The 133,373-nt window shown below is 32.3% G+C and overlaps 1 protein-coding gene across 2 annotated transcripts; it reads right to left on the bottom strand.

Moving 5' to 3' along the window:
* Positions 1–24,775: 24,775 nt before the first annotated feature.
* Positions 24,776–128,363, bottom strand: LOC124360701 (E3 ubiquitin-protein ligase MIB2). Of its 2 annotated transcripts, XM_046814529.1 has the most exons (16): positions 127,826–128,363; positions 112,980–113,151; positions 111,634–111,935; positions 110,860–111,023; positions 107,524–107,739; positions 102,616–102,781; positions 102,386–102,519; positions 95,407–95,555; positions 93,526–93,682; positions 80,862–81,016; positions 74,076–74,268; positions 70,146–70,301; positions 51,636–51,811; positions 37,333–37,541; positions 34,434–34,670; positions 24,776–25,009 (listed from the first exon to the last, which is right to left on the bottom strand). In XM_046814529.1, the coding sequence occupies exons 1-15, from the start codon at positions 128,043–128,045 to the stop codon at positions 34,441–34,443; spliced, it is 2,799 nt and encodes a 932-aa protein (XP_046670485.1). In that variant the 5' UTR covers positions 128,046–128,363; the 3' UTR covers positions 24,776–25,009; positions 34,434–34,440. The 2 variants fall into 2 exon arrangements, with proteins under 2 accessions (XP_046670485.1, XP_046670486.1); XM_046814530.1 differs by lacking the exons at positions 24,776–25,009; positions 34,434–34,670; positions 37,333–37,541 and adding an exon at positions 46,092–49,809.
* Between the last annotated feature and the right edge of the window lie 5,010 nt (positions 128,364–133,373).

The following is a 133,373-nucleotide window of genomic DNA, read 5'->3' as shown; positions in this document are numbered from 1 at the left end:
CAATTAATAAGTCTCAATTTAACTTACGCTTAAATTTACTGGTAACTTGCCAACTAATTGGACCTAAAATAATTTTTTAAAGTGAAATAACACTTGTTGCAGCCTATTTTTATACTAATTTTACAATCGTGCTGTAGTCCTAGCTAAATATGTAATAATATATATATATAAAACTGATTAGAATCTGTACTCTACAAAATAAACAAGGCCACTGATTATTATTAGTTAGCAGTTGCCCATGACTTCACATTATTTTTTTTTTTCTTTTAAAAAAAGGAGAGGCCGATCTCCTTTTAAGCCTTATTCTGTCCGCCCTCATGGGCCACTGGCCTGTGCGAGGATCTTATCAAACAGAATAAGGGGGAGAGTCGATACAGTACAAGGCCAATGGTACTGATAAAAAGTGCAATGGTCACAGACAGGATTTGAACCTGCGTTATCTCTAACTCAGACCCAAAGTCCAACGACTTAGACTGCTCGGCCATCGGCACTCCCAAATGACTTCACATTATTCCAGTGTAGCTGGGGTGCCACAGGCAATCCCATTTTATGCAGCTTCTAAAATTCATTGGAGTATGGGAAGAAATACTGCAGTTACATACTACACCAAGCCGACAAGCTTGTGCCTAGTGTGTAGCCAGTTATTAAATATTTAGTCTCTCATTGAGTATCTTTAGACTAGTATAAATAATGCTTATCGTAGGTCCTAAATAATAGTGTTTTCAGATCCAGAAATTGATCCGACTTACCGTACCTCAAATTTAAAACGCAACTTTAATCTTGATCTGCTTATTTATAATTTAGTTATAACTGTTATTGTGTTATATCCTTTGATATTATTTTATACCATGGGCTTTGTTACTACTGTTGTTTGTTAAACATTCCTTAAATTACATTACTTGTAACACAATTTTTTAAATAGATGTTAATGTTTTTAGTTGATTTGGTGGTTATTATTCATTTTAGAATCTTATGATGCTAAACTATTTAATATATTAGTATACTGCTTTAAAATGTTAAATTCTTGTTATTTACCCTGAATACCCTCAGTGTAAAAGTCAATGAATGCTTATGTAGATTTGTGTTGTAGTAGAAGGATCTAAATTGTTATATGCAAATGTACCTAAGATGTATAATAAGATTGTTATATCATAAGAAATGGCATTTAAGACAAAATACTTATTGTTGATTTTAATAAATACAATATTTTTATACTTGTTACAAAGTGTTTAATTTTAAACCACATTTTATATATGTAATATATATATACTCCCGGTGGAGCGAGTACTTTTTGTGATTCAGTGTTTATTGAAATTAAATAAGGCTATTGCCATTTATACAATTTAACGTAAATAAAAGTCATTTGACAGGTATTTGGTCTTCCGATCATATGTTAGTTTGTTTATTTAAACGCATATGTGACAGATACGGCCAAATACAAAATAATTGAATCGGAAAAAGTGAGCGCTCTGTGGTGTAATGGTAATACATTCACCCTGCAAGTGAGAGATCCGGGTTCGACTCCCGGCGGAGCAAGTAGTTTTTGTGATTCAATGTTTATTGAAATTAAATAAGGCTATTGCCATTTATACAATTTATATATATATATATATAAGAAGAAGGCCTGTTTCATGACTTGGAGATCATTTTATATGATACAAGAGACATTTTTTTTTCAACCTCCTATCTCTTGCCATGACGGCCGGACAAATGACAGGTTAGCTGTGTGCACAGTAGTCGATTGTGCATTTTCCCCACAACAATATTTGTCACTGCTGAGTTCAAGTAGCTAGTGGGCATTGAGCTGCAGTGTGAGTCGCATAATCGTAGCTGCCCCTATTGATTTACCGCTAAATGTGAATTGAAGAGTGTTATTCGTTTTCTGCAAGCATAAGGAAACAGTGCAGCAGACATCTATCGGAGAATGAGCTGTGTTCACTGAGAAAACATTATGAGTGATGGTGTTGTGTGTGAATGTTATCAAAAGTTTAAGCAGGGCTGAATGTGGAAATCAAGGCTCATTTACAATCAAATGTGTCAAAGCCGAAGCCATTCGGTGAGTTTTGTGGGTGTCTTTCAACTGCACCCAACGAACAAAAATCTTTTTGTAGCCTAATTTTCTGTAACAAGTAAAGAGAAAATCTTGACACTTCTGGAAATTTCAAAGACAAAGCACTTATTGTGAATCCACGGTTTTCTCTAAGCACTTTGTCATCTCGTTCAACAAGGCCATCTGTACCATATGCAGCCTACATAGTATGCATTCATCAGGTTCACAGTCACCTCAGTGACAGGGACCCGCACACCACCCCTCACAGCATCCCTGGTATAGTAGCTGTGAGTGGTTCAACAGAGTACCACCTCCCTGTGCCGGTAGGTGTAGACCATTACATTTTTTATATATAATTAACGGATCATGAGAAAATCTGATTCTATAAACAACTGAGTTGTTGAAAAATGAGACGTTCATTGTTGAAATGTTAGTATGAAACCAATTTTGAATTAGCATTAGCTCGTTTGAAGCAACATAATAAACTTCTTGTTGTGAATATCTGTGAATAGTTGTAATGTTCCAATTATATTTAGTTTTTGTTATGTTGTTTACATAAACAAGGAAAAGTAGCGGACCAAGCATACTACCTTGAATGAGACCGTAGTTTACTTCCAATGGAGAGCACTATTTCGATTATTGCTAAATAAATAAATAAAAATGCCTTTATTGTCAAGCGATTTTCAGACAAATAATGTTTTCAAAATAACTCCAGTCAAGCTACATTACTAATATAATTATTACAGCTACAGGTTTCTTAAAACTACACTACATTAATTAACTACCGAAATATTTATAACAAAAGATTAGGTTAAAAAAAAACCAACAACTGATATTTCTGCTAAAACTACTGCTTAAGTCTATTTTTAAAACTAGACAAAGTCACAGGGAAAAAGGTATTATAAAATGCCGATCTGAAAATAGCCAAACTTCTCTTTCTGAGTTTAAGGCGAACTTTCGGAAAGTGGAGTCTTTTACCTTGACAGGTGCAACTTAAGGCGACCTACTTCCGGATCAAGAGCCTCTCATACAGGTACAATGGCTCCCCTAGGATGTTAGGGGCTTGTGAACAATGCAGCATGTCAGTGTTCTACGCACAGCATCCATAGGCTTCAGATTGGCTGCTGTACGATTAGCGGATACTGTCTCGTTTTCTTAAATTGTAAACGAAACGCAATGCAGTGTTCTGCATATTTTGGATACAGTGCAAACAGTCCATTAAGTATTATATATAAAAAATAAAAATTTAGAAAAAAATACATCTACTCAATGAAATATATTTTATACTGCAAAGAAACAGAGTTGTAAATACTATACATGTATTGTATTAAAAAATATATACAGATAATTTTTCATCCTGTTATACACAATAAAATTTGTCAACAATTTAAAATTATTTCATAATAATTTTATTGGGTATAACTTTTTTTAGTATTTTACTTTATATTCTTGGTTTTTGTTTCATTTTTTTAATTTACCGTTAAGTTAAAAACAAAAATAATTTTAATAAGGGAAACAACATTTTTCAGTTTCTTACTTTATTTTCTATAAGAGTACATTTGATGTTCATTGGTTGGAAATAGAGGATAAAAAACACAAATAAACAACAACACTATTGCCTTTCTGATGACACAGCTGACATGATGCGACAGCTGTTACTCGATGTGAAAACGATGTATATGATTATACAACCAACATGACTGTATAACGATCATATGACATACATCAGGATAGAAAATCATGATTTTACGATATTTCCTGATTCATAAACATTAAAACAAAAAGCAGTGTGGAATGCCTCCTTGTCATCTTTTTGGAAACATGTTTTGTGGACTATAAATAACCCGCTCATCCTACGAGGGTTTATAACATTTATTTAATATCGTTTTTTTTTTAACAAATACATGTGCAGACGGTAAACAAAGATTGTTTTGATTATTGTTCATGTGACATTTTTTACTTATTTGGAACTGACAAATCATATGATGAAGTTTGATTGAGTAATTTATGGACGCCCTATAAAAATTATATATTTACTCGCTCTTATTGTGGTAATTATTATTACTATAAAACACAAAAGCATTGCATACAGTTTTATTTACATATTTACACAATTTTGAAGGTTTGAAACTTGCATGTGTGCTGTGATGAGCATTTTAAATTAACGCTTTGTTTTCAGTTTACATATATGCTCTGGTACTTTACAAACTACTAAAAAAATGCATTCTTTTCTTATATCCCATCTAACTTTTCAAGTCTATGCTTTTATCTAGTCAAAAGCCTATCATCATAACCACTACCTTCTCTAGTATCGTTTACACCTACATTGCTGAAACCACTCAGAAACTAGTTCCTTAGTAAAAAGCATCAATTTTGAACTGTAATTTAGATTACACTTATCTATATTTATATATTATAATTAAAGTCTAAATATGTTTAAAATCACCTTTGTGGCATTTTTTTTTCTTCTACATTCGTACAGGTAGGTACACAGCATGTTATCAGGTCTAAATTTTGCACATACCATGACTATTCATAAAGCATTTATGGCTTACTCTGTATTGTTATCTTGCCTCACTTTCTTATGGTGTGGTTTACATTGCAAACAGTGTAAGATTAGGATGAACTGACTCTTATTACTTGCTTTTTCATGATAAGCAATACATTACAGTTTGAATCTTCATGACATAGACTTTTCCCTTCTTTATACTTGCCCAATAATTGCTTTTCTAAGCCTTTCATATTTGTTTTAACAGCACCAATCACCCAGTTGTCATTTTCATAAAGATCCTAGGGTAGTTTTTTGGTGGTAAGAAAGTTACTAAGAAAAAGGTGGCAGACCTTGTTTAGTTACCCAGACGTAGTAACAATTTTTTTTATCCTTTTTTAAAATTATCCTCTTCTCTACTATTATCATAATTTGTACTCATATAGCAATAAACATAGACCAAATTAGCCTTGCCAATCAGACAAGATTATGAGTTCTTTACACAGGGAGGGGTTATTGTGCTGGTGATAGACGATTGTTTTTACTAGAGTTGATGAACATTCATATAAATTTAAATAAAAGTTCTAATTATAATAATTCAGAGTACTCATTTTGATATAAAAAAATATATAACCAATTCTTATTTCAGACTAGCTGACCCGGCAAACTTGGTACCACCTTCGAATTTAATAATGTGTCAAAGTTCATCACCTAAAAGTTATCAGAACTCTAAAAATATGCAAGTTTATTCTTCACAGACAATACTATACATATCAATTTTCATAGTCTTCAGCTGAACAATGTTTCAGTTAAATAAAATATCAATACATTCATTTTTATTAATACTTTATGTCTTCGTCTTTGACTGATAAAACCAGATAGACTGTGTCAATTTTGTTTAAAAATGTTTGCAATTTGTTCAATGCTCATAAAACTAAAAAACATCGGTATTTATTGTGTTTTATTTATTGTGTTATAAATTTATGTCATAATTTGCTAATTAATAAAAGTCAGTGAAAACACATTGGATAGTAGAGTGAAACGCCGCCTACCGCATCAGAATACGACGATTCAGTCAGAAATGGCAGCGCATAATGTACTTCACAATGTGTACCTAAAACAACCCGCCATTTCTGATTGGATAAACCTTTTGAGATGCGGTTTGCGGCATTCAACTCTACTAAGTGAGCTCTTTCAAATGAGGTATCACTCGACCCATGCTTCAATTTAAGATTTCCATGTTTTCCTCTGTGGGCCGTCCCCCCATGGTTGGCATGTCATGGTAATAGCAAGGAAAAATAGTTTACATAGCCATATGACACTGTGCAAAGTTTATAGATGTTATCTCCTATGGTTTTTAAAATATTAAGCCGTACCCATACTTTTCAAACACCCTGTATACACTATTTACAAAGGTTTATGGTGGCAGGACTAGAACAGTGGGTCATCTTCAAGTTCCTTGAGTGCATAGATAGGCCTACTTGTAAGTCTGGACCATATGGCTTCCTTGAACTTAATAGTGTTCATATTTCTGATGCTTTCCGGTAGGCTGTTGTATAGTTTGACCGCTGCTATTGGAAAACTGTTCAACGATTTTGAAAGTCTACATTGTAGGGTGTTTAGGTCTTTTGCATGGCGGGTGTTGTAGCCATGGACATCTTGTCTTCTCTCAAACATTTTAAAAGAAGATTACATTACAAACATTTTTATAACTATAAAATTATATAATAATATCAACACCAAATACAACACAGTTATTCAATTTAAAGCTTTAATACAAAACTAGGGTTTTCCTATACTTGAACACGCGACGCATAATTGTCCATGCTTGAAACAGAGAGACTAAATTGATCCCGCAAACTTCCAATGATTGACCTTGCAATTTATTTTTGTTCATCGCAAAATCCAAATGCACGGAAAATGTAGACACTTGAAATCAAATTGTAAATCCGTTGGATCATCGGTATACATTGGATCAAGACGATAGATACATCCTCTTCTTTGTATTTTCCCTTGGTGATCGTTGCCTCGGTCACATTATTCACTAGATTTTTCACATTCAGTTTTGTTCCATTACACAGTCGAGTTTGATTTATGTTACACAGCATGATTACAACTGATCCTTTTTTTAACTAGTCAATCGAACAATCCCAGTGCCATCCCATGGCTGTTTTAGATATTAAAGATTATCTATGACTGTTACCATAGTCTCGATTTTTATTGATACTAAAAATTCATTTGATATTTATATAAATGAATTGGTTGTTAGTCTATATATATATATATATATAGTAGCTTTTATTATTTTCCTTTTATTTTCTCACCTTTTAACCCTTCGTTGGACAAATATTTTAAAAACAAAATTAGCCAAATCCAGCCATACTCAAGTTCCAAAATTAACAAAAGTCTTTCATTTATATTATAGATAGATTAGATCTCTAGAAATGAAATAGTTAAATGTCTGTAGACAGTTCACTCTTTTATAATGAACAAATTAGGTGGTACATATAGGCTATTATAAAAATTAATTCTTCACAAGCGTATTCAAATCGAATCTTGGTCTTGTAAATTATAATATGTTCATAGTAAATTAGTTTGAAACTTCAAAAATACTAAAATGAAAGCATACAAAAGTCTTGCTACTGTATATCAAATTTCAATACGAAGTTGTCTATATAAAATATAAACGTCTCACCAATTTAAAGTTTCTACCTCTGTTAGTTTTCAAGTGTTAAAAAATAGGAAATAAAATAGGGAATTACGGTTCGAAACCTTTTGAGAAATGAAATTGATAAAACAAGTAACAGTGATTTTCATCATTATTGATGATACACATCAGCAGGTTTTTCCTATACAACATTGATCTCTTAAGACGAACATGACTCCTACCTGTGACAGTGTCAGATTCCAGATGGAAGGTGAACCGGAACTGAGCTTAACATTCACAATAACTTTAATTTACAGTTGGTACAGTAAGTATGTATACGGATCATGTAAAAGTGTTGTCATTTAGTTAATTAAAAGCTGTTTTCTTTCAAAATAATTCATTTCTCTAATTTTCATACATATATACAGTAACTAATTACACGGATATATTAGCCTCTTTAATCAGAAAAAATCCAACTATCTGAATTTTTTATTATCCTAACAGAATTCAATCTCAATTGATTTGTATGATTGGGAGTTCTACTATACTTGAATCAAATAATGTTTTCATAACAGTTTGGTTTTCACAGGGGTAAAAGTACTGCCGATGCAATATATTAATTATTAGAACGTGTGTTGGAAATCATTGATGTGTCGTGTTTTGCGGTTAGACCATTCTGTGCCTGTATTGGCAAATGGATTGCATGAGTAGTAAAAAAACATTAATTACATTAAGTCTCATACGTTTTATGTGTCTTGACAATTTTATCCTCCTTCTCAACAGTTTTAATTAAATATCTCGTTACATTTTTATTTAAGTCTACCATTTTTAAACTATTAATACATTTTTACTTTCAGCACAAAGTAACATTCTAATAATACATACAAATATACAAAATTATAATGCAATTAATTAAATCATTGCAAGTTGATTTTTAATATTAAAAACACAGAGACTAAACAAAACGAAATAGACCTTAGTATTGGGGAACATTTTTGCTCATTTTCTCCTATTAAACCATATCCCAAAATATTTCCCCATATTTTTTAAATACTCTGTATATTGTCTAGAGCTTTAATGTTCCCAAAGGTGCTATGTTTAGAAATCACCTATGGATAGCACCATACTTAGCCTATCATATTCTTTTGAAATACGAATAGAACATTAAACAAGGATGCAATGGATCTATAATTCTAGGATCCAACTCCTTTTAACAAAACTTATTGTACCCAAGTGGTAATAAATGCAGAGATGTGAATACAAATTTGTCTCTATTCCCAAAAACAAAATTAGGTGCCATTATGAGACCTGTCCAAAAAGTATCCAACCTGCATTTATATCTTGGTACCAGAGCACTCAAGCGGTCTCTGCGGGTATGATAGTAAGTAGTAGTCCCTCACAAATTACCTAAAAGGCGTAGTTTCTGGCTAAACACCTTAGGTCCCACACAGCGTGTGCTTATGTCTTTTTCTGTTCATTGCATTTGTGGATTGCTGAAAATGACAGAAAGAATCAACGAATTTGCATCAAGTTTTGCTTCAATCTCGGCAAGAGTTGTACGGAGGTAATTGAAATGATAGAGATGGCCTTTAGGGGTGGAATTATGGGCACAACACAGAAAAAAAAGAATGGTACAGGCGGTTTAAAAATGGCTGCACATCTGTTTAGAGTGACCCTAGTTCTGGCTACGTTAAAACAGTACACAAATGCCACGAACAGAAAGAATACTTGAGACACAAACACACGCTGTGCGAGAACCAAGATATTCAGGCAGAAATTGCAGCATTCAGGTAGTTATAATCATACTCCGCTCAGATGTTAAGATATAAACACATGCTGGATACTTTTTGGACAGAAAGTATGTCAATTCTTTCTTCGGAAACATTTTTACAATGAGGTTCCTCATATATTTGACAATATTTGTCCTGACATTTATTGAGAATTATTATCAGGAAATTTATAACAAATCAAATTTTAGACTCACGTTTTAATAAAATGCATTACAAACAATATTTAATACACAAATTAAACTTATAAATCTGTTGTTCACCTATAGTCTAGGTTGAATGTTACAAATGGTTAGTAACTAATATCTAACAAATAAACAACTAATTCTTTGGTGTATAATTTAAAAAATATACTACAAATAAGATTTTAAATGTATTGTAACATTAGAAATTTATTTTGTAAGTATAATTAGGAGATGAGTAATAAGTTAAATTTAAATAAATAAAAATTTCAAACTCAACTTACAATTCTTAGCCAACTATGATATACATTTCAATAACACAGCTCTATATTATGAAATAAAAACATATAAGAACATGCACTTAACTTTGAAAGCTATTTGCATCAACAACATAATGTTCGCCAAATCATAATTGAATTGTAGTTCATAAATTAAATTACATTTCCCATCCACTGAGAATTTATATTAGTTTGTACTTTCGTTTCAAAAAGAAATGACAAGATTATGAGTTGGTTATATTAATATACGTTTTTTCCAATATTAAAATATTTTTTTATTTTAGAATTCAAATAAATTTGAGCCAATTACATAAATCATAACCCTCTGAAGAACAAATAAATTGCTTTAAGACAGTAATTCAGATTGGGTAAGTCAAAAAATATAGTCAGCAGAAGAGAGTGGGAACATTCTTAAAAATCAATGGTAGCAGGATTTTGGACATTTGCCACCATTATATGTTAACAAAAACTGTCATAGAAAAAGCATATAATGATAGTAAATGGTATCTCGTAATATCATCCGTTGTTAATAATGAGCTTTATAAAAGGAAATCATTGTTAGACTGTTACCAGAATATCTGTTGTTATTTTAGTGTATATTAGATACTTATTGAATTAATTAACAAAGTAATAATATGTTGGAAAGATCTATTAACTTGTCAGGAAAGAAAAATTGAGGTTGAATTAACTGCCTACTCACTTAATTCATAAAATTAGATAGCTCACTCTATTTTTCAGGACTTTTACATGAACTAAGCTCTTGAGGTTGGGAGATATGTACCTAGCAAACCTCAATAGCAGGATCTGCAATTGAATAATGCCTCCCAACTCCTGAAGGTCTCAAAAGAAATATGTAAAAGCATTGTTACGTAACATAAAACACAGATATCCATGAAAAGATTAGGAAAGACAACATATAACATGATTTGACTGTAACATTATTTGTTTTTCTTGCTTTACAGATATTCACATGAAAAAGTTGAACTTGCCCGTAAATCACTTAAAATATGTAATTCTTTACTGCTTGTACTTGAAATACGAGGATTGGCGAGAGAAGGCCGTTTGTAAAAACCTGAGTAGCCTCTATAGGTTACAACATCCCATACAGCTTACACCACGTATCCTACTAGATGTTTACTGTTGTATTATTCTTACATTTAGTATAATTGACATTTATGATGGATGTATTAATACAACATACCACTGATTATGAAATTAGATGTTACTCGTTTACTATTAAACCTGATGCAATTCATCAAGGACATGTTTCAGTGTATGGTTCAATTGTTATTGGTGAAGGAAAAGTATAGAAGTTGTGTTGTCTGTTGCATTCAGAGAAGAGAGTATTTATAATGGATGCTATTCTAAAACTTAAGTATCTAACAAACATGCCAAAATTATCCAACACGTTGATGAAACGTAAAGAGCAATCTACTACGATTTTATGTCTCTCATCCATGAAATAATTACTACTATTATGATCTATAGGAATATTTGTGCTCAATTGGTTCCTCACATTTTGACTGATGGTCATAAACAAAATTGAGCTGCATTCAGTTTTCTTTAAAACTATGATTTGATGAAATCTTGAACAGTATAGTGAAAGGTGACAAGACTTAAATATCACAGTTACACCTAAAAACACTAAAGGCAAAACAATTCTTTTTGAGAAAATAAAACCTTTGTGATTTGATGTTTCAAGGACACAAATAAAATATTATGCAAACCTATTACACTGTTAACCTCCCTTACGCAATAAGCCAAGGAATTATGAGGTTATATTTTTTTAATGTATTTAAATGTTTTTAATATAAGTAATAAAAGTAGATGCTGTTTCTGCCCTTTGTCAATCAGACTATGATGATGAGTCAAATCATTACTATCCAGAAAAATATGGATAGCATTAATAAATATTACACACACAATTTGAATCTACGTCACCTCTTAGCTCAGTCCCAAATATGAAGTTTCACATAGCGCAGCTGCCAGCAGTGTTCTACAAGTAATTGTTGACATGAATTTCTTGGGCTCTGAATGTCACAATAATACTGAAGATGAACTTGCAAAATGCATACTTGTACAGTAGAAACTGTGAGCAAAAGCATTGAACATTTCAATAGAGAATTGTAAACTAAAAAAGGGTCTAGATGGTATAGATGAATTGAGCCTTCCTGGGAATCCCAGGATGAGATTGAGTTGAGGAGATGATGAAATATTCATTTAATCTTGATATGATAAAAATGGCTGATTTTAAAACACCAGTAACACCTTCATATTATATTCTTGGTTATTTTTGTGGTTCTCTATAATATCTCAACAGTTGTGTATGACTATATTTTGGAAAATTATTATTATAACACTAGGAAAATAAGCCTATGACGAAAATCTGCATGTAGGTAGAATCTTGTAGGAAATATAAACAACCATTACTCAACAACTCATTAGAATCTTTTTCAATTCAAAAGGGACAGCAGAAAAAAGTCTGAATCAGAATAATTTGAGCAAAAATTAACTCTATAAAATACATTCTTGTTTGGTAGCACCTTAACTGCAGGCACTCATTTAACTCACACAAAATGTTATTTATAAATGGAAACTTAAGTTTACATCTTCCATAGGTCTAAACATGATAGCGGTTGGTATTTTATTTTATACTCCTGGCAAATAAAAGCTAAATATATGTACGTGTTAAAGGAAAACCAACTATAACTATTTTAAAATATATCAATAGAAAAAGGATATATTTAATAGGGGACAGCTACTAACTATTAACGAAGCAGTTTATGTTCACAGTTGCCAAATACTTGGGCTGAACTTAAAATAGTATTTTCATTATCCTTACATCAATAAAATTATAAGCAATGCACTAATTTTGTGAGTTTCCTGTGGTTTTAAAATATAATATTACAAAATCGAGTAAAAACTTTATCATCAACAAATCACATGTTTATCAGTTTTAATTCATACATGTTGACAGTTTGGGCTATTCTTAAATTAGGACGTGTAAGTCCATCAGATTTAAGCATGTAATGGTAGACGTCAAATAACAAGAACTTATTGTCATACTAAACTAACACGTCAGCACTAGAGAAGCCCGCATCAAAATAGTCTGACAGTGGCTGGTGCTTCTGAATCCCCCCTCTTCACCCGGCACCCAACACTGTTGCCAGTTTTACATGTATGAAAACTTACTAATTAGTCTCATCATCTATTACAATAAACAAACATAATCAGTTGTTAACGTAAATAAATATAGGTATTCACACTCTTTTTATTCACATGTTGTGCAGAACACATTGTAAATGAAAAAGACTGTAGTGGCCATAGCTTTGTCATGGCAGGAACAGCTGGTGCTTGTCAGAGATATGACAACAGCACCACAAATGTCATTGGACTAATTTCATACGGGCTGTTCTAGTGATTACACTGAATTACTTGTTAAGGACCCAAAAATGGCTTCTTACAATTAATTATATTATTGTCTATCCGTCTGATCGTCTGTGAGATAACTCTTGATAGAAAAGTCCCAGATAGTTGAAACTCGGTATAAAGGTTTCTCTCAATCAAAGGAAGAACTCTATTGATTTTGAGGTCATAAGATAAAATGGCAGTCCGTCTGTATGTCTGTCCATTTGAGAGATAATTCTTTTATTATGTCATGTAGGGTCCTTTGATACTTCATTGTAAGTTTTTTTTGTAAATCACACATTTTTACAAAAAACAAACCATGACTGGTATAACCTGGCATAGATTTATTAAAAGCTCTTTAACTTACAATAGAAAACCTTTATACAATAATTTAATTAAAAGAGTGCATTGAGAAGGTCTAAAAACTATACAGTAACATACAGAAAACATTATTTCTCATTTTATGTTTCATAGCTAGATAAATAATAATAAAATTATACATTCATTTTAAAAACAATAAATATGCAATATTTTTATATTTCATTAAAATTACTTCCCAACAGTTTCACTGTTTCATATAACCTATAACATAAGAAGAAATAGAACTTACTCTGTGCAAAACAAAACAATTTGATTACAAAAAAGAATATATACAAACAGAATAAGGAAAATGAATGACATACTGGCATAACCCGTCAGGATCAAATAATGAACGAGATTAAGAAATAGGTATAAGTTGGTACTTGTAGTTATTTCTGTGGTTCTTTGAAGTAAATAGTGAACTAGCACTGAGAACTGTTACCAAACTGTTTTTTCCCTTGATTCCAATTCTTAATCTTACGAGTTACAAAATGATCAGAAATATCTGATCTAAAAAGTCATTTACCACTAGCAAGGTCCAATATTTCAGATCTAACATAATTTTAGTTGCAAATTCAGTTTAATTCTTTGTTTAAAGTTTGTTATTGATGATGGAAGGTTTGATGGGATAAAAGGATTTCGGACATTTGCCATTGTTTTGGTAAAAGGAAATACCTGTCTCATATTCGGGACTTGCATTCTCTGCAGTAACAACGCCTGGACTAGACTTCAAGCTTTTGGGTATGTTTGAACTCTTTTCTTTCCCTTCTTTCTGTTCTCTATTTTTGTATGTACTAATTAAAACGTTGTGTTATACCTTTTTTAACGATGGCAAATGTTCGAAATCCAGTTACCCTGCAGTTTAATGTATTAAAATTATATAAAAACCCTATATGTATACTCATAACAATATATATGTAATCAATTATCTAAACTACAGTTTTTATTGTGTTTAATCTTAAATGTGCTAAAACACATAAATTATTCAATCTTTATAAATATTTTGTGAAAACCTGCAATCACGATAGCAACCTCACGATGGGTTTCATGACTTCACTGAAATTAAACCTCATTCACTAATTGGTTATTCAGGAAGTGTTGTTCATAAGAAAATTGTACTATTACAAAGAGCGTCTTCAAAACATGCAAATTTTGATTAAAAACTGTATTGTAGAAACAAATTTCAGTAACATTTCCGTTTGGCAGTCAGATATACAGAGTATATCAGACAATCAGGGCCACTCACTACCTGTATTGGCATAGCAAATTGAAATAAAAGCTCGAACCACACATTTTCAACACCTAAGAACTCAGGAAAACAATTTTTACGAATGTTACGTGCCCAGAAACACGGGAGTCAGTTTTGGAAAATTGTAAAATGTCAACAAAGGACATGTTATACCTAATTTCAAAGATCTTCACACTCTGATTATTTTAGTACATTTTTAAAATTATGGTTAGCTATATCTACAGAGTTGAAATGTTTAAACCTTTGTAAAATTTTAAAAACTGTTTTTACATTTTATATTATTGTAATTCTTTGTGCATTGTACAAGAATACAATTTGTTTCTAGAACTCTTAATGACATCTCTTTTGTGACAATTATAAAGCAAGGGACTTTCCCATAATCCAAATTTGAAAAATAAAGCATTTATATAACACAAAAATTAGGAAAATAAAATAAACTTAAAAGTGATGAACTCAACTTTTTTCAAATAACAACCCATGCTGTGGTGCACATTAGATAAACAGCCAATAAATAAAACTTTTTCTGTTTAAAATTTTGTCATATTTCAACAGTTTCAGGATAATGGAAAAAAACCGATAACAATCTTGTATTAGACCTATGTAAAACAGATGATTGAATTCATTACAGAACTATTTATTTTCATATTTACAGTAAATAGTAGTAGAACTCTTGTTTACGGCAATATGCATTTGGGCTCAAGAATTCAAACAGGTGCTGATATGTAGACCTTGATTCTTGGCCATTCTTTCCCTCTGCTGTTCCTTATGTTCTGATATTCTGCACTGTGTTGTTCTGACCATTACAAGTAAATGCAATTGGGATTTTTAACTGTGTTTATGTTGTGATAATAAGATTGTTGTGACAAGTGAAATGTCTTGTAACTGTATAGTTGAGAATGTATTTTATAATTTTTAAAGTGTATTTCAAGTATACTCTACAAACTTTTTATACTTTTTCCATTTTTTTCTTATTTTACAAACAATTTATTAGTATGTTTAATTTTTAATTTTACATTTCTAATAAGAATCTCCTAAAACATATTCTACAGAAAAATATATGGTACATATAACATACATTTTCTTTTTCAACAATATGTTTATCATATTTTTAATTTGTTCTAAAAAAATTAATTTATTCCATCTTTTAAGGACAAAAGTGATCTTTTTTATTATATGACTAGGAGTTACCCGCGGCTTTGCCCACAATTTCATAGGCTGTGCACATGTGCGAGAACTTCTGGTTTGAGTGAATTAAATTTCCGACTCCAATGTTGAGTTAGCCTTATTGGCACAATCAAGAAAATCTGTAAAAACGTGTATATTTATGGCCATTGTAACAAGTTCCTGACTACAACTGATTATTTAGATATCTGAGATACAACACTTATGTATCCAATACTTGAAACTCAGAATAAAACTTTTATAGATTATGTTTACTCAAACAAAGCATCTGTAGATTAATAAGCATACATTTTTTGTGTTAAATGTTGTCTTTTTTTTGCTTGGTATTCACACCATGAAGCTACATGTGTTTTGTCCCCAAAGTTTATTGATTGATTCCAGTTGGTTTCCACATTTTTTCATTAACTTTTATTCCAAACCTGAAATAAATTAGTTGTACTTTTAGTAGATAGATAAGTATTCTTTGAAAGGTCTAACTTGTTTACTTATTTGGCAGGAAAAATTTTAACTACACCAATTTCAACACCATCACCTATTTACATTTAGTAGTTTCAAATGAAAAAGTAGACACATACAGCTACCCTGCTATCAAAATCATGTAATTTTTAATTACCACAAATTATTATACCTACTAAAACAACACTAAACAAGAATTAAATCGTTGAAAAACAAAATGTTTTTCTTTACTATGATACAACAATAAAATAACAATAACTGCTAAATTTGGGGATCTAAAACTATACTAAGGTAATTAATCTAATAATCTGTCTTATTTAACTTTAGTTAAAGAATATTTAATCTTAGATTTCATTATTATACACAATGAAGTGTGGTATGATGCCCGCTCGACCAATCAGAGCGTAGGCTCCAACCTTATGGCATAAGTCGCACAACTAAAACACGCGGGCTTTTAAACATAGTACCTATCTACCAAAATATTAATTTAAATTATTTGCTTAAGAGTAATTTGACCTAATCCTAATGCATACTTTATTAATCTAAATTGCTTTGGAAATGCTAAAATAAATGTAAACTTTAAAAGAGAAAAATGTTTATTGCGTTTTTCTATGGAGATAAATATATGGCACTGTCAACTTTTATGCAGGCCTTGTTGAAATGTACAATTCCGTAGTACATTATTCTGTTATAAGTCGTAAGGTTTAGTCGTATTAACAATGAAAGCACCCAGAAATGTAAATTTTCTATTTATACAAACATTTATTTACTTTCTATATAAAATTCATTTCTAAATGTACCTGATGATGAATTCTTAGAATTTGAAATGTACACCGTACGAAATAAAAAATATATCAAAAGTGTTAAAAAGGTTTATTATTGTACATATTTTTATCAATGCTTTTTAAGGCTACATCTCTAATATGAAAATATTGATGTACATACCTAAGAACTTGCCCTAGTTCATAACAAAGCCAACATTGAAAATCATATCAAAATATGTTGTGCAATTTAGAAAATATCGATGCACAAACAGACCAACACATAAAGTGACTTTAATTTATAAACAGTATAGATTTATTTTACATTTCCTCTTTATATATTTAAAAACCAATACAACATAAAAGACACCTAACGTTATGTATTCTTAATAATATTACCTTCCACTGGTGAGCACTAGTGCAGTCTATAACTTAAGGGCCTGGAGAAATTTCATTTCATTCTAGCTGTCAGCATTATATCTCAAAAATGAATAAACCTGTAGATTAGAAATTTTGCATTAAACTTCATTTATATACAAGGACTATCAAGTTTGATGATGGTGCATGTCACCTCATATGATTTGGCTGAGCATTAGTGAACATTTTCATATTGCTCGTATCGGTAACCATGATTGCACAGACAAAATCACAGAATAAATAAGTGTTTAAACAAACTGAATACAATCATGTAGCATTTTGACATGTGACATAGCAACACATGTAGCGTAATTATTAGAGGTGTGAAAAATCATTCCAGTCGCAGAACCGTTGCAACAAGTTCGGCACAGCCATAAAACGGTTCCTGCAAGCAGTTTTGTTGCTACAAACATATTTATTTCATTACGTTTTATCTCTTTGCATGCATCGGATTTGCTTCTTTGCAACGTAACTAAGTTAAAGGACATATAAAATTTATTAATAATCAGTGATTGAAATTCTAACAATTTTTACAAACACATAAAAAAATATTTGAAATACAATATTTATTTACTTTGGTTTGGGTTCTACTACATAAAATATTATATAAATTATAAATAATTATGTACAGTTTTATAAGATAAAAATTAATAATATTAATCATTAATAACATATAATAGGAAAATAACAGAAATAATTTTTAAAACTAGAGATAAAAAATTACAAAAAATGTAACTTATAAAAATATATTTCAAAACTGCTGAATAAAAATAAAATCTCCAGCAAAAATAGGATTGGAGACAGAGGGGAAGAAAAGCAGATAATAATAAATATAGCCTCTATGGACTCGTTGCAACATATAACTTCGCAGCTATCCCATCACTCCAACTATCATTCCAGTACTAGTACAAATCCAGGCATTTGTTTCAACGGCGGGGTTGTCGCAGTTGTTCCAGTGAAACTTTTACTTTTATACCATCACGTTAAATTAGTTTCAGTTGCAACGACTGACCAACCTTTTCAAGAATAGGTTCTCTATTTTTTTTATTTTCGAAGCTCAGGAAAAAAAACAATTAGAATAATAAGCAATTTAAACTTTAAACTAATCATGCAGAAACCATTTTAAAGATATTTGAATTTTGATAGTGAGGGGTGCATATATAATAGACATCCTGATTCAAACTTACAAAAGTGTGCACACCAAACCTCTCATTTCCCAACATAATTATTTTACATAAAACATTAATACTACTCCTGACTCAACACATAAAACTACCCACTTTAAAAAATCATTTTCTTATAACAGTCATTATTTGGATTTTTCAATGAGAAAAAAACCGATGATGATTTTCTGTCTGACTATATTCTGATGATTACAATGGAGAACTGTAAATAGTATAAGGTATGTTAAAAAAGTAAGAATTTTCATTTTTTTTAAGAAAAATAATTATTTATTCGTCTACATTAATGTTATCTTAGTAATAGTCCTCATTGGACATTATGTACATATGCAAGCACTTTAGGATAGCCTTTAGCTCTTTCAGCGATACACATGTAATGTCATCTTTGTTTGTTTTACTCCCTCTCCTTAGGGCCTGATGGTCCTTTAAGGTTCTATTTATTTTTTTAAATGAAAGTAGTCACACAGAGCCATTTCTGGAGAATACGGAGGCTGGGGCATTGTTACAGTAATGTTTTTGGCCAACAATTCACAAACAAGCAATGAAGTGTGAGCAGGTGCATTGTCATAGTGCAAAAGCCATGAATCGTTTTGCAACAAATCTGGGCATTTTGCCTCTGATTTCTTCATGCAAACAGGTTGACCTTCTAGGTAATACTCCTTGTTGACCGTTTGACCTTGTGGGAAGAATTCATAATGTACCATACCAATAAAACACAGTGAGCATGGAACGAACACATAAAAGAATCTTCACATTCGACTGCACTTATCAAGCCTTTATTTGTTCTTGGCGATCCAGAATGTTTCCACTAGGATGATTAGCCTTTGTTTTGATGTTATATTCATAAACCCATGTGAATAAAACCATGTGTTATATTCTTGCACCTACTATAACATGTTTCAGTAATTGTGCATCTTTATTGTCTTCATTTAGTGACTCCTAGAGCAACTTACATTCACCATTGTTTTTTACAAAAGTTAAACAATTTTGGAACAAATTTTGCTGCCACATGTCTCATACCAAAAACGTTTGGCAAAAATGTCATGGCAAAAGCCAATTGATATGCTGACATCATCAGTGATTTCTCTGATCATAATAATGGTGATTTTCCATAACCAATGCTTTCACTTTTTAAATGTTTTTTATCAGTTGTTGATGTGCTGGCGTGTCCAAAGAATTCAAAATTTTCAATGTCTTCACAGCCATCTTTGAAATGATTATAACATTAGTAAACCCTTGTTTAACTCAAAATCAAACTCACCATAGGCCTTTGTCAAAATTTCTCAACATTTCCCACACTTTGTTACACTTTATTTCATTTTTCACACAAAATTTTAAACACATTTTTTTAACAAATAAAAATTGCTGATCTCATAAAACACGTCTAGCCTTAGCAGCTGTCACTGAAAAAGTTAATAATGAATACAGCTGGAAATGTTATAATACTTCAAGAGCATGAGTACCAACAATATAACAAAATATTGACAATTACACTCCCCAAACTTAACAATTCCTGTTACTTTTTTCGTACATGTTATGTGCCACATTTGGTCAGAATAATAATGAGAATTTACAAAATGATAATTTTCTATAACAAAGTTTTCTTTTAATAATGTCATTACATTTACAAAATGTAATACTTTTTCTATATTTTAATTATTTCAAAGTGTCTTATAACTGGTAATCAAAATGTAGAACACAGTTTCAAAATCATAAATTTTATCACATTTAAAAAAACATTTACTTAAGGAAAGAATTATATTTTTTATATAGTTCATTGGTTAATTTGATAGATTTTTGCAGCTATAATTTCTCAATCGTTAAGTCACCTTTCTTTGATATTTAACGGTTTATAATTGAAAAAGAAAGTGACGATCAAAATTTGGATCTTTTTCTCTACATATAATTATATTTAAATAAAAACTATATTTCTTATTAATTTATGCAAATATGTTTGTATTCCTCCAAACATCTGCCTGCCACTGAGCAGCTTTTAACACTGCCAATTGGAAGATTAATGGTGTAATAAAGTTATGAATTTTTCTTAATAATATGTAAATCTTAGGTCTTCATGACTAAATTTAAAAAAGTAATAATATAAGTAATCAATAAAAGATGTATTACTTAAAATGAACGTTTAATTTTAAAACAAAATTTCATATCAGGAGGTCAATATTTTCTTGACAGCCTCAGCATATGCAAATCGTTTTCCCTTCATTGATGTTTTCAACTGTTTAAACAGGAAGAAATCAGCTGGCACTACATCAGGCAAGTAGAGTGCATTCACCTACTTTTGTTAGCGCGGTAACACTTTTTGGCTAGATAATTACGCACCAACTGATGTGCGGAGGTATTGTCATGAAGCAAAAACCAATGGTTTCCCACACATTTTTCAGGGCATTTCCACCTGATGGCATCTCTCAAGCGCCTAAAAATTTCTACATTAGATTCTTTGATCACTGTTTGTCCATCTAGAATGAACTCTTAGTGAATTAAACCTTTGAGTCAAAACACACTTCTAACATAATGTTTCCCTTGCTTTTGTTCAAGCGTAGTTTTACTTTCCTTAGATATATTTATGTTTTCCTTGTAGAGGAATGATGTTTTGTTTGAGGGTCACAGAGAAAACACCATGTTTCGTCACCAACTACAAATCTTTTCAAAAAATCAGGATCTGCATAGGCCATATCAATTAACTCACCAGACTTTAAAATTATATTTTATTTGTAGTCGGCAGTCAGCATTTTTGAAACCATTCAAAAACAAATATGTTTGGATGTTCAAATGGTTACGAATAATGCTGTAGACATCACTATGTGATGATATTACCTCAAATGCAATTTTATCAATTGTTAGCCTTCTGTTTGCTCGTTCAACTTGCCGTACTTGCTTAAGGTTTTCATCACTGGTTGCAGTTGTAGGACGTCCACTACAAGCAAGGGTCATCTTCAATGCTTACATGACCTTAATAAAAACGATTGTGCCATTATTAAACTTGACACTTCTTCATTGTCTCGTCTCCATAAGCAAGAAAAACATCTCAAGAGCCTCACTAAGTCACTTGAAGCAAAACACAGAATTTAATGTTTGATCGCTATTCACTAATTTACTTTTTTTATCGAGAAGTTTAACTTGCAGATACACAAAAACACTCTCCACTTGAGGTTAAGTGGTAGAGAGGACTTTATAGTCCTAACTTCGCCTCTAATAAAGTCATTTTTCATTTCATTTCATTTCACAAGTAAACAGTGACAACGGCGATATCAATGCTACAGATATTCACTCCCCAGGAATAGTACTAACTGCTGTACAACATATTCTCTACCAGAAACGGCGCTATGTGTATATTTAAATCGATTCCAGGAACTTTTTCACTCAACCTCATATATCATGAAAAAGTATGAAATTACATGTTATAGCACAATGAGTAGATATTTGCAGTGGTCTGTTTTTATTATACCAAAATAAGTACCAACTGTTTGTACGACAGATAAAATACTACATTAGTATATGTTATATTTTTGGTATAGACCAAGGGAACAACAAGGGAATGTATCTGGCTTTTCAGCAGTTTTAACCCTCCAACTGACCATATAGGGGCTTGTGTACTGGCAGGCCCATTTTGACCAATTTGCAAGGGGTTTTCCAAACTGCTAAAAAAGTACATGCTTTATGCAAACACTAGATTTGAGTTGCTTGCCATTTTAAAGAAACACGTGTGCAGTAGCTAGGCAACCAATTTTTTATACATATAAAGAAAATGTATAGACTTGTAACAAAAAAGTGATTTAAGCTTCATTCTTGCAAAACGCAAAATCCTTTTGGTATGATATGGTTGGCACTAACTATACAACTACTTATAAGTTGCTAAATTCAAGTGACGAGGTTTGTTTCAATTTCAATATTTATTCAGTTCATTGGGTACACATAGTTATTATTTTCGTCAGGGTTAAAGCCTTCTTGGATTGTTAAACGTCATGGAAGCGGAGATGACACAACGACTTAAAATTAGTTGCTGGCCATTATAGAGTGTACCTCAAAATGAATAGCCGATCAGTGGGAGGGTTAAAATAAAATATTTTCTACAAAAATATTCATTTAGAAAACAAAGCATTTGCAAATATACATTCCTTGATTTTTTTTATGCTGCGAACCATTTTCTGAAATATTGGACACTTTTTTTATAAATGTACATTATATTTAATATCTTTGCAATTTTTATGCTCTAAACCATTTTCTGAAATAGTGGTAACTTATTTATATATACAAGTGTGAGTTCCGGGTTCGAGTCCCAGCAGAGTAAGTACTTTTTATTATTCAATTTTTATTAAAATTAAATTACGCTATTACCACTTATAGTATAATATATATATATATATATATATATATATATATATATATATATATATATATATATATATTATATATATATATAATATTAAACACCTTTTATATATAAGTATAGGGTGTCAGTTACTTAATTTATCAAGCTTATACAGATTATTTGTAATAAATTATAAATTTGATATAAAGTAAGATCTTATCTTACACAATTTGCCACATGTCCACCTGTTTGCATCTTTCCTAAAAAATTAATCACTAAAAAAATGTTAAATTGCAGTACGAAATCTCAATTGGATATGAATCTATAACATAAATTACTGCTACAAATATTAAATAACTCTGTACAAGTATAAAAATGGCGGACATCTAAAATTTTTAAGCCAAAGGCATAGACGTCTTATTAAGTATTTTATACTAACACCGAATACATGATAATTAAACTCATTATGGTGGTCAACCATGACTTTATAATGCCTGCCAAGACAGAGTCGACACTCTTCGTATAGCAGCATGTGGCAATCGGGCAATTTGTATGACAGATAAGCCTTACCCACCATGTGCCGATCCTGTGAATGTCAGTTACACTGCACTAGAGATTGGAGGTAAAGCTGGTGGGTTTTTAATGCTTTAAGTATTTTTACATACTTTAAAACTATTTTTTGAGGTAGCAATATATTTATTATTTATTAACCTACCTATTATGTCCTAACTCTTTGGGGAATTGGGATTTGAAGGAGCAGATAACTTGGTCAGTTGTTGATTAGGTGATAAGGTGAACCAAGGACTACTAATTTATCAGCTGAGATTAACAGGATAGCTACATAATAAATTGACAATTGGTTATGATACTTCTTAACCCTTCAACGCGTTATTTTTTTTTCATGGTCATACTCCCTCCTGCGTTGATTTTTCTAGCGGTTTTTTTAGAGATTTTGTTTTTTATAAATAATATAAGCAAATTACCCAAGTTTATAATTATTTTATTATACTTCTATGTTGTTAGTGTTTAAAATTAGCCAAATTAAACAAAATTAACCTACTTTAGGTTAATTTCCCTAAAAGGTTAGCTAGCTAACCTACAAACCATCCCCAACTCATGTTTATAAAACACAACAAATTATTCCTGTCAAAACGGGATTTCCTTCTTCAAAACAATATAGTTAGCTTGTAAAACTAATAATAATAACTAAACAAAGGAACGTAAAACACACAAAAATATGTCAGTTGAACATAACCATCACACTAACAATGACTGTAAACAACAACAAACGTAAGCTGACAAACGATCGGCTGCACGGCAATGACGTCGTCTTGAATGCAGCTGATTACTCAGATATTTTTTCTAAAGATCGATTTTTCGAGATATCGACTCAATTAATCGAAAGTTTGAATCTTCTCCTTTCGATTGGTATACATTTTTCATTGAAAACATTCGATAGTCGTCTGTTACAGCTACAAAAATAACCGACTACTCCATGACGTACTCAGTACGGCAAAACGCGATCTCAAGTAAAAGTGTCATGACGTACCTAGTACGGCAAAACGCGTTGAAGGGTTAATAATTAATTTTTAAATTATTAATAGTATTATAAAGTATAAATACTAACAAATTTAAAACTTTTACATTTTAAAAGAAGAGTTTTATACTTAAGTATATATACAGTTCCTCTCTAACTTTATTAAGTTACTATTGAGTTATTGTCTCCCATAGTACTCAGATTTGTAATACCTTGTCCAGTTTGATCAACAATTAATGATAACTTTTACATAAAAATAATTAATACATAACCACAATACCTGAGCATGCCAGACTATTCCAGTCCTATTCCGTTTTTATGTTTACTAAAATAGTCATATGTATACCAATACCAATAAAACCTTTTAAAACTCAATGATGCACAAAAAATAATAAAATAGAAGTAAAATTCAATTCAATTGAAAGTTTTACCTTACCTATTTATAATACTTGGATAGAAAATCACAACTCTGATATTAGGCTATATTAATTACTCACATGCTTCACAAATATATTAATAATTATAATATTTACTAATCCAGTCTTTTAACTATATTAAAAATTAAAAAAACATGTATTTGACTGTTGAATATGGACTAAAATTGTATAAAAATATGTACATAATCTACAATTGGTAATCTCAGTTGAAAAGACTGATTGTTGGAAGGAACGCAGAATTTTATTCAAGGAACACGTTATATATCTGAAACAAACCAAAAAACCAGCATCACTACAAGATGTATATGAAAGTACATACATAACAATTCAAAGCTATTGAGGTAGTAATCATTCTGTCCTCTTCAGGCCTGGTGGCATCAATTATACTTTGTAAAATGTAAGAGTTTTCTTTTACCCATATAACTATTTTTTTTTATATTTGTAATAAAGCTATGATTTAAGCTATAAATTTAAAACAGTTTTTAAAAGGAAAATGTTCCTATACTATAAAATAATAATAAACAAAATAAGGCAAAAATTTTAAAGAGTTAACTTTATAAAAAAAATAAAATGAATTAAACAATAAGCAAAAATTTAAAGCAAGTTTTGTTTAATATTAAACATTAATTTAATAAACTAAGTATATTTTTCTAATGGTTCACATTTTATCAGAGGAAAAATGTTTTGCTGTATATTTAAAAATATTTGCTTAACACGTTCGCTGCTGCAAAACGGACAACCATACACGACGAGTGCTGAGAGCACACTGACTGGGTTTCTAAACAATGGCGCTGTGCAGTAGATCTACGTCATGCGCGCCTGGCGCGAGGCAGCCGTGCAGTAGATCTACCGCAACCGCATTGAACGTGTTAAAAAGAAAAAAATATAGAAGACAAACCCACATCAACTTTTTCTCACTAAAATCAACAATATATTTTTCCACAGTATTATGTTTGCAGTTTACACTGAACTGAATACCAAATTATCACTAACATCATAGTCCGGTCGATTTTGCCAAAAAATAGGGGTAACTTTGCATTAATTCCCAGAAAGCTGAAAATTTGCATAGGTGTTAGGGACACCATTGCTATGAAATTGTGAAAAGTCCCCATCGATCCCATGTCTGCAACATTTTTTATTCAAGGTCAAATTTCACAAAAATAGGTTTTTTGAATTTTTTAGCGAAACGGTTAGTTTTATGAAACAATATGACAAACAAAAATTGTTGATCATGCAATTATCTACAAAAATGCTCCTTATGCTTTTTTTCATAACACTAACCATTTTTGAGAAAAAACTATTACAAACTTTCTTACGCTGTATTGTCCATAATAAGCACAACTAAGCTGTTTATGATATCATTGGGCGTGTAATATAAGTAAAACTGTAAGTCTGCGTGACTAATACATTCATATTGACCGATAATTCTGAGAATATGATATTAAAAAAAACCGAGTACCTAATTTTAAGGGACCATGTGCCCTGTCATTCCATTGTTCGAGTGGCCGTTCCGTCTACCTACTTTTCTGAGGTCGCACCTAAATCACTGTTAGTCTTGAAAATTCCTTTGTAGTGAAAACACGTAGTTATTTCAAATATTCTCTGCTAAAGTTTATGCTGTATTCACTTTTTGTTGAAAATATGTCGCAATAGTGTTTTATTTGCACTAAACTTTTATCTTCAAGTGAATGTGTTATATTTGATCGCGGCATGAAGATGTTACTTAACACGAGTATTCAAGGGGGGAATCAATTTACTAATTACTTGAAGAATGTAAATTCAGCGACAAATCATGTGCAGTGTCGCAAACAATACAATAGAAAGAGTACAATTGCAGCAGTAAAATGGCAACATGAAGATGAATCAGCTAGTACCTCTCAAAAAGTCCTCCTCGTACTAGAACACATGTAAGTGAGTCATATTTTTCTTTTAAAAATTGTTGTTTATTTTGCGGCGACGAGTTGAGTGAGGAATACAAAAAGAAACAAGAACAGAAATCTCGTCATAAAATTTGTAACATTAGAACTCTTTCATTTAAAGACTCGGTTATGAAAGCAGCTCAGTCTCGTTCTGATGACACCGCAAAAACTATTGTTACTCGCATCGGGTTTGTACACAATTTAGTTGATGCTGAAGCTAAGTACCATAATGATAACTTTGTATCATTTTTAAAGCTGACCTCTGGAGGCTAAGTCGGCCTCAAGATGAAGCATTGTATCTCGCCATGGGGGAAATATTTTCATATATTAAAAATAGTGATGACTGCCAGTTTACGTTAGAAGAATTAGAAAATATTTGTAAAAACGTAAGTGTTGATAACAGAAAAATTAAATTACGATTGAAGTTAAATTATGGTAATAGAGTCATTATTACTCAGAAATTAGGACAATTAACATTGTATGTTTTCTTGTTAATTATCATGATATTAGCAATCAAACTTGGAGTGAAAAAGACCTAAAGGCGAAGAAGAGCAATTGAAGGTCCTATCAACTGCAGCAGCAATTATTCGGGAAAATAATCAATCGGTTCAGTCATATACAGTTTTTACATGCTATGACTGGCTGTGATACAACATCAGCAATGTTTTGAAGGGGTAAAACAAAAATTTTTTAATTGTTTGAAAAAGAAAATTTTATTACTTGCGCACAAGCTTTCGAAGATATCAACTCTTCACAAGAAACTCGCTTTCTTCTGTCTGTATATGGAGCTCCAAAAAATTACTTCCATAGACAAATTACATTACTTATCTTTTGCAAAACAAACACGTAATAAAAAATGTGTGCAATTAGCCTGCCTTCCTCAAACCATGGCTTCCGCTCACCAACAGTTTTATCGTGTATATTACTAGGTTCAGGTGTGGCTTGGTAATCAACTAGACCCAGAACAATGGGGTTGGAAGCATGTCAATAATGCACTGGAACCAACCCACACACTTCTTCCACCTGCACCAGAAAACCTCCTTAATTCTGTTTTTTGCAACTGCAAAAAGGGGTGTAACTTAAAATGCGGCTGCAAAAAAGTAGGCTTATTTTGTTCACTAGTGTGCACCACTTGTCAAGGCCAATCGTGTTCAAATGTTGAATCTCCAACAGAAGAAGGTCTTTACATAAACGACGAAACAACTGATGTATCGCTGTTAGTACAATTTACGTCTACTCAAAAAGATGAGGAAGAAGAAGAAAATAGAGAGAGAAGAAGATGGAGAGGAAGAAGAGGAAATAATTAATTACGATGATGATGAATAAAATATGTTTATAATAAATTATAACGGGGACTTGTCACTCGAGCTGTACCTGATCGACGACAACCACACTGACAAAAGTGCAACGACTGAAAAGAAGAAGAATAACAAAACATTCATTAAATTTTACTGGAATAGGCCTACCGGGGAAACCACATTAAAAAAATCGCGCTAGGTACACTTCCTCATAGGTGGCGTGAAAACCTGTTTATATTATAGACAATACAGCATAAGAAAAGTTTGTAATTGTTTTTCCTCAAAAATGGTTAGTGTTATGAAAAAAAGCATAAGAAGCATTTTTGTAGATAATTGCATGATCACAATTTTTGTCTGACATTTTTTTTCATAAAACTAACAGTTTCACTGAAAAATTCAAAAAACCTATTTTTGTGAAATTTGACCTTGAATAAAACAATTTGCAGACATGGGATCGATCGATGGGGACTTTTCACAATTTCATAATAATGGTGTCCCTAACATCTATGCAAATTTTCAGCTTTCGGGGAATTTTTGCAAGGGTCAATGTCTAAATTGACCGGACTATTAAACCCTTTTACAGTACAAATGAAAAATAAACAGGTTTGACAATGCTCATTTGTTTTATAACAGTAATTGATAATCTTGAAATACAGGGTGGTATCAGAAAGTTCCCGGACTATACTCACCATTTTTTTTATTTTTTTACTGTACAAGCCAGAGCGCTAGTAGCCTCTCCCACAATAGCCACTGAGTCATTGTTGTTGAGTTTCGTTATTGTGAGTGGTTAGGTTATGTCTACAAGTTGTGCTTTGTTGTTGTGTGTTATCATTACGTAGTGACTTTTGAGATAGATGATGAATTTGAGCAACGAACTTACATCAAGTTTTGCTTTAAACTTAAGAAATCACCAACGGAAACTTTTGAACTGCTTTAAAAAGCTTTTGAAGAACATTTACTGAGCAGAACACAGGTTTTTGAGTGGTATCCTTGTTTCAAGGCTGGCATAACTTTAATTGAAGATGATCATCGTTCCACGAGCAAAACAGATGAAATTGTTGGAAAAATTTGGCACTTTAATCATGAAGACCGTCTTGTGGTTTTTGACATTAAAGGCATTTTTTATCGTGAGTTCGTGCCACCTGTTGTTAAAGTGAATGCTGACTTTTATTGTGACATTATGAGGCTTTTGAGAAAATGTAAGTCGAAAAGGTCTGATTTGTGGAAAGACAAAAACTGACTGTTGCATCACAACAACTCTCTAGCTCACGTTTCCAAGAAAACAACAGTTTTGAACAAAAACAACATGGCTACTGTTCCACATCCTGCCTATTCACCAGATTTAGATACTTTCCAGCCATGGAAAACGCTGGGTTCAATGTATCAACTCAAATGGAGCTTATTTCAAAGGGGATAACAGCCAATAATAAATTAAATAAAATGGCCCTACGATAATAAATAAAAATTAAAATAACCCAGGTAAGAAAACAAAAATTAGCAGACCTAATCCAACATTTCTGATACCACCTTGTAATTTTCAAGTAGCAGCTGCAAGTACAACAAACTTTAACGCTTTCATTACAATTATCACTATTAATTTAATTATATTCACAATCAACAGACAACACTTTAGAAACTTCAGAACCAAGCAAGTTTTTACAATAGAAGGTCATTGCCTTTATTTACTAATTGTATGTCAAAAGCTACAAGTTTGCCAAATATCAAGTTTCTCAGGTATCTGGATGATCATTAGAATCAGTATATGTAAATAAAGAAATAGCTCTCTGTCAAAAATAGAAATAGAAATAGAAATAATTTATTTCCCATTACCATACAACATTCAAATCATATAATACATTGTATATAATTAACATTTCATCCAGCATCAAGAAAACAACAACAGACGCATACCCCTAGAAACTAATTAAATAACAATACAAGGATAAATAGATAAATAATCTTAATAGTATAAATAAATAACAATACTTATAACAAAGCAAGATACAATTCTTTTAGGTACTTCAGAACATATTTAGATGCTTAGATACAACAGTCATATTCAGCCATAAATTTAAAAAAAAAAACTTTTAATGGTTAGGAAATTTAGGACCTCATAGGTAATACCTGCTTTGAGGTTCCTCAAAAATTAGTTAATTTCTTTTATCAGTACTTTACTTTTATAACAAATTTTTTAAGTTAGTAAAAAACAAAATATAGATTATTCCATAAATTTCCATGTTATTCGTTATTTACTCAATAAAATTTGATTTGATCCCCTTAATGTATAAAAAATATGATATGCATAGCAATTCAATATAGTACAGCATAATATAGGAACAATATATGTTCTCAATGTATCCTAGAATATATTAGACCATCAATATCATCCTGCAAGAATAGCCATTTCTTAAGTTCTGTTTTAAATCTCCTACTAGCCTTAATTCTTTTCAAAGGTTCAGGTAATATGTTAAAAATCTTTGGTGCTACATAAAAGTACGTTCTCTGGGAAAAAGGTTAAAAACGGTCTTGGAGTTTGCAACAGATTTGGCCTTCTTAGTCTAGATCGATAAGTTCCATCATTACTGGGTAAATTTCCACTCTGCATATAAAAACATAATTAACACCTTAAATACAAACAAATATCTAACTGGTAATATTTTCATGCTCAAAAAGAGAGGAAAGGATGGTTCATATCTATTTTTTCCCTAAAATAATTCTTATTAGCTGCTTCTGCTGAGTGACAATCGGATAAATATTTGAATAGTACGAGCTTCCCCAACAAACAATGCCATACTCACAGCACTACTATTAACTAGGGAAAAGTATACAGTTCTCAATACGTCAACTGGGCATATATCTCTAATATGATACATAAGTCTAATAACTGTGTTAAACTTTGATTTCAGCTTATTTATATGTTTCTTCCAATTTTAACTCCCTATCCAATACTACACCAAGATACTTAATCTCATCACCTTTACGCACTGTCACACATTTATCATCACACACACCTTCCTTACACAGACATTCTAAACATACATACTTTATAGAGTTGTGAGACACATTAAGATCCCTCAGCGAAAAATTAATATAGACAGTTTTCTCTGGACTCAGGATTAGTTTTATTTTGTGTGAACCACCATCTTAATGATTTTAAATCCTGACCAATGAGCAATTCCACCTCATCCCAATTATCACCAGCATAGCATAATGCTGTGTCATCAGCAAATGATGTGATCATTCCATTTAGTCGGGGGCCAAACATAGATCATTTATATAGATTAAGAAGAGTATTGCTCCCAACACTGAACCCTGTGGAACTCCAGATTTAATTTCTCCCATATTACTCAAAACGCTATGTATTCTTACACATTGACTCCTTTGAGATAGATAACTCTTAAACCACATAAAGCATTCCCCCTAATACCACAATTATAAATCTTATTTAGTAGTAAATTGTGTGATCCACAGTGTCAAAAGCTTTTTTATATCAATGAACAGCCCACTTACCCTTTTAACCGGTATTAATATTATTAGTAACTTGCTCCATAAAATTTAACAGAGCATTTTCCGTACTAATACCAGTCTGAAAACCAAACTGATTTTTTGAAAAAATTTTGTTTTGAGTAGAAAGGACATTACTCTCTGCTTCATAATTTTTTCTATAACCTTTTGAGAAGGTTGATACACAAGGATATAGGCCTATAATTGTTACAGTCAAATTTAGAACCCTTTTTATGAATTGGTATTACAAACTGCTTCTTTTAGTTTACTTGGAAACACCCCTGTTGAAAAGCTTAAATTAATTATGTTTGTTTAAAACCTTTGCAATAAACATGACCAATTCTTTTTCACTAAGGTAGAGCCTATCCCATCAATTCCAGGAGCTTTACCACTCTTTAAACCTTGTATACATCTTATTACCATCCCCTTCAGAAACATGCTGCATAAATAAACAAAGAAGAAACTTCATTGCTGGAGCAAAATTTCTCTTTATATTTCAGGTTATAAAAATTATCTGGCTTACCTTCTGCAATAGATAAATCATTTACAATATTCAAGAAAAAGTTATTAAAGACATTAGCAACAGCAATGTTTTCACTTACAACATTATCATCTACTTTTAATTCATCTGTCATTTTGTAATATATCTATAGAATGAACAGAACATATCACTGAATTACCAACTCCAATAAGCCTTTTCTATTAAACAGTTTGGTATTCAAGTAATATCTGAAAATCTACTTAAGGGAAGTAAAAACAAGTAAATTTAATTGGACAAAGCTCAAAATTATATTTTTAAATTTTTTTATTGAGTCTCAAGGTATTAATGAAACAGACTATCAACCAAAGTTTACATTTTCTTAGAGTATTATAATATTTTAGTAATATAAAGAGTATCATATTTGAAGAACACGAGAAAGAAAAATAGGAAATTTGTCATTAAACCAGTTGTGAGGGCTATTTTTTCAAATTATAAGTGATTTGAAAGAGTTATGTTTAATATAAAAAACTGTTTGATGAATAATATTTTATGTAAGTGCTAAAATGGATGATTCAATGTATTTTCTAATAAATAGTTGTAGATAAAAGTTAAAAGATTTTCAAAAGCGTTAACTAGTCTATATTATATAAGAGTTTTAAATTTTGGGTGATTTGTGGAGTTAAATAAAATACAACAATTTTATGATATTAACAAATTGACTACCAATTAAAATTCAAACATCTTTATTCTTGGTACTGAATTAATTTTCTACTTTTCAATGGAAATCATTGTGTGGGTGCTTAGGGTCAATCAAAAATATTTGCACTGTGCCACAATACAGGGAAGGAAGAAGACAGTTTTTGATTATGTTTGTCTATACCCCCATTTAGTTTCAATGTATTCTATGGGTTTTCCCTGCTTCGTTCTCTTTATGAAACTACTTCTTAGGCCTTACTAAAGAAAAACAAACAACACAGCTAACCTTGCACCTATATTAGCTGACAAACGAAAACAATAGTGAAATGTTTCAACATACGGGTGGTCAATTCAATGCTACAAGTATCAAAACTAAATGAAATGTATTACCTGCTTAGTAAAGGAACCAGTAAAGACCATATGAATGTTTCTGTACGATATTTATAGAACTATAATGACCCATAACAATAAAGAGTAACTAAACAAAGACCACACAACTAGCGTGTGGCTCGGTATTCAGTCCAGGACTGTTCTGTACGTAACCAGCGTGTATGTCTTCCCCAATGACTTAATGAAAAACCAACTTTATCTCCATTAAACTTGATACATTTGTTCAATCAGTGATTCATGTGGTTCTATAGGTACTAATTTTGAAGAAGCCTAGTTGACCCAATTAACCCTTAGTGCACCGTCGCTCCCGCGCGCCATTGTTCGCTAGACCGCCAAACGTTTGAGCACCGCACGGTTCAAATACCGCCACGGCAAAATCACCCGTTTTTGCATGGTCACATATTGAATTATATAACTTTCGTAAATTTTTAGCTAGCCTTTTAGTTTTGGTTTTGTTTTTGAGGGGAAGAGATGTACTTTCAGTTGATGTAATAAATTAGTTTTATTTTTTTACATTTGTTTAGTAGTATGTATGCCTTTCGTAATTAAAAAAAAAAAAGAAATCTTAAGTTTGAGGTCCAAAAACACACTGAATAAGTAACTTGGTCTCAAATAACGTTTTTTAACCTAAAAGTACGTATTGTTTTGAGCATATACTAAAAGTTACAAATATATTCCACAGAAATTGCATAAAATAATGTAATTTAAGTAAAATTCAAAGAAATTTCAAAAAGTCCGCTGTAGGATGAAGATACACTTGTTACTATAGAAACAAGTAAATATCAATATTTTATATTTGAAATGAAGCAGAGCAATACAATTCAAAGTTGATATAAATATATTTAAATATATTTTATATATATTATGTTTGAACTATAAGGACAAAGGCGTAAAGTTCACAGAGCCATTATAGTGGCCCATGGCGGTCATGGTACCGTACATCTCGAGCCACTATAGTGGCTCGCAGCGGTCAAAGGGTTTGAGTCAGTGATAGACCAGCTACATAATAAAGGTAATAATAATTATAGTTAAGAGTAATAATCATCTAGAATATAATTACTATCCAAGTTTTTCTACATTTTCTACATCTCTATAAAACGAAAAATTCAAATGGTTTTTCCAGTAATAATTCATATATCTTTATAAAGAATTTTACTAAATACTACTGATATATTATTTTGTTTCATGGAGCTTCTTAAATTTGATAAAAATGATTATGCTGTGTTGTGTAGATGTATGTAACAGACTTTGCAATGCGAATGTGGAGAAATAGCACATAACAACCTTGGACTGTCTGTAAAGTGAGCAGAGATTTTACCTAGACACCTCTCTCATAATTTGATTTCCACAACTTAAGTTGGTTGGATAATTAAGTCAGAGTAAATCATTAAAACTACTCACATGACTATCAGTACAGGTTTATTTTTTTCGTTATGGTTTTCCGACACATGTGACAAATCCGTAGAGTCAAAGAACACTTATCACAAGCACCATGACCACAAAGGAAGGCCACATTTCTTCTCCTCTCCATGCAAATGGAGCAACAATGAGCCTCTTCAATTTCAGCAATTTTACTCTCAAGGTAACGCAAACGCTCTGCACTGGGCTGTCGTGACTTGCAAGCAATTAGCCTTCCATCTGAAACCAACAACAACAAAATTATTCCATTGTACTGAAGATTTGGAGATAGTTCTGGATACAAGTCAGGAAACAATTTTCTTACTGACAATAATAATTTTTTTAATACTGTATTTTTCAGAGTAACAAAACCATAATTTATTCTTGAGACCAAAGTATTGTTCAGTAAAATATACTTGCAGTAATACACAGTCAATACAATACACTACTTTGTATATGGAATTTTCTCTTAAATGGCCTTTTGTACCCTTTATTTAAAATGTAAGGTACTTTAGTTTACTCTTCTTTGTGAATTATGTTGATTCATTTATGTTCATAAGGAATTTTCAAACCAGTAAAATTTCAATTTTATTTGATTGAGCTTTGAGGTGTTGTGTTTATTTAACACACAAAATGTGACAAATTAATATTTAAAATTGTATCTACAATATTTATAAATGGATAAGAAAATTAAAAGCCTCATGAACACAAAGCAAACGTTTTTATGAAGCAATGTAATATGATTAACACTAAAATAAACTCAAAAGATAACTTATGACAAGTTTAGCTTGCAATAATGAATAGATTTTTCCAAAAATGATAAAAAAACAATTACAAATCTGCACAAACATTAATTGAATTGTAAAGGTTTATTATCACTGGAACTACTATTAATATTCATTTCACCTCTGAAAATGAGAAAATAAGAAAGTTTATTAATCGTTAAATACATTATGAACAATAGAAAGTCTACACTTTATCCTGCATAAAACTAATTGTTACAATGTTTTAAAAATTCAATTTACCAACATCCGTCATTAAATTTAACATAATTAATTATACAGTTGCAAGTTATTAATACAGCATAACCAGAACAGGCATAGTTTGTGTTTGTTCTAGGCTGGTTAAGAGATAAAAAGAACAATAATTGTGAAACTCATCTCTTTCTCACAGTGCATTTCTATTATGAACTTATTCGTTATGGAGTTAACGATTCTCTGTTAGCTCATTGGGGAACTTGCCCGAGCGTCACTTGTTGCAGGCGAGCAGGACTGAATAATATTCCCCGAGTTGCACTAGTTGTGCACTTTTTAGACGCTAATGATTACGTAATTATTTGTTTTTCTGCTAGATAACAGATGTGTGCTCCCCTGCATCCTTATGAGCAATCATTCCATTTCATTTTCTGTTTGCACACTGGAACCACAACTAATAGCTTGTTTTGTTATTGTTTACATTTTACTATATGCTCAATTTTTGTCACTTCAATGTTCTGCTTACATTTTATGTATTGTGTTTTCAATGGTTAGTGTTTAACTGTTTATAGATGTTGACTGAGTTTTTAGTTTATCCGTTATCTCATAGAACAAGACAATTTGTGTACTTCAGAAGTAGAAAGATACTTGAACAGTGGTATTGAAATATCAAAGATACTCTGACTGACACAAAAGTGAATTATAAAAAGTAAATGAATGGTCATTTTATGTACTGTAAATAGTTTATTTTAATTAATGTTTTAATAGTAACAATTGAATGTAACAAACAGTTTTATCTCATGTCCCAGAAAACTCATTCATCAGGCTTGTCATTAAATCTTCAAAAAGTGAAAAAATCAAATTGAATTTTGATTGTTTCGTTATTATGCTTTATAATTAAGTAATCCAATCAAAACTGGTTTTCCATGTAAAAATATTATGCAGTTGTGAATAAAAAATAATTGAAACAGATAAACCAAAAAAAGTAATAGAATACTGATAGTTGCTTTAAATTTTTGGATCTACTTACTAAACTATTTGCAAATAAATACTAAAGAAAATAAATATTTAGAGAAAGCAACATCACTACTGTAGAGCAACCAAATAGACTAAAATGTCCTGAAAAATGTATTAACTTATCTGTCACTAAACTCATTTTATTAATATTTTAGTACACACATGCATTTTTGCCAAAATCAATTCAACCATTTAGTCCTAGAGAGGTGAAGTTAACTGTTTTCTCATTGGGTTAAAGCTAACCCAATTTATTTCCAATTAATAAATTACTGAACCTTGAAAAGAAAAAAACATTATTTATAAATGCATTAATAACACACAAGCCTTCACCACTTAAGAGAGGTTTGCCATTGATGATTAGGCATTTGAGGAATCAACCTCAACACCAAGGCACATACCTTCTTTAGAACATGGAAAGTTTTACCAACGAAACAAATATTAGAAAAAAATTGAACAGGTGAAGACAAGGAAGAGGGGTTTTAAAAATTTGAGCACAAATTGGCCTTGAAACTGGTTAGTTTGACCTACATCTGAGTTTAGCCAGTATATTTATCAGTTTAATAAAAAATATCTCATTCATAGGTTGAATTATTAACATTTTCTCCTGCAGTCTTCAAAAATTTCTAACATACGGGGACTAATAGCATTTATTTATTAATGCTATTTGTTATACTTGATGGATGTTCCTTCAATTTTTAAGACAAAATTACCAATTTTGTCTCAGATCTAGTTAATTTGCATACTTTTCTTTTAGTTTAAATTTACATCTTTAGTGAATTCTCTAATTAACACGAGTTAATATCAATTTTACAGAATTAAAAAGCCCCAAATATATTAAAATTTAAACTCATAATAAACCATAAGGATTTTACTTTGTAAAACATAAAAATCACAAATCTCTTTCAAGTTACCTTGAGTAACCCTTTTATTTATTTGGGAACCACACTGAATGCACTTTTTCATAAGGGCACTACACTCTTCACAAGCAACACGGTGACGACAAGGCTCCAACAGAACATTACTGTCAGCTAACTCCGAGCAAACACCACATTCTACAGGAGTAGATCTTGATCTTTCCTCCACTTCCTCCTCAACTACCCCCTCTGCTACACTGCCACTCCTAAAAACAAAGTAAAATATTATTGTCGCCTAATTCCGAGCACATATACCATATTCTGTAGACATTCATACTGTTTCAGATGTAAACAAAATTGAGATTTTGATTAATCTTATTTTTAATATGAATATATATTAACTATCAACCAATATAACTACTTATTATAAAATTATAAAACGTTTCAGGCCTAAATATTTAACCCATTGCGGGTGGCAAAAATCCTGAGCACTTGACACTAATAATCAGTTATTTGCAGTGGCAGCTGACAAACCATGGAGCATACACAGTTTTAGTTTACTCAAAGCAGTTCTTTATAGCACTAATTCCTATTCTAAAATATATTCACATACATTAGTCATACATTTCTTAGATAAATAAATCTGAACTAATAAATAGAAAACCAGAATATTTACTCACATTTATTCGAGGCTGTAAACTGAACAAATGAACCGACCGCCATATATAAACAAAACTAATGTAACAGAACATCCCATTCTACTAGATGTTTATTGTATTATTATGAAAAAACAAAAAAAATGCCAACACCTAGCTGAGAGCATGCAAATGCATTCTATCAAAAATGTCAAGAAATGCTGTGGTTATTGCTAAACGCAGAATAGAGGACACAGCATGTGTGCCTTTTGGCCTCTGGTCCACTGAATGGTAGGACACTGCATTTCACCCACAATGGGTTAAAACGGTTCAACAATTATTTTTCCCATAGCAATATTGTAATGTTTTCAAAAAGACAGTAATAATATTTTAATACAATATTGGTGTGTGTTACCTTAGTGGTAATTCTAAGCAATATATGGGTCAACCTCGATTTTTCTCATATTACAATATAATGTTCCAATAGTCAATTAGAAAAGGAAATGACTAGAATTTCTTGCTGGAAAGCAGTTATAGGGAGCAGGCAACCGCGAGAATTACCTATTAGTGATCAGGGGCACTGACGTGATCTGGGCTTCAAATTTGGAACTACTCGAGTTAATTTTTTTTCTAAAAGAGCAAGCAGCGCGAAGCGCTGCGCAGCGGGCAAGCATCGTGCGTGATCTTCGTCTATACTGAATTGATTCAGGCCAAAGGAATGACACAGATTCCTTTACCAGATTTTTACGGAGATTTTGTATTGGGCGGATTATATTGGTTTACTTTGCTTTCCAGCATGTAATTATGTGTTTAAAATTGTTTTTCATACATTACCTACATTATATTGTAATATGTAATAACAATTTATCAGAAATTTTTAATAAAAAAAGGATCACGCACGATGCCTGTCCGCTGCGCAGCGCATCGCGCTGCTTGCTCTTTTAGAAAAAAAAATTAACTCGAGTAGTTCCAAATTTGAAGCCCAGATCACGTGAGTGCCCCTGATCACTAATAGGTAACTCTAAGCAATATATGACCGTCTGGCGATTGCCTGCTCCCTATAACTGCTTTCCGGCAAGAAATTCTAGTCATTTCCTTTTCTAATTGACTATTGGAACATTATATTGTAATATGAGAAAAATCGAGGTTGACCCATATATTGCTTAGAATTACCACCTTAGTTATTAAACAAACATTATACATTCAATAATATTTATATATTTTGCTAGGTCTATTAGAATAACTAAAATTAAATACACACGTGTGCATGCACATCTGCGTTCACACAAAAATGTGTGTGAACTAGTCAGTACATTTTTGCATTTATATGATTTTGAAGTTAAAATAGTTTACTTAATATGTTGTATATAAATATATAGATTTCATTTAGGATATAACATATACATTGAAAAAAGAATATATATATATATATAACACACACACACACACACACACACACACACACATATATATATATATATTATATATATATAAACTTAGGGGAATAACTAACAGATTAGATTCCCTTTAAGAGAATAACGAAAAACCAAATTTTAATAATGTAGTTATTGAATTGATTCAAGACACAAAGAAGTGAAGGCATTTTTCTCTGTGGTCATGGGGATCATGGTAAAGTGCAATACAACTTAAAATGTTTTTATGCTCCTCTAATCCTATCTTATAGGGAATAATTCAACCCTGTAGTCCTGTCAGAGCTACATACTCAAAGAACTTTAACACTTGAATGGAGTCAAGAATGTGTAGCTCTCCTACTCGAACTTGATGCAAAACTAGAGTTTTGACTCTTCTCAATGCTAGCACATCACATTTACCAACTGATGATAGGGTGTTTCCTGTCCAAGATTCCTAAGATGTTCATTAAGCTTGCTATGCCCTACAAAAAAATCCATCAAAACTAAGGCTGTTTATATCCAACCTGATGTGCTTATCCCCTTCAGTCGTAATTCCATAGTTGTTCCTTGATTTGCTTGTCTATGCCCCAGATTACTGCCCAAGGTATCTCATTTGATTGTCTTATTTCCCCTGAGTTTCTTATTAACCCGTTTAGGGCAATGGGTTTTTCAGACTTTTCATGACAAACACCTGTCAGTTTTACCAAAACTGTAATGGTTTATACAAAAAATTTTTTCTTGAACAATAATAGAGTCAAGTTATTTTTTATTTATTTTTTTTTATTTGAAAGTGCTGTGAAATAAATAAATACTGCTTTGTGCAAACAAATATTTTACTGACCTTTTAACGATATGTTTTTCTTCCAAAAATGAATTTATTCTGTTTTACATGATTTTGGAAAATATTTACAGATATTAAAATTTAAATGCATACATGTTTCTTTTAAGACTTATTTGTTAGGGGTCTGAAAATTATTTGGATATTTCTTTATAAAAAAAACTATATCTATATTTGTTAATTTTTTTTGTATGGCTTAGAATAATATAGCAATACAGTGAATAATATCATTTACATCAGAATAATGATAAAGTGTAAGATATAAAAAGTAAAATACAAATACAAAACACACATTAATAAGAATATTATTGAACAGGATTATCTATTGTGAGAAGTAATACTCTGCTTGGCGTGCATCCTGTTTGTTAATGGTTGGGTGTCAAGTTCATCAGTCTATCTGCTGCACTTTCATTCAACTGATTCAGTGGACGGTTAACTAAGCGGAAGATTCTGTTGCAATGTGTTGTGGTATTTATGAAGAGTCTCCGAAAAATTATAAATATCCAAATTGACTAATATATGGGGAGAAATAATAATAACAGTCAAAATCTTAAATTGTGAATTGATAACAAAAATGTAAACTTTGGCATTGATTGAATTTTTATCTTTGTCCAAATATTTTGCAATTATCTTCAAACATGATATCTCAATATAAACAAATGTAATATATGGCAGGTAGTTAGTTGTGTAGTGTAATTAGCTACTACTGAAGAGTGTCCGTCATGACAAACTGAGTCTTGCAACTGTGTAGTTTCTTCTTTCACACTGTTGCTCTCATTATTTAGAAGTATGACAAACTGACTACAAATGCACTAAAAATTGACATAATAAACATAACGACAGATATCCTAGTATTATGCATCAGTTGCAACAAAAAGCAAGGCTGCCAAGTGTCATTTGCAAGAAATAAGCATTGCTACTGTGTAGTATCTTCTTTCTACCAATGTCACTAGTAATTTAATAATTAATTTTTGTAAAAAAAAAAAAACTAAACAGTAACGATAAGGAACTAAAAATAAAATTAAGCAGCAGGCTAACAAATATCAATTTAAATAGCAAGCAAGAATGACAAGAATTTGTCATGAAAGTTTGTACTACCAACAGTGCCATTTCTTTCTCACATTGTTGTGGACTTAATTATTACACAAGGTTGGGGGTTGAAATTTTGTAGAATATAAGTTAATAATAAAGGTTTTATAATCTAATCAGATACATCCATCTACTGATATGTTGTCAATTAATATTTTTAGACTAAAAGACTACAGAATGATATATTGTTAGTAGGTTCTAAAAGGGTAAGGATTGCATTAATCAGCTAACATCCTGGTTCAGGTATTTCATGTATGGCAGCCCATTTTCTGGCTAGTTCTTGACCATATTTTTCATGTCCAGGCATGCAAAACCATTCTTTAGTCACATATAATTGAAAATCTTCTTACAGTTCCACACCACAATGATGTAAGACTTCAATGCTATGGTTGCATTAAATTAGGGGATCAACTGATCAGCCAACCATCAATCGAAATTAGGCCACTTTGGTTGCCAATTCTAAAAAATGAACTAACAGGGAAACCTAAAGTATCCAACAGATTAGAGATTTCTAATAATCCAATGAGAACTCAGCATTGTTTTGGGAAGTTCATCTAGAATGAACCAATGATAAAAAAGACCCAACCCCTTTTTCCTGATTTGTCACCATCTTTTTTTTTAGTGATTGGTCGTTCAGTGCAGACCTATTATGACCTGTATTCGTAAGTCTGATTTCAATAATTAACAGTTTTTTTATTAAGTGTATGTTTTAGAGATAATGTGCATGGAATTGACACACAATATTTGTTGGGATTCCTGGCTTAAGCATGTCACAACACTCTGGTATGATTTGTTTATTTTTAATCTAGATTGTAGTAATGTGTTAGATTAGTTATCCACTTGAGGATGAGATTGAAAGTTTTGAAACATACTGTTACTGATTTCTTGTCACTGAATAATATCAAATGTCCAAAAAATCCAATCTTTTCTTACATCATTGGTGTTTTAAGAATATTTTACATCTTGAATAATATATGCAAGAAAAGAGTATTAAGAATTTTGTATTTTTCTCCCATTTGTATTATATTAGAATACAAAATTAATGGGGAGGAACATACATTCAATGTTAAATTGTTATGGATGTTTCAGACAACATTTTATTAACTTCTGAGGTAATCACCACTATGACCACTTCCTCTTTTGGAAAATGCATCTTTGTATGTATTTATTCCAACGGACATCACCAATTTTTTCCATATGCCTGTTGAGATACATTTTTTATTTTTACAGTGTTAAGAATATTTATTTCTCAGTAGCAGAAATTGTAAAACGACAGTAAATTAAGTTTTCTTATTTAGCACTTCAGCTATCTAAAAATCTACCTATTAATGTCAAGAATATAAATAATTTGTTTCCTTTTTCTAAAGAGGTTAAATTGGCTTCTGAATATGGAGTACACAGTCGTATTTTTAAAATATAATAACCTAATTGATGCATACATATTTAAAAACAAACACACTAATATTTCTTCAGCAATAGTTATGGTTAACATAATAAAATCAATTCTTTAGAGTACATTTTTTAACTGGACCGGACTAGGTGAAATTGATGGAACTACCATATTGTGTTTTATTAAGCAGCACCACAGTGTTTGCTATTTACATTTTAATATCATGGGCACCCGTGACTCATGCTGCAAACGTTTTACATTCAATTAGAATACTATTGAAATAATTCTAATGAAATTGACACAAAATGAGCGAAATAACCAGCTCCAGATGAGAAATAACTGTGTGAGCATTCATGTGCGGCATGACCCACCTGTGACTCATGTAATAATTATTTTTTTTAACTTCTCTCCGCTTCCATCCCCAATTAAATCAATAAAAAGCGTTTATAAAATTATACAGAATAGAGTGGATTTGGTGAAATCCGGTACGTTTCTCAGCTAAAAGTGTATTATAAATCAGACATTGGTGAGACTCGTGCTGAGTGAATGTGTTAATAAGTATTAGTATATTTTATTTCAACAAATAACTTAGCTCTGCCAGCAGTAATTGTCTTATTTTGTTCCAATATTACAGTTGTTCCTTGTACAGATAATATGTTTACTTTCTTTTCCTTAGTTCTAGATCAAACTATTATTCCTATGTGTGAAATGTCTTGTGCATATAAAATATTATGTAAAACAAAGAGGCAACGAAGATTACTTTTGTTATTTTTTCCAGATATCTCAACGATTTTAGTTTCATTGGACTCAGGATGTTCTAAACTACATATTTAGATTAATTTTATGTTTCTATGTATATCCAATATAATAAGTGTAAGAAATGATATAGAAACGTGCAACATCAGACAATTTAGTTTAAAACTCCGGCCAAGCCAAAGAATATCCGAAAATGTGTCTTTTTGACCAATCACTGCAATTGATAGTGAACAGAAACTCTAGTACCTCTAGTTTTAGAAAGAAATATTCTTCGTTCAGTTTGAATCATTGTAGTCAATGAAATGGTTTATTAGTAAGAAGTATTTTTGTGACTTCTTACGGCTCACTGTAAAATGGATTAGGAACACATATGACCCTTTAGGGAAAATACATTGTTTGCAGTTGTCCATTGTACTAAATAAGTCAAAAATTTCCTCCCAAAGCAAAAAATTTGTGAAATTCTATTACCTATGTTGGTAGCTGTATGAAACTGAAGTAACGCTAAGATTAAAAAAAGAAGACCAGATCATTTTGGAATTTTCTGTTTGTGTCTAGAGAACGACATTGATATGATTTTCTCAAATGTGTAATTTTTACAAACGTAAGTTATTATTGTAAAGCAAAATGTGAAATTACAATTACACATTACAATTTGGCAGTTGTGTGTGACATGGCTTTATTATTATAGTGTAGTTTTTTTTCATTTATGAAATAAGAATAGACCTATATGTTAACCAGGGACCTTAAGAATGTTCACGTGAAATTTCAGTACAATCGGTTGAATAGTTGACACGTGTAAGCGTAACAAATAAACAAATTCACTTTCGCATTTATATTAGTTAGGATTACTATCACAACTGTTTTAGATAGGAAAAAATTGTTCAATTTTACAATAAAACTTTTCCTAAAAGTAACAGAAAGTACATTTATTTATTTACAGCATATAAACATAACCGAATATTTATATTATACAATTTATGTTACACATTTCCTAAAATATAGACAAATAAATAAATGTATAACATTTTATAACAGTTGCACACCTACGCCTGTAGGTTTTATAGTTCATGTACGGTTTTATATTGCACGATTTATATATTTTTGGTTCAGTTTCAATATATCCTATATGTACTTGTTCAAAATAATATGATTTAAATTAAATAATAAATTGTGCAAAAATCCTAAAATTGTTTTTATAATTTATTTTTTTATAACAAATCTTTCTTTTTTAACCACAACATTTTCAATTTACGGAAACTTCAATAACTTATTGTAGCTCTTAAAAATTTACGATATTGGACTATACTCTACAATCGTTTTCTTTTAGTCAAAACGGCTGAACCAAAGTGGTTAAATCTTTTGTAATGTATTCATTGAAATCCAAGGAAGGTTCATATAAAGAATATGATTAAAAACAGTACCTGGAATATTTTAGAATTCAGAAAAAATGGTAGTATTAACGTTTCATAATCAAAAGTTATGTGAAACTAGACAACTGTTGACACTCAGCTAAAGTTCACCAAATTTAAATTTTATAAAAGATTATTTTACAGTGTTTTAATCAGTAATATAATTCAGATAATAAAAATACAAAGTTAATATATATATATATATATATATATATATATATATATATATATATATATTTTACTGCAGATCGCGTGAGATAGGAATTAAAAATATCTCAGCATTTGCTTTAAATAATATTTAAACACTGTTATAAAGCAACCTTAATGAATAAAGATGTGATTGTTTTCACATAAGGTATTCCAAACTGATTGGCTCCCTTGACTTTGTGATATAGCATTTTAACAGTGTCTTAAGGAAAAACAGAGAAATGACATAGCTAAACATTCCTTGACCATCCATACTTTCCCAGACTACAGTAAGAAAAACAATACAATTTCTATAACTCAAAACCTTTTGGAGTAACAATTATAATAACAACAATTATAACAATTATTTTGGAGTGTTGCACGAAATTTTCACCTTATACCGGAAGTAGTAGTAGGATTTTCCCCTATACTGTAATAGGCTTCTCAGTCCTACGTATGTGTGAATATTTTCTTTATCAGGGCAGCAAGGCAGTCGTCTAAGGTATTGGAAATATCTTAGACCAAAGTAGTTTACATGAGTCGGAAGTAGAAGTTTTTCACTGAAGTAGATTTTTTAGCGTTACATATGCATATAGTTTTTTGATTAGGGCAATAAGGTAAACTCAACTGTGGTGTAATGTAAGTGAAGTAGAAGCCTCTTACCCAAAGTAGGCTTCTCAGTCCTACATACATTTTTTTTTTTCGTCGGTACAATAAGGCATACTCTACTTGGTACTGAAAATATCTTCGAACGGAGGTATATGATTTGAGCTAGAAGTAAACGCTTCTTGCCTCAAGTAGGTTTATGAAACCTATATACTTGTATTTTCTTGATCGGGGAAATAAGGCAGACTCAGCTGTGGCGTATGATATGTAATTAGTTCGACCTGGAAATGCCCCTAAACGTGCACAACCTGACATAAGAGTCAAGTCAGGTTAAAGTCTGATACTTCTAACGGTGAACACCGAAAACATATGTACCTAATATATGCCTATTTACATTTCAAAAATTGTATAGGACTCCATCACATTACAGCATGTGCCTTTACAAAGTAATATAAGGACTCTGATTTTGAAAATTTAAAACAACAACAGCAATTATCTTGGGTAACAGCTAGTTTTTAATACCTGTTTCTAAAAGTGCATTTCTTAATAATAATATACAGTTTTTATATTTTTATGATTTATTATTAAAATATTTCCAGCAAGTGCGACCACAATTTTACAATTTTAACATTGCTGCAGATTAATTTTATAGGAATTGAAGTACTCTTGAAAATTACTTGTCAATCTCTGTGTTTGGATTTAAAATAATACAGAAATATATGAATTTGTCTTCTATACACCAAGTTGTTTTCAATTAACATTGTGATTGGTTATAACTATATTATGTAAATACACTTGGAATATGACGTTTAATACCAGCCACTGCCAGCTCAAGAGTTAAAGGTTAAAAAACTTTAAAATATACATTAAAACATACATTAAAAAAGAAGTTTTGAAATTGGGATAATAGGCATAAATAAACGATATACTTTGAAGCCTAAACAGCAAAAGCTAACATGTTGGATTAAAAATTCATTTATGATCACTATGATACTGAAATACCATATTTTCTATTTGATGTATCTAGGTTATTTCTTTACGCATTTATTGTTTCTTGCTATTTACATATTTTAATTGGCATTTAAAAATAAATACTTGCATAGTAAAATTGCATTGATAATATGGTATATTAAATTTATGTAATAAACTTTACTGATATAAAATACAGTCAATGTGCCGTGATGGATATGAGCATAACATATAGAACACTATATACATAATATCAAGTAATATGTACAGCACACAACAACAAGGGAGACGATTTTGGCTAGGAAGCTCTTAATTCCAGTCTATTTCTAAAGCATTGTATTTACGTAATCAACACTTTTAATTAATAGGCAACTGTACTTCAGCCATCTTGATTTTAGCTCCATAAAACATGTTAAACTTCAAACACTTTTATTTAGTTTTAGTCGTACAATTGTGGAAGATGTCACATTTTAAATACATAGTCAATATCTTAACCCCTTTCTAGATTTTTCAATATTTTATTGGCTATTCAGAAAAAAAGAAATCTCAAACATTTTTGTAACTCATTGTTATAACATTGTAATGTTCTATTGGGCTAATAAATCATTTCATTTCATTGAATATTGAAAGAATATACCTCAAAAAGTACGCATGAAAAACTAAAAGTGTTTGTATGCTTATTAATCAAGGTTGTTTCATTCACTACAGGTCTCAGAGGTCAATTCCAAAGAAGCTAGCTGTTGTCTGAATGCAACTAAGACACAATTGGCCATGATATGCAGTTGTTAATCCCAGTGACCGTCGTATTGCAAAAATATGTGATTATATGGGTACATGTTAAATATATCAATCTAGTGAGACAAATTTCTGTAGAATTTAACAAAGAAGCTTATTTTTCAGATAGACATAAGCAAGGTAAGTCCAAATTAAACAAAATTAAGATTATCCAAATTTAAAAGTTTGATGCATTTACAAAATAGTGTAATAGTGAAATAAACGAGCTATTCCAAGTAAAAATCTATTATATAATTATAAGCTTTATTCGTTCCTTATAACATCTGAGTTATCACAAACACAATACCATTCTAACATATAATTCCTCGACATCATTCCAGGAAAAAAAATTTAGTTACTACTTATTATATTTGTCAATGTTGAATTTAACTCCATCTCACCTTCCTCTAAGTACAGTGTCGCTGTCACAGACTTGACTCCTAGAATCTGGAGTTATGTTTGTCTGAAGAGGTCCAAAAAAAGTTGCTGATGAAGAAGCTCAAAAATGAACTCTTTACATCGTTTTGACATCAGAGACACCTAGATTACAAAATACAGTGCAATCTAGGTGAAGAGATATTCTCATTGTTTCATCAGGTGCAAAAGATAGCCAAAAGCTTATAATTGACCTTTAATTATGCTGGTCAGCCCTCTGAGCTTTTGGCTATTCATCACAGCCATAACTCCATTCTGCCTCAATTTATTGAATGATTTTATGAATATTACAATTAATTATAATGTACAAGGTAATGTATTTTGTATTTTTGCTGGTGATATGAATTGTGTGAGGTGAATTAAACTTAAAATACAACAGCTAGTGATACTTCTTTAGACAATTGTTATGTAAAACTCCAAAACAGTTCCTTTTGGATTGTTGTGATTAGAGTCAGTTGTAACTGTTCAGTTACTATACATGTGTCTATATTTTCCAAACACCAGATTTCACATTATGAGACACATTTTCTAAAATATACAAATGGGTCAAATTTAGCAATCTTCTAAAAAAATCAAAATTGGAATTAAGTATAGAACTCCATAAACATATTTAATGGAAAGATACAAGCTCTACAAGCTCCCACAAAAATTATGAAAAATCACTGTATACATTAAACTGAAATCTTGGATTACATCTGTCCTTGTTTGAAACCCATACAGTACATATTTGAAACCCATATACATATAACAAAAAGTATATAGTAAGTAGTGTGTTTATATCATTTATATACTAGAAAAAAGGAATTTTAAAATGCCCACTAAACAATTGTTTCATATTATGGTACAGAAATTCTTTGCATTTCTTGATTAAAGGTGTATAATTTAGCTACTAAACAATCAAAATTATTGATGCAACAGGTGATAGTGTCTAATACTGATTAATTGTTAATAATTTTTGCAGGCTGGCATTCAGGTATGGATTATTTTTCATTGGGGGCTTTCAAAGAACATGGTTTGCTAACTTTGGTCAATTAAAAAAATATCAACAAATCATTCCAATAATACATGTGCAGGGATGATAAGAAGTTTTATTAAAGATAAATACCTATGTGATAAATCCGCAGAACACCTGATAAATATTAACATTCGTTTTGGAAAATGTCCAGGTGTTTTTAAAACTGCCAAGATCATTCTTACTTTCAATATGGACTGCCATTAGTAACTAATTATATGCCAAAATCTTTACCTCTGACTGTTGTTTAAGTTGTGGATAAATAAGTACTGCTATCACATTGTTATGCATAAAAAAACATTATCTGAAGCTGCTAATATAGATTGTGAGAAAAAAATACAGCTAATGCATTATTTCAAATTTAGCACTGAGAATGTGCATTATTCAATAGTACATATCTTGTCATACATTTTTGTATTTATTAAAAGCTTTTAATTCAGCGGACAGGTAAAAATTAATTTCAAAATTAAAACTAATCGGCATGAAAAAGGGATTACTATATTGATTTGTCAATTATTTAGAAGGTCATTTTCATATTGTTTTCGTAAACAGATTCAAGAAAAATGAGGTAGCCATAAACTACAGTGTATTACAGGGATATACTCTTGGTCCCCTTTTATATTTAATTTAGAGAAATAATATCTCAAAACTAAACATCCTCTTTCTATTCACTGATAACAGTGTTAGTACATGCCGACAGTGAAGGGGACAAAACATTCAGTCAGGCATCCTCTGATTTGGCCAGAATAAAAAAACAATGGTTTGATAATAACATTTTTAACCTTGAATATCAGTAAAACTAAATAGCTTCCAATATTTGTAAGAAGCTAGCAGTGGTCCAGGTTAGAGGACACTTTGCCTGCACTCTTTTGGAGATCTGCAGTCTGTAACCTGTGACTGTTTCATCACTGATTGCTGGGTCAGTAGCTGTCTTGCATACTTCATTTCGGCTATACACAGTCAGTACATCACACGACATCTTAGCGTAGGGCAGCACTTCCTCGGCTACCTTGGAGTCACCGACTGTCACGCAGAAGGCAACTATTTTTAATAAACCTTCTAGATATTCAAGTGATCTGCTATTGTAAATCTTCTGGATCCTCATTATACACAAACATTTTATAAAAACTATCTTAATACAAAACAAATGATTAACTTGCAATACAATTATCCTACAAGAAACCAAATTAACTATAAATATTTCACAACAAAGTTTAACAATAACACAAACAACAAATTAATTTTGTTTTCATGGTAATGCTTCTGGAATTGTGTAAATTAATAAAAGAAAGGACCTTATATCACTCTTTACTTATACACAATTTTGTACAACAATCAGTTTCAGACTAAAGCCTAACTGTCAGGTTTTTAAACTTTACATAGCATAGTTCGAAATATAATATGGAGACACACAATGAGTAAATAAATAAACATAAAAACATTTAAAATTAACTTTTACCATGCAAATAATTAGGGTATGATGCTACAGTGGCTTGCCAGCCAGTTATTATCTGCTTGTTCGATTCTATATTTTTTTGGTGGTTATGACAAATTTCCTTAATTCTCTTCAATGCTGTGAATTGTATGGCAACATTATAATAGATGTAATCAACTACTACATCATACAGGCTTGCACTTGATGCCTTAGAAGGGTACGAAATCTACTCCACAACCATCGAATGTCCCAATAATGAGTTAAACAAACTGTATTTATTGAAATTGTATTTTTTTAACAGGGTCAAGAAAATAAAGAAACTGGATTTTCTACTCATCACTTATGTTGATTTAATTAAAACTTATTTTATTTGTATGAATTTAAATATTACCTTTATTTATTTAACCCTTATCATGAATATAAAGAGTGAAGAAAGTACATATGATAGAAGGAAGATCTCTTCAATGACAAGTTGGAGTGGGCTAGTCAGTTGCGCATGTCAGACAGCCGGCCACCGTCATGCTATATTCTACTTGTTTATATAGTCAAAGTTAATTTTTACTTTGTTTATATTTATTTATTTGCTCATTATGTGTTTCTTTATTGTATTCTAGACCTTTATTGAAGAACAAGGTATTTTAAGTTTCACAATCCAATCTGATAATGGAGTTTTATTTAACCCCAAAACCGGTTGTTAAAGAATACAAACTGAAAACTGATATAAGGTACTTTTTTATTAATTTTTTTATCACACACACAACTATATTGAGTAGTTAGTTCTTGAACAGAGATCCATGCAGCAGAGGCACCAATACACAAGGCAAACGCTTCATTACACTAGTGATGCCCACACACATACTAATGCAAAAACAAATACATACTTGCCTCTACACACATACCCTACACAGATGTGTAACACAAACATATCATCTCATACTCTACTAAATACACAAACTATATTCTACAAAGAAATATTAAGTTATAATACAATTAAAGTTATGTACCCTCTTTTTTTACATTAAGGGCATTATTTATATATGCCTTAATGTTATATATTTTATTTAAATTGTATAAAATTATCAAGAAACAGGACTTCCTACTAATCACTCATTGTTACCTTATATTAATATAATTAAAACTTATTGTATTTGTATGAATTTGAATATTATCTTTATTTATTATATAATACCATACTGCATTAGCTTGGTGTACAAAGACTAATAACTGAGCTCGTCCTCACAAATAAATTATGTTATCTTTGTAGAGGGTAATTTATATACAATACTGTCTTTTTTATGTATATAATTTTGTTTAGTAAATATATTTTATTTTTCATAGTAAATCTGTATTACTTAACGCAATAAAAATTATAAAATCTTTTATCTTTAAAACAAAAATAAAATGTCACACTTACATTTTTGATGGGATATATTGCCTAACAATTTCTTGAACAGGAGGACTAATGAGATCAAAAGGAATTTGTTTCTTAGCGTTAGTCTTATCTATAGAGCAGCCTTCTTGCACTAGGTAACAAGCTATTGCTATAGCCACAGGATAGTCCGTGTGAGTGGCCTGTAGCTCTGCCCAAATCTGAAACATGTTTTATCTTTATACATTTGATATTTCATGTATATTACATAAAATAATAATTACAGAAGAGTGTAAAAAAATGTGACTAGCGTAGATTATAAGAAATCTTTTTAACAAATAAATAAAGTATGTTACTTTTCCCAAATTCAACAGTCAACATTTCATGTATACCTGTAAACACATGGTCATAAATCATTTGCATCATACAAATTTATCTCAAATCCAGTGAATAATTAATAATTATATTTTCCATTGCAATTAATTGAAAAAAGATATAAGGAAATATATGATTAACTTTTAATAATTAATACATCATCATGGAACAAGAAATAAATTTGCTTCAGCCTTTGACCACTTGACTGCTGGGTTATAATAAAGTGCAGATACCTCACTCTGGAAGTTTCCATGAAACACAATCTCTCGTAACAATTAGCACAATTGCCAAACTGAAAACTAATTATGTCAATTTAAAAAGCACACATAAAAATAGCACAATGAAGATTTCACAAATCTTTAGCAGAATTGAAACATACATGGTCTTGTGATAGTTGAAATATAATTCGTTTGGCAGCAGCACCAATCAACAAAAGCTTTGTTGTTATAGATTGTACTGTCAGCTGTATGACAGGTATCCCTTAGTTACACAATTATTTTATATAACAACACAGATGACTAGTACCATACTTTTATGGACAGTAATGGCTTTGTGTGGTACATTTACATCAATGCGACCTTGTGACATTGAAACTGATGTAAATGGCAACTGGAAGCAATGGCACCTTTTCAGAGAACTAATTATTATGAGTTTACTGTGAAGTCGTTCCCCTTATCTGACCTTGCAGAAACAATTGTACAGAAACCACATCTGTTCTGGGTGGACAACTTCATATCTCAATCATGGACAATTTCAACCCATAAATTGAACACATATGCCAATATATGTATGAGTGTCATTCAGAAACTAAGTTGCCAAAGCATCTCATTGCTGAACAAGTGAAGGCAGTGGGTGAGTGGTGCTGTATAACTACATTCATTGCGCATCTGACAATATCACAGTAAACGTCGCTATGTTATTCACGCTCTAACATGGTGTTGAAAATTACCACTGCAACCAATAGAAATTCATTGTGAATTGTGTTCTATGTATGAAGACGACAGTATATATACTGCAGAGTTAAAAATTATGCCCGTTGTTTTGTTACAAACTAACCACAATAAAAAGTGAAGTGGCCGACCACCTGAAGTTACCGATGACCTCACTGAACAAAACAATCATAACATTAAGGAAAATAAGAGCTTATTAACACAGAACTAGTGTATATTTTTTACCTGATGGTTATCCAAACTATTGACTAATGTATAGTACTTAAAACAAAGAGAATGAGACCAACTCTTAAGTTTCTTATCCGGTATGAAGGTGATGATATTTTAAAAATTAAGTAGTTACTGGTGAAGAAATATGGGTTTCTTATGTCAGGGTGAAACAAATAAGACTATCAATCAATGGAGTGGTGTCACACCTTGCCACCACAAAAACCAGTGGGACGTGTTGCGTGCTTTGGTGACAAATTTTATTCAATCGTTACTGAAAAGCTTGCACCTAAATAGGATAAGTGCATCAAAGTAAATGTTGTATATGTTAAAAATTAGTTTAAGAGTTGCTTCTTAAAGTGTATGTGACAAAATGCTATATGTGTGATTTTGTTAAAGCAACTTTCTTTTTAAACTACCCTGGTGTATGACATGCCTATTGTCTATTTCTTATCCTTCCAGTCGAGAGTGGTTATTATTGGTGTTCTACACTAAATAATCAATTTTTTTATATAAGTTTTTAGTTTAAAATTTCTATAAAATGTAGTTTTTTTAATATGTAAATGTATCTATACACATCTCTTTTAATATTTACACAAAATATTACTGTGGATTATGACTAAAACTTGTGTATATTTAATGAGACTTTAACTAAACCAAGCCAATGGTTAGTGGTGTGTGTAAAGTGACCTAATAAGATTCCACTCTGTATTGATCATGAATATTTTGAAAGCAGTTAAACATAAACTACTTGTGATAGTTGTTTATTTGACTAAAAAAAAATCTATAGCTAATTGGGATAAATTAATATAAAATATAGGCTTACTTTTTTCACATACAGAGACAGCTTTATACAGGGTGCGGCAGCATAACTTCTTTTTTTTTAACTCAATAAAAACTATTGTATGCATCAGAAAATATTTATTTAGTTTTAAAATGTAGGTACATGTCTAAAGTTTTTATTTACATTGTTTTGAAGATCAAATCTGTTAGGTGACGTCCCCCATTCTCCATACATTGCGTAAGCCGATTTCTGGCGTTTGTCATGACTGTTGTTAGCGTAGCAGGTGTTATGTTGGCAATTTCTTCTTGGATGTTGGTCTTCAAATCTTGTAGGGTTCTTGGACGGTTCACATAAACACGGGATTTCAAAAAACCCCATAGAAAAAAATCACAAGGTGACAGATCGGGAGAGCGTGCCGGCCATTCCAAATCGCCTCTAATTGAGATAAGGCGCTCTGGAAAGTTTTCCCTCAAAACAGCCATCGATGCTCTCGAAGTGTGTGCTGTTGCACCGTCTTGTTGGAACCAAGTGTCCCCCAAATCCAAATCTTCTAGCCGTGAGAAAAAAAATTCTGTACCATGTTTACATACCGGTCCGAAGTCACTGTCACTGTAACCTCATTTTCCTCAAAAAACCAGAGACCAATAATTCCAGCTGAGGAAATTGCACACGACACTGTGACTTTCGGTGAATGCAAAGGCCTTTGATGCAATTCTCGAGGGTTGATGTCAGCCCAGTAGCGCATGATTTGTTTGTTAACCGACCCACACAAATGAAAATGGGCTTCATCGCTAAAAAAACAATAGCACCCTCGGGAACGACATCAAGAAGAAGCTCACACGCGTTCATCCGAGAATTGAAGTCACGTTCTGAAAGTTCCTGCACTATCGCCATCTTATAGGGATGAAAATGAAGATCATCACGAAGAATTCTTCTCACAGAACGATCGGATAGTCCAAGGGCAGATGCGTGTTTGCGCGCAGAACGCCGTGGTGATCGCAACATTGACGCTCTCACTGCTTCAATGTTCTCAGGTGATCTAACGGGCCGAGGGACTCCAGTTCTTCGTTTTGTCGCACTTGCAGTTTGTCTGAATGTAGTGACCCATGTAACAATTGATTTGCGGTCTGGGACGGGAGCCAACGGGGCTAAATTAAAGCGATTCCGAAATGCACGCTGTGTTGCAATAACCGAACATCCGCTTGAAAAGTAGGCCTCAACGGCAAAGGCACGCTCCTCACTATTCCAACGCAGGATGGCGACTGAACCGTGTCGGGACAAAACTTTACCGTACCCCCTCTTGAATGAGACCACTAGCGCTCCGCTATGACATCAACTAACTGAATGGCGCGCATTTTAAAAAAGGAAGTTATGCTGCCGCACCCTGTATTAATAATAAATATTAGAAAGTTGTTATTTTGAATATAGAAAACCTATAAAACTTTCATTTTGGCCCTTTGTCAGAATTCGTCATCCCTAGAACCTGCCGTAATTCATAGGCTAAGCACCTATGTTTGAATTCCGAGCAGTATGCATTTTTCAACATTCTCCAAGATTTCCTCATTCAAATGAAAAATAATGGCTTTAAAAATATACACAATCGTATAGTTTAAGTAAAAGAATAAAATAAATTGTACCTGTATGTAATATTTAAATCTATGAATAATTGTGACTGTTAATAATTTGGATAATTTTTAAAGATTATTGACTATGACAGATGTTCACTGTCGAAACGAAATTAAAGACAAGTAATGATTTACTGATTGTTTTAAACATGAATAATCTCGTGGAAAGTCAGAGCAAAAGGAATACATTTTCAATGTAAATTAGTTACTTGGGTTCAGATTAAGTTGAGGTTTACTCTAGAAATTGCTGTATCTATTATCCAAATTTTATTTGAAAAATTCATTGTGCATCTAACTTTATTTTACTTAGTCCTCTTTACACTGATGTACAATACTTTGCACGTTCATGAATGAACTATCATTATTTTCAAATATAATTGCTTTTACATTAAAACTTTCTTCAACATGGCACACAGCTATTATGACATAAATTATTTCAATGAAACTATTCAACTGAAACTCTAAACATGTATGAAAACGTCTTCCAAATTTTTTCGATAATTTTGTTATAAATAAAATTATTGTTCTGATACCATAAATCCAATTTTATTTTTATCAAGTTAAAAAAATCTGTTTTCAACATTTAATTTGTACTAAAAATATGAGTAAAACAGGATAATACGTAAATCAGGCCACAAATGTGTTGTTGTCCGTAGGATAAATTTCGTAATATTTTCTGGTATCATTAGTCATTAGTTTTTTTTTTAGTTCTGCTTCTGTTTCGTCACCCTCAGTGCAAGCATATTTATAATTAAATTTATCAAGAGGTGTTCCCAGCCTGAATGGATGAAATGAACCCAATAAATACAACCGAGACATTTACAAAACATATTCAAACACTGTAAGTGCAAAACTTAAATTTGATTACCAAAAGGTAGTGTGTGAATTGTTGTACATAAGTAAAATCAGTAGCTAGTACACAGATGTACATTAAACTAAGTTTTTACTGAAACGAAATCGCTCGCAATAACCAAGAATGTATTTGTAGATGTGAGTTACACAAGACCACCTTTAAGTTGCAATTGAGATCAATACAAAAATAGACTAATCATAATTATGGTTCAATAATCAAAGGTTTAGAAATACAATAACAATAATATAAAAGTTTATATTGTTATTAAAATTTGACGCGAAAATTTTCGTAATTATTTGTGTGAGAACATAAATACGATAATTAGGCCTACAACCTCCAATAATATATCCTAGTATAAGCAGAAAAGATTGTTAAACTAGAGCTACACTCAACGTTCGCATTAAAATGTTGTAATATGTATTTACTACTTAATCATCGAACACAATATAGTATAAGAGTTAATAATTTCTTTTATGTTGTTTGCAAAGAAAAATGAAATGCCGTATATAGGGAGTGACTCTCGGTGACAACTCAATTACGTGCTTTACGGCAAATTCCCGTACCGTCTGTCCGTTCGCGTGAAATGTGGAAGGTTCTTGCAAGTGCTAAAATAAAAAAACTCAAAAAACGAGTTGTAGTTAGAATACTTAAATTATAATAACTATTGGACTATAAATATGAGAACAAACCAGAATTTTCAAAATTTAAATACTATACTGAGACGGAACGATAATTTTCTGTTTATAACAAAACAGACAGAAATTACAAACTCTGAACTGTTCATCTACCAATGAGTTTTCTTCATAAATATTTTCGACAGATAAAAGATCTGTAGTTGAAATTACTAATAATAAAAAATTGGAAACTTATCCTATTAAATATAATATGCACTAATATTAGGCCTATAGTAATACTTTCCGTTAGTAAAATAACCGCATTTTACTACAGGACAACAATTCACAAATAAATCTATTTCGCATGTTTATTCATTAAACTTTGCCATTATCTTTTAAATATATATACGTTATTTCTTACACAGGTATTTTAATGGAACTTCCTACTATTTTTTATTTAATAATAGTCTAAGTAATTTAATAAAATGTAATCTGTGGAAAAGAAAAGAAATTAAACTTTAACGGTTAGGCCTAATATATAATTAATTGAAGTGACAAATGTTTAACTTGAATTTCTTCTATTGAAAACTTTAAAACTTAAAATTATTTTAAATTACTACAACTTATTCATTTATCTGATCATGTCGGTGAAGGTCGACCGCTGCTTTCCTCGAGGTGTCGGCCATAACTCCGGGATGGTGTACTCCAATGCTGAATGTTCCACGATATTACGAAAGATTGGACGGGTAGCGGCAATCTTAAATGAATAAGATTGTTCATTTTGGGTGAAGCCATGGCAATATGGCCAAAGCTAGCAATATTATGCAACCTCGAGCGTCGAAACCTGAAGAAGGCGACCATCTTTTCAGACTAATTGTAATATCAACTAATTCTCAAGAGTTTACCGTAACTCTACCACCAGATTCCCTTGATGTATTAACCGACTTTGATTAATTATTTTTTCTAACAAATCTGTTACATAGCCGAAGGTATGTCTAAGGTATGAACTGGGGCCTAGACGACAAAAGCTACAGCCCGACACGATATCGACTTACAGCTTGCCCAGGCAGGCAGGAACATGCCGACACAAACCTGCAGAGGAGTATAACTGACTGTTGCAGGCTTCCACTCAACGATTAGTCGGTCCAGCCAGCTGACGTGTGTCCACGGCAACTGATCGCTGACGCGCCTAATTCAAATCTAAAGGCGGGACTTTCCCCCTTAATATCTTCGTGTTTATAACAAACTAAAATACTTTTTTAATTGAAATTTCTAATGGACCTCATTACTAGACTTTAGCAACTTATAAAGTAATGGCATAGTTAGTGCCAGCCGCAAAGTTGCAAGAGTAAAACAAAATTACATATACACCCATCTATTATAATTTATACCGAACTGAATTTTCATTTTGCAAGAATGAACACTACTAAAATGAGCAGCTCTTTCTAGACATATCGTGTTTTTACAGTTTAATACGTTTTCTTTAGTCATACAAAAAGGTAGTGTTCCAGAAACTACGCGTGTTTCTCTATAATGGCAAGGACTCAAGTCTAACTGTTTTTGTTTTGAAAAATAAAAACTGTTTAAATACGTATATGGCGAAACTGATATAGTTTAAAACCAGAAGAATTGAAGTTCCATTTAGCAGACTGTGAGTGTGGTTTTCTACCGTTGGCCTCGAAAGAATAAGTATATTTGTGTGTCGTTACTGTCGTGATCAGCTTTTGCCCGGGCTGAAAACGCCAATTGAAAAGATACGTAGTGAGTGGCACAATGACTATATTAGTGTAAACAATAAAAATTGCTTACTAGTTTATATTTTTGTGCGTTTTTTGCAAACTTTTATATTTCTGAAAATCAACATTTTGTGTGTGTTTCATTTCTTAACTAAGACTTATAAACTTGCAACTACCTAATATGACATCTATTTGGGATTACTACGATTTAGCGATTTATTGGGCGCAATATTTTATACTGACATCAAAAACCATTGATTTATGTTGAATTAGCTACTTTATGGTATACGTTAGAACAATATATACTGTACATGTTACATATTCTTATTGAGTATTACATATTTTATTTAGGATTATAAATTCTGCGCCTTTTCACTACTTTAGATTTGTCCATAAAAATTTCGGTATACTACCAAGGAACTCGATATTTGTAGTTTTGCGCTAAACTTACTCACCAACCATTCGTTTTGCAAGTTAAGTTGTTTGCAGTCTATGAGTTTTAACATTTTTTCCAGTTTAATATTCAAATTCTACGTACTTTGGCAAATATATATATATATATATATATATATATATATATATATACTAGCTGTTTCCCGCGGCTTCGCACGCTTTTCGTAAGTTTTGCCCGCGTATGAGCATTTCTGGTTGAAGTAAATTATATTTCCAACCCCGATGTAGATTTTACCTTGATGTCACGATCAAGAAAATATGTCAAAAATGTATTGTACATGCATAATGTATTTTATTACAAAGTGGTCTACCACTCAACCTTTAAGTTCAACCAAAAATTTAGTTTAGACAATTATACATCATAACTTAGCGCCTTCAAATAGTGTTTAACTGTTTAATATACGTATCTATCTCGTAATTGCAGGTTATAATGTGCAGGCGCTTTGAAAACTTTTCTTCATTTTATTCGTTTATATTCACGACATAAGCGAATAATTCAGATAATAACTATCCTATCTTCTAAGTTAGACTAAATTACGGATACATGTGAAATTTGATTGAAATTGGTTCAGTCGTTTTGGAGTTTATTGGCAACATACATCGTGACTCAAGATTTTTATATATATAAGATATATATATATATATATATATATATATATATATATATATATATATATATATATATATATGCACACACACACACACACACACAATTTCAATAAACATTGAATCACAAAAGTACTTGCTCCGCCAAGACACGAACACGGATCTTTAACTTGCCGTGTGAATGTGCCACCATTACACCACAGAGCCCTTACTTTGTATGACTAATACATGAAGGACGCGTCAGAAAGTGATCTGCTACCGAAGCTACCGTAATGCGATCAATTCGCGATCTACAGAGTAGATACCAGTACAGAATACTTCCATTGTTGGCTCCACAATACGAGTACAATGAACGTTATCAATTACTGGTTCTTAAATAGTTTTTGTTCACACTCGGCAGTGATATCTCGGCAATGTTTATAATTGAAAATGTAATGGCCGACACTGTTCTCCAGTTCTTGCACAACTGTCCAATATTGGTTGTGGAGGCGGTCGCGAGAGCCCTTGCGCCTCTTTAGCCTAGCGATTATTACTGTCGGACACAAAACTTTTTGCCAGAGTAAACGCAGCTAGTTCAGTTAAGATTTGGATGTGAACGTGATATCAAAACATAACATCACTTTCTGTGTTTTTACCTATGTAATCCGCGGAAATCGGTGGGCATTAGAGCGGTACCACACGGTGCTGTTAATCCTCCGCCAACTCCAGACATTAAATTTTCTTCTGCCGTTCGGCCGTAAGCTCATTCTGTCATTGCTGTGCTTCATGTCGGACCCAACGAGCCTTTTCTCGGCACTACTTGTTGTCGCAAATCCATCATTTTCTTTTCTAAAAGGGGTCTTATCAGGTCAAACATTCTGCTGATACACGAAAATAACTGGTTTTATCCCTTATGGAACCGTCAAACATATGATGTACATTTTAGGCCTGTGCAATTTATGTAACACACGTCTTTTCAAAATACTATTTTAAAAGCTAAAGGTAGAGGATATGACTTGTGTTTTTAAAAATATATTAATTTCTCTGAATCTGCAAGTGCCTTTGTAGTAGCGTGGTATTCTAAAACTTGTTTTCCCCCAAAAGGCCAAACAGAGTTAAAAGTAGAGTTCATATTAACGTTTTTTAATTTGTTGGTTGTACCGAACCGCTCTTGAGTACCGCCAAAATTATGGTCTCGTACCGAAAGTTCGTGTACCGCAGACCTCTGACCCGTAAAGCTGGACTGCAGTCTGCCCCGCGGTAGCGCTATGTCAATAATTGTTCGTTCTCCTTATTTTTCCGAATTGGATACATATATTTTCTAAACATCACAGGAAGGAAAGTTATTAGGTATATACGAGGTTATGTTAACACAATGAAAGATACAGAGTTAAAACTAAGGAGCTTAAAATAGGTGGTAGTGATGAATCGTTACCGAATTTCTGCATATCGCTAGCGAGTAAATTTGCTAGACCGCAACTTCGTGGCATTTTCTGCAAATACAGCTGGTGATGTTAAACGTCACCCTCGGCGTTAGGGTGAAATGCAGTACTAATTTGTTTATTTGGTTTCAAAATGGACTGGAGAATCGGAAAAAATTCCAACCGGTAAAACCGGAAATTTGAAAAAAGGTTTTGAGTGGAAACTCTTTAAACTAGCAAACGAATTGGTTGATTTTATAATTTTGCTATTATATCAATATTTGTCTTATAGGATTGGCATTGAAATTTTCTTTTTGAGAAAATTACATCAAAATATTTTTTTGATTGGCATCAGTGAAGTTTTGAGAATTTTGTTTTAGTTGTGTACTTAGAAAATATTTTTTAATACATTTTACATCATCCCTTCTTTGAGTTTTGTTAACATTACAATGTCTAGCTTGGTTGTTTTGAAACCTAGGAGGACATTTTCTATTGAAAAGAGCATTTCTTAGTTTATTTTCACAGAATTTTGAAAGTTTGTATTTTCAGAACATAACTTTTTGGCCCTAACTGCTAAACCCTTTGGTACTAATGTTGTAACTTGATGGCAGCTGCTAAAATGTAAATAATCCATAGTATTAGTGTTAATTATAATATCTAATAAGAAATTCAGACTTTAAAATATTTTACACACACACACATGTATTCTTTCCAACTGTTCTAAAGTCTGTGCAATAAGCTTTTTATTCAATTTAGAAGGTGTGGTGTCCCTCCTCATCTATTTTTTATCTACTTTTGCGGAGGCTACAAGCCATGGATTATTTTTGTAACAGTTGCTATTTATTTTAATCCACATGTCATCAATTTCACTATAAACAATTTGCAAGGGTAACTGCTATAAAATGTAGATACTTTATGAAAATTTACACTTATTTTTTATATATATGTATATTTGTTGTAACTTTTTTATTCCTTTGTTGGTTAAACATGGAACATGAAATGTTATCACCTTCAAAATAGTTCCCATTAGATATTATGTACTTGTGCCAGCGCTTCTTCTAATCCTCAAAACACTTCTCAAACCCGATCTTTGGGATTGCCTTTAGCTCTTTCTGTGATGCACTTTTAATGTAATCTATGCTTCTAAAAGGGCGGGCCCTTAAAGGTTCTTTTTTTTTAATAAAAAAATTCACACACAGCCATGTATAGAGAATATGGAGGAGGCTGGGGCATTGTACAGTACTGTTTTTGGTAATAAATTCACGAACAAGCACTGAAGTATGAGTAGGGCATTGCTATGGTGCAAAAGGCATGAATTGTTTTGTTATAAAACTGGGTGTTTTTTCTGATTGCTTGACCCTTTGGAGACCAGGCTATTTTACAAGAAGTAAGCCAAAATACCAGACTATTTTTATGGGATCTGCAGAGTTTCAGTGAAATGGCTGTTTCAACCAGAACCTTTACTTGTTTTTTTTATATTGTATATTATAAAATAAGCTACTTGAATATATGCCATTTATTTGCAAAACATATTAGTATGAATTTTTTGTATTTATAATTAAATAAATATGTAATTCTTCTTTTGTGTTTAATTATTACATATTTATCTAAATTATAATAAAGATCCTCATAACATTTTAAATAGTAATCTGAAAAATAAGACAAATCCAATTTTTTTTTTTTTATTAAAATATTAAATACAGATTACTAATAAGAAAATTACAACTGTGTCATTTAAATGTAACATATGTTTAAAAGGTCCACATGTGTATATCTAATTGTTTATTATTTATTTAGAGGTTAATGTACACTGATGATGGTTAAAAACCGAAACATGTGTATGTAATAAAAAGTTTTAATTTAAGGGTTTTGGTTATTTTCATTACATTAATATACCAGTAGGGTATTAGAAGGTGCTTCTATGTAAACAAGAAATGTTTGAGTAACACACTCTACAGACACTATATTCTATAAAAACACAACTAAAACACATATAGAAAAGTCTTAATTGTTGTAAATATCTTGAGTATTCACTTCAGCGACTCAGTAGTATAGCTTACCAACAGTTATCTGGTCAAGGGATCATGAAACCTAAACCAGGTGTACAATTTATGATAGTGGCAATGAAATTGGACTCATGTGAACTAAACAAAGTTTAGCCTACTCTCAATTCAGTAGACTGACAAAAACAAATTACTTACAAAATAAAAAAACGAGTTTGCATTAAATTTAGCACATAAGATATGGATAAAATATTCAGTGCAATTCTCTTTCACACTTATTGCAAGCAGTTTTAGATTTTTAATCTTGCCACCCCCTTGTAGACTCTTTTTGCTGCAAACAGCACAACATATTTCCATATTTCCTGGCAGTTTGAAAATTCCTTCCCTTTTTTGAATTTTGTTTTCTCCTTGCCTAATGTGAACTACATTTGTTTTTCTTGCAATTCAAGGTAGGCTAGCTTCTTCAATGACAGATATCATATACTGATTCTTCCTATAATATGGAAAAAAACCTTCTTCCAATACCTCTCAGTTCGTCAACATTTGTATACGTCATATCTGATGTGTCAATTACTACCATATAATTACAGTAATTTCTAATCAGCATTGGATTACTCAAAATTCTGTCTTCCTCTTCTAGCTTTATCTACATCAACAGATTGCTCTGATGATGATGCAACAATTATAAGTTGTTTTGGCTCTGTTTTTCTCTTAAGTCAAGCAACAGAATGTTTTCTTTCATAAAATAGTTGCTTTGTCCCACCCCAAATCTTTCTTTTACCTGAAGTGCCAGAATTTTTCTAGACTGTATAATTGTACCAGTGAAAAATGTACCATTGTTGTACAAATATTTTATAAGTGAAATACTAGAAAAAGATTATCAAAAAATATGTGAAATCCCTTTTTCAGATATTTACACAAACTCAAAATCTGTATAACTGCTACAAATCATAACCCAAATTGTTTTATTTCTTGTTCTAGCGTATTCAGTTGATCTAGCGCTTCTATAGCATGTGAAACCTAAGCAGTAATTTGTGACAGAATCACACAACATCCATAATTTTATTCCCCATTTATGATAATGTTTATTGGGGACATTCTGTAATAGTTCTATATGTGGCTTGGTACCAATATTAGTCTCTCATCAACAGATACATATTGATTGGGTGTGTAATAGTGTCTGAATGTACTATTTGCATAGTTCATAATTGGCTCAAACTTAGCGCAAGGCTTATAACCAGGTTCACTACTGATCGCGAGAGAAAAGAAGAGACCTGGATTCTGGCATACCTGAAATTTGCAGGCGCTACTACTAGTATGTTGCCGCGCCTTGTTTCGTAATTCCATTATTGTTTCACTGTTCCATTGCTATGATAATCAATTCGCAGGGTTGGCTGTGGGGCGAAGCGCCTGAAATTACCGCGCGGCAACACACTAGTACACAGCTGTGCGCCGGCACGGGCCAGGTCTCTTCTTTTCTCTCGCCATCAGTATAAGCTTAGCTAGATTGTCATTGTTTATCAGGAGAAAAAAAGAATAAATACCTACAACCCTATTGTGAGCGAACATTTTGAGAAACCAAGGGGTAGCCTGAGAATCCAAGTTGTGGTCCAATAACTTTTTATGGTAAGTTTCTTTATTAGCCCCATGTTGAAATAGAATATTTCATATTTCAATAATATAAATAGATTGAAATAGGCTATAGCTATAGGCCTACAATGTGGTGGAGGACAGTGCTTGAGTCCAGGTAGTTCCCTTTCCTGGGGCAAGAAGGACATATCATTCCCTTCTTCCATTTCATACAGTCATCATCCTCTTTAACAGGAATGTCTGGAACACGATCATTACCTACCCTTACACCTCTAGGCCTACCTCTAGCTTTCCCTGTAACTCCCTTGCTAGCCCTACCTACACGACCCTTGCTATTTCTAACACGACTTTGGTTGATCTCAATGTCACTCTCACCACTATCACTGCTTGAAATTCAATAAATAGTCCTACCAGATGTTGGTAGATGAGAGTTTATTTGATTCAATAGGTTCTCATGATGGATCTTCATCAGAATCATCAACAATCAAGCCATCCGCTAAGGAAATAACCTCATCCTCACTCTCATCCAACTGACTTATTTCTAAGAAGTCTATCAAGTTCTCTAGAACGTAAATAAAAATGAATACTCATTGTTCTTTACATAAATCAAACGAGACACAGAAATAAGAAACACAGTGTAAATAACGCTATTTACAATGTACAAACATCTTAGCAACTATTTGTTTGTTTACTCCCGAGAATCACAGACTGGCACATAGTCTGACCATAAGAGGATGGGCGACATTGTATGTATTAGACATAGAATAAACAAACAAAAAGTCAAATATTATTTACAAAACCATTATATTTCATTATTTTGGTAATTTATTTAGACTTTTTTGTGACAATTCAATGTAAATGTGTCACTGAATAAACTAAAAACATTTATTATGAAACTTCCTATATATTGGAAGTTCGCCGTATTTGCTACTATTACCTATTGACTTCCGATATATTGAAAGTTGGTCTCCAAAGGGTTAGCGCAAACAGCATGAAATTGGAGGTAGTACTCCAGATTTGACCTTGTGGTAACAATTCATGATACACTATACCATTAAAATCGAAGAAGAACACAGTGAGCATGCACAACCTGCACTTGTCAAGCCTTTTCCAGTTTTCGGAATCCAGAATGCCTCCACTGGGACGATTAAGCCTTAGTTTCAATGTCATACCTTAAATCCATGTTTCAGTAATTTTGCATAATCGCTGATTTCATTTAGTGACTCCTGAGAAACTTCTTCCATTCACCGCTGTTTTTATTCAAAATTCAACAATTTTGGAACAAATATTGCTGCCACATTTTTATACCGAAAACATCTGAAAAAATGTCATGGCATAAGCCAATTGATATGCCAACATCATCAGCGTCTTCTCTGATCGTAATATGGCGAGCATTCATAACCATTTCTTCCACTTTTTTCATGTTTTCATCGATTGTTGATGTGCTGGGGCATCCTGAGCATTCGTCATTTCCAAATTCTTCACGGCCATCTTGGAAACATTTATAACACTCATAAACCATTGTTTTACTCATAGCAGACTCTCCATACGGTTTTGTTAACATTTCACACACTTTGTTACACTTTATTTCATTTTTTTCACAAAATTTGATATAAATTCTTTGATTCATTTTTTTAAACGAAAATCACTGTGTTCATCAAATACTTAAGCAATGAAAAAGTAAGTAATGAATACAGCTGGAAATTCAATTGTACTTCAACAGTACCAACATTAAAAAAAACATCTTAACAATCAGACTCTTCCAAACCCGGAAATCTTAAATATTCCCATTACTTTTTTAACACACATCGTAGTGACACAATTTCAACAGGCAACAGACACAAAACTTTAAACAAACATAGATATCTAGGTAAGACATAAATCCAAGTTTTCAATCTATAATCTAAGATAAACACTTGGGAGCTGAAACATTGTAAAGTTTCAATAACATTTAATTAAACTGTCTAAAATTGTAAAATTTGTCTAAAATATAAAAGGCATTTTTAACCCATTGCCATACCTCCCATATCTGTCGGTGCTGGGCCCTGTTAGGCCAGCTAATATTACACAAATTGTAGTGTTTTAGATAAATAACCGTACAAATAGTAAATATTAACATATTTACATAAAACTTTTACTAAATTGTTCAGATTTACACTGACTTTTATATAGACACCTTTACAAATTATTTAAGAAAAAACTTTTTTTTTATTTTTAATAAACAATTTTACAATTATATATTTTGAAACATAAATTTTTAAAGCAAATATTTTTTTTCTACATTAAAAATTATTTATGCCCTTAAAAAACTAATTTATTTTATAAATTAAACATACTTTTATGCAAAATAGGGCATGAAATGTTAATTTTGCTGTATAAAATACTTTTTAAACATGAAATAAAAATGTTTGCGATTTTTACAAAATTCTTAAAAAATTAAATAAATTTAAAAAAAAACCAAAACCTACCTCCACATTGTTATCAAGATCCAAATCAATTATTTGTAAACTATTTTCTGGATGAATATCACCATCACAAATATCTCCATCACTAGAATCTGATTCACAATCGATGTCACGTTTACGCCTATCAATAACAATAGATTCTTCACTTTCCTCAAATTCACTATCTTCTAATTCACTTCCAAACAAAACATTATTAATTCCAAAATCACTTCTTATACGTTTTTGACTAATTTTGAAACTCAATATAAAATGAATGTTAACAATAACATAACCTTGTTAGCGCGAACTGGTAACTAGAGCTACTGAATTGTGACGTAGACGGCAACACAGCTGTCCGCTGCTCTCAGCTGACCTAGGCTGTTGCATTGTTTATACTTTATTGTTCTCATCAATGACGTAATTTATTTCGTTTACAAAACCTTTTTATAATAGATAAAGTAATGTATATTAACAGACAAACATTAATTTTTATACTAGTGATATTACAATAAACCGTTTTCCAATGCTCCAAGATTCTACATTAATTTTTATGTTTTTGTTTGTATTAACAATATATATTGGATTTTATTAACGTATTACACAAATACGAGATAACTCGTAGTTGCACATATAGGTCCTTTTTCCATACTACGAGTTAACTCGTAGTTGTAGGCCAATGGGTTAAGTAAGTCTTTTAACAATAGCCTGTAACTATTATGATTCTTTTATGACTAATTTCTTTTGGAATACAATTTTAAAACTTTATAACATTGTATGTGGAATTGTTCTTATATAATTCTAACTTACGATTAAATATAAAAAATGTATTTTTATTTGTTGTAATATAATAGTAAACATCACAGAGTAGTAGCTGTGTGTAGATGTGTTAAACATGTAGTTATGTTAATGTTTATATATATATATATATATATATATATATATATATATATATATATATATATAAATACATTTTAAAACATGGTAATAGATTATTCAGGTTTTGATTGGATATACCTCCACGCACATCCCATAAGATACATGTGATTGAGAATGGGTATGAAATACAATTTTTAATACAGTTAGAATATGTAACTTGGATAACATTTTTAGAGCATAAGTTCTACAGTTTATTGTTTATGATTAATGTCCAGATTTCAACTGAAATTGATATCAATGTAAAGATCTAAGAATTTGGTTTTATGAACTTGCAATATGCCTTTCTTTGCTATTAATATGAATTTGGACTTGGTACTGTTTATTTTGTTTTGTTGTAAATGACATGTAATCAGACTGTTAAGTGTTTAAAATCAAATTGGTATTAAAAAAAATTCTTGAAATTTGATAGTTCAATAAAATAGTGTATTTCTAATTTCATCTCAGTCGTTGTAGACATAATGAGATTTGAATCATCAGTGTAAACACAGAGTTGTTTTTTTTTTACTTTGTAAATGTCACTACGGCATTTAAGTATGTCCAAGTGGCAAATAAAAAATAGTGGAGCTAGTGGGGTACTCAACACTTAGTTATTTGAGAATTTCATTTAACTTTCAAAATTTGATCGGTGTTCACTTTGGTTATATCTACAAATTGCTCTGTACTTATTAAGTGTACTTAACCACCTCTGTACTCAAACCAACTTAAGTGAGAATATCTTATTTCTAAATTTCTTAGTTTCTTATCATGTTAGTGTGGGAAATACTGTTTAAAACTTTGGATAGGTGAATGAAGATTGTAGCTACTTTATTTTCCCTATTGACTGATTCGATAATTGATTCAATATAACTTATTAGGGCTGTAATGATAGGTATAGATTTTTTTCGGAATCCATGTTCTTCTTGGTCAAAATGATTATACTATTCTAAATGTGTCATAAAACTTAACCCTTTCCGAGCCAATGACGTTACTAGACGTCATGCCTAGACTAGCGCTAAAAACCAACGACGTCCACTGACGCAAAATCAATTTTTTTTAAAATATTATTTAAAAGCATTTCTGGATAACAAACTTAGTAAAAACGGTTAAACAAGGTTTATTTAAACAAGGGACAACCGTTCGTGTCTATTTTGAAGGTCACGGCTCTTGTTCGATCGACAAAATAGCGGGCGCGGGCGGCCGGATGTTCATAGTCTCCCGCAGAGCCAACGACGTCTACTGACGCGCGCTCAGTCTGCCTGTAGCCTCCGTGAGGTTAGATGTTTATTCGCCCTTCCATTTTCGATCCGCGTATTTATCTTTTCAATTTTGATGTTAATCAATATTTTTAATCAATGTACAGTGTAGTTTATGTATTATTATCGTGATGTAGGGCTTTATTGTCAAGTTTTTTTTTTAGTTTCATTGCTTTTATTTAATTTATATATATATATATACATTTTTAATATATTCTTTATATTTTCTCTAAATAAAAATTACTATATGCTTGTTTTTTGTAAAATATTACAATAATTGTGTTCAACTATTGTTAATTTTATATATGAACACATAGAATGTCAAAATTAAATTTTTTCAGTGAAATTATGATTTTACCATTTTTTGGCTGTAAATTAATAATAAAGAGTGAAAAAATATTTTGTCGTTTTTTTACCTCTTATGTTATAAGGATTATAAAAAATATTGGTTTTGGTATGTGGGAATTTTTTTATTTTTAAGGTGTATGGTTCTTGGGAGTAGTTTTGGTTATTTATTTGTGGCTCGCTAAGGGTTAATATATCGCTTTTTCAAATACTTAAGATGGTGACAATAAAATGAATATCGGTCTATCATTTTAAATTTTTGTTTTATCTCCTTTTTTAAATTGATATCACTTCTGAAATTTTGCGTTGTCTACGAATATTCAGGAGATGAAATAGGCAGTAATAATCAAATGTGCTAAAGGCTTGGTTAATATTTTGTCCAAACAAAATTAAAATACATACCCCGTAAATTGAAGGAGCCTCATTTTCATTTATTTCTGTGTGGATGGAACCTCGCTTGAGCAAAACAACATGAAATGGTGTATCTTCTTCTTCATCTGCTATATCCATGTCCACTTTTAGTTGACCAACAAGTATTTCCACAACCGAACAGTGGCCCTATAACAAATTATACATTCCCATTCATACATAATTGAATGCCCAACTATTTTAAAATGACAATCATTCTAAATTTAAAAACAATATAAGTTTAAAATATAGAACAGTAAATATATTCAGTTAAATTACACCATCAATAAATTTTCATACAGTTTTCAATAAATTAATACCATTCATTTATAAATGCCCTCACTCCATTTTCAGAAAGAAACTTTATATGTGGTTACTGGTTAATCTTTTTACAGCCTTCAGGAGTTTTTTGGCGTTAGTGAAATTTGAGAATTGTTTACTCTTTGATGATGTTGTTTGTCTCAACTCTTTACAGGCACTTTTCTCATGTTATTTTAAATTAGTCTATAACCTCTTGTTGTTATTGTTAGTTTATTTATTAATATTTATATTTATTAATTGTTGAATTTTAGTTTTGTTGATTAATTCAATTGTTTTAAATCTTTTAATTGTAGTAATTTATTTTGAATTATTGATGGTGTAATTTTAACAACTCTTTTTACACCTTAACATACAAAAATTATCAAATTGTAAAAAAATTTGAATTTTAAATGTAGTTTATCAGTAATTTATAGTATATCTAGACTTGGCATTGTACTGCAATACTGACGTTAATACTTGTACAATGTCTTAAAACAATAAATTGATTGATTGATTGATCACAATAAACAAATTCATTACTGAGTGCATGTTCCACTCCCACAACTACTGGATACATACACTACATTACATATAGACAGGATTAACTGGTGTGGTTTTCAACACAGACTACGAAAATAAGTTCACTTAGTTACATCAACACACTCATTATAACCTAGAATGTATATTTACTTGTATACTTATGTTTTGAGCTTTTTTAAAGATATTGCACGTTTGCATTGTTTGGTCCATAGCATTAAAAATATTAAACATTTCTGCTATTCACACATATGACACACAGGTGATACTAAAAGTTTCCTCATTTATGGCAATTTTAAGGCTAATATAATAACTTCCAATGACTTCCACCAAAACTGGTGTAGCAGACAATCGATTTTTTCAAGGAAAATTCCTCGATCGATTTAAAACTTTAGGCAAATGTGCTTATACAATGCAAAATTGGCTCTATGCAGCTAGGCTATAATGAATAATACGTACTTGTTATTATTGCAATAGGTGAATGTAAATAATTATTCAACTGTATATTACAGTAAATAAGACTACAATACTTAACACATATTTAAGAAACTTTGTATGAACTTTCTACAAATAAATGGCAAGATCAACTTGACATTTCTACAATTAAAAAAAAATCCACTGGCATGGTTTCATGCTCACGAAAACTCACATGTCCATAAAGAAAGTGCATTAAAAGTTATAAGTGAACAATGATTGCTTATGTAGTCAGTGGTAGCAGCAATACCTTCTTTACTCACGAAATAAAATTTAACTTTTTATAATTTACATAACTTAATTATAACATTGCCATTGCACTAAAAATACAATAATTTAAATTGCTCAACACACAAGAAAACAAGAACAAAAAAAAATTGTTACAAAAATGTTGTTGAAATTTGAAAAATCTTAACCCTTATAACGTCACAGACGCCGTATGGCGCATAGACAAACTATCTCCAAACGGCAAAGACGCGGTACGGCGCATCGACACAAAACTGCGTCTATGGCAAATTTAAGTTCCTTTTAAATCCGATCAATGTCACTAACGGTATGCGTCAACCATGTGTGTGGATTATTGACCTATGTCAAGCCTCAAAATATAGCTGTCGCGTTACATTGTTTGAAACAATAGACGCGGTGTCTAGACACTCTCCCCGCCACACGGCACAGACGCCGTACAGCGCACGCGCTTTTGTTTGCAGTTTGGCTTCAGGTAGTGCGTGTCTAACCATCGCTGAGTCGGTTTCCTTCGTCGTGTTTTCTGTTTATATGGTTTTTATTTATTTGTTAAAAGTATTGATATCTTAGTTTTATTATTCATTTAGTGTTTTTAGTGTCATTTTAGTGTTTAGTGTCACCTATTTAGTGTTCAGGTACTTTGGGATTCTACCGACCACACCAGTATGAAGAACACAAAAATATAAATTTATAGCTAAACAAACATGATAGAACGAAAAAACAACTCTTTAATTACAAAATTACAAACTTACAAGCATTTCCAGGCATTGTGATCGGTATTGTTGTCGCTGTTATGTTATCTTTCTCGAGAATCCCGATTACGACAGGCCACGCGGCATCACATGATTTGCGCGGTACATAATTGCCTTTCCATTACAATTCAATTTATATTTCTGATCAGATCCTCTAGAATTTGATATTTTACTGATAGGTACTATCTCGAGGGATGTTTTTCTGTCGTTGACATCAGCGAGAAGGCATGGCACTCGCATTTTGGGTGGCGGAGTATGATCAAGAATAAAAACAAGTTTTGAGTGATTTTTTCAATAAAGAGTTTAGTTTTAGTTTGATCATATTTGTTTTTATTGAATTTTTGTGTTTGGAGAAATGTAGAGGTAAAACACGGAAGTACAACAAAGCCACGCATCATCTGAACGGGCGGCGAGACTCTGCAATCACGTTATCTACTAGACCGCTCGACTTTGACCTCTGTCTGAGGATGGGGAGGGGTTTGCGATAAGACAATTCCTGTTTTATATTGACGAAATATTGTTCTACGCTAATCTAGTAATCAGTAGAAGCAAAATGTCAAATAACGATTTATGTCTGGGTGTGGTCGGTATAATTCCAAAGTACCGTGTTCATTATTAGTGATAAATAACATGTCTCGTAACATTGACGATCCTGAGTACAGAAACTTTATAATTTTAAAATTTTTACTTTTTTTATACTTACCATAATTATAGAAAGTAAAAATAAAAATGAACTTTGCACATTAAAATTTTTTTTTTATATATTGTGCCGTTTGCTGGAAGTCGTGAAAAGATTTATACTGACGTTATAAGGGTTAAAAGTTTTTAAAATGTGACTAAACAACCATCCCTCACTAATATGATGATCATTGATTAACTGAAGCAAAGAAAATTATAATCTCAATAATTTTTTTTTATTGTTCACTTAACCTTTCCAATTGGATTTCATATCTGTTTTCCCTCTTATCTTATATTTATTTTAACATATTTTCAATGAAAAACTAATTTTTATCAAACTATTGATTACAAAAGTAAATACCTTATTATATTTTATAATAGTTTAATATATTTCAATTCATTATAACAAGCTAAAGAAATTATACACTTGTAAGTTTTGCATTTTAACAGGGTATATCTTTCAAAATATTCTGCAGGAGAGACCAGGAGTTTTGAGCAGGTTTTCCAGTAACACAATATTTCCTTTACGACTCATATGTTGGAGGTTGTAAAGGGAAGAGGTTTGCACTACATTTGTATGTCGGATGACATCCTACATTATAATGATGTCAATTATACTTCATTCTTAACCAGTCTGCAACTTTACTTCATGGAATTGCCGTGTGGTCACAGCACCAGTCAGAAACATCACATATTGGCTGAAAATGAAGCATTAGTGACACCATTACAATGTCAGATGCCGTCCGACATATGACTGGAACAGCAAAATTGTGATGTCGGACAATATACAACTACGAGTTGTGAAGAATAACTCTGGGATCCTTATGTCACATAAATCTCTGATTGTAATTAAATTTTATAATAACCTTCAACTTAGACAATTCGCAAATTTGTGATTGAATAATTGGTCAGTAAAATAGTATATTAGCTAATGAGTTACCTGTGACACTGCCAGTAGCAAAGGTGTCTGTTTCTTGTTGTTGGGCAGATTGATGTCAGCCTGGCCCTGCAACGCTAGAGTCTCAACCACTGCTCTGTGGCCGTTCAGACAAGCCAGATGTAGAGCTGCAAACCCGTCATCCTTTTTCACATCCACAAGATGCCGTGCTTTGCTCAGAATTCTCTCGGTTGCTCTGCAAATAAATCCTTTGTATTACACTACCACAAAAATATATTTTATAGCACATTTGCACTACATTAATTGAACATATACAGGCTTTCTTAACAGGGTGAATTTATAAGTCAGTTACTCCCCCACCCTCCCACCCCAGCAGTACTTACTTAGTACATTCTACATTTTCATAGTTACTGTATTGAGTAAACATTCAAAAATACTAGATTATGAACTATTATAGATTTAAAAGATCACCTGAGAATCAAAATCTACCAATCACAGTTTAAACTTGGACTTTGTCATAATTTATCTAATAGTCTTCTAAAAATAGTAATATCAGAACCTGTCTCATTTTACAACAGTTTATTTTATATTTTTGCACATGCTACTAATTATTAGAAATCAGTAACACTAACTTTTGCATAGTTAAATATCTCTTTTTGCGTGATGGGAAAAAAGATGCATTTCAAGTGTCGCTGTCATTTGTAAATATAAACTGGGGATTCATTATTAGTTTAAGGTTAATTTATACAACACTGATGATAACATGATGACTCTTAACAGTTGGCATTTTAATATAATCGTAACACTTTCAAAAATTTAGAAACTTTCGCAACTTGAACCAAGACAAGAATATTAAACCATCTAAAACAGGACCTACATTGTAAATTTTTAAACTTTAAACCAGCGTAATGTTTTTTGTTAGTGAACCCTTTGCGGTTGAATTTGTGGCATTGTACTCTACCTTTAATTTCATGTACAAATCATCCTATGCTCTCATTTAAGATTTCCTTCTAACTACTTGCTGGCCATCCCCCTTACAAGACAAAAATTGGTAGTTACTTCAAAAAGTAGATTTATAAGTGCAGTAATAATGTACCAAGTTTTATTGCTTTACCTGTAATCGTTTGGGAATTATCACGCTCGTGCGGGACTTTTTTTACACCCTGTATATTATTACACAGTAAATAATAAACCCAACTAAAATCAAACTAAGAAAGATTTGTCCATTTTCTCCCAAAAATTATTAAAATTCTCCAGCTCCATTTGTTGATTGTTCTTTTTATTTCTTCCTTTCTTCTTCTAAGATTTGCGCCTATCTCAATTTTCTCCTGTATTCAGTAAATTTCATCTTTTTACGAGTCTCTGCAAGTCTGTCATACAAATCAGCTGGATCAAAAAACTTTTTTTAGGAAGAAAAACAGCTGCCAGGAACAAAAACAATTGTAACTATAGAAAACTATTAATCGCAAACTAAATTTATGTATGACAAAAAGGTGATTTTGTTAATTTTGACCACTTGTTGTACAAAAAACATTTTTTAAAAAACGCATTCAATGGTTGGAACATTGATTTTTATTGCATTTTTCTTATGTGTTAGACTTAAAGAACAAAAATATGGAAAAATTCTTTTTTGGAAAATTTTTTGGTTTTGGGCCATTCATTTTCAATAACAAATTCCTTTAATAGATATTGAAAATGAGTAAGAATAAAAGTTGCTTGAAATTTCTAAAAAGTTTCTAAAAACTTATTGTTTTTTGGGTATAATTTAAAAAACATCCAACATACCAATTTTGCTAAAATCCAATTGGCTGCTATTTTTACTTTTAATTGGTTGAGAGTGGCTAACGAACTTCTCCAAGGTATGTGTAATAATGTCTCGGTACACACTAGTGTTCACTGTGCAATAGCTGTGATAAAAATTGGGCACAGATGCAATGACGACCAACTTGAAATATTTTCTGAACGAAGCCAGAACATTTCCAGTACATGTCTATAGTACTATTTCCATCTCAAGTTTGATCCTAATCAATAAGAAATCATGCCAGTTATTGCGTTAAAAAGCACATAATGTATTGTATAATACAGATATACATTTATATAATGTTTATATAGATTTTTCGATAATATGTATATTAGATACATTTTTCATTGGGTGGTGGTGTTAGTAACTGGTGTTGATATAAGTAAAAATGAAAAAGTATTCGAACTTATGTTTTATGAGGTTGATAGTAATAAGCAAACTTTTATGAAATTTGTTCAAAATAGCGCACTCAAATATAACATTATATCTGTTTAGCGAGTTCAAAGACGGCTATTAAAACATTCATGACAAAGCCTGAAGATATCTTTAACCACATCTCATACTACATCAAATCAATTCAAAAATGGTTGAGGACAGTAGAATAATCATGATCACAAAGTTAGAATCACAAAAAATAGATTGGAACTATCATTAATTTTTTTACTCATTATGATCTACATTATGATACATAATGATCTGCTCCAAAACCTCAATAAAAGTGGTGTATTTGTGCAAGATTATGGAAATTATGTAGTTATTTTATTTGCAGGTAGGCATTATGGGATGATTACAGGATGATGAACAGTGCCCTCAAACTTGTGGATCGCTCGCTGGTGTGCAAGGATTAGTCTTTCAGTTAATCCCTCTAAAGTGACTGCTGTACCTTTCACTATGAGGAAAAAAGATGGATGGTATTGGATCTCTAATGATTCAAAGAATGCAATGTTCCCTTTGCAACTACAGCTGATGTACCTTGGAGTTTTCTGAACTAGAATTTAATTAAGGGGATCAACTATGGTAAGTGGGCTCTGCTAATTTGTAGTCGCTCATACGGATTATCTGGAAATTGAGGACTATGTTGTTTTAGTGATTATATACCTTGGTGTTGTGATCTGTGACGATCATCATTAGCCTGCTAAAACTTGCATACTTCTACTTTATGTGTGCTTTCAGCTGTAGTACCGGAGCTGCCATAGATTGTTTGTTGGACATTCAACCATCATCATCAAAAAAGTTTATGGGATCTCTAAGTATAATAGAAGATAATTAATTACAGGTTCAGTTCAACCACCTGAAAAATGGCCACAACATATCCACCTGAATCCAATCAATAATCTACGGATATTCTTTTAGTATAGGTCTACTGTTAACGTGAAAAGCAAACAATCAAAACAACAGAAAGGGAGGAATTCCTGTGAACTTTGCTAAATTATTTTGAAGACAATTTATATATGAAAAATAATATGTAAAAAAGAGTACGAAATTAAAAATTATACTAATAATGCTTTTGAGAAGTTAAACGTACTATTGTAGTCTTATGGTGCAGTATTTAGTCTAATTAGTTATAATTTATATAGTATGAATAAGAGAGATAAACAATGATATAAAAGTTGTGGAATGTTGAATGAGATGTGTTGTATTAAGGAAGATTATGAAGTTAACAGGAATTTTCCGAGGCATTTACCATTGTTTGGTGATACAAAAAAGTCGGTAATACTATGTTTCGAGATCTGATATCTGACCTCTTCTTCAGGTAAATAAATAAACTAACATTATTACAAACTAGGTTAAACTAAACAAATCATATCAGAGCATTAGTCAGGAATCACAACCACCATGTCGTGAGTCAACTTCACTATCTCTAAAACATGCACTTAATAAAAAACTAAACACAAAACTAATTATTAAAACTGAACTACAGTTCTGATTTCGGTAGGTTTGGTTTTCTTTTTAGTAATTTTTCAGAATTTGCAACCAAAGTGGCCTAATCTCAACTGATGGTTGACTGATTGGTCGGTCTGCCAATTTAATATATAAGGCCTTGATTCATTTCCTTTTAATGAAATAAGGTTTCCAATGTATTATGTTGGTTTCATCCCAATTCATATGATAGTCTTCGGATCAACAATGATGTGCAATTTTGTTACTTTTCTGTTAGACCCTTTCTTGTGTTTTCTTTGTGTTTTTTTACCCTAACATTTAAAGTTCTCTTTGACTCGCCTACGTATTCTCTATCACAACTACATTTTATACTGTAAACACGGTTTTTGGCATCTTCGTCTAAGAGTATAGTGTGTTTTAAATACAGTTCTAATGTTATACTTTCTACCTACTTCTAATTTTCTCCGATAATACCGTCACACAAGGGATTGACATAAACACAAATTTATTACTATCCTGTTTTATTTACTCAGGAATGATTCTTCTAGTTCGTTTGCACTTATTTATTATTAATTGAGAATATCCATTGCATCTAAGAGCCGATTAAATTTACTTAAATTCCACTTTAATCCATCTTTATCTGAGCATAAGCTTTTTGCAGTATCAAATAATAAGCAGGCCACAAATTCTTTGACAAATTTTTTATGGTTTGATTGATAATTTAAAACTTTTCCGGTGTGTTTTCCTTCGAAAAACAGTAGTCAGAATCAGAATATACGTTATTTGACAGCTTCAAGCCAAGAATAGTGTCACAGAGTACAATTGCAAGTTAATGACAGTGTTCACATATGGCTCGTTCCATGTATTCCTTCAGGCTATAGACTGGATCCCTCAGCAGCCAGCGATGAGGCCGTCCCCTCAGCAAAGCTGGCGGCTCTCTTTTCACTTCTTGCGGGAGAATGTAAAAGAGCTTTGCTCCAGCATAGGTTGGTTTCTTGGAATAGAGTGTGGAATTGAGGTGAAACAGTTTAAAGTTGTTCTCACTCCTTGTATTGTGCGTATGGATGTCGCTGTTTCTCACTAAGGGCAGCTTGGTGGCGTGGAGAACCACTTCATAAGTGTAGAGGGATGGGGCAGAATTCTGAGACTTCTGAAGACTTCCATACAGCTTTGTCGATGTTGAAGCCAGCCATGACTCTAATTGCTCGCTTCTGCATCACGAACATCCTCTTGATATTGCTTAGAGATGAGCCACCCCATAATATGATATGTTATACCTGATGTGGGACTCGAAGAGTGCATGATAGCAAATTCTGGTAGTCTTGTTTGTGCTAATAAATTGGACAAGCTTTATTGCAAAGACCGCTTCGCTAAGTTTCAGACAAAGCGAGTCGATATGATTGGTCCATGCTAGCTGGTCATCGAGCACGACTTCCAAATGTCTAGTCGAGGACAGCGCTTGTATGTTTGTTGGTTCAATCACTTTCCCTTTTAGTTTTCCTAGAATGAGCTGGGTTGTTTTCGCCTCATTAAAGATTAATTTCTTGTTGAAGCAGTACTCCTGAGTTAGGTTGATTAAGATGTAGTTGGCCACTTTAAGGGGATCTGCCGAGTTGATGATGGTGCAACCAGTGCCTCTTTCAAGGCCGTGATGGTTGATCAACTCGGAATAAATCCATACTGGCATTTGAGGTCAACACAGTTTAGATGGAAGTGGGTTCTTAACCTGCTAAGGACAATTTTTTTGAGGATCTTGGAGAAAGATGTAACCAAAGAAATGGGCCGGTATTTTTGTATGTTGTGCCCTTTTTGTGAAGCCAATAAACTTCAGAGGTTTTCATTTTTGCTGTGAAAACTCCTTGAGCAAGCGACTTGTTAATGATATCAGTCATGGGAGGAACCAATTTGTCCAAACAAAATTTCATTGTTTTGGAGATTTCGTCAACACCGTTGGAAGATGATGATTTCGCAGCACAGATGGCTTTTCTAGCTTCTTCATTTGAGGCTGGGTGAAATATTACCAAAAGATCCAATTGAAGACTGTGGCGGTGAAGCCTGTTGGGAAGTCAGCACTTTTCAGAGCCTCTACCGCAACATTGATAAAATGCTAATTGAAGTGCTCTGCAATGTCATTGATGTTTGAAATACTTTTGTTGTTGATCTTCATAGACCAAGCCGTTTCCTTTATACCCCTTTCTGCATTGAAAATTTTCCAAAATGCTTGGATTTTGTTATTTTACTGAGATGCAATATTCATTGTCTTTTTTCCTGATCTCTCTTGGCTTGAGATCATAAATCTTTTTATTTTATGCGGGAGCTGCAATCAGTCGACCATCAGTTGAGAAGACCACTTTGGTTGCAAATTCTGAAAAATTAACTAAAAAGAAAACCAATGTATCAAACAAATTAGACATTTGTAATAAACCAAAGCTGAATCACAGTATGGTTTTAAGAAGTTTATTTAGCATGAACCAATAATAAAAAAGGCCCACTCCTGTTCCCCTTTTTTTGCCACTATCTTGTTTCTACCATGACGATTGCTATTTGCTATTGGTCTCTTGTCAGTCGTAGGTGGTTGGTCGGTGAATGCAGACCTATAGTATTCTGTAGTTCAGTTTTAATAATTGGTGTTGTGTTTAGTTTTTTATTAAATGCATGTTTTAGAGTTAGTGAAGTTGACACACAACATGGTGGTTGTGATTCCTGACTTATGCGTGTTACAAAGATTAATGACTTATGTCTGGTATGATTTGTTTATTTTAACCTAGTTTGTAATTTTATGTGTTAGATTAGTTATTTATCTGAAGAAGAAATCAGATGCAGATCTTGAAACGTAGTGTTACTGATTTTTTGTATCACTGAACAATGGCAAATGTCCGGAAAAATCCTGCTTCTATCACAATTCTTCCATTGTCAAAAACAAACTTCAAACAAAGAAGGAAGATTAGTCGCGACAGGCAGTGTAAAAAAAAAAGAGTTCTGAGTTTTGGCTTTTTATGTAAAGTGTCATATTCTTTTTACCAGTGTAACAACATTATCACTATAACCATTACCATTATAATCATTACCACTATAATAATAATAAAAAATAATAAACTACAAAAATTAGCTTTAAATATAGATACCACTATTTAGGTAATACTGACATGTTATTGCCTTTGAGTGCAGCATGATGCAGGATGTTGAAACCTCGCTTGTTGCGAATTGTGAAGTCTGCACCATGTACACTACAGAGCATGTCAACAATGTCAAGAGACTCCTTGCCAATAGCGTCGTGCAGTGCTGTGTCACCATATGAATCCTGAAAAAGGGATACATTGTGCTATGGTAGGACAACAAAAGAGGCTATGCATAAAAGGTTGTGGCTCAGAGCAAAACAAGTGAATTGTGCACAATCATGCAGTAGCTTTAATTTCACATTTTTGGAAGAACTCTGTACATGCAGACTAAAATGTTGCAATCAGTGTGCGATCTGAGAGAAAAATAGGCAACTAACAATAAGGTGGTGGTGTATCGACTTGAGAAAGGAGGAGTGAAAGATACATGAAATCATTTGTTTGGTGTCTTACTACAGAATAATTGACTTGGTAATGATTTGCTAGTAGGACATTATGTATTCAACATCAATGCAATATAAAAGTAAAAATATAAACATTGTCTTTTGGAACTCTGGAATCTGGAACTAAAATAAATTATTTGGATCATTACAGGACAAAATGGGATCCAGTTGTAAATTAAATGTTACATTTCAGACTCAAACTACATAATAATTGGAACCCAAGATTTTCTTATGTGCAAAAGGAAGATTTATTGAACTCACTCAAACATAAACTTCATATTGACTGGACAGTATAAAAATTGATTTCCAAACATCCAGAAAAATACTCATCTTTCAAGATTGGCTTTCCAGCTAAAGTGATCAATGATTTTTTTCACAAGTAACTTTTGGCCAATTGGGTCATATGTGAGTAAGTTTTTAACATTTAGGAACAATTTAAACTCCCAAGCTAAGTCCACAGTGGAGGAATATGTGCAAAGGTGAACCTGGTGTAGTAAAGATTCAGGGTTATTTTAGCAAAACTAAAACATCATTAACCCATAGTGTTGAGTAGTACCGGGTCAGCTGTAATAAATTGCAACCTCATGCTCTAAACTTTCATGGTTTAACACTTTATACCCTGAGCCCGAGTATAGGTCGGGCGGTGTCGGCAGCTTATTTAATTGTATTATTTAGCTCAGTCATCTTATTTTTGGATTCAAACATTGGATTTGATTATGTTCATTGGTTGTCTAAGTTTGTATTTGTTGGTTTTGAGATCCCTGGGTCACGTTTTATTAATGAAATAAGTATATTTGTCGTCGTACTACAAGCGAGTCTAGACAGCTGATCGTAGGCGCCGCGGCTGATCGTTGGTACTGTTAGTTTGCTTTGTAGTGTTTCACGTTGTGTGTTGTTGTGAGTCTTAGTGATGTCTTACTAAGTTTTCTACAAATCTTGCCGACAAATACTGAAGCAAATGTTATTATAATGTATTATAAATGTGAATTTAACTGTTTGTAAATAATCAGAACTTTAGTTTCTTACTGAATGAAGTAAGTAAAGGCAAATGCAAGCAATGTGAGGTTATCCGTGTGTTTTGTTTTGTATTTATACTCGCTTTGTTCTTTCTTCTCGACTTTCCGTTGATTTTATTTTATATTATTTACTTATTATTTTCGAGTTTAAATAATATGGGTGATGAAATCAAAAGTGATGCAATTCGCGATGATTTTTGATATACACCTGGGACCAAGTATTGATTTTAATGAACGATCTAAACAAAAAATTTGCGAGATCCCGTATTTGATTCAGACCATTGTGCTTTAAAAATTACCACTCTAAGGCGAATTACCTGAACTAACAAGTTATGTAGCAAAAACTTTTTTTTGTATTTTTTACATAACATTCAATATTATGTAATAATTTTATTTTGAAAACAAACTTTATATTTGTATACATTTAAAAAAAGTATGTACTATGTATCTTTAACCCATTGGCCTACTAGTATTTCCAGCCTCTCAACTCCATAGTAAAATTCCAATTAATTTGGCCCAAATGGAGAATTTTACTTAAAATTCCATTACTCTAGTTTTACTGTTTAGATTTTAATAAAACTTGGGATAATTTAATAAAAAGCATCCTAAACTACATTTTTCACAAAAAAAAATTAAAAAGTTAATGTTAATTTTTTAATTTTGTTAATTTGTGTTAATTTTATGTTAATTACAAAATAAACACTTTTTATTTTTTTACTGACAATTATTTATTATTATTATTATTTCGAATTATTATACAATTATTATAATATAATTATAATTATTATATTATTATACAATTATTATTTCGAATATTTACTCCTACCTGATTGCCTAAAAATTATGGTTGCCTGTAAAGTCGGTTTTAACGGGCGAAGATTTTACGTGACAACGTCTTTTTCTCGGTAGAATATTTATTGATATGAATATTATTAAATTGCACAATAGGAACAAGGAATTGAATGAAAATAAGAATTGCACAAATTTTAACTATAGAAATATATTTTGTTTACTAAAACACTGTACATAATTTGAAATTTAATTAAAATTTGTTATTGTAAATGGTAAAGTTGAATAAAACATTTACTAAAATTGGAATTTGAAATTCTTGCTAAACACAGTTAAATTCTAACTCCGCGCGTGGTGATTGGTCGGTTTAGTTTCGTATGTTTGGTCGCACTGTTATGACAGGTTAGAGGTTATAATTTGTTATTTTAAATGTTTGACTAGCAATACGCGCTGTTTCTTCTCAATCGACTGAATTACGATTGATTGCAGAGTGATTTTAAAACTAATAATTTACTTAACACTATCAACATTTGTCAATAGTATGACATAACCTATAAACTCAGTTTTCTCAACTTTTGTGTCAATCTAAAAATTAATCAATCAATCATAGTTTACGATAATGAAATATCAGTGTACAATTATTTACCTTTATTGTTGTAGTTTGTTGTAAATGACGAATCTAAGCACTCCACATTTTCACGAATAAACATAGTTATCTGCTTTATCCCGTGCGGCGGACCCACAGTTATCTGCTTTATCCCGTGCGGATCCCGTGCGGCGGACCCACTGGGACGGGCATCGTAACGTTACCGGGCGTTACACTTTTTCCATGAGTGACTCCGAGCCGCAACCTAATTTAAGACGTTGTCACGTCAAAAACACATATTTTTAGGTTTGTTTGGCTCGTCATTCCATATAGGAAAAATTCCATAATCCAGTTACGCCAGAAGCCACACTGGCTAATAACGTCTTTCAACATTCTGTAAATGTAAATCATTCATAGGATCATCGGCATTGTTTAGGCCTACGTCCATCTCTTCAAAATCAATATCTGAGAGGGGCATTGTCAGACTCATCGTCGCTGAATTCTTCATCACCATCAATCCTCCACTCTTCTTCCACATGATTAGAACCGATTTCACCATCAGATTCACTTAAAATAAATCCGTCATTGTCAATATAACGATCAATTTCACTACTACGTAAAGCTCCATATTGCGCCATTGTTACACACGCTTAGTTTGTTTTACTCGAGTCAGCTGTTTACTTGTTCCGATTGTCGTGTTTATGTTCCCCTTCCCCAACTGCAGTGTTGCCAAGCTGTAAAGTTAAATTATTCAATTCCCATTATTGCAAAGAACACAGAAAAACGAAGTTAGGACTGAATGGTGCTGACATCTTGTGAGAAATAGGCGAACTACTTGGTGGCGAGATGGTTTCGTCAAAGTATTTTAACCGTGCATAGCGCTAGCGGCGAGATGGTCTCGTCGAAGTAGGCTAATGGGTTAAAAAGATATATAGTATGAGTTTTATAACATAATTACTGTAATAACACAGAATTTTTTAAAAGCATCATAAAACCCCAGGGAGCCACGCCGAAACATGTATTCAGGGCCCAGGGTACAAAGTGTTAATTGACAAGTCCATTATCTTGTAAACACTAAGTCATCTAAATAATAGTGATATAATGTGTATTACCAAACATTAGCTCACTTCAGACGAGATCTCTCTTTTTAAATTACCCAACTACTCACTGGTTTCATGTTTTTGTAGAACCACCCTTTCACACAGAGGTTCAGCCATATTTATCAGAAATAACAATACCTGTACTAATTTGTCTATGCTGAACAAGCTAGCTGTAAAAACAGTTTTTGAAGTATCAGCTGAAAAACAGCTCTGAGAAGCCTGCTTTTGTCAAAAGACAACTAAGATAGGTTTCACAACAATCTTTAAATGTATAGTAAAAGTTAGATTACATTTTGCCTCATATCTGCACTACTAGCAGATACCCGCTGCTTTGCGCAAAGTTTAGTAGGCGTTGTACGTGTATTATCACTGCTGGTACGAGTTAATTATATTTCAGACGCCAATATTGAGTTTGTCTTGTTGCCACGATCAAGAAAATACATCAACAATTTTATATTTATGGCCATTGTAATTTACTTTGTTCTAAGTATTTTTGTTCCATAGTTGATTTTGCCTTTTTTCATGATCACAAAAATATATCAAAGTCTATTTCTGTCAATAGACAACTAAGATGGGATTTATTACATTCTTTAAATTTATAGTAAAATTTAGATAGTAACTTTGTCTTTCACATCTCATACTTAATATTTGCAAAAATGTACAGTCAAACCTAGTGTTGGCAATCAACAACTATTCCTCAATGGCAGTCCCGCGATGGTTGGCAATCAACAACTATTCCTCAATGGCGGTCCCGCGATGGTTGGCAATCAACAACTATTCCTCAATGGCAGTCCCGCGATGGTTGGCAATCAACAATTAGTCATTGATTAATCATGGTGACACTATTTCACTTATAACAAACTCGATAATAAACTCACAACTGATGATAAACTCGTATCATCGTGATTCGGGCACCATTCCAAACATCATAATCTGTCCTGTCTGCAGACATTGTTCTTTCAATTAGTCATAGCGAGTGGACAGATGACACAATCAGCTGTTTATAAAGTGGAATTTATTTTCAACTCTGTTGTTATAGCCCGGAACAGATGTTGACTGTAGTGGTTATTTTATTAATAAATTTATTACATTCAATAACTGTAAGTATTTATTGATTATTGCATAAAAAATGTTTATTATAATCCTGTAATGTCTTTTGTCAGTAGTTTTAGTAAATAATACTAACAGTAATATATTTGTTTACTACATTTAGATGCATATCGTAGTTTTGATTTAGCCCAAGTCATAAATAGAACCACTACAAACAATAAACAAACTAACTATCGACTTATTTTCTCACTGTAAATATAATTTTGTTACCTTACTCTTCCTTTTTAATAAGTTTCGTTTTACTACGGCTCAAAACAATTACGTTTTTGGTTACTAAATTTGAAACTGATAGTTGCGTTTTAGGAACGTTTTCAAATTTTCACACACATTTTCAGTTTCTTTGTATATATTCCTAAAAACCTATATATTTTCAAAAACTACATGATATTTTTCAACTTTTGGCAATCTTGAAGTGCAATGCGCATGTGCACTGACTCCCCCACATGTCTCATGTACAAAATGATGCTATTTGCAGTGAAATCATTATAGAGTGCATTTACTGTGTGAATTTAACCCTTATAACGTCAGTATATCTTTTCACGACTTCCAGCAAACGGCACAATATTAAAAAAAAAAATTTTTAATGTGTAAAGTTCATTTTTATTTTTACTTTCTATAATTATGGTAAGTATAAAAAAGTAAAATTTTTTAAATTATCTTGTACGTACATATATTTATGGGACATTAAATTGTAGATATAAATAAAGTCAAAATAAAAGGCACACAAAATGTTATTAGCTAAACTATAAACATTACCAGACAATTATATAAATATAATTTAAATAAATTATATTTATAATAAATTATATATAATAAAATTAAAAATAAATAAAAACCATATAAACAGAAAACACGACGAAGGAAACCGACTCAGCGATGGTTAGACACGCACTCCCTGAAGCCAAACTGCAAACAAAAGCACGCGCGCTGTACGGCGTCTGTGCCGTGTGGCGGGGAGAGTGTCTAGACACCGCGTCTATTGTTTCAAACAATGTAATGCGACAGCTATATTTTGGTGCTTGACATAGGTCAATAACCCACACACATGGTTGACGCATACCGTTAGTGACATTGATCGGATTTAAAAGGAACTTAAATTTGCTATAGACGCAGTTTTGTGTCGATGCGCCGTACCGCGTCTTTGCCGTTTGGAGATAGTTTGTCTATGCGCCATACGGCGTCTGTGACGTTATAAGGGTTAAGATGTTTAAAACAATTGATCAACCTGCTGACTGCGAAATATGTTCAGCAGCGTATATTTATAGACAGATAATTGAAGTGACGGTCCTAATGCGATGAACGAAATCAAAGTACAGAAGTGAGTGAGAGCTTTAAAACACGGACGGAAAAATGTCCATGATGAACCACGATCAGACCGGCCATCAGTGATTACGGAAGATTTGGTCAATATCGCTGATGAAAAGATTTATGAAGATCAGCCATTTATCATTAGCATTGGAATTTCCAACCGTAAGTAAAACAACATTGCTCAAAATTGTCTCTGAACATTTAAAATTTTGCAAATTGTGCTCACATTGGGTTCCCAGGCTGCTTACTGTGGAACACAAAATGAGAAGAATGGGTTGTGCTCTTTAGTTTTTGGTTCTACATCATAAGGAAGGTGATACACTTTTCGAGAACATTGTCACATGTGACAAGACATGGGTCTCTCACATAACTCCAGAAACAAAAATACCAGTCAACGGAATGACGTCACACAACGTCACCAGTTAAAGTCAAGGCCTAACAAACAATCTCAACACGCAAGGTTATGGCAACCGTGTTTTGGAATAGACATTGAATATTGCTAGTTGAATTTATGGGACAAGGAAGGACAATAAGTGGAGCTGCTTATTGCAATACTCTGACTAAACTTCGACATACAATACAGAAAAAGCGACATGGCCTATTGACATGTAAGAGTTCTCTTATAGCTTGAAAATGCCAGACTCCATTCTACCATCCAAACCCAAAATCTCATCATATCATTTGGTTGGGAACAGATTGACTTTCACTTGTTTCATTACCTAAATGAGTTTCTCGGCAGTAAGCACTTTAACACTTGACGAGGTGAAAGAAGCAGTTAAAGATTGGTTACCATCACAGGTGGCAGACTTCTACGACATCGGCATTCAAAAGATTGTAGAACGTTATGACAAATTTTTAAACAAAAATAGAAACTATGTTGAAAAATAAAGAAAGATGTCAGGAATTAAATAAAACTGATTTTTTTTATCTGTTATTTATTTTTATAAGAAATCAGACCTTACTTTCCGTATAACCCTGGTATAAAGTCCAGTTTTCAATTATTTTAAGAGGGTCTGTGTGAGGTGTCCACTCATACTATCTATAGCCAGACCCAGAAACTTAACACAAGGCTCCAATAGTACAGGGTGCGGCAAAACAAACAGTGCAGTTTTGAAGTGGTATTAAAGAAAATCGGTACGAGTTATGAAAATGTGGTTTATTTTGCTTGAATAAGTACATTACATTACCCCATTTTTTCTGTTAAGATTTGAAGATCACATCAGAAAGATGGCGTCCTTCAGAGGCAATGCACTGATGTAGGTGATTTCTGAAGTTTTCCACTGCATTTTGGCACATATTGATTGGAATGGCGGTGATTTCCTCTCTAATACGGATCTTGAGTTCTTCCAAGTTGTGAGGACGATGCCTAAAAACCTTGTCCTTGAGATAACCCCACAGGAAAAAAATCGCAAATGCTCAAATCAGGTGATCTTGCAGGCCACCGCAGGTCACCCCTCAGAGACACGAGACGCGCAGGAAACATCTGCCGCAATTTCGTCCTTGAAACATGTGCTGTGTGGGCCGTATAGCCCCATCTTGTTGGAACCAAATATCCTCAAGATGTTGTTCTTCAACCAACTGATTCAATTCTGGCTCAAAAAAATCTTGCAGCATCGAAACGTAACGCTAAGCGGTCACGGTTGTTGTAAGCCCATCCTCCTCAAAGAAGTAGGGTCCAATAACACCAAATTTGGAAATCGCACACCATACAGTCACTTTCGGGGAATGGAGAGGTCGCTCATTAACTTGTTGTGGGTTTCTGTCCGACCAATAACGGAAATTCTGTTTATTAACTGAACCTGACAGGTGGAAATGGGCTTCATCACTACTGAAGAAGGTTGACCTTGGTGGGATACGTTCTAAAATTTCTTGAGCGCAATTCACGCGCTGTTCAAAGTCTGGAGGCATTAACAACCAACATAATTTTATAGGGGTGGAAGAATAAATCTTTGTGTAAAATCCTCCTAACAGAGCGATCAGACATGTTTAACGCAGTTGCGTGTTTCCGGGCAGAGCGTGTTGGTGATTGTTCAACAGCTGCCCTCACTACTGCGACGTTTTCGGGAGTTCTCGCTGTTTTCGGTCTTCCCATACCTTTAGGCCTTTGTGTTGAACCAGTTTCTTCCAACGCACGAACCCAACTTGCAATAACATTGCGATGTGGAACGGGATCATTACGCGGAATGTTAAAGTGCACTCGGAACGCTTGTTGAGTCGTGATGTAAGAACGGCCACTTTCAAAAAACGTGCGAACGGCAAAGCCGCGATGCTCTCTGCTCCAAACCATTGCTACGACTGAAAACGGGGTGAGTGACCGAATGCAGTGAGCCCCCTCCCCGGCTCCTACCCCCACCACAGCGGATGTAGAAGCCCATCACAACTGCACTGTTTGTTTTGCCGCACCCTGTACATCAGGAATGATTTGAACTTCAGATGCTCATCTTCCAAATACTATTTGACTGGTTTTAGTTGGGTTTGTCATTTCCATTGCATTATTGTTATGGCATATATTATGGAGGTGCTGAATTCACTCAGATACAAGTACTAAGGCATGTCATTAACAAATAAAATGAAGGGTGCTAGTCCCACGCACCCCACTTTGAACTGAAAGAAGTTTTGATCATAATTCTTCAGTGATGTCTTTGGTGTGCTTCATGTCTACTACTTGTTGTGTGCTCTCCAGCTTATAAATAATTTCTTTGCACTCTTATATACTCCCATACATGCCAATTTATCAAACATAAGTTTATGTCTTAAGTAGTCAAAAGCGTTACTTAGATGAAACAGAATTGATGTTGATAAATTAACTGCTTATAAGTTGTAAATAACGGTTTCAGTTACCTTGATCATTACTGTAGTTTTTGATTTTCCAGTGGTGAAGCCAGTGGCTATAATTAAGCAAGTTATTTTTGACAACAGTGATCTAGCAATCTCTACATTAATTGTTTCACAGACTTAAGAAAAAATATAAATAAATGAGATTGCAATTACTGACATGGGGTTTTCATCTATTTTGAACTAAGGGTAGAATTCTGACACTTTCAGTCTTGTGGAGAAACTTATATTATTAATTGAAACATTTGTTGAACATTATGACAAGGGGAAAAGTAAGCTTACCTACACAGTGTTTTAGTATTTTTGAAGATATCTCATCTATACCAGTGTTACTTTGTTTTTTGTTTTTGTTTTTCACGGGGGTTCTTTCTATGTTAATGGCATTTTAATTGAGGATACTAAACGTTTTTAAGGGAAAACAGTCCACATCCACTTACAAATATTTATTGATCTGCCTGGGAATTAAACCTGTAACCTCTCTATTAAAGAGCCACAGCCTTACCCTTATGTTATGGTGAAAGTCCACTAACTTTAAGCTTTTTAGTTTTAATTGGAAATTTTTTCCTGACTTCTGCTGTGTTTTATCTGTAATATCATGGAGTTTCGATTCTTGAGTTATAGGTTGTATTTCTTGCCTTTTAGAATCTTGGTTTCTCCTTAGTTTCTTCTCCTATACTTGTGAACAATAAATTAAAGCAGTTAGCTACTTTTTTGGAGTAGATATTAACTCTCCATTTATAAGTAGTTTCAGATCTGTTGTCTCTTTTTTCAAGCAAAATTTATCACCTCCCACACTACCTTTTATTTGTTTTCTGCCATATTTGTATAGTTTAATAGATGCCTGTAGTCTGAGCAGCTTAAGTTGTTGGACTAGCTTTTCTTCTTAGCTGCCTCTTCTTATGAGCCTGATTGCCTGACATTTCATATCGACTACAAGAAGTCCTTTTTAGTCTAAGTGCTTCCTTGTCTACAAAGTGTTTTGACTTATGCTTTCTTTTGAACCATTTCTTCTTCCTGAAAAATGTTATGCCTCACCATTAGTTGGGGCTTTAGCCATATCCTCCCATCTTTAATTTAAAAGAAGTAATTTAAGTTAATCTTCAAGTCACAAGTCTCTCAATATTTTGGTAGATTATCTAAAAGGGGGGCTGTGAAAAGTGTACAGAGTTGAGCAGTGTGATCAGAGAGTCTTGCCTCTATAATTTTGTTTGATTTTTTTTTCGTCTGAAATATTGTTGCAAATATAATCTATTGAAGTTCTTGAGTGCTGAGATATCCAAGTAGGTGGGAGATACAACCTGTGGATGTTGTGGGGTGCAATTAGTTGGTTTAGTTTAACTTAATTTCTGTCTGGTTTGAGAGGATCGATGTTAGTATCCCTCATAATAATTGTAGGTGAGTTATCTATCTGTATTGGTACTATCAATAGTGGCTGAAAGTCCATTTTATGCCTCATCCAGATTTGCATTCGGTGGTCTGTAAATGCCCATGATGTTAAACCTAGACTTGTTAAATATTATTTGTACCAATGCCATTTTATATTGAAGTTCTTCATAATGATGTGATATTTATATTTGTTCAGTATGCTCCATGAGATGCTCTTCCACAACTATTGAAAATCCCACTTTTCTGTGATGTTCTCTGCTAAAGAGTGATTTAAGACAGTATCCTGATATTAATTGTACATTTTTGATTTGGTGTGATTTCAGTCCATGTCACACAGTTTATCACATTTTATTGTGTCAGTTACGAATATCACCCAATTTTCTAAAAATAAAATGTATTAATATCATCAATGAGCAGCAATATTATTTCCACATTATTTTTCTAATAAAAAAAATTAACTCAGCACAACTTTTGACATCAACAAAAATTGAATATGTAAAATAACAATAAATTGTTCTATGTTACAGTGCCATATTTTCCTTACTTAGAAATGCAAGAAACCGTTATCCTTTCTTGTGTATTCTTGTTAATGCCTCTATAAAGAAGTAAAGAATATACTTGCAATCCTAGCAAAACTCTTGTGTTTAAATCTGAATAATTACCCTCTTCAATCATAATAACTTGTAAATTAATTTAATCGAAAGAAAAACTATTCCATAACAGAAATATATTACACACTTAACCCATTGTGGATCAACGATGTGAGGGTGACGCGGAGCGAGGCGTGGACCAACAGCACAATGACGTGACCCTCACGCGGATGACGTGGTACGGATGACTCATTTGTTTTGAACGCTTATCGCTGTTATAAGCCTCGGAGATATTTATAGTCTGTTTTCCTGGACTGGCTTCCTATCTTATCTCTGGTACTCGTCCACAAATACTCCCCTCGTTATCGGTCAATAACGTTATTTGCGACAAATTGTTTGTCTGAGGCGTACAGTCGTGGTGTTCGATTTTCCTTTGCCTCGTGTGCGTGTACGTAAATAAAATGGGTGACAATTTACGATCATCTGAATTAGATAGACTATTATTAGAAAGTGGAAGTGATGAAAGTGATATCGATAGTGAGACAAGGTGGAAGTGTGAACGGTGTGACGTGCCATTGCACCTGGAAAAAAATTGTTTCCGTAACTATCACACCAAAATCCACTACTAAGACAAAAGACAGTCTCAATACAGTGTAAATATTTTGTAAATATTAGATTAGTTGTTTCTTGAAGTGACAGTTTTATTAGAACATTTTTTTATTGTGTAAAACATTTGATCCGTCCTACGTCAAGCAGCTACAACACGCAAAAAACGTAAGTAAAAATGTTACGTACGTGTATTTTACATTTTTTCTAGTATAATATACTTGTCTAATATGATCTGTATAATGTTTATATAACATAAATAACAACATAAACAAACAAAATATGTATAATTAGCGAGCGCGCTAAGCAGGCAGGTAGGCGTGCAAACACTGCGGGTGCTGCGTTGTAATACGGATTAATTCGTACTCTAAGGCCCGCGCGCGCGCCGTTTTCACGACCCGCAATGGGCTAAATTTTCTAAAATTTATCAAATAAATGTATAGCAAAAATATAAAAATGACAAAGTATTTTTGTTATTAATAGACATGCAGATAACAAACTTTCATTGGATATAAAATAAAACTATACATGAACTAGGATTCAGAAAAAAATTATAAACTAATTTAACCTCATTGATTGTAGCAAAAATAAGGTCTGATTTATTTTTATTGAATTCCACTAATGTTAAATTATTTTAAGGTTAAAAAGTAAATTACCTGTAACTCAGTATTGAACCAAACCAAAAAGAGAACCAATGTACAAATTATAGTAGCAAACTGAACCATACTAACCTCAAATTCTGCAAATGTCTAATAACCTTAATACATTTATATGTACTTAAATTAAGTTGTGTTTGTATAATGTTCTACTAAATTTCTTTAAAATGAGGAAAGAAAAAAACACCAGATAACATGTAGAATTAAAATATAAAACTATTTAATATAATGAAACAATTTATGAGAGAAACTAACGTAATAAAATATACCTGAACATTAACGTTGGCCTTATGCTTTATGAGGACTCGAACACAGTGAACAAACTGTTTGTTTGCTGCAACATGAAGAGGTGAACAACTGCTTTTGTTCACAGCATTTACGTCTGCACCTCGCTCCAATAACTCTTCCATTATGTTGGGTTGATTGCTAAGAAAATATAAAATATGTATCAGTATCTTTGATATGAAAATCTACTACCATTTTAATTTTTATGCTATTACATAATTTTTACATTTTGTACACATACATGTCTCAATTTAAAATTTTATGCAAAACAAAATTCGACACAAACTATTTGGGAGCCAGAAATAATGAAACAACTTTGAGTTTAAACTAATATGTACAATGTTAAACTTCACACTTAAACCCTGATTTTTAACATAATATAATGGGAGATCTCTCAATTTAAAGACATAATTAATATGCAGCAAAACACGTTTTAGTTTTTCTTTTAAACAGTATATTCTTAAATATTTAAACAAAAAAGTATGAGATTTTAATTGTAATTTCTAACTAGTAAAGATATAACAACTTTTTTTTAATTTGGTTGTATAATCATATATTTAAAATGAGACATCTCATAACATTCTACAATTAAAAATAAGGCCATAGAAGTGTTTGAAGTTTAACAGAGTTTACTTGGTTATATCTGGTATTTCTTGTACACCACTTATTTTGGTACTGAAGTTTACTTGGATTGTTTTTTGGGGGTTTATTGCCAAGTCATTGGTTTTACAGTACCATAATATTTTATTCAAGACTGTTATTGCATTTTGGTGTAGGCCCTCTGCGGAAGGGTTCTTTACAAGAAGGGTGGTGTCATCAGCATACATTACGGTTGGTGAATACACATCGTCCGTACCCGATTCAGATTTCATTGACATATCATGTTTTTTCTTTTCCTTGCTGCTTCTAGAATTGTTTATTTTTCTACTGCTGAACTCATTTGCATCTGACTCGATTTCCTTTAATTTCGTAACAAGTCTGTCATAAGCAGTCTCTTTCAAATCACGTACATGGTACTCCTTGCTCTTAATTTGCCACAAACAGGATTCTGATCAATGAATTTTCAATTAATTCCTCTTGAATTCCGTTCCTTTTACGGTCAGCCATGATGACGTAAACACTGTAAAACAATAAAGTGTAACTAATATAAATTTAAATGGGCTTCAATTCCAGTGACGAGCGAGTGCAGAGAATAAACTATGGAGTAATAAGCACAACATGAACACAGAATGCAAAGCTCTGTGGTCAGAGTATTCGCCACAACTGACACAAACCTGTGTAGGTGTACCGGACAGCCCACACACATATACCTGTAAGCACACCTGTGCAGGTAAAAATTATTGAAATTCGATTCTTCTCTGGTCACCTGCGCAAATCGTTTTACTTGTGCAGATTTTCCTGAAGCATCTCGCACACATGCTCCAGTATCCCTGTACTGCACAGGTATACCCATCCAATATACCGTAATGTGTATGGCCGGCCTAATACAATCTTTTAATTTCAGTATTTGAGTCACATTTATGCTGTATTATCACCCACAAAAATTTTTAACAATAAGTTTGAATGAACAATAGCAGACATGGTATTCTATAATGTTTTGCTGATTAGATGAGTCAAGTTGTATGTTTAGTTAAAAACCATATGAATAAAACAACAAAAGAAAACTTATTAATTACAAAAAGATAGAATGATTTGTCCTCTATCTAGTAAAACAAACAACTGCTTGAAATAGTTCTGACTGCAGCTAATAGATTATATAGGAGTGCTATCTACAAAAAATATTGTGTTCATGTTGGTGTTGTGAATTTGCCATAGGCATTAAAGAATTAAACAACTATGACTATAGTTATGTTTTACAACATTACCCAAATGCAGCGTAGTGAAGGGCTGTGTCACCTTCTTCATCTGTAAGGTTTATGGAAGCCTTGTTGTTTAACAGGAATATGACAAGATCCATGTGTCCTTGGTGACAAGCGACCAGAAGAAATGTCTTGCCATGGCTTTGTGCGTCTACCTGGAAACAAAACATTAACCCTTTTAACTCCGACATCCGATCAGATCGGATATACGAAATATGCTTTAAACTCCGACGTCCGACGAGATCGGATCCAGCTGGTCTCGCCAAAACCTCCGGATCCGATTATATCGGATGTTGGTTTTTAGTATATCACTGGCTTAGTAACAAACCAAAAGCTAAAATATTCGGTGTTATGACGTTATACGTGAATTGACGAGTAAAATGATGTATAGTTGCTTACTCTATGTCTGATTTTTGTGCCGGTGATCACAATTGGAAACAGCTGTCAGTCTACTTCTTGTTTCCAACGTTACGACTACGTATTGTCGACTTGTAGTGTTTGTAAACAAAGCGTGTGTGGATTATTCCTTCGTAATTGTGTTTTATTCGTTGAAAATTAGTAAAAGAAGACGAGTAAATGTCTCCTGCTAGTGAGGAGCATTGCTGGAGGAGGAAAAAGGAGAAGGTCTAGGACTGCTTGTGTGAAGTGCAAGAGAGGCCTGCATGGGGGGTGTTTGTCAAGTCATTCGTGTTGAACAAAGTGTATCAAGACTGCGTTGTAAATATTTTTTTGTAAATATAAGCCTAATTAGAAACTATATAGTACTCTTCTATTTATGTTTGTGTTGTGTTGTAACAAGAAAACTATGTAATGTGTTAGCTGCAAAATATCCTCAACAGAGTGATCAACTTGTGAACTTCAACCAGAACCTGTGAAAATTTTGAATATGTGAACTTATACAAATGTTGCTGTAACATCTATACCGTTCAATGTAGGACATTAAAATTTTGGTTGCATGTTTATAAATAAAAAGGTCTTTTTATAAAAAAATAGATTAAGGAGTTAAGTTGAAGTATAATATTAGTTTTACCATGTCAAACTTAAAAAAAAAATTTATAAAATTTTTTTTTTTTCTAAGAGAATAAAAAATATAAGAAACATATTTTATACCAAAATATATTTTTTTAAATATTAATCCATTTCAAGTAAAGTAAAACAAAACAAGAATCATCAGTATACTACAATAAATAAAAAAGTTACAGAATTTAATGTGCAGCCATGTAAAATACGACATTTTTGCATGGAGTTTCTGGCATAACCTAGTAAATAAGAACCGGTTTTTCCACCATGTACCTTAAAAAAATCACGGAGTAAAAAAGGGTTAATACAACTTAGGCTGGCTACATACTACCCAATTCGACACAACATGACATCATGCACCAGAACCGGAGAAAAGGCCAAATCATTGCCACATTCGGTAGAGGGTTGCTTCAAGACACAATACAATGTGACTGTGTCGATGGTAACAAAAGAAGGGAAGTCAATGTTGTTTAGCCTCCCCTTATTGTGTTACTGTTGTAAGATAAGTGTGAAAAAAGAGTAATCTAGTTGTAGCAAACATGGAAAGTAAGGGTGATTATGTAGTTGTGATATTGTGGAATTATATGCAGATGTTAACCAGTGTCATTGCCCCCAATTTTTTTCTAAAATATTTGAAAAAGTGGTTTATGATCAACTTTTAAGCATCTTGAGTCTAATGAAATGTTGGGCAAACAACATGGTTTTCTTCGTATAAAATCAATAATAACTGGAGGTATAGAACTTATCTGGTCCATTGTTGATTCAGTTGATAAAAGTAGTTGGGATTTCTTTTTTAGATCTTCCAGAGCACTTGATAGTGTTTGACATGTGAAGTTGATAAGATATTGAACAGCTTAGGTGTTTGTAGAAAGGAGCAGGCATGGTTTAATTCCTATTTAACTAACAGAAAACAATATGTAGAAATTGAAGAAACTATTTTTCACAATAAAAGTCTGTATAGATCACAGCTGCAGACACTGCGGCATGATGTGCCCCAGGGGTCTATCCTGGAACCTCACTTGTTCTTATGTTATATAGCAGGTTTGCCAGGGGTGATGAAGGGGTTGAATGGTGCTGTGTGTATGTATGCTGATGATTCTACTGTATTATATATAAATATATATATATATATACTCATTTTAATAGACATATCGATCAACACAATCTAGAATTTTATCAAAAGAAAACATTTCATATTACAGAGGTGTGAGATATTTATATAATCTAGCAACAAAATTTATAATAGAAAAAGATCTGTTAAAAGAAGTAAAGGATTATTTAACTAAACTGTCTGTATTCTTTTCAGGATTGTTTAAATACAAAAACCAATCAATTTAATTAAAGAAGAATTGAAGATACATTTTTAAGATGCGAGTTATTGTAGTACTTTGAAATAAAACTAACGCTACCATTTAAAAAATGTTTATATATTTAATTTAGTTTTTAGTATTTCATTGAAGTAACACTATTCTTTGTACCTTCAACATATTATAGAACGAAGTGGTTTGACTATTGACTATTAGCTCCCGAGGGTATGGGTTCACAGCACACATCAAGCATGAGATATTGATGGATGAGTGAAATTAGAAATACGCACTAAAATTTTACTATTATTTCCTGACAAGCATTCAAGTTTCGAATACATTTTGGAACTTATAACACCTCAATTACAGAGATTCAGGATAACTATCGGAAGTACTCGTCCAGAGGAAATATTTGCTTTAGCTTTTGCAGAACTAAAACCATTAAAATCATATTATGTTAGCTACCAGAATATAAAAATTACAGTTATGTTAACCCTTAGCACGCCGTAGACGGAATAATCCGCCGATCGATAAAAATATATTTTATTACTGTTTTTTAAGTTTATAAGCTCAATATATAAGCCACAATACTAAGTAATGTACTGCCTTAACCAAATAATCCAGTTGCAGCTGTCAGCTGGCCGCAGTAGGTAAACAATAAATTGTTTTGTTGCTGGCAGCTGTTCTCCTACTCCCGTCTGTACGCCGATGACGATACTATCCGCCATTTTGACTATCAGTGGAGAACGCATTGTGCCTTTGGAAGTGTTCTTGCGTTGCCATTCCTTATACAAACAGTTATAAAAAGTTATTGTTACCATGTTTTAGGTGTTATAATGTTTTTATTGTTTCTTTTCTGTTGTTGAATTTATGTTGCAAGTCATATCTCGAGACCCCATGTTCATTCCGATTTGTGTTTTGAAGTGTTACCATACAACTGCCTAAATCTATTATCAGAACTTATAAACTAATCAGATCAGCATATACCACTTTTATTTGTTTTCTTATCCTTGTACATAGTTTTCATATTTTTCATCACATGTATTTATTACTCTGTAACCTGAATTTGATTTTGATTGAAATATTCCATTATTATGAAAAAATGTGATTATTTTAATGCAAGTATTACATTTTTTGTAAAATTTATTTTTGTGTGTGTGACTATTATTCATTAGGAATGAATAAAAAAAGTAGCTTTAAGGAAATATTTTTATTTTTCCACCTTAAATGAGCGTAATATAAAAATACTACATGTTATATCGGCGTTCAAAGGGGTTAAAGGATTCTTGATATCAAAAGTTTAGTTAAGTTGATTCCATCTATAGGAAGGTGTTTCTGAACGTGATATTATTTAAAAGAATTCCTTTTGTGTATTGATGAATTCCTTTTGTGTATTGATTGTTAAAAGTAGATAATAAGATGTTCCTGGCTCCAATGTTGGAACAAGAGGAAATCAATGTATATTACGCCTAATCCACATAACCAAATGAAAATAATTCTGTTTACTATACTTAACCTTATACTCTTTTACTGTCTAAAAAGCAAAAATAAATTTTATTTTTTTATTATATGCTTTTATATTTCTAATAAGAAAGTAAATGATTTGTTTCATAAATGCAAAGAGAACTTATAAAATTACATCTACTAATAAGTATATTTAATAAAAATGCTTATGTTTAGACAATTGAGATAAATAAAAATAATTTCATTTTATTGTGCAACTATTTAGGATTTTTTATCACTAAAATTATTATGGTAAAATCAAAATGCTTCAATAGCTAAAGAGTATATTTTTGAAACTAGGAAAAAAATTAATATTAATATAATGAATTATTATTAATGTCATTTAACATGTTCACGATGACGTGAACATTTTTTTCTGAACTTTTTCTTTGCTGTAGAATTTTTCAATAATAATGGCAAAAAAACTGTAATCGGTTTTTTTACGTTAAACGTCTAAGTATAACAAAAAATTATGTAGCCTTCACAATATCGCCAAAAACATCATCTCAATGTGTTTATTCAATTTTACTTCGTGCACCCCAAGGGGTACGTAAAGAATTAATTTACCTTAAAAGTTAAAGCAATGTTGTGCCCAATGGCAAACACAATAGTCTATTTATTTATGTGCAAGGTCAAATTTAACCAACCGCCAAGACATGCAAACAATAAAAACGTAATAAAGAAATGCACAGCCACATGTATCCCATCGGGCACTGTACCAAAGCCCGGTGTGTACCCGATCAGGATGGCAGTTGTGAAAGATTGTGTTTACCCTATGGGGTACACGTCATGAACATGTTAAATGTACAAGAAACCTTGCTTGATTTTCTTGACATTACGTCTAGTATTTGTATCTAAATTCTTACATAAAAAATTACATGTTCCATTGCAGCTCTGTACAATTTATTTAAGCTTTCTTCCAGGTCCCAATACTGATAGCCTGATACATGCAATTCAAATGGTAAATTGTTATTAAAATAGTTTACAAGCCCACTAAATTTTAAAACTATTAAAATTGGTAACCTTATTGCAAGTAAATTTTTTTTAATAGTTAGTTCGGTCTGGGTTTTTCAACAAATTCATCAAGTATATTCAAAATAAAATCTTTAATTGCTTTCTTTTCGTACAAAAAATTGTTGCTTTTTCTTGAGCATAAATGTAATTAATAACACTATTCAGTTTTGTCAAATCATCAATGTATTTGTATTCAACTCTATTATTTCAATATTTTCTTATTCCAGATCCTTCGACTTGATCTTTACTATCCCATATATATTTTTTACCTCAGCTTTATTTTGTTTTTCTAGTCATTGGATCATTATTTTTACAGATTGAATTAGATTTCCATAAAACTACAATAATCTTTTTAAATCTTCTTGGGAATATTATCTTTCGGTACATCATTGTCTGTTAATAATCTCCACAAACTTTGAGTTCCTTCATATTTTAAATCATCAATAATTATATCATTATGCTCAAAATTCACTGGTAAATTTACAATCATACAACTTTTTTTCTATCCCAATAAAACCAGCATAGAAACCAAATAGAAATTTTGTTGTATTAGACTTCAAATTTTAGATTTTAACACATTTTCAATATTTTGTTGTTGTAAGATTTTTTATTTTTAGATTTTTTATTAGAAATATAGAAGTTTACAATAAAACAATTTTATTTTGTTATTTGTACAGTAAAAAAGTACAAGATTTTCTGTTTGTTTCTATAGATTCATTTATGTAGATTAGTCAGAGATTTTTACATTGACTTTCTGATGTTCCCAAAATTGAGCCAGGAATGCCATATTACTATCTACTGATAAATATAATATATGTAAACAGCAAATCCTACCGTTAAATATAAATTGTTTACCAATTCTATCATAACATACAAGTGTAAAACACAATAAAGATATACACTGATATTAAGTTATTAGTTGGTTGATTGAATAATAATAATTGAGAATAACTGCCGATCAACACAAGTTTTAGTTATCAGCTGTTTCAAACTATTCATTAATACTTATAAGATTAACATTAACACAATGAACCTGTTGGGTACTCTCAATTCTACACAACTACTATTGAGTATCGATCGGATACATACCGGGTAAAGCACGTCGTGCGCCCAATGGGGTACACGTTGATATGCATTCCTTATTACGTTTTTATTGTTTGTCTGTCCTGGGGTTTGTTAAATTTGATCCCGTGCTTAAATAAATACCTCAGACTAATGTGTATCCCGTTGATCATACGATTGCTTAATTTTTAAGCATCTCTTGGGGTAAACGGAGATAAATTCAAAAAATCAAATTTAAATATTTCTGCTGTGTGCAAAATTGTGAAGCCTACATACTTTTCTTGTTATACTTAGATGTTAAACATAATAAAACACAATCACGGTTTTCTACCATTATTATTTTTTTTAAATCAACGTCAAATAAAAAAGTCCAGATATAAGCTGTCTTCATGAACGTGTTAAAAACCTGTGTATTTCAAAATCCACAAAAAGGTATGTCTAATATATAGGAGCTTTCAATTGATACCAATAATGTGTATAAAATATTATTCTAACCTTAATTTATAAAATGAATTACGGTACATACAAATCAGACTTACTTTCACTCTTAAGAGCCCTCCAAGAAAGTAGATAAAATAAAATTTGCGTTTCCATATAAAAATTAAATTGTGTATGTTGTGTACTTTGATTTTCTGCTAACCTTAATTTATAAAATTTATTACATAAAACCAGACTTAAATTATTTACTCTTATTGTTAGCTCCTTTCTCCTTTTTTCTATTAGTACTCCAAAACACATTTGGTTTTGAAGAAAGAAATGTCACATTGCCGATTCAGTGATGTACAAAATGTTTCTTATACTTCTCCATGTCGCAGCACAATCAAAAATACATTCACTGACAAGGATAACATGATTGTTACGAGAAGTTAAAAAACTACTGTATGACGACAGCACAGCAGAGAGTAATGTTAAAGCAAATAAAGACAATTTCAAGCAATTTTAGAGCTAGGTTACTCAAAGAAGGCTATTTGGCCAGGAAAAAGTTGTTCCTTTTCCAAATGGTAAAAAATATTAAAGACCAGTTAGGTCAATAATGATTAGAAGAAACATGTTTTAACAAGTAAATTGACAACATGATCTACCTGGTCAGGATGTTTTGTAACAAACTCTCTGATAGTATCAAAGTGTCCTTGGGCAGCCTCTCGTACTAGCTGATCTAACTTTGAGATCTCCAGATGAGCTTCCAACAGATTTGCCAATTCTCCACCTTCATCACCTATATACCAAGTAAACATTACACACTTTTATTTCAAGTCAATACTTCAACATGTAAGAAAATGTTATCACTGCTATAATTAAGTATAACACTGACCCGTTGGTGCTGTAGTAGTGCTGTTGGGCTCAGTGTCAGTACCACTCCCCACTGCTGATTGTGGCTGTACACAAAGGGGATTCAGGGTCCACGTATGATCACTCACACTCACACGAAGATCTCCGTCAGAGTAGATTTTAATCACTGTGCCAACCTTGCCCAGAGCCTAGATGTACATACATCTTAGATATAATAATAACACTATGAAAGGTCATATAGGAACATTGCACAATTTACTACCATGAAATACTGCTGCAGATATCAATATGAGTATAAATTAAAATAGACGAAATATGTTATCAACATCTGGTAACTTCTTGAAAAAATATTGTGGTCATAAATGTCATTTTACTGATGCAAGGATCAGAACATTAATTAGACCAACACTAAAACAAGCCAATCAATACAAGTGAACGGACCACTGATTAAAAATATTTAAACACGAGTCCAACGGTCTATACTCCCCACTAAACCATTCTACATTGTTATTAACCCTATAAATGCAGGTTTTTCAATGGTGCTGTTGTAGCCTTCAGCCAGGTTTATTTTCCGCACGAGTCAGTACTCATATAGCATGTTTCTCGCCCACTGTGATGAACCTTAGCGATATCTTCATATATCAAACTGCCATAGTAATGTCCTCATTCATCAAATCAGGTTATGGTCAATAAATGGAGTCCGCACCCCGATCATCAGAAACATTATACAGCTGAATGTCTAACTAAGAATTACGCATGCAGACAAATCTAAAATAGATAAACATCCTTATCATTATTATAACCAGTTTCTGCCATACCGACTGAAGCACAATCAAAGTATAAGATACAAAACTTGCTAATAACTTCAAACATGCAATTGAAAAACAATAATGTTTTGTTTCTAACGTCCAGTTAAACTTCACCATGCACCTTCATAATAGTCCCTTATTTAACCACCAGAGTGTAGTAGCAATGAACATCTTCCAGAGATTATGGTGGTCATTCTACCATGCCTCTTCTACCAATCCATTTACCTAGGAACACATGGTTTAAATGCCATCTTATGTCTACACTGCAGTGAGGAGGTGCTCCAAGCTGACATAAAGGAGTTAGGTGCGTCCTGAAAAATATCTTGTAGAAACGAATTTTCCTCATTCGTTTCTGTCTGTGACCATCCACACCTAAGTCTATATTTAATGCTCACAGTAGATTTTGCAATAGGGTTTGTATATGGAAAATTTGTATTAAATAAATTAAATACCTCTTCCAATGATTGAAAACGTCACCATAACCATGCCCATATTTAATTACTGAGTTATTTTGCACCACTGTGCCATCAGTCATTCAAACTCCCTCCCTCCTAATTCTTAAACACCTCTTCCCATCATCCACCAGCCAGCTCCCCAGTACAGTAACACACATTAATTTAATTTATATCTCACCCATAAGGGACAAAATAATCCACTGTCCTAAAGTTTCCATAACGTTATAGACAACAATAACAATAACTACAGTAAAATATTTTTAAAAAAGTTGTTGGATTTTTAAAGTTTCTCTTTGAATAAAAAAAAACATTACCTTTAGCTTACGTAAGTAGTGGTTTTCTTCTAGCTTGTCTATGATCAAAATTGTCAATTACTTCATAAAAACAGACATGATATTGCTGGTCCAAAGGCTTAATGAGAAATGGTAAAATATTTTAAAAGTGTTAAAATCTTGGGCACGAGCGGGCCATGTACAATCATTGCAACACAGCCGACAGTAGTCTGGAAGTTTTTGTGTTTCAGTGAGCTGGTGCCAGTCGTGGTAAATTAATCAAATTTGTTCAATGAAACCAGTGTTAAATATTAAAATAATGAATAGTGGTTTATAAAATTACACCGCCTAGACAATGACTTCAAGAACTCCATAACGTGATCAATGCCGAATTTGTTGAATCATCTGGTTAAGAATAAAAAGTTAAGTTGGTAATTTTATAAAAACTTTCATTCATATAATTCAAAAATAACATACTCAAAAACATTGTAACTATTTTTCATAAAAATGTGGTCTTAATCGGATCCTTAGTTACTAAGTTAGAAATTTTGTAAGTGTCAGTTTGGCTGATGCCAAAAACGGTACCTTTTACGTAGTTATAAGAATAAAAAGTAGAAATCATTGTTTGAAAATTATTTGCTTCAAACGTCAACACTGAAACAAACAAGCTAAATTTCAATGTATCTGCTGTTATTGTAGCTTTATTAGTCATTGTCAGTTCATGGCCAATGTTCAAACTCGGGTATCTATACATTTTGTTCTGGAAGTAGAAGAGCGGTAGGCAGCACGGCGGCACTGGATTCCCAACAATATTTGTTGATATGCAAACCTATATACGTTACAGTGTTCCACTATCAATCAGACAACCTTATAATGGCATGAATATAAACCAGTAATAGCCTTATGGTGGCATGAATATGACTATTATAACATAACGTATTACCATTATTTTAATACATTGTAAATATTTAATTATTAATATGAAAATGTTTAAATTTACCCCTTCCCCTATCCCCCCCAAAACCATCCACCCTATGCATGAGCACAGAATAGCATGTGCCTAAGTACGGGCCTAACCATAACCATGCAAACCTTATCAGCCCACGTAATGAAGTACATACTATGAGTAATACTGTATGTACTGATGTGTCCAAATGGAACCAGTACACCACTAGACTGTTACAGGTTAATAATGTAATTCTTTTGCGCTCACTTAATAGCATAGTGACAATAGTGATTAACTCATTAATTATGGTAAATATCGAGTTACAACTAGGTACTACTTAACATCTTGAAAGGCAACAGAACTAACAAATTTATTCCTGACACCTGTAAAACCTTAATGTGTTGTTATTGTTCAACTAATGAGAAAAGTTCAACTAAAAGAGAAAACAAACAAGCTCTGAGAACTTTCCTTTAAACATTCCAATGTTTAGGTAGGAATTCCCAAATTAGATAACAATAACAAAATGATGACCATTGTTCTTGATGACCTTTGATCTAAATTATCCCTTTTTTAAAAAGGGCATTGGTTACTTCCTTGTTGTAATAATTTCAAGGTTAATTTAAAGAAAAGAAACACTTGAAAATGATGCGTTATTAACATTTCTGAATAAGGAAACTAACTAGTTATTACATTTAATTACATAACATTTGTTTATTAACACCATCCAGGTTACACATTTTTTTTCTGAATTTTAAGGATTATTTTTAAAATTTTGGAATAACTATTATTTTTAGTTGAATGGTCTTTAGAAGTGTGGTTTTCTGTATACTTCTATGCTTAACCAGCCCTTTAAATTGATGAGCATATCAACCTGTGCTTGCATTTAAAATTATCCACTGACTCTTTATTGGCCATCCCCCATTGAGTGAGAGTTAGTCAGAACATTAAAAAATTGGGTTTTAGCTCCCATTTGAATTTTGAGTTTAATTGAACTGAATCTTTATTGAACAAACAGATCAACAGACAACAACAACACAGAACAAACAGATTTTTCTTTGTTTTACAGTTGAACAATAAGTTTTTTGTGTAAGTCAATACATATATATATATATATATATATATATAATATATATATATATATATATATCAGTGAATAATAAGTTTTTTTTTTTTTTTAAAAAAAGAGAAACTGATCTCCTTCTATGCCTTATTCTGCCCGTCCTCATGGGCTACTGGCCTGTGCGAGGATCTTATCAAACAGAATAAGGGGAGAGTCGATACAGTACAAGGTTGATGGTACTGATAAAAAGTGCAACGGTCACAGACAGGATTCGAACCTCCACGATCTCTAACTCAGACTCAAAGTCCAACGTCTTAGACCACTCTGCCATTGGCACTCCCAATGTGACAATTTATTAGTGGACAATTAATAATAACAAACTTAATACTATTAAAATTAAAATATCTAAAACATAAAATAACATAAACATATATATCGTGTAACCCGTTTGTGAGTTTTCTGGGAGGCAAATGAAGATAAACACCTCAGTGCATAAATTGCTGAATTAAGCTGCTTTGTAAGGTAATGTATATAGGAGTTCCATTTAAGACTGTAATCTAAGAAACAGGATTTTCCGGATTAAAATGTTTATTTTTGTTGTATAGCAACTGAAAATGGGTAAAAATTTGCCACTCGCTTTTCTCTGAAAACATAAAAATTATTACCACTTTCCTTTCTAAACACCATAAATTGTTGTATTCACAACTAAATTTCATCCAATTTGACTATTGAACATTTGAAAAATCATATTTGATTGTAATAAATACAATATATGCTGTAAAAATATTTATTTTTACTTCAAAATTATGTTATTATATTCTCTGATTATATATATATATATATATATATATATATATATATATATATATATATATATATATATATACATATATATATATATACACACACAATTTGTTTTAACTTACAAAGGTACCCTGTAAAACCTTCAAAAATCAGTGCATACTTTAGAATTTCTAATACGACGGTTCTAGGGTTAATAAATAAATATTTTGTAAAGAAACAAACTGATTCTCAGATGCCAGTGGTGATGGGGGCTGAAATACCAGCAGAGTATTGAGTACAGACTGGACAAGCACCAGTACATATTGGTATTGGGCTGTTATTTCAGATTTGGCAATGAAGTCATCAATTTCAGTCAAAAAGGGTTCCTGCACATCTTCTATGAACTTGCTGGATATCCAGACATCATCTTCGAGAGAGTAAAACCATTTGTATTATTGCACTTTTTAGGTTTGCACACTGCCTCCTTTCACCAAATGTATGAATCTCCTAAGAATTATTATTGTGGAAATTATAAATAATTATGAAAACAATTGATTGATTTCCACTATTTAAATATTTGATGGTGGCATTTTAAGTATACTTACACTTTTCATCACCTCAATCCATTCTCCATGTCCTTTCTGGTATTCTCTAACTTTAATGGGATCAGATATAACTTTAACTAAGTCTCCAACAGCAAATGCATCTATTTTAGTGAGCACAGTTGGGTTGAAGGTCCATCTGTTGTTGCAGCCATCGTACGTAACCCGAATATCTCCTCGGTCAGTCACTCTATGCACCACACCAACCTGCCCAATAAACTGAAAATTGTCAAAAACAAGTGTTAGAAACACAAAATTTTGGAATGTTTTTTACATCAACAACTAAGAACTCATCTAGACCTGCTCAAATATTATCAATGAGCAACACGAAGAGACAGTGCTACACTTAACATTTTTAGGTCAAGAGAGAAACAAGCCTTTGATTATCCCTTCCTCTCTATCCTTAAGAAACATGAGTAAAACTAGAATATGTCTTTAACAATACTGAGATATCTATACAAAATTAAGAAAGGTGTATTGAGAAATTAATTTGATTATACAGAATGTTCAATACAAAAACATCAAACTTCTCTTTTACGTGATAATCATGTCCTATTTTGATTACCTATTTGTCTGTATATGTGAATGTTTCATAAAAATATAACTCATTTCAAAATAGTGGCTATATTTTAAATGTACAGGATTAACATTTTTCAAAAACCAACAGGTTCATTACGAAAATACCAAAATAACAATAACAAATTGGTATTTTCATAACTAAAGACTCAGATAAATATTTGTTACAATTTATACACAGTTAATACAAAAATAAGAATGTATGGCCTTGTTGTAGAGTAACATTATTTTGTAATCATATTAGTATGTAAGAACATGTGGCCATGATTGTATGTATTATTTAACGTGTATCAATAACTGGAATAGTGTTAGCGTGAGAAGAGTAGACGTTAGATAAGTAATAGATATACAACATTATCATTAACAAATTGTCACTGCTCACACAGCAATCTACAGATCATTAGCACTTTGGACAATGATATGTACAGAGCGATAATCGCTCTTAATGGGTTGTATTATTTAAGCCCTGCGAGGCGCAGTAGTAGTCATCAGTCTCCGCAGACTGCACAGTGAGGAACGGTCACGGTGTTGGGATCAGTCTCCGCAGACTGCACAGCGAGGAACCGGTCGCGGTAGTAGGCAGAATAGTTAGATGTTGGAATTGTGAAACATAAGTACCACAAAGTATAGTGTTAATAGTTTATTCTCAGTAGTAGTAATTTTATACAGGTGTTTTCATTTTACATGTTGTGAACAGAGTTGTGCCAAGTGACTATTTTCAATAAACTTATTATAACCCGATGTACCGAGTCATCTCTTGAGTTCCTACTCTTCAAGGTGAACATTGTTACGGGTTATCTTGCCACTCGGGTAGCCCGCTAACCGTCCCCGCAACAGCCTTCTTTTGTTTGTAGCACTGTCTACCGGCTTCATTAGCTATTAATGTATAATCAATTTTAGGCTATAAGAAATAAAATAAAGTCTGGAATGATCTTTTTGTCTTAATCTTTAGTTTTTTATGAATTTCAGTGAACTATGGCAAATAGTACCTAAAATGTCTGTATTGTAATTACAATAATTCATTTATTTTTCTCCCATGCATGCATATCAGCATAAAGTAATATGTTGGAGCAGAAATCTATAAAAGAAAACTCTTCTTATAAATAAAAATTATTTATAAAAATGTTTTTTCTTCTCTTAGGTCAAGAAGCTTAGAAAATTGCACCTAGTCATAAAGGACCTTTGCACTGCTTCCAGGATGAAGGGTATTTTGGATGGGTATGATTGGGAGTAGGGACTGCCTCCTGTCAGGATTCATGAGGAAAAGTTTAGGGCAATAATCTCAAGTCATGTCCCCTTGGAAGAAGGAAAAGCCAGCTCTGAACCAGCCTCTCCAATCAAAACAGGCAGGGGGTAGCACACCCTTATGTCTAGGTTGGCAAGAACTTTTGACTCTTAGGGAACAAATCCCCACCAATTCCAACAGTCATCTCCTGCAGTAGACTAGACCTATTGAATTACCCCTGCACCGTAGAATCTTAACATTTGCGGTTAGTGATGTGCCGCTCATGGACATCCATAAGGTTGCCTAGATTCAAGTGACACAACGGTTTTTTGCTGTACCGACTCTGGATTCAACTATAAGGTATAAACCAGCCAGAAGTGAACCCTACTGGGGAAATAAAATGTGTTGCTAAGCCCTAATCTCAAGAATGGCTCGACCAATTCAGCTAATTCTTTTTGTAAAATATTCTATGAAATCCGAGGAATGTTTAAATGAAGAAAAATATTGGAAAAGTTACTTAGAATATTTTGAAATTCAGAAAAAATTGTAATATTTATGTTTCATAATCCAAATTTTACCAAAACTAAATAGCTGTTGACACTTTCAAAATGTAGCTTAAACATCTGTTTACGTCTAAATTGTATAAAACATTAAGTATACAGTGCTTGATCAGTATTATAATACAGATAGTAAAGACCAATTTAATGTCTTAACTTTTACTCCAGATTGCACCATTGATGAACATCTAATGCATTGTAAATACTATTTAAATACTGTTATAAAACCAACCTTAATGAACAAAGCAGTGAATATTTTCACATAAGGTACTCCAAACTAGTAGGCTTACTTGACGTTTTGATGTGGCATTAAAGCACAGTGGCTTAAAGGACACGCAGTAAAATGAACAATAATATGCCTTAACGATCCATTCTTCCCAGAGTACAGTCAAGGAGTAACAACAAGACTTCTATAACGCAAAACCTTATATACGATTACTTTGAAATGTGCATGAATGTAATAAGGATTTCTTCCTTATACCGGAAATAGATAGGAGTTAGGTAGGATTTCCCTCTAGACTGTAGTAGGCTTCTCAGTCCTACGTATGTATGTGCATTTTCTTCATCGGGATAACAAGGCAAACTCAACTATGGCACTAGAAATATCTTACACGAAAAGTAGAAAGGAAATAAATTTTTTTAAGGTCAAAGCAAACCTTTTTGACCAAAGTACATTTCTGAGAGTTACATACTTACATAATATTTGATCGGGGCAATAAGTCAAACTCAACTGCAGCACCATAAGTGAGTTTAAAAGGTCCAAACATGATATAAAAAGTCAGGTTAAATTTTGATCCACTTAACCATGATTACTAAAGTTAGATGTACCAATGTATGCTTACTTACTTTAAAAAATTATCATGGGACTCCATCATAAGCGCTTTTACTTGTATAAGGCTTTTGATTTGGAAAATTGTGGGCACCAGCTAGTTTCTTAATATAAGCATTGAAAATAATTTAATTACTAAATTGTTAACTTACTTCTGCCATTTTGTCATTCCAGCCACCATGGTCCTTTTGCATTAACTTCAATGCATCTACTTCCATTACTACCTTTACACGATCTCCTACCTTAAATGTTAAATGCCGTGGTGGGCCATCACCACAAACTGCTTGATTTATTCTGTACACTTCCACAGCATGACCTGCAATCAGATTATTTTATTTTGCCAAACATTAACATACCTATTTAAACATAAACACTTTATCCTAAAGAAAATAGAAATTGACATACTAACTTGCAAGACAGCCAGTGTATGTTGATGAAAATACAAACAGTATAATATAAAACTGTTCAACAATGATATATGTACACAATTTTTTTAACCTTATCACATAGACCAGGTTGAAGTGGGAATCAGATGTCAAACTACTATACCTAAGAAAACAGTTTTATTTTTTTTACACACAAAACTTTTTGTTCCTGTGACAATTAAGTTCTATATCTATGTAAAAATTATTGGATTTAAGTCTTTTGACATACAAGTAGTTATGTATTTAATATAGAAAGATACAATACTTTCAGCATAGGTGGTGGAGAAAGTGGTTATTTCAGCTACTTCTTCCCCATCCACTTTTTTCACATGTTGTGTATATCTTTACTTGCATTATTATTATTTTGACTAACCAAAAGCTTTTAAACCAAGGAATTAAATCTTGCTAAACTACTAGGAATATATAGTTACTAACTGGCACAACTATGTTGTAAGCAATAAGAACAAATTAATATAGCTACTGATTGGAGTAGAGACTTACCCAAGATTGGTAAGTGGGCAGGGTAGTAGAATCCTCCCACAGCTTCCTCCACATATTTAAGGTCAACTCGACCATTGTGTCCGACTCTGTAAACATTGTTGTTCCCTGACGTCCATGTGATCTTGGCTACAGAGCGACTTGTTTCGTTATCCCAACCCTTGATGTCCACCACCCTCCCGGTGTGTCCAGATCCCCCATCTTGGTCTCCCCACTCCCAGTCAGTGCCGCGAATTACTTTAGCACCAATAAAAATTCCTCTGCTTTGAATCTTTGTACTTCCTTTGCGTGGTGTCATTTCAACACTGGAAATAATAATAAATTAACCTCAATAATATTAAAAATCACACCCATCAAAGTATTATACATTACAAGTTTTTAATAACAAACAGTACATAGATATTATACAAAATATATTAGTATTACTAATTTGTTATAACACTTTAGTCATGGTGAGAAGAAAATAAGTGTGTGAGTAAATAGGGTAGATCCATCAGTCCAAACTAATTACACTATATGATCTTCTAGCAAGACTTTGAGAATCTAAATTGTAAAATGTTGGGTCACCAGAGGAGTGGCTACAAGAGACATCTTGATTTTATTTGAACTATTTATTTCTATAATGTTTGCAGTACAATATTTTCATATATTAACATACCAAACTGCACTTATAGCTTTTACCAGTTCCCTCTACCACCAATAAAATATATAAAATATTTACATAGGCTTTAATGAGTCACAATTTAATTTGGTGGCTCTTTTTCTTGGGCATTTAAAAATATAAGCACATTATTTAAGCACATCATATAAGCAAAACGTTAATTTTAAAGGTCTTGATGCAAACAGTAACATGAGAAAATTTCAACAAGTGTAATATATAGACTGTGGTTACTTTAATGTTATTTTAATGAAGTATACTGTTTGTTATACTAGACATGGGCATATTTTGTATTTTACCTTCAACCTTGGTTTTAGTTTTTAACTTCTGAAGAGAAATTATGCACAAATGCAGGGAACGTAAAATTATTTTTTTTAATGGCAGTGGAAAACTAATAATTCCAAACCGGTGATATGCTGATGACCGTTCCGAATCGGAAAAGAATGTGATTTTGCCAGTTGATCGTCGATGAAGTTCTACTTTACTGGCAATATAAAGGTAACTGGTCCTAAAAGGGTTAACAATATGAGATATCTATAATATCTGGCTATAATCAAATAATATCTAAGAATAATCAGTAAATAGCTAATATTTGGTATCTTGAACACTCCTTTAGCAACTCCTACCAGTGAAGTTTAATAATAAATACATGTGTTTTTTTTTTAGGACAGAATGAGTTGTTTATACTTACCCAACTGCATTTGCTGTTTCAAATCTCTGAAAGACATGATTAAGGTCATGTTTATCTCCGTGATAGCAAGGACCACACAAGTCATAGTCATAACAACGAGTGCATTTATAACGTATCCCTGCAATGCCTTGAGCTCTACAGCCATCACAGATAATGCTAGCATGTTTTACACCTAGAAACATTTTAAAATCAATTACTGTACATAAACATGATAACGTATTAGAAATCAACAATAACAATGTTTTAGACATAATATAGCTATGGTGGAAGGGTTGATTTAAAGACAATGTTGAGCTTAGCTCCAGTTCAGTTTCTTCTTGGTGCACTGGCTGATATAAAACGCTGTCGCAGACTTGACTGCTGGTCATGTTCGTCTGAAGAGATCCCAAAAAGTTGAGGACAAAGGTGCTCAAAAACAAACTCTTTGCACCGTTCTGACACGAGCGACATCTAGACTTTAAAATACAGTGAAGAAGATACGTAAATACGTAATCTAGATGAAGAGGGATTCTCATTGTCTTATCAGGTGTACAATTGAGTGCACTATGATGTTTCTGACACGATCCTACACCACAACGGATCAACTGAGTTTTCTATACATACCGTAGCTACGGTGGGAAGGGTTGTTTCAATGTAAATGTTGAGTTTAGCTCCAGTTTACCTTCCTCATAGTGCAGCATCTGAAATCTGATGCAGCCGCAGACTTCGTCTAAAGAGATCTTTTACTTATCTCTTCAGATGAACGTGACTCCAGAATTCAGGAGTCAAGGCTGCTACACCATCAGATTTCAGACCCTGCTCTACGGGGAAGGTGAACTGGAGCTAAACTCAACATTTACACTTGTTTTTTCCTAATGGTTACTTCCTAAAATTGTTACTATATGTAGATCAGTCAGTGATAGTGGGTTTTGTATATTAGTGCTATAAAATTCAAAAATAAAATAATTTTAAGAGTTTTGTCTATTATATATATATATATATATATATATATATATATATATATATATATATACAGTACAAATAAATATATATATACAGTACTACAGTATAAGATTTGCTTGTTTGTTTCCTTAGATTCATTTATGTAGATTAGACAGAGATTTTATATTGATTGATATAAAATATATATATATATATATATATATATATATATATATATATATATATATATAATAAGTTTTACATTGTATTATATATATATGGCTCAATTTTGGGTACAACAGAAAATGAATATAAATTCTATTCTAATACAAACAAGAAAATCTTATACTGTAGTGCAGTCTAAATAATATAAATCAAATTCTGTTATTATGTGCTTCTATATTTCTATAAAAATTACAAAAAAATATTGAAAAAGTATTAAAATTGTATACTGGTACAATATCACGACACTTGAAATACAATACAAATGTAAATAAAGAGATTTATAAATCTATCAAAAAATGTAAAATTATTAGAGGATGAGTCAAATTTTGTTTTCAATCATGAAAATCTCTAGAAATTGAAACAAAAATTCTGTTGAGAATGAATAAAGATTATATTAAAAAATAAATGTAAAATCAAATTAAAAAGTGCAAATGCAGAATTCTTTTTTAGTAGAAATTTAGTATGAAATCATGAACGAAAATAGAAATTTTATTCTTGAAAACAGAGCCATTAACAATCTACATATACCAACATTTTAGTTTAGAAAGATTGAACTATGTGTATTAATTAAATTCAAAGTATTTATTGCACATTGGCATTTGAACAAATAAATAGGTAATACCAACAGGTGCATGATGAAGTTTAAATAAAGTATAACTAAAATACAAGCGTTGCAGTTGTACTGCATGTATTGTCTATATTGTACTATGTCTACGAAGAATATCAAAATCATCCTTATATTACATCGCCTTATAGTATGGTTTAACAATGAATAACTGCACATGTTTTTAATTTATTATTTACTTGTTTAGAAAAACTATCTTTCAGAATTTTATTTACACTGTACTAAGCTTTTTTTTGAGGAGGTTTTTAATACTATTTTGGAAATTATTATTCTTAAGCTCTTTTAGTGATAAAGGTAAACAATTATATTAAGTGAATTCCCATATATTGGACTTTTTTCAAATAAAGAAGTTTCATGAATTGGAAAAGCAAAAAGATTTTTTTGTCTAGTACTGTATTATTATTATGCTGATTTTTGTATTTGTCAAAGGTGTTTGGATTTTTATGCACTAAGTTCAACAATTCAAAAATATACAGACAGGGTGTCCCACAAGTAACCTGACAAACTTCTCAGGTGGTTTTCTCTCATCAAAATAATGAAAAAGTCATATAAACATATATCCGGAAACGCTTTGTTAGCGAGCTATGGCTAGCGAAAGATTTCACCCAAATTTCTAGGAAAGAACAGAAATAAAGCAAAACTGGTGGTTTTATGGTGTAAAGATGGTTGTTAAATTTATTAGATAAAATAAACTGAAAAATTGAATAAAATACGTCCCAGATCTGTAAGACCACCCAAAACTAAAATTATTTGCTTTCTCTGTTGTTACAAACTGAAACTAATTTAACTCTGATGTTAGAACATTTGCTCTAATATTAACATTGATTTTCATTACAACTAGGTATGTTCAACTCACCCACAAGACCCATAAAGAGAGAATTAAAGTGATCAACAGGTTTTTGAGTGTCACTAATTTTACTACCATTTATATATATATATATATATTACATTTTTTTCAGCTTTATTACTCTGAACAGCAAGCTCTCTTTTAACAATGGCCTATGTAGCGTTCAATTTTGCCATCATTTTAGATTTAGTCACAACTTTATTTTAACTTTTATATCATTCTTTACATAGTTTATAAAACTTAAATCTTTACTTTTTTGCTAATATATGATGTTGATGTTTCCTTTGTGAGAAAACCTTTATTCCTTCTGTTATTCACTTAATTTTTTTAACTTTGTCTAACTTAACAGTTATTAAATGTAAAGATTCACTCATAAAAATCAAAAATTTCTCAATAAAATATGTATAGTTTAAGTCAACAGAGTCAGAGAAAAAAAATTATTTAGTTCCCTTTCTGGAATTTTTTTTATTAGACCAAGTTTTCTTCACTATAAATTCTTACCTTTTAGTGGTTTTTTTCTGGTGTTTTATTGTTGGCAAAGAAATCAGAAGAGCATTATGAAAAGATAGGCCTGAATCTGTGTTTATAAGGGTTACCCTTCCAATTTAGGCTGGTTAACATGTTATCTATACAGCTTGTTGATTTGTCAGTTAACCTGGTCGGTTCTTTGTTATTTTAAATATATCCAAATTGTAATGCTAAATCTTGAAACTTTTCTGGGAACTTGTCATTTTTTAGTAAATTTATATTGAAGTCTGATGTAATTATAACTTATTTTTATTTTACATCCTTTTCAAGTTTTTGCATGAGAAGCTTTAATTTCTCTAAGTATGAATTGGTTATTAAATGACCAGGTGATCTGTATACTGTAATAAGTATACGTTTTCAGGAACATTTCCACAAAAACTCACATAGTAATGCTGTGATTCTTAGTGTTTTGAAACAGCGAAAGGGTTTTTCAGGTCGCCCAACTACTGTCTGTACAAATGAAAACCACGGAAGAGTGTTGCAGCAAGTGTTACAGTCACCGAAAAGAATCCTAATGCAAACTTCTCTTAAACTAAATATTAGCAATATGTCAATGCGAAGAATGTTCAAAAACATTGGTGGTTTTCCCTACTGGATACAAACTGGACAACCTTTGAACTGTAGAAACAAACTAGCCAGAGGTCAGTACTGTGCTTCAATGTTAGCAATATGCTATGAAGAACCTGAGTTTCTGAGTGATGTATGGTTTACAGATGAATGTCATGTGCACCTTAATGGTTTTATAAACAAGCAGACAACACATTTCCTTGGATCTGAACGTCCTGACATTGTTGTAGAGAGGCCACAGCATAGTAAACGTGTAACCATTTGGTACACTGTGTCTGGGAGGGGTATAGTGGGACCATACTTTTTTGAAGGCAACAATGGAGAGACTCTTACTGTAAATCAGTATTGATATAGGGCCATACTTGATTGTTTTGTGAGAGGCCTCAGGAGATTTTGTCGTGCACAAAACCTGCTGTTAAATTAACAGATTTTGCTTACTTTGAGTTGTATTTATTGGTAAAATCTATATGTAATGTTACTGTGTTTACTATAATAAAATATTACCATTTCAGTACTGTTTATTTAGACTAATACTGTACTTAACTCTTTTGAATTTAACTTATCATTGGTGTAACGGAAAAAATGTTTTTTTCACCTATTTTGTTTGCATTTGTAAACTTTCTTTTGGATATTGAATGATTTTTTATTCTTCTAATTGTTTAGTAAAAACTTGTTCATGATTTTCTATTAGCAGTAAGTTTCTAAAATTAACTTTATCTTGTCAAGTTTTTTAGTTATGCAGCTATGAATATTTATCTTTTTACTCTTGAGCGGTGACTCACTTCCGGTGATTTATTTAAATATTCTATGACTGAGGATCGGTAAAAAAATCATATAGACTTTGACTACACACAGTAAAACATCTTTATCTGCATTTCAGAAATAATTTTTCTACAGTTATCACATATTTTCATATCACAGCGTATTTCTGAAACCTAAAGAGCACATCTATTCTCTTACAGTCATAGGGATGTTGTACAAGTTTTGTGATTTTTTGTTAAAAAAAAAAGTGAATGGGACATATTTTGGGTTTATCAAAAACCAGAAGAAAAAACGCCTATAGCATAGTTCTAAGAATCTTAAACAAAAATAGAGCTTCTTTCTAACAATACAAATAAAAGTTTTGTAAGCCTTCACAATAGAATTAACACTACTTAGATATTGCACATATCTGCGTTGACATGAAAGAAGAAGCAGCCAGTTCACAGTTGTACCTCGCTTTCTTCTACTTGGACAAATGAAACAAACATTTGGCATTAGAGTTAATGAATCAATTTATTCCATTCTACATGGATATTCTACAGTGACTTATTGGACATATGTTATTTGGATAATTTAAACAGAGGATAGTTTGTAATACATCCTACAATTGGCCATTTGAAACTCGGACCAGTAAAATGCTCCTAGTAATTTTGGTTTTGGTAGTAGTATAATGCCTGTTGTCTGAATAAGAATATATACATTAAATTAAATTCATTTTCTATAACCTTTCATGATTCAAAAATCTAAACAGATATTAGACACTCACAATTTTTTTCAAACCTGTTATAAAACAAGTTTAATTATTTAAAAAAATTTGTAATTTCTTCTTGAATTTTGAAATTTAATTAATTTACATCTATGTTTTTTCAGCCAATATAGCTCGTTAGCTTAACCAATCATGGTTTCTGTAATTTTGAGAAACATCTGGAAACACCTTCTGAATAAGTTCATCTTTTGATCGAGTTAACTGACAAAAACTTTGAGGAAAGTTAATGAGTGGGGAAGACATGTTTGGAAAAGTCACATTGCTGTTTTTACAGTCCTCTTAATGTTGGTGCTAATTGAAGTATAAATAATAGTTTTCTATGAAATTTTGTGAAGTGGTTGAGTTTTAAAGAGTGAATGTTTTAAACCTTCAGGTATCAATTTTTGTTCTGTTTAATTGTTTTATAACTGTAATAATATTGAACACTCCTTGACTAACCTGAAAATTGAAGAAGATTTTAAGAACTATCACAGAATAATTTTATTTATAGACAAATCAACATTAATATTTCAAATACTACTAAATTATTTAGACACCTAGATCATAAACAAGTATTAATATAGACTTTCACCTGAATGGAATAAGGTTGTTATTATAACATGTGTTTTGTCCTATCTTGATTGTGGACAAGTACTAGTTTGAAGGAACCTGAGTGACTCTTATCTGCAAGTCCTTGATAGCTCAGTTGGCTAGATCAGAGTACTGTCAAACTTCACTATCAGGATCAGTGGTTCAAATCCCGCCAACGGCCCAAACTTTTTGCTTACTGATTTTAGTTGTAGTTAATGAAAAAAAAAATCAATAAAAGTCAGGAAATATTTTTTGTACATATTTCAACATTTATAACATTTATTTTCAATTTATAATTATATTTTATAATTAATATTGAATTATAAAATTCTACTGTTTCCTCCATGGCATCTAGAAACAGATGAAAATATAAATGATTGCTCCAAGTGTGGAAGATATGTCCGGCATGGGGGTGTATTTTGCACAGGGTTGTGTAAAAGTTGGGTACACTTGAGATGTATAAACCTGGCATATTCTGCAGTTAAAGACTTAAAAAAAGAAGAATTAGAAAAATGGAAATGTCCGGTTTGTCAGCAAGAGTCCACTGAAGAACCTGTAAATAGTCTTAAAGATGTTGAAAACTCCGACTTAGAGCTATCCTTGTCCCTTGCTGCTGACATTGGAAATGCCCTTCTTCATGAAAATGAGGATTTGAAACAGGAGTTGCATAACATAAAAAACAGTAAATCATCTCGTGAACTAGAGCTTGAGGATAAGATTATGCAAAAAGAAGAGGAAATAGAAGAATTAAATAAAAAATACAATCTAATGGAAAAACAACTATACGAGGAAAATACTCGCTTAAAGGCTAGGTTGAAGACTGAGCAAACTCAAAAAGCCGAGCTAATCATACTATGTGATCAAGAAAAGGAGGAATACAGAAGGGACATTCAGAACTCTCAAAATCAATGCAAACCATGTAAAATATACCAGGAGGAAGTGTCCAAAATGTTGTCCTCAATTAAGAGCCTAGAGGAAGTCATTGAGGTGCTGCAGAAAGACAATGTTGATCTACAAACTAAACTAAAAGCCGACGAGAAATATGTGTCAAAATGTCTCAAATGCTTCCCTCCTGTTTCCAACAAGGTTCAGGCCCATACTCAAGGATCAGACCAAGGTTTTAATAAGGTTGTTTACAAAAGAGGTCGTTCAGTGGCACAGGAGAAACCTCCAACATTGGATAACATAACGAAGAGTTCTTTTACGACCCAAAATCCCTTTGCAGCTCTTTCTCACATAGATGACGATCTAGAAACTAGCATCACAAACACTGATGACAAAGCAAGAGCTGGGGAAGTCACTCTGCCAAGAATGTTGCTTTGCACTGATAGCCATGGTAAAGACCTAGCATGGTATATCAATAAACACAAACATCCATACGATGCAATTGGTTTTGTAAGACCTGGCGGCAGAGCTAGTCAGGTTTTGGATCATAAAAACATTGATGGGGAGGAGTTGAAGAACAAGGATATTTTGGTGATTTCCTGTGGCACTAACGATGTATCTCATAATGAAGCGCACCTAGCCATTGACGCCATTACTAGCACCTTAAAAAGATATAGTACAAAAAGAATCATTCTGGTTGACCTTCCTAACCGGTATGATTTGTTGGACTGGTCTTGCGTAAACAAGGAAACTAAGAAAACTAATGTAGTCCTAAAGAACATTTGCGATGGTTTCAGTAATGTCACTCTTGTGGAAGCCAGCAAAGCCACTAGGGACCTCCACACAAGGCATGGTATCCACCTAAATCGTACGGGAAAGCTGTGGTTGGTGAGCAAGATATGTGAGGCGGCGAGAGAGAAAGCTGATTCACCGTCACTCCCATCTGAGGAACCGAGCAACAGCGAGCAGCCTGCAACAGTAGACAACACACCAGGAAGCCCTCAGCAGTCAGTAGTACCTGGGTCTACAGCGGGAAACTTACCAATGGCAGTCCAACACCTGATGACCTAGTGTGCAACAACAGTGATGATGTAAATTCTGTATATAATTTTAAGTCTAGTTTAAGTCACAAACTGGTTCATTTGAAATCAAATAACACCAAAACTGTAAGCATCATGCATTTAAATATCCAGTCAATAAGGAACAAGTTAAATGAGTTAGCTGTTATTTTAGATGAAGCCAATTGCGACATTGTCCTTATTAATGAGCACTGGCTGCACAAAATGGAAGTCTCCTTGTATGTTCCTGTAGGTTTTAATTTAGCTGCTGCCTTTTGCAGAGAAAATGCTTATGAAGGTGCTTCTATTCTTGTTAATGACAATATTGCTTTTGAGGTGATTGATATCGCCCATTTAACCCAAATTGGTTTACTTGAAGCTGTTTGTATACATGTAAATATTTGGAATGTAATTTTTATATCTGTATATAGGACTCCTAGCTCTATGTGCCAAATGTTTTTGGCTAATCTTGATAATCTCTTATGCTTTATTCAAAGAAAAAAGCCTAAATGTAAAATTGTATTAGGGGGGGATTTTAATATTGACATTCTAAAGAGTGGAGAGCAAGACACTGTAATGTTTGTAAACCTTCTAAAATCATTCAATCTTTACTGCGTAAATAAACTCCCAACAAGAAATAACAGTTGTATTGACAATATAGCTACAGACTTAGATAATAATTTGTATAAAAACCGCTTATGGAAGGAGAGAATCTCAGACCATTCTATTGTTTATTTTGAATTCACTGCTCCACTTACTGTTCCCCAAACTGTTAAAATCTCTTATAGGAAGCTAAGTGATGAAACATTGCAAGAATTCACAGAAATAAGTTCTTTATTAAATTGGAACTTGTTGTATAACATAGAAGATGTAGATATTGCATATGACTATTTTTTAAGTAAATTATCAATAGTATACAATAACAGTTGTCCAAGAAAAACTAAAAATGTTAAACAGAGAAATCAAAGTAAGAATAATACTTCTTGGTTTGACAGTGGCTTAAGAAAAATGAGAAGCACGGTAATTATGTTACAGGATTTGCTAAAAATTCCTCATTACAAAAACAATATATTACTTAAGAAGTGTTACATTGCCAAAAAGAAGTTTTACAGGAGTAAAATTAAAGAAGCAAAAATCTTGCATAATGAGAACATATTAAAAAATTCAAAGAATAAATGTTCAGCCGCATGGAAAATAATAAAGTCTGAGGCTGGTAATTACTATAAACGGGAAAATCCAATACCACCTATTACAGCTGAAGAATTTAATAACTATTATATTGGCATTGGGAAAAATGTAGTTGATAGTGCTAAGGCAATTAATAAGAATAATATTAGTCATTTTTCCTTTCTAAGTAATGTTGAACAGCCTCCAGGAAACTTTTACTTGAAATATGTCAGCGAGCTTGATGTACTTAAGGTAATAAGATCATTAAAACCCTCTAACAGTGAAGATGTGTTTGGTTTTAGTAACAAAGTTATCAAACTTATTGCTGATGCTATTGTTAAGCCATTAACATTTTTGATCAATCTTTCATTTCACTGTTCTAAATTTCCAGATTGCTTAAAAAAGTCTAGGAGTATACCTCTTTTTAAGAAAGGTAATAAATCATGTATTGACAACTATAGAACAATATGTATTGTATCTGTGTTTTCAAAAATAATGGAGTCATGCATTAAGAACCAACTGTTAGAATTCTTTGATCTATATAACATTTTAAGTAATAGCCAATTTGGCTTTCGTCCTGGTCGATCTACAACTAAAGCTCTAAATGAAGTTGTAACTAATATCATAAATAGCTTTGAGAACTGTGAATATGTTAATATGACTCTTGTGGATCTCAGTAAGGCCTTTGATAGTATATCACATGAAACTCTACTGAGTAAACTGAAATACTATGGTATTGATGATAAACCGTTGCACTTCCTTAAAACTTATCTTTGTGGCAGATTACACAAAGTCTCAGTGGCCGGTTCAGAATCCTCATTTCAGGAGGTCCTTGCTGGGGTTCCACAGGGGTCAGTTTTGGGCCCACTCTTGTTTATTATGTATATAAATGATCTGCCAACCAATATTCCATGTAAGACTATTCTATATGCAGATGACACTTCTTTTTTAGTTACTGGCAAAGTTTTCCAAGAAGTGGAAGCACAAAGTGACCGAGTGATGGAAATTGCAAACTCGTGGTTTGATGTCAACCATCTTAAAGTCAATGGGGATAAAACTGAAACAATTTGTTTCACATTAAAAAAGTTGCACATAGCAGAGAGCTGTATTAAGCCAGTGAAATTACTTGGAGTAACATTAGATCAAAAACTATCATGGGAAGCTCAAACTAACTCAGTAATTTCTAAACTATCTAAGGCTTGTTTTCTGTTACGTAAATTACAAAACTGTGTTGGTAGAAATATGTTGCTCTCTTCTTATTTCAGTGACTTTCACTCACACTTACTTTATGCCTCAATGCTCTGGGGTAACAGTAGGGGTGCCAGTCAAGTTTTTGCGTGGCAAAGAAAGGCAGTAAGAATTTTAGCCAATTTGGGTTATCAAGATGATTGTAAACAATGCTTTATTGACTACAATATAATGACTGTTCCTGGTATTTTCATATTTCAAAATGTAATATATGTAAAGGAGAATTTTGAAGACTTTATCTGCTTTGATGAAATTCATGATTATGACACTAGGGGAGCTCGGGATATTGTTGCACCTTCCTCTAGACTTAGGAAAACATTAGTTAGCCATAAATATTTACAAATTAAATGTTTTAACAAATTACCTCAAACGTTTAGAAGCTTAGAACTTCAACCATTCGCAGCTAAACTGTCGAACTGGCTTATAAGTAAGGCATTTTATTCCCTTGAAGAATTTTTTGCTACGAATTGTTACCTTCCTTAGGCCTGGAATGGAGTTGTTGATTAGTTGTAATTTAATTCATTGTTTCAACTATTTATTTTGTTATGTATTTACTAATACTACAGTTACATTTTTTTAAATTGACAAATACACTGTACGAATTAGTTCAATATATTATATCAGTTAATGACATTCAAATAAACTAAGTAGCCTTATAACATTTTTATTTATTATATTAGTTATATTGACGTTGTCTATAGCAATTGTAATATTGACAAATGACAATAAAGATATTCTGATTCTGATTCTGATTCTGCAGCCAATCAACATGTCTATAGGAAATTTGCTGTTACCAATGTCAATGAGTTGTTTAGAGAATATGTTTCCAGATTGGTCATTTTGCAACTCGACACGCATATGCTTGCTTAAATGAAGTACTTTGACATGTTTCCACAAATTGGAGGAATTTAGACATGCATTGAGTTCATCAGCTGGTGTTAATCGTGGAATCACTGGCAATGTTTGACGAAAATCTCCTGCTAATAAAATCATTGTACCACCAAATCGGTTATGATTGATCCGTAGATCTTTTAAGGTTCTGTCTAAAGCATCCAAAGATTTTTTATGTGCCATCATGCATTCATCCCAAACAATCAATTTACATTGCTGCAAAACCATTCCGGAGTTCTTCGAAATATTGCAGGTTGGAAATTCATTGCTTTGCATATTTAATGGCAATTTAGTGCTGAATGGGCTGTTCGACCACCTTCAAGCAAAGTTGCTGTGATTCCTGACGAGGCGATTGCAAGTGCAATTTTATTTTGTGAGCGAATTGTTGCTAATATTAATGAAATTAAAAAAGTTTTTCCTCTACCACCAGGTGCATCTAAGAAGAAAATCCCTCCAGTTTCATCTTTTTTACTTTCATAAGAGTATTAAATACATACTTCTGTTGTTCACTCAACAGTGGAAGATTTCTTTGAATTAATTCTTTCAAAGTGTTGAGATCATACAGTTTTTCTCAATGCAACTCTTGGTTAAAAGCATCATGCATTGGACAATTGGGCGCAGCCAGGCCTAATTGAATTAATAGTTTGTTTGACATCATCAAGCACATGTCCTCAATTGAAATCAATGCTTCGTTGTAAATTTCTTCACTGATTTGTATATTTGGATTTCCCTTTCTATTCCATATTTGATACAAAATATCATTGCACATATAATCTTTGTACTTGATCCACAAATCAATTAGGTTTGATGAGAAGCATGTAGATATGATTATAGAAAACAATGTTCGTATTTTGATGAACGTATGATGATATTACAGCATCATTGAGAGTTTGATCCCAATGAGCGTCATTTTCTAGCAATTGCAAACGTTTTACAGGCTTCTCTGTAAGATCACCATCAACAGTTCGTAAATGTTGGAATGATGTTGGGCCATGTACATTGCACGCTAATAGCAGTCGTAAATAAAAACAATAATCATTGCTTGAATGTACCGAATAAATTCAACCAATCGCATCGGTGGAATACACATCTGGGTATCCTGGAATTGGTTTTCCTTGTTTCCGTTGTATAAATCTCCTTGAGGATTGATTCCAAGTATATTTTGGCATTTCAGAATATAACAATGTTTATGCAAAATCATCGTTTTGGCATGTCTCAAAAAACTAGTTAATGTAGTAGATGGTGGCTGAGCAGCTCTTTTTACTGCATTCTGTGCGGTAAAATACACTCTTTGTCCATTTTCTAAATGCACAGCTAAGTGAACAACAGAAGGGTGTCTCTCATGAACAGGAAAAGAAAATATTCACCAAACTGCTTTATTAATACTAACATAACATAAATAAAAAAACTTAAAATAACAAAACAATTTTGGTAACGTGGTTTGTGTTTGACTGATGTAATGACGTGAAAACTGATGCATTTTAAAGTAAATCAAAAGAAATAATATCGCGAACCAACCAAATTGAAAATCAGTACTAATGATCTATTACATTTTGTGACTATTCAATTTGGTCGGCGATATCACTTTTGTTGAGTTTCGGAATGCAACATTAAATCTTCCAAAGATTTATTCTGTGCACCAACGCACACTGTTTTGATAGATATGATTGAATTTGAACTTTGTATAACGGTAATAAAGTGCAAATTGACTCTTTGATGTTAGGAACATTTATCTACATTGTTTAGACAACGTTTGTATAGGAAAACGAAAAGGGCTGTTTTTAGGGGTTTTCCGGCAATTATTCAAAATTTTCTCACCGTAAAAACCATCCTTGAACTTTAACGAACATTTAGAAAAAGAATTGGCCAAATTGGTCCAGGCGTTGTTGAGTTATGCGCTTACAAACACATTTTGCGATTCATTTTTATATTATAGATCAATAAACATTGAATCGCAAAAATTATACAATTTAATGTAAATAAAAGTCGTTTGACAGGTATTTGGTCTTCCGATCATATGTTAGTTTGCTTATTTAAACGCATATGTGACAGATACGGCCAAATACAAAATAATTGAATCGGAAAAAGTAAGCGCTCTGTGGTGTAATGGTAGCACATTCACCCGGCAAGTGAGAGATCCGGGTTCGACTCCCGGCGGAGCAAGTAATTTTTGCGATTCAATGTTTATTGAAATTAAATAAGGCAATTGCCATTTATACAATTTAATATATTATAGATCATGTATTTTAGTTAGAATCAAACAAACTATGACTTTTTAATTAATTAATGTAGGTTTAATAGCACCAGTATCTGCATAAATACCATTTCATATTGGCTAAATTAATCATAAGTACTACGCTGCTCAAACATAGTTTAAATCAAGTTTAATTACTTTAAATTATCTGAAACAAATACATTTCTTTTACATACAAAATTACCTTCACTATAATACAATTTAAAAAGCCTAAAACATAATTCAGTTCAGCACTATTGCTGCAAATTGATTCTAAGTAAAATCATGGGTTTGGTGTTTGACTAACGGCGGCAAGTACAATGACAATGTACATATGTTCTTTGTGTCACAAGGTGTAGGAACGTTTATCCTCGAAAATAGTAAAAAGTAAGTAAGTTACATTGTTTTGTTTGGAACATTTCATAAATATAAATAACATATTAGTTTTTTCTTATTTATCATTAATGTATTAATTTTAAGATTTAAAATCAGAAAAATTATTTTTTTATTCGAAATACCTATTACATAATTTAGTTAGACATTTTGTTTTCAGAATTTGTTAGATGGTCATGAATACTGACGATTTGATACTCACGAATATCGAAGATTCTGTGCGGTACTTTGGGATTATACCGACCACACCCAGACATGAATCGTTATTTCACATTTCGTTTCTACTGATTACTAGATTAGCGTAGAACAATATTTCGTCAATATAAAACAGGAATTGTCTTATCGCACACACCTCCCCATCCTCAGACAGAGGTCAAAGTCGAGCGTCTAGTAGATAACGTGATTGCAGAGTCTCGCCGCCCGTTCAGCTGGTGCATCGCTTTGTTGTACTTCCGTGTTTTACCTCTACATTTCTCCAAACACAAAAATTCAACAAAAACAAACATTTACCAAACTAAACTTTTTATTAAAAAAACACTCAAAACTTGTTTTTATTCTTGATCACATTCCGCCACCCAAAATGCGAGTGCCTCCGGCCATCAGCGCGGGCTTCGGCAGCACCTTCGGTGCTGCCCCCGCGCTGATGTCGACGAAAGAAAAACATCCCTCGAGATAGTACCTATCAGTAAAATATCAAATTCTAGAGGGGCTAATCAGAAATATAAATTGAATTGTAATGGAAAGGCAATGATGTACCGTGCAAATCACGTGATGCCGCGCGGCCTGCCGTAATCAGGATTCTCGAGAAAGATAAGATAACAGCGACAACAATACCGATCACAATACCTGGAAATGCTTGTAAGTTTGTAATTTTGTAATTGAAGAGTTGTTTTTTCGTTCTATCATGTTTGTTTCTATAAATTTCTATTTTTGTGTTCTTCATACTGGTGTGGTCGGTATAATCCCAAAGTACCTTCTGTGCTCATGAATATCGAAGATTCTGTGCTCATGAATATCGATGATTCGATGATTTTATTGTAGTGGTGGTCACTTATTATAGGCCTACTACAGCTGTTATTTTTAACTGATAATTTGGCTCCCTGATTCCATTGTGGTGGTAGCTACTTACTATACTATAGCCAAATATAAAATTAGCTTACCAGCTTGAGCATTGTCCAAAACTCTCAAGTCATAAGATCCTTTGTAGCCAGCTCGGTAGTTAGTTTTGTCCCCATTATCCCACTGAACAAAAACAGTTTGAGATACTTTAGTTCCTGATTTACCCACTTCAACCACTGTTCCAACATGACCTTCTCCTCTATCTTGTTCATCCCATGCCCAATCAGGACCTCTCACCACTCTTAACCCTACAACTAACATAGTTATTTAACCTTACTTTGAAGTAATTATATTAATTTTTTTCTAAAACAAATTGATATTGATAGAAGAGTCCACTCATAACCTTGTTTCACTGAGTTTCACTGACATAAAGTTACTCTTGCACTACTCTAATAAAAATGTATTTAAAATATTCCTGCCAAATTAGCTAATTTACAGATATATGTTTCAAAATATGGTACATTAAATTAAATTAAATCGTTCAAACATTTTTGGAAAAAATCTTAATACTTCAAAATCCCTGTGTTGTCATTCTCTAGCAGTTTTGACATTTCTTTTTTTCCTTCCTTACTGCGTTTTCCCCGTATATCTATCTGGTATCAGTGGTTTTCCTCATCAGTACAAAAACAGCTGATAATCTACAAGCACATAATTCACTTGCAATGTCGCCAACCAATTCGATTACATCAACGGAAAATACACAAAATTAATTCGATTTTTCAGATTAAATTAACTTACACGTTTGGTTATGTAAAGTATATAAGATGTTGTTTCGAATGGTAAACATAGTTTTAGCTATTTTTATAACATAAAGTCTATTTAAGAGTTAAATATAACACATAATACAGAAAATACTAGTTAATCAAACTCAGAGATACAACTCTAAATCCAACTGTAGGATTCAACTGTATATATTTGTTTATGTTTTCTGTAGTATATCAGACTATTTACGTAAATATACTTAGCAGTTTTAATCTATTTCAATTTAATACAATTTTTACTAGTTTTGGTAACCCCCTTTTAGCACCACGGTCCGATACACCGGGTCACCCTACGCCTTCGAAAATGCCACGATGCGATATGTCACATCGCTCGTTTTTATTTTTATCTTCGTAATTAAGACCGCCCAAATAAATTGATATTATATGAATCGACTGACAAGGAAACTGACTATGGAGGAAATATTTTCGTTACTTTGGACTTTTTAGTCTTTGGACGGCAGCCTTGTACGTTTTGCTGTTGGTCTGTGCCCAGCTGTCATGACTCCGATTGGTGTTTCTATAGTAATCAGATTTATGACCCAGGAACCGTTGATGAAACTGATAAAAACAGTGATCTGGTTGCACCAAGTACTTTTGGGCACCAACGAAAAACGACCTCCAGGTAGGCCAATAATTAACCCTGACCTGTATTACATAGGCCTAGTTGATGGCGCAGATGAGATTAAGCCAAAAATTTTTGGCAAACGGTAAAAGAAGGAAATAATGTAGGCTACAATCACGAATTCGATGAAACATCAGGACCTGAACATTGTCTCCATGAACCTGTGATTCTAATGAAATTAAGGGTGTCATTGCCGCTATCATGAATATGGGAACAATAAAAAAGCCTACTATTTGCAGTTACTGGTCAACATTAGATGAGTTAGCTACTCCGTGGTTATCTAAAATGTTTAGCAGTAATCGATTTGAGTCTATACTCCATTTTTTCCATTACCGACAACAAGACACTTACGAAGCCTATAACTCCAGGATATGAAAATTGTGTTTTTAAAATAATCTTTATTTATTTTATTTTATTTATTTTCAAATTATGTTGCCTTACATTATTAATTTAATTGAAAATTTACTTAAAAACAAAACAAACTTCTTGAAATTATATCTAAAAATAAAAAAGTTATAATGGTTAATGTAAAACTATGCATGTTGACTAAAATAGGCGTTTTTGGCCATAACAACCAAATAAGTGATAGCGCTGTTATGTTTAAACCAGCGCTTTTACGCAACCAGAACAAGGCGAGCAAGTACGAGCCCCTTGGAAGAAGTTCAGTTAATACAGGCAAATCCTGGTATGCTCTCGTCAACTCCTAGATGGATGGCAAAACCCCATGTCGATAAGATATCTTTGCCGCAGCACCTGAAGCGGTTATAACCGCGAATCAAGGCCAATGTAAATTTGAAGACCAAGTGCTTGAGATTGGAGAAACTAGTTCTCCGCATTAAGACCAACAAGTTTCACTTGAATTGTCAAATGACTCGGGCGAAGAACTTAAAGATCCGACAAAGGTCATGGACCATACAATAAATCATAAGCCAATAGAAACATCCAAACTAACTCCAGTTGCCTCTTGTTCTCTACGTTGTCGACAGACTAAAATACTTTAATGATTATTTTACTTTCTGAGGTAGGAAAAATTATGTAATAGGTAGTTTTGCTAACACGTGTTATTTAAAATAATACAGTAAACAAAACACAATGTAACTTAATATTTGTTTATGTTTTCTGAAATGTATCTGACTTCAAAGTTTAGTAAAACATTTAGGTATACCAAAAGAACATGTTTACCGTTATATGTTTTGTACGCAGTACATTGTGGGTTTCTTAGCTCCATCTAAGCACTAATGTTTAATTTGCAAAAAAAATTACAAAGAAGCGAATGATGAAGAAAAGTTAAGCTAGAAAAAGACTACAGTGATCACACACAAAAAAGAAGAAGCCTATGCCAGTAAAAAGGAAGACAAGGAAAGAGCTGAAAAAGACAAAACATTTGTATCACCAACCTTTGATTTGCAGAAAGTGTCACAGATGCCTGTGTCAAATGCAGGTCCTGTTTATTATTCGCATAAACTATGTGTTTATAACTTAACTGTTTACGAAGCTGCCAAGCCTAATAAAGCATATTGCTTTATCTGGTCAGAAAATAATGGTAAACGAGGGAGTTGTGAGATCGGTTCAGCCCTCCTAGAATGGGTGAAAACATTACCTGAAACTCTAAAAGAGATATCTTTGTTCTCAGTTACATGTGGGGAACATAACCGTAATCAATTTATAGCTGTCCTGTTTTTTGTATATAGTTCAAAAATACAACATCGATGTTATAGAACATAAAGTTCCTATGGAAAGAGCACACAAAGATGAAAGTTGACTCTATGCATAGTGCTATAGAAAATACACAGAAAAATATTATCATGAGCTCAATACCATAGTGGCTAACAGTTTTTGCAATGGCAAGAACAAATCGAAACAAATAAGAACAAGCCGTCTAGAGGAAATTCCATGGTCAAAGAGATTAAACATACAGATTTTGTAGACTTGACATTTTTAGGTGTTGACCTAATTAAAAGTCGAACGACTGATACTGATGGAAAACAAGTTAAATGGTTAAAATACAAACGTATTCGTTATGAAAAATCTAAGTTGAATATAATTCAGTTCAGTAACGAGTACAAGAAACCACGCAGGACGCTTGATTTTCAGTATAGTAAGGAAAATAGGCATTTGAGTTCTGGGAGGCCTTCAAAATCAAATCTTACAGTGGTTTATTCAAAACAGTTGCCAATCAGCTGCCAACAAAAGAAATATTTCCTTATTGTATGCAAAACTGGTGAGATCTCAAAGGACCGCCAGTGGATAATGTCACTGAAATCGACGAAGGACAAGTACTATTATGATATACCAGAGCCCACTGCTGAGGAATACTTTTTTGAAGAAGCAGATATAGAAGATTAATAGCGAAATAAAACAAAACAAAATTTGAGTGGAAAATTTTTTGGAATGTGTTTCTTGTTTTGTAATCCCATTTTATAACTTTGTTAGTGCCTTCTTATTTTAAAATGAAATGTATTGTGTTTATACACTGTCAATAAAATAAGTCTAAATAACTAATATATTTCATTAAAAAATTGTACCTTTACATCAGTAAATAACATTTGTATAGTTTACCTCTAATATATAATAAATATAAAATTACCCAAGTTCTGAACGTATTATTATTTTAATTGTTTTACATGTTTACGTTACATATTATTAAAAAATTTTTTTCATTCCAAAAGTAAAGACATTTTGAATATGTTATAATATTTTTTCAAGTTTTAGTATGAAAAGTAATAATTTTATTTTCACAATTAAATCGTTCTTTTAGCATTTACCGAGTATAAAAATTGATTTTGGCGTAATTTTACCTCTAAACACTCGATATTTTCTCTATCAAGAAAAACCTAATTAACATAATAGCACTTGAAAATCTTAGACAGAATATAAATTAAAAGTCTAAAGTAGACGCTTTTTAATCGAAGTTGGTATATGTTTTATTGATCGAGGCGCAAGACAAATTCTATTATGGCAATGGAAATACTTTAGATAGATAGGTAATCTAAACATACGAAAGTTGAAACTTTTTGACTAAATTAGGTTTTCGAGACATATTCAACCAACATCACCTAAAAAAGAAGCAATCAAAATGTTATTTATCTTTCGAATCTCTCAACCATAGATACTGAAGCAAAATATTTACTTACCGTACATGATTGTTTACTTACGTTTAAAAAATTTCAAGGGCTCCCTCATATTACGTCATAAATGCTTTCACTAGGAAAACTATGGTTTTTCGATTTTGAAAATTGCACCGCGGGTAACTGCTAGTAAAGGATGAAACGTATTAGTGTAAGTAATAAAGGTTATCCTGTAGTAACGAGACGTTTTTCTCAGCAACACCCTGTTATTTCAGTAACACCAGGGCATAATTGAACAGCCGATATCGTTCTGGCAACAGTTAAATGACCACTGGATGTAAGTAATAAGGTTATCCTGTAGTAACGAGACGTTTTCTCAGCAAACACCCTGTTATTTTCAGTAACACCTGGGCTTAATTGAACAGCCGATATCGTTCTGGCAACAGTTTAAATGACCACTGGATGGTCTCACTGGATTTTGGGTTCTCATTAGAGATGGAATTGTCGTTATTTAGCGGCAACGCGACGTTATTTTGCCTGCCACCAACGGGTTGAGATAACGTGTTATTTCAGCAACTGTCGCCGAAATTACTATTGCGAAATGGTCGCCCTTGTATCCATTGCGATACGTTCTTTGAACCACGTTTTCCAGTGTCTGTTGCTTATAGAGCATTATTGAAATATAATAAATTACTTAAAACACTTATTTTTTGAAGTGAAAACTTCTTTAGGCGCGTTGAGCGTTTTGGTAGAGGGTAAAATCCTCGGTTCGCGTCACCGACATGCCAATGATAATAGTAGACTTGGCCGCGGACTACTAACCTGCATGAAAAAGTCAGTCTCGCTGTGTTAAAACTGTCCCGGCGGAGTATGAAAACAGACTGCGAAAATCCGTGACCTTTACGGCTTCCTCTCGCGATTTAAAAGTGAAGCCAATGTCGTACAATTCTGTAAGATGCGTCAAATTAAAGCTCTTAATATTGGCAATCTATTGGTTACATTTTTAAATATAAAAAAATTTCGAAATAATTTTGATTATTGTTTACATTTTACATAGCGTTTACAATGACAAGAAAAAAAGTAGTAAGCGAGGATTTTTTTTTATTTTTTGGTCAGACAAAAATTTGTCAGCGAGAAA

The sequence above is a fragment of the Homalodisca vitripennis genome, chromosome 4 (genome assembly GCF_021130785.1).
Source record: "Homalodisca vitripennis isolate AUS2020 chromosome 4, UT_GWSS_2.1, whole genome shotgun sequence".
Lineage (NCBI taxonomy): Eukaryota > Metazoa > Arthropoda > Insecta > Hemiptera > Cicadellidae > Homalodisca > Homalodisca vitripennis.
Note: the sequence above shows the minus strand (reverse complement) of the source record. Positions and strands in the feature narration are given on the sequence as shown.

Bases quoted from the DNA above. Each gene is read 5' to 3' on its own strand.
- LOC124360701 (XM_046814529.1), bottom strand. From the start codon at position 128,045: ATGTTAGTTGTAGGGTTAAGAGTGGTGAGAGGTCCTGATTGGGCATGG. The intron at 111,024-111,633 runs GTAAGTCTCTAC...ATCTGATTGCAG, and splicing joins TGCCCACTTACCAATCTTGG to GTCATGCTGTGGAAGTGTAC. The intron at 107,740-110,859 runs GTAAGTTAACAA...GACAATTTTCAG, and splicing joins GGAATGACAAAATGGCAGAA to TTTATTGGGCAGGTTGGTGT.